Source organism: Asterias amurensis, chromosome 1 (assembly GCF_032118995.1).
Source record: "Asterias amurensis chromosome 1, ASM3211899v1".
NCBI classification, from domain to species: domain Eukaryota; kingdom Metazoa; phylum Echinodermata; class Asteroidea; order Forcipulatida; family Asteriidae; genus Asterias; species Asterias amurensis.
This window is the reverse complement of record NC_092648.1, coordinates 32,254,651-32,374,737: the sequence shown is the minus strand read 5'-3', so window position 1 is coordinate 32,374,737 and position 120,087 is coordinate 32,254,651. Positions and strand designations below refer to the sequence as shown.

The 120,087-nt window shown below is 38.6% G+C and overlaps 8 protein-coding genes across 10 annotated transcripts; 4 read left to right on the top strand and 4 right to left on the bottom strand.

Annotated features, from left to right (window-relative positions):
- The first annotated feature begins 1,575 nt into the window (after positions 1-1,575).
- On the top strand, positions 1,576-18,530 carry LOC139940970 (phospholipase B1, membrane-associated-like). Its single transcript, XM_071937380.1, has 14 exons — positions 1,576-1,731; positions 3,120-3,196; positions 7,545-7,602; positions 10,652-10,710; positions 11,058-11,125; positions 11,275-11,318; positions 11,759-11,867; positions 12,761-12,959; positions 13,092-13,180; positions 13,732-13,807; positions 14,505-14,609; positions 15,504-15,599; positions 16,046-16,114; positions 16,519-18,530. Exons 1-14 carry the CDS (start codon positions 1,665-1,667, stop codon positions 16,684-16,686), a joined length of 1,284 nt encoding a protein of 427 aa, XP_071793481.1. The 5' UTR covers positions 1,576-1,664; the 3' UTR covers positions 16,687-18,530.
- Positions 18,531-19,999: 1,469 nt separating this feature from the next.
- On the top strand, positions 20,000-31,011 carry LOC139940961 (phospholipase B1, membrane-associated-like). The gene is made up of 14 exons (XM_071937369.1): positions 20,000-20,228; positions 20,368-20,486; positions 22,293-22,356; positions 22,763-22,821; positions 23,599-23,666; positions 23,922-23,965; positions 24,265-24,373; positions 25,430-25,628; positions 26,352-26,440; positions 27,039-27,117; positions 27,594-27,698; positions 28,110-28,202; positions 29,232-29,297; positions 30,203-31,011. The coding sequence occupies exons 1-14, from the start codon at positions 20,150-20,152 to the stop codon at positions 30,431-30,433; spliced, it is 1,404 nt and encodes a 467-aa protein (XP_071793470.1). The 5' UTR covers positions 20,000-20,149; the 3' UTR covers positions 30,434-31,011.
- Positions 31,012-33,230: 2,219 nt separating this feature from the next.
- Positions 33,231-43,899, top strand: LOC139937087 (uncharacterized). The gene is made up of 9 exons (XM_071932085.1): positions 33,231-33,413; positions 34,249-34,294; positions 34,739-34,915; positions 35,548-35,705; positions 36,239-36,321; positions 37,083-37,252; positions 37,660-37,770; positions 38,295-38,411; positions 39,612-43,899. Exons 1-9 carry the CDS (start codon positions 33,322-33,324, stop codon positions 39,762-39,764), a joined length of 1,107 nt encoding a protein of 368 aa, XP_071788186.1. The 5' UTR covers positions 33,231-33,321; the 3' UTR covers positions 39,765-43,899.
- Positions 43,900-44,034: 135 nt separating this feature from the next.
- Positions 44,035-54,754, bottom strand: LOC139937105 (protein salvador homolog 1-like). Of its 2 annotated transcripts, XM_071932117.1 has the most exons (10): positions 54,643-54,754; positions 53,628-53,694; positions 52,533-52,692; positions 51,197-51,355; positions 50,301-50,408; positions 48,656-48,728; positions 47,777-47,881; positions 47,306-47,502; positions 45,944-46,206; positions 44,035-44,388 (listed from the first exon to the last, which is right to left on the bottom strand). In XM_071932117.1, exons 3-10 carry the CDS (start codon positions 52,627-52,629, stop codon positions 44,350-44,352), a joined length of 1,041 nt encoding a protein of 346 aa, XP_071788218.1. In that variant the 5' UTR covers positions 52,630-52,692; positions 53,628-53,694; positions 54,643-54,754; the 3' UTR covers positions 44,035-44,349. The 2 variants fall into 2 exon arrangements, with proteins under 2 accessions (XP_071788218.1, XP_071788210.1); XM_071932109.1 differs by lacking the exon at positions 53,628-53,694.
- Positions 54,755-54,839: 85 nt separating this feature from the next.
- On the top strand, positions 54,840-63,960 carry LOC139937074 (radial spoke head protein 4 homolog A-like). 2 transcript variants are annotated; one of them, XM_071932072.1, is made up of 13 exons: positions 54,840-54,902; positions 55,066-55,261; positions 56,898-56,959; positions 57,343-57,470; positions 58,058-58,159; positions 58,805-58,981; positions 59,418-59,472; positions 59,869-59,982; positions 60,207-60,304; positions 60,714-60,855; positions 61,609-61,860; positions 62,579-62,696; positions 63,172-63,960. In XM_071932072.1, the coding sequence occupies exons 2-13, from the start codon at positions 55,173-55,175 to the stop codon at positions 63,401-63,403; spliced, it is 1,569 nt and encodes a 522-aa protein (XP_071788173.1). In that variant the 5' UTR covers positions 54,840-54,902; positions 55,066-55,172; the 3' UTR covers positions 63,404-63,960. The 2 variants fall into 2 exon arrangements, with proteins under 2 accessions (XP_071788173.1, XP_071788165.1); XM_071932064.1 differs by lacking the exon at positions 54,840-54,902 and having other exon boundaries at positions 54,909-55,261.
- Positions 63,961-64,865: 905 nt separating this feature from the next.
- LOC139937097 (tRNA (adenine(58)-N(1))-methyltransferase catalytic subunit TRMT61A-like) lies at positions 64,866-73,669 on the bottom strand. Its single transcript, XM_071932096.1, has 6 exons — positions 73,612-73,669; positions 70,065-70,304; positions 68,940-69,081; positions 67,678-67,844; positions 67,306-67,405; positions 64,866-66,674 (listed from the first exon to the last, which is right to left on the bottom strand). The coding sequence occupies exons 2-6, from the start codon at positions 70,251-70,253 to the stop codon at positions 66,187-66,189; spliced, it is 1,086 nt and encodes a 361-aa protein (XP_071788197.1). The 5' UTR covers positions 70,254-70,304; positions 73,612-73,669; the 3' UTR covers positions 64,866-66,186.
- A 3,902-nt stretch (positions 73,670-77,571) lies between these two features.
- Positions 77,572-108,529, bottom strand: LOC139937047 (uncharacterized). Its single transcript, XM_071932021.1, has 9 exons — positions 108,407-108,529; positions 105,659-105,720; positions 99,803-99,892; positions 98,113-98,236; positions 94,145-94,221; positions 89,479-89,678; positions 86,991-87,097; positions 81,579-81,741; positions 77,572-79,688 (listed from the first exon to the last, which is right to left on the bottom strand). The coding sequence occupies exons 1-9, from the start codon at positions 108,456-108,458 to the stop codon at positions 78,335-78,337; spliced, it is 2,229 nt and encodes a 742-aa protein (XP_071788122.1). The 5' UTR covers positions 108,459-108,529; the 3' UTR covers positions 77,572-78,334.
- A 3,930-nt stretch (positions 108,530-112,459) lies between these two features.
- Positions 112,460-119,727, bottom strand: LOC139937014 (uncharacterized). The gene is made up of 4 exons (XM_071931953.1): positions 119,603-119,727; positions 118,121-118,286; positions 116,623-116,753; positions 112,460-115,343 (listed from the first exon to the last, which is right to left on the bottom strand). Exons 1-4 carry the CDS (start codon positions 119,679-119,681, stop codon positions 114,922-114,924), a joined length of 798 nt encoding a protein of 265 aa, XP_071788054.1. The 5' UTR covers positions 119,682-119,727; the 3' UTR covers positions 112,460-114,921.
- Between the last annotated feature and the right edge of the window lie 360 nt (positions 119,728-120,087).

The following is a 120,087-nucleotide window of genomic DNA, read 5'->3' as shown; positions in this document are numbered from 1 at the left end:
TTTCATACACAATATCAACCTCTACCCTCGCAGGTACCCATTTATACCCCTGGGTGAAGAGAAGCAATTATAGTAAAGTATCTTGCTCATGGACACAAGTGTCACGACCGGGATTCGAACCCACACGAATGTTTATCCTATATTAATATGCCGCTTTAACCTTTCTCAAACTACACACATTAATTTTTTGCAGGTTCAAATAGGCCTACTACATACTGGTTTGAATTCTTTGCATTGTATTGCCTTCAACTAAGGCCTAACTTGATTTTGTGTTTGAGTTCGCTTTTTCCTTGCACCCTCAAGATTCCCTTTTTATTTCATTAGCACCAATCATCTACTGTGGTTTTCTTGTGTCTTGTAAATTTCTTTCCAGAGAATATATAGTTCGCATTGCTTCATTTTGTGTATTCTAGACACGGCAGCAACTGCTGCACTTGACACGATTGATCGATGAGAAAGCTATTCATCTTTGATAACTGGGTGGGATACTTTGGAATGCTAAGTGGCAGCAGACTTAACCGGATAAATTCCATTATTTGCCTAGTTCTGAGCATCCGACCATTACCGAGGAGAATGGATTTACCGTAAGTCATTTGCTGCCATGACACCTATAGCATCCCAAAGAGAGACTAATCGGGCCTTTTTTAATATATTATGCTGGGTCAATACAATATTTTCAACAGAACAGAAGAACAGAGAAGGTGCTTATCGTTCCATCAAAATAATATTATTTTCCCTCTCTTAAAGACAGTGGACACTTAATTGTCAAAGACCAGTCTTCTCACTTGGTGTATCTCAACATATGCATAAAATAACAAACCTGTGAAAATTTGAGCTAAATCGGTTGTAGAAGTTGCGAGATAATAACGAAAGAAGAAAACACCCTTGTCACACGAAGTTGTATGCTTTCTTATGCTTGATTTCGAGACCTCAAGTTCTAAACTTGAGGTCTCGAAATCAAATTCGTGGAAAATTACTTCTTTCTCGAAAACTACGAGGGAGCTATTTCTCACAATGTTTTATACTATTAACCTCTCCCCATTACTGGTAATCAAGAAAGGTTTTATGATGATAATTATTTTGAGTAATTACCAATAGTGTCCACTGCCTTTAATCATGTAGTTCCATCGAAATACAACCTTTTTGAGGGAATGAAAAAAGTCATTGGACGTTTTCAGAAGAAACGTGTTCCCATAAATTATAGGTAGCAGTTTACATAAAAAAAATATTTTCTTCCAACTTAAGTGTTTTACTGCGGTCAGGTCCAAAAAAAGTATAAATAGTACGGTTTATATAATTTCTTTATATCTCGATAAGTGTTTGCTGTGTGTTTCCCAATCGTGCAGATCTTTTGAAGGCCTATCTAAAATAGATAGCAGCGAATCAGTTATATCGGACCATTGGTGTTATAAAAAAAATTATATAAAAAGCTCAAATACGGAGAATTTTAATTAATGATTTACAACAAGTTAAACCTTGGCCTTACCACATGTTGTAGTTCACGTTCAGAATTGATAGCACAAATCCCTGTGACCTGCTGAGGTGAGTGCCAGCGTGTGCCTTGTTTCCGGTGCTTGGTCTGTTGCCAGTTTACTTGAATTTCACCCAGTGAGACTTTTGAAAATTAAGGACCAACAAAACAAGACGTTTGTGTCACTGAGTGAATGATGAAACTTCTTGTATTTCTAGCGGCTGTGATCGCTGCTTCTGCGTCAATGCCGGAGGAACCTGGTAAGAGCTGAACATTGTAATATAAGTTTTTATTGTTTCCATTACATGTTACTCAACAAACACGGTACATTTAAAAAAAACAAAACAAGTTTGTCCACATTTTTTTTTTTACCATTTGGCGCAATTTTAGGCATATTTCTTGAAACCATTTCTGCTTAACATTAAAGGAACACGTTGCCTTGGATCGGTCGAGTTGGTCTTTGAAAAGCGTTCTGTAACCGTTTGTTGTAAAATGTATATGGTTAGAAAGATATTGTAAAAGTAGAATAGAATGATCTACACAAATATGCCTCGAAACTGCGTGGTTTTCTTTTTACCCTGTCGACTAACACGGTCGGCCATTTATGGGAGTCAAAACTTTGACTCCCATAAATGGCCGACCGTGATAGTTCGCGACGTAAATGGAAAACCGTGCAATTTCGAGTGATACTTGTGTGGATCATTATATTCTACTTTTAAAACATCTTTCTAACCATATGCATTTCATAACAAACGGTTATAAACGCTTTTAATAGACCAACTCGTCCGATCCAAGGCAACGTGTTCCTTTAACTTTGTATGGGAAATATACAGGATTGCCAGAACTGGTGTGTGAATTGGTATCACCATACATTATTTTAGTATACAGTTTTGATTTTTGTTTCATTTTGGTGATCGTGGTGTACCCCCCCCATCCCACCATTATTACGGTGGCTTTGTTGTATGCTTGGAATCACGTTGATTCTTCAAAGGATTTGAAGGCAGTGGACACGTAATTATTAAAAATAATTATGAGCATAAAACCTTACTTGGTAACGAGTAATGCCGGGGAACTGTTGATAATATAAAACATTCTGGGAAACGGCTGTCTCTGAAGCTCCCCTTTTCGAGAAAGAGAAGTAATTCCCCCCACCCCCCCCCCCCCAAAAAAAAAATTGATTTCGAGACCTCAGATTTAGGTTTTGAGGTCTCGAAATCAAGTAGAAAGCACACAACTTCGTGTGACTTGGGTGTTTTTTCTTTAATTATTATCTCGCAACTTCAACGACCAATTGAGCTCAAATTTTCACAGGCTTGTTATTTAATGCATATGTTGAAATACACCAAGTAATAAGACTGGTCTTTGACAATTACCAATAGTGTCCATGCCTTTAAGGGGGAATAGGCGTACTTCTATACTAGAGGAAAATAGTGCGTTGTATGAGAACATTGGGGATACCCTTTACACCCATTGGGCATATAGGCGGGCCTATATTCGCCCTCATATTTTATGGAGGGCTAGTTCTACCAATTGAAATTAAAATAATCATGACGCTTTATACAAAAACCACCCTCTGTAGCTTTAGGGCATGATGCTCAATGAACGTATCAGTAAAAATTACAATTTTATTTTTGGTTTTCTTTCACAGATAAATGGCAGAGGTACAAATCAGAGATGAGTCAACTGGATTATGTCAGTCCGAGAAAAGACTGCAATGAGCCTTATGTAAGTCTGGCAGTATAAGAATTATCGGATCTTAAATACTAAAATATTTTGAAGCTATTGGTTAGGATGTCCATTTTAGTCAAGCTTGTTGATTTAGTTACTAGTTATGTTGTGTCTTTGTGGTTTACTGGTAGTCGTTCCCAAAGGTCAATGTTAAACTGGCTGATTGTCGATCATCGTTTGCTACCACACAAAGCTGATACATCACCAGTCAATTAAAGGTGCTGGGTGTTCAATCTGTCTACCCGCTAGGTAGAGCGCTGATCGGAGCGCCCAATCCATCCAACGGCTTTACGTCCCATCCGAAGGACGAAGCAATGGTAAGGTGTCTTGCCACAAGTGTCAGGGTTGGTGATTCAAACCCCACACTATGCTGATCAGAAACACCAGAGTTTGAGTTCGGTGCTCTTAAAGCCATTGGACCCTTTCGGTAAACAGTGTTGTCCAAGGCCCACACTTTGTGTACCACAACTTCTATATCAAATAACAAACCTGTGAAAATTTAGGCTCAATCGGTCATCGGAGTCGGGAGAAAACAACGGAATAACCCGTCCTTGTTTCCGCGCGTTTCGCCGTGTCATGACATGTGTTTAAAATAAATCCGTAATTCTCGTTAACGAGAATTTATATTGTTTTGCTGTTTTCTCAAAAAGTAAAGCATTTCATGGAATAATATTTCAAGAGAAGTCTTTCACCATTGCCTTCTGTAAACCCTGTAAGTTATTTGTAAATCTGTGATTTTTTTTTTTTTTTTCTCAACCGAAAGGGTCCAATGGCTTTAAAGACAGTGGACACTATTGGTAATTGTCAAAGACTAGTGCTTTCTGATGCTTGATTTCGAGACCTCAAATTCTAAACTTGACGTCTCGAAATCAAATTCGTGGAAAATTAATTCTTTCTCGAAAACTACGTCACTTGCATGCAGAGGGAGGCTGTTTCTCACTTGTTTTATACCATCCATCTCTCCCCATTACTCGTAATCAAGAAAGGTTTTATGATGATAAAAATTTTGAGTAATTATTACCAATCGTGTCCACTGCCTTTAACCGCTCGGCCACACGACACGTAAATTTAGCAGAGGGTTAAAGGAACACGTTGCCCTGGATCGGTCGAGTTAGACTTTGAAAATGCATTAGGGTGGAGAGATGTTGTAAAAGTAGAATACAATGATCCACACAATTGAAATTGCACGGTTTTCCTTTTACCTCGTCGACTAACACGGTCGGCTATTTATGGGAGTCAAATAAATCATGGCCGACCGTGTTACATGTAGTTCACAAAATAAAAGGAAAACCACGCAATTTCGGGGCAAATTTGTGTGGATCATTGTATTCTACTTTTAAAACATCTTTCTAAACGATGTGAATTTTAATACAAACGGTTACAAACGCTTTTTATAGACCAACTCGTCCGAACCCAGGCAACGTGTTCCTTTAAAGTTCAAGAATCAATGAATAATTTCCCCATTACTGTAAAAAAGCTGTGAGAGTTTAATAATTGGTTTCCAAACTTAAGGAATAGCCCTAGCATACATTTTTACATATGCCTGATTATGTGACGTATACGAGGCCATTTCGCCCTTGAATATGCTGCAGGTGTAACTAATGTGTTTAAATCGAGGTATCTAATAATGACATTGTGTAAATGTTGGGCGCGATCGGTCAATTTGCGCGATCAACTGATCGCGCTGCGCTATTGAACGATCAAACTAGGATCAATTGAACGCGCAGCAATCGGTCGATCGCGCAACAATCGGTCGATCGCGCAATGACATCTTTGCGCGATTGACCGATTGCGCTAGGAGTATTTTTTCCCGTTATCAGCGGATCGCGCAGGAATGGTTTTGCGCGATCTACCGATCGTGCAGGAATGGGTTTGCGCGATCTACCGATCGTGCAGGAAAAGTTTTGCGCGATCTACCGATCGTGCAGGAAAAGTTTTGCGCGATCTACCGATCGTGCAGGAATGGGTTTGCGCGATCGACCGATCGTGCAGGAATGGTTTCGCGCGTTCGACCGATCGTGCAGGTAAACTATTCCTTAGGGCGATTTCTCAAAGCAATACAATTCATAGCAGGACATTTTCAGTATCACCATAGTGATTTATATAGTGACGTCACACTACGGTTACAATCAATGTTACATCTTTGTGAATTCGGCCCCTGACAATCAGCCGATCGCGCCAAACAATTCCTACACAATCGGCCGATCGCGCAAAACCATTCCTGCACAATCGGCCGATCACTCATAACCATTCTTGCACAATCGGCCCATCGCGCAAAATCATTCCTGCACAATCGGCCGATCGCGCCGAGCCATTCCCGCACGATCTGTTGATCGCGCATGTTCGTTTGCCGAATGTTGCGCGATCGACTGATTGTTGCGCGATCGACCGATTGTTGCGCGATCGACCGATTGCTGCGCGATCGACCGATTGCTGCGCGACCAATAGATATTTCAATAGCGCAGCGCGATCGTTCGATAGCGCAGCGCTATCGGTTGATCGCGCAGACAATGTCACCGAAAACTTCGGAATTTGTTCCCACTATGGCCATGCCAAAAATTACATTAATTACAAAAGTGGTTATGATATCATCTTCGTTCAAAATAAATATTTGAAAGGGTAAACAAAATTCTAAAGCCATAACGAATATTCCTTTACCTCCATTCCGATGAACGAGTCCTAACCCTGTTATGCTTTATATAACGAGTTAAATAACCACGTGTTGTAACATAACACGTGATCACCGTGGGATCGGATGATGTCACATGACTCTTTCTCGCGTGCGTGTTTTTTTTTTTGCGTATTTTTTTCCTTCAAATCATAGCAACATCACCAGATTCCCAGTGACCAGATAACACTATTTGTCAATCGTGTGTTCGATGGTGACCCAGGACCCCATTTTGAATTAAGGTCAGCGAACTTCATCATAATAAACATCGGGTATCTGGCGGTGGGATCAAAACTAGTGATCATTACACTGATTAGTGTATTTGCAGACTAGTGGAACTGCAGGATTAGAAGTCTTGTCATCGCTGACGATTGTTGGTGCTTGACTGTTGGGTCATGGAGGTAGAAATAAATTGGGGTGAAGAAAAGGTCGTCACGTTTTGCAGCTACCTACAAAAATGTCAACCAAAATTTTAGGGATATCAAATTTTAACCCTTTACCCTTTACCCAATTATTGTAAGTCGTCACAGACTCCTAAAAATTAAACAGGACACGAGATGAAGTCTAATGCATTGTGTGCGTATTGTTTTAGTTGAACCTAACAAACTAAGTAAAACAGTGAGCATTTAAAAACAAAGTGTGATGCATCGGCCATCTTTAAAGTCTATTTAAAGGGTCTACACTGTCCGATGATGCAAATAGAGTGCAATTCACAATTCTGATTTAAATGTAGGATATTTATTTCGTTGAAGTGGAAAGTAACAATGGGAGTAGATAAATGAATGCGTGTCTCGGATTAAAACAGACAATGTAATGGCTAATCATGGTCCAGCCTAACTGCCCGAGTCATCTATGGATTACTGTAATCAAACCATCAGAAGTGTTACATGGACTTTTACTGCGAGAGCACTTTGTGCGCTCAGGTTCCATGGTTCCCCCGGCGGCACCAAATGCCCTTCTTCAGTCCGATACGCCTGCAAACCCCCCCCCCCCCATTCCAAAAGGCACCAGTCCAGGATTGGGGTCCATTAGTAACATAATAAAATAGAGCGATCCGTCGCAATAAAATAGAGCGATTTATCACAATACTATAAAGACAGTTGGACTAGTCTTCACAGTTGGTGCATCTCAACATATGCATACAATAACAAACCTGTGAAAATTTGAGCTCAATCGGTTGTCGAAGTTGCGAGATATTAATTAAAGAAAAAACACCCTTGTCACAAGTTGTGTGCTTTCAGATGCTTGATTTCGAGACCTCAAATTCTTGGTAGTATAAAACATTGTGAGAAACGGCTCCCTCGGAAGTAACGTATAGTTTTCGAGAAAGAAGTAATTTTCAACGAATTTGATTTCGAGACCTCAGAATTAGATTTTGAGGTCTCGAAACCAAGCATCTACAAGCACACGACTTCGTGTGACAATGGTGTTTTTTTCTTCCATTATTATCTCGCAACTTCGACGACTAAAATTGAGTTCAAATTTCCAAAGGTTTATTATGTTGTACATTATGTTGAACTACACCAAGTGAGAAGACAGGTCTTTGACAATTGCCAATAGTGTCCAGTGTCTTTAAAGCTAAACATGTATACAAAAACATGCTAAACTAAGATATTATTATAACTATATATGTATTGTTATTTTTATATTAAATTTATCCATTCTTTTCCATTACAGGTTCATGGGATGAGCTTCGATTGTTCCATAACATCCTCAAATGATGTCCCGTCTTCGGGTGAGAAGTTTACTCTTCTTTCGAAACTTAGGCCTATGTACAGGCCTACTTACAAAGCTTTTAAAAAAGAGACATAAAGGGAAAACAAACCGGGAACAAATCTTTGTTCGAACGAAAACAATCATCGGTCGAACGAAAACCTTGTTCGAACGATCTTCTTGATTGAACCCATGCCAAACATTTTTGATAGCACGTGAAAACAGCACCGTAGTTAGTGAGAAACATGGCATCGGTGCTTTCGCAAATTGCCTTCAACCATTTCTATTTTACAACATCGATGCTCTATCCAGTTGGTTATTACAATTTTTTGCCTTTAAAGACACTGGACACTATTGGTATATTGTTAAAGATCAGTCTTCTCACTTAGTGCATCTCAACATGTGCCTAAAATAAACCTGTGAAAATTTGAGCTCAATTGGTCAGCAAAGTTGCGAGATAATAATGAAAGAAAAAACACCCTTGTCACACGAAGTTGTGTGCTTTCAGATGCTTGATTTCGAGACCTCAAAATCTAACTCTTAGGGCTCGAAATTACGCTAGTCCATTATAGTGCCATCTTTATTTATATTTTCAGAACATGTGTTTATATTTTCAATACATGTATTTATATTTTCAATACATGCATTTATACTTTCAATACATGTATTGATATTTTCATTACATGTAAAAATCGTTACTTCGGAGAGAGCCGTTTTTCACAATGTTTTATACTATTAACAGCTCCCCATTACACGTTACCAAGTAAGGTTTTATGATAATAACTGTTTTGAGTTATAAATTACCAATAGTGTCCACTTCCTTTATTACAAGTCTCTAACCGCATGCAGGATAAAACGGTGTACAAATGCAACAGTTTGATACATTTTAAGTGCAATTTTTTTGTCCAAATCCATCGAATAGGTCACATTTCAAATAAGGTCTGTACATTTTGACCAGATAATTTTCAGTTTATACCTGAATGTTCGTTCTTCATGTAAACAACTTGTATACTTGTGTTGTCTCGTTCCGTGTTCATACAAGTTGTGGTGAAAGACAGTAAATTTCAACAACTGTACTGTTCAGAAAGAAGTAGTTTCTCGTGAAGGCACACCTTCAAGTCTTTGTATGTGGTGCGTTATTGAGCTCACCAACATTGGGCGTGGAACCAGACGAACTCCGCTTGATTTTGATTGAGAGACAGTCTTGTCGGTCAATACATCATCGTTTGCAGACGGCTATTGCGTCCACTGTCTGTTTTAGGGTGTGGCCGAAGGGAAAACGAGTCACAAAGTGACCAGTGGTCTAATCTATGGTCATGCAGTACATATTCATAGACTGACCACGGCTGGCATCACGAGGACGCTCACATACGACAAATAATCTGGCGTTTTTCTTAGTATTACGCCAATAGCCAAGCCTCTTAGTATTACCCCAATGGCCACGCCTCTGGTGAACAGGGCGAACACGGGTAATCATGACGCCATAATTGCGACCGACTGACGGCCTTGGAACGTTTGGCGCCCACTTCCTATATTCAGTCGGATATTTACCATCCTCGTAGCAGTTCCATTCACCTTCAACGTCTGCGTCATTACAGTTGATCCAAGCACCCAGTGAATTTGCACGGTGCTGAAGCGAAGTGTTTAGAAATGCGTTCTCCCAATCCGAGCTTGGAACCATTATAGATGCGTTGTTACGATCACACTGCATCACAGCAGTGGTCCAATTGCCCTTCATGGATCCATCCAGACCCAAGTAGCAAGAATGAGCAAAAGGCACCCATCCATCAGGGCACCCTCTCGCTGCAAAGACACCCTTGGTTACGAAGACGAGAACAACCAGTGAAACCAACATGTTATCAATCTTGACAATAAGTTGAAGAGCCATCTTGTATACCGCTGTTCATGTGACGTATCTTTAGACTTGAGTGTGTGGCATTTTATAACACAGAAATTTATCTACTAAAACTGAGCGTCAGACCTATCCCCGAGGTGTATTTATTCAGAATGAAGTTTGTTCCATTATTTTTTTTATGAGGGAAAGTTATTACTATTATTACCTGTATCTTTAAACTGCATGCTGAGTCGCTAAAGGCACCCATCTGCCAATAGTGGCGTTTGGTGGTAGATCGCTTCAGTTCAGTAATAAATTTTGATTATTTTGTCATCGCTCGATTTTTATTCACTTCTGTCACGGTTAACTACCGTTAAGCTACGATGTATAGAGAGACATTACCCATCTCTCACCAAGGACACTATAATTATTGAATTGCTTTTTATTACACGTCGTGCGCATTAATAAAATTGTCTTCCTCCGTAATGGCACTAATACGAGATAATAGAGCTAAACATCTTAAGTGTTTGATGCAGAGTAGACTTCAAGAATCAAGGTTACTGTACTTTAATGGCAGGGTGTACTTTTGGTATTTGTCTAAGACCAGTATCTCCACTCATGCGAAGTAACAAATCTGTGATGAACATTTTTGCCCAATTTGGTCTTCATATTTACAAGAAAAGAGCATTGATTACCCTTGTTGCAAAGAATTGCGTGCTTTAAAGGGAAGGTACACGTTTGGTAACTACTCAAAACAAATATTAACTTAAAAACTGACTTGGTAACAAGCATTGAAGAGCTGTTGATAGTATAAAACATTGTGGGAAACGACTCCCTCTGAAGTAACAAGAGAAAGTTTTTGAGAAAGAGGTAATTTCTCACTAAAATAATAAAAGACTTCTAGAAGTCGTTTATTCTTATCTGAAAGCACACAATTTCGTCCAACAAGGGTGTTTTTTCTTTCATCATTTTCTTGCAACTTCGATGACCAATTGAGCCCAAATGTTCACAGGCTTGTTATTTTATGGTTATGATGGGATACACCAAGTGAGATGACTGGTCTTTGACAATTACCAAACGTGTACCTTCCCGTTAAGATGCATGGAAATGTTTTCAGGCCTGACAGTCAATCCGCACCACACTTTTTTTTGCGGGGGTTGTTTATTTTCAATTAACCTATTCTCAGATACATGTTTTCATTGATATATTTTATTTGGTTGCTTTGTTTTACAATCAGTCCATAAATTGAGACCCGGAGATGTGGCGGTTATAGGTGCATTCGGTGATTCCATAACTGTAAGTTTGGAGTAAAAGTTTTCACTCGTAAACAATAATCTACTGACTTTATTTTACTTTTTGCACTGATTAAACTTTTCTTCAAAAAATGTCTTCGAAACATAAAATCGGAAGGAAAATTGGAGCTAGAGATAGGCTTTTATTTATCTTAAAACATATTTAAATCTAAATAAGGTTAATCTTTTAGATTAAAATTTTAAATGCTTAGGATTCATTTTTAAATATAAAAATTGATTGTTTTTTTTTATTAACTTTAAAATCCCACCCATTTAAGAGTGTATATATAAACATTAAAAAAAAAATAATAATAATTTCCGGTTGTTGGTGTTTTTTGTTTGTTTTTGAAGGCAGGCAACGGGGCACTAGCGTGTACTCTCTTAGAAGTATTTAATGAGTACAGGGGAACATCTTGGAGGTAAGCCTTTATAAAAATTACTTTCTTGATGTTCGTTGTATAAGTTGTATAATAACTAATTATAGAAAATTACCACTAGAAAAACACACTTATGAATACACACGTTACAAATTAAGGTGATGTCATTTTGACTTGTTCTTTCTCTGCAGTATCGGTGGTGATGGGACTTTTGAGACAGCTCTCACATTACCAAGTAAGCTCAGGTTACAGTTAAATCAACCTACCGGGCCCGAGGGGGGCAAGTGCCCTTGGGTGTGAGATTTAAAGAAGAAAAGGGAGGGGAAGATTGTTGGGGGGGGGGGGGGAGAGGGGGAATATCGTAGGGGTGAGGGGAGTATTGTGGAGGAGGGGTTTGGTGAAGATTGCAGAAGGGGGGGCTGAGGGGAGCATTAAAGAATTATAATTGATGTACAACTGCGCCTTGGTTATAACAGAAGGCCTGAAGTCTTTAATTATCTGAGCGGGAAAAAAAATAACCGCTTTCTCAAAAACTACGTAACTTCAGAGGGAGCCAGCTCTCATTATGTTTTTTATACTATCACCAGCTCTCCCGTTGCTCTTGACCAAGTTAGTGCATGCTAATAATTATTTGATAGTTACCAATATTGTCCAAATATAATAATAACTTTGCAGATATTCTAAGATTATACAACCCTGATCTGATTGGTTACTCTCTCGGTGTGGGGAATGTCAGCAGTAATACGTCATATCTCAACTGTGCTGTACCCAAATCAAGATCCAAGTTAGTACGATTGTTTTTATCCCTTCTTTTTGGTTGAAGTTGTACAACTGCATTTACATACTAAACCTATATCAACACGATTGGTTTCCCCGGTCATTTTTCGGCAACAAGCAGACACATTGAAACGTAGCGTTGTTCTATTTCGCGCGAAACTGAAAGCTCAAAAATGGTTTAATTCTATTTCATTCGCATTTATAAGATAACAATCCATTTGAGCAGCATTCAACTTTCCAGCAGCTTTTCGCAAGAATTTAGAGTGGTGTCAAAATTAATACCAAATACTTAGAATGCAATATATATCTGCATGCCTGAACTGAAGAGGATGCATGCAAATGAAATATGTCACTTATTTGCCGAAACTGACAAGGAAAACTGTGTGAATACAGAAATAGTTAGTCTAAGTTTCAAGATGATACAAAAGAATTGCTACAGGTGGTTCCTAGAAGAGCGTGAAAAGGTGAAAATATCGGATTTTTTTTAAACATCGAACGAAATCGATCGAACCAAACCACGTAATACCTCATCTCAAAACACAATTTTGGTTAAATCTTTATTGATAAAAGCCAACCATCCTGATTTTAGATTATAGAAGAATATTGCTCAAGACATCAATTATGGAAAAAGAGTTTAAACAGATCGATTTTCGAAAAGAGCCAATTGAAATGGCATAGTGTGACTTGCGGGCTTACATGATGATACAAATTATTATGGCACAGTTCTTAAAATTCAGCCCATTTGCAAGATATTGATAACCACATCACAAAAAAACAATCATTTGTGTTCCTTTCTACTGTCTTTGCTTTTTCAGCTGGACTTATTGAATATTTCGAGTGATATTACTTGTTTTAAATTGTACAATAAACCACGAACAATGTGTTTATTGAAACCGTCAGTGCCATGCCTGGGCAGGCAGAGGATCTAGTCAACCGAATCTACGCGGATCCGACCATTGACGTAGCCAATGATTGGAAAGTCATCACACTGTTCATTGGGGGGAATGATGTGTGTGAGTTCTGCAAGGACCGACCGAATTATACCAAGGAGAAGTATATTGAGAGAATTACAAAGGCACTGGATCATCTTCACGACAAGGTAAAACAATATTACTGAGTCAACTCGACTAGACATTTATTTTAATATTTTTTGCAAAAGTAACCATGTATGCATAACATACACAAACTGATGATGTGTAACGGTCAGCTGTCACTTCTATTTTTCTTGAAGTTGCCACGTACCTTAGTCAACGTTGTGGGACTCATCAACGTCACCCAGCTAACGAAACAATCAGAGTTTATTTGTGGACTCGCGCACGCGTAAGTTATTTGAGGTTTTTCTTGTCTAATCAATCGAAGTTCGATACATCCAACCGGAGATCGCCGGTTTCACCATTCTGAGCGAAGCTCGTCTATGAAATCAAATCCTCTAATTAAATAATATTTATACAAATCGTTGAAACAAAAATACACATTAAATTTATTTTAATAGATGTTAAATTTGCATCGGGGAGAAATAATATTCATTTTAGTTTTACCTATACACCGATGTGTGTTATGCAATGCACTTTCCCGAGTTCTGTGAGGCAAAAACCCAAATTACAGGCATAATACTCTGGTTGGAATTTTACTTTTATTATAATTCATTTGGTAAAGTCAATTTTAAACTATAGTGCAAACTAGAGTATTTGAAGAAACAGTAGGTCCTATCGTGCACACAAATCTTGTTCATGACATCCTCTGACTATTTGTCACATTTCATACTGTAGGATTAAAATCACAATCCACTCGCCAAAGCCCCCCTGTGTTTCTAAATAATCACATCATGATTTCAGACATTTTTTTTGTCTTTGTTTTTTTCTTCTTTTTAGTATCATCTGCAGTTGCATCAAAAATTTGGATTATAACGAAACTTTGGAAGTTGAGCAACTAACCCGCGATTACCAGGTTAGTATAGATTGAAAGTTTGCTGAAGACGATTAGAACAAGCCGATCGAAACGTCGTGCTTGTTTTAACAGAACCACCACAACTGGTCAGAGATGTAGTTTTATGGTATCACCTCAAACACCCTCTTGTATATTCTATTCACACTACGTAAAGTTTTCAAATGTTTTTTGTGTGTGCCATTTTTCAAAGGTTACGATATCTGTTGGTTGTTATACAGCTATCTAAGTTGCCAATCATGCAGGTTTAGCTATAGCCTCTTACTACAATTCAACAACTGGCACAATGGGTGTTGTCACATTATAGATATAACAAAGAAAGGTATAGAATCGTGTTCAAAGAGCACTAATTTGCGCATACATAATTTCATTGATGTTAAGTTTGATTCTTGTTTTGTATCTTTTTTGTGTGTGACAACCCCCACGGTGCCAATTAGTTTACAAGCTGACAATGGTTTATAAAAACTTGGTCCCAATTTTGTGTTCGTCTTTTTTTTACTAAAAGATGTTAGGCGTAGTGTCCTTTCGCTTCCATTAACGATCCTTATGTTATTATACCGTGATAACATTATTGTACAGTTGTGCAGCATTGTTTGTAGGCCACCACAATTATTGATCAAACAGCATAACTTTCAAAGTTTAAAGACTTTAAACATTCCCTGATAAATGACTGTGTTATTGTTTTCGTAAAAACTTAAAGGAAGTACTTCGAGATCTAGCAAACAGTGGGAGATATGATACGAATGATGACTTTACAGTGGTGTACCAACCCTTCATGGAAAACACACAGTTTCCAGCTGATGAGGTAAAGTACATTTTGAATATTTTAGTATGTGCGCCTAAAACCACGCGATCTCAGCTACACAATGATTGAACATTACAGGGCCCAATTTCATAGAGCTGCTTAAGCACAAAATGTTGCTTAAGCAAAAAAATCATTGCTTAGTAAAATCAGATTACCGGCCAAGACTCCACTCAGTTGGTATGCAAAGTAGACAACAGCTAAATACCAGTCACAAGCAAAGTATGTTGCATGAAATTTTGGCCAGTAACATGTGTAAAATAAGCGAGCTATTTTCGTGCTTAAGCAATTTTTTTTGCTTAAACAGCTCTATGAAATTGGCCCCTGGTCTGTAGAGATTACATACAGTAAAGGCAATGCTCAGTTACAGATGAAGGAAACCCTTAAATAAGGAAACTCAATAATGGAATAAGAAATAGGGATCGACATCCCAATAGACCGTATGTAAATGACAGGGTGCCCTATAACAAAGCTATTTTGAGGGTGGTTAGAATGCAATGACACTATGGTTTGGGTAAATTTCTTTGTATAACCAAAGTAACATAACGCACTCCATAGTGTCCATCGTTTAAAAAAAAGAGCAAATTCTGTCGGTTTCCACTGTTTCATCGTATGGTTTAACCTTGGGCGTTTCATTTCGCGCGTATGTATAACCAGTAACTGTTCCAGGTTTCTGCATGGCTGAAATGATAAACCAAGGCAAATTCAACCGAAACAGTTTTTGTTTGGGAACGTGCAAGATAACACCGGGATTATAGGGTTATATAAATGAAGGGCAAGATGCCCACCATGCCAACTTGGTCCACGAATCAATACCACAGCTAGCTGTGAACAAAATGTGGGCCTTTTGAAGCATTTCTAAAGCTTTATATCATATTATAATGTTTTTCTTTTCAGAACGGTGATTTTGATAAATCATTCATGTCACCCGATTGCTTCCATCTGAGTGCCAAGGGACACGCATTTGCAGCCAAGGAACTCTGGAATAACATGGTAGTATTCTTTTAATTAGGGTTAACAAAATTAGAGTAAAATTTAGTAGATACAAATTTAGTGGATATGGATATATTGTGGGTATAGATTCGGGATTTATTGGGTTTTGGGATTAGGTCGATATGGATTTAATGGATATGATTTTATCGGATGGCGGTTAAGTGAATAGAAATTTAGTGGATAGACGGTATGGAAAAAATTCTTTGAAAGAATAAAAAAAAATAAAAAATGGTTGCATCAATATAATGATCAGGGTAATATTAAACAAAAAATGTCATGTTCTTATCTATATTTAAAGAGGAGGTTCGGTGTTCTCCAAACTGATCAATTTTTTCTTCAGATGGCAACCAAACGTGTGTTCGTAGTGAATATATTTAGTTCCTATATTCTCCTAAATGCTTCATCGATATCAAACTGTTACTTGTTTGTAATTCCCGTTTGTGCAGCTCCAGCCAGTTGGACATAAATCCATGGAATGGGATCCATATTCAAAATCCCTTTCCTGCCCAACAGAGGTAAGTCGCTTATCCAGCCTTTTCCAGCTGGTGTTGGAGTAATTTATGTAATTTATGAAAATTCTGCGCTTACGATCGCGATTCTTCGCTTACGTGCAAGCCCCGAACTTCTGTGATAGCCTAGTTATCTTCTATAGAATGTCTAGAAATGTGGAGTACGCACGCGCAGACGCCAAAATATTCGCCGACCCGTGAAATTCGCTTGCTGTAAGCACATAATGTCCTGCTTCCGTAAGCGCAGATTCTATGCATTGTTGTTTTATGCGTAATGTCAGGAAAGAACAAGTGAGATAACTGGTCTTTGACAATTACCAGAGGTGTCCAGTAACTTTAACACTTCCATAGGGACACTTGATTGGATATAAATTTGACATCTACCACCTTTTCCTCATTATCTTCTTCAGAATATGCCATATTTTGGCACCAACAAGAATAGCATGATTGACGAAACCAGCACGGAAAACCCCAACCGGAGAACTACACCAACAGGCAACGGAAAGGCAGCTCTCAGCCCGCACAATGCTATTATTTCACTGATGGCGTTTCTCATCATTTCAATGTTCTTACATTAGGGTCAATATTAGAAGAGATAAACCACAGTGTAGTTATTTCGCGGTAGTGAAGTTAATGTGAAGAGTGAAGAGAACGCTTCCCTCGATCCACTAAGTGAAAGTGAACCGCTAAGCAAAAGTGATCCACTACGCGAAAGTATAGTCTCGACCGATGTCATACCTTCCACCCAGGTTAATAAGACGGAAGATACGTATAATGCAGTACCGGAAAGATGGTATATAACATTATGGTTATCGTGTCTGTCCGATGTGACATTTATTTTTCTCAGGAATATAAATCTTAACTCTATCTTGTGTAATCTCGTTGCGTTTCTCTTGAATAATTCATTAATATTCAAATGTCTGACCGTTGACCTTCATTAGAGTCATCTGCATAGTTGAACTCTGGTAGATTTTGGACTTGTTTGTTGCGAGCCACGAACTAAAATGACTATAGAAGATGATGTACATTTGTGATGTGGCGATAAATCGCATTGGTCATGCGTCCAATGTCAATGTCAGTAGACTGAGAAAGTCTCATCTTCTTTGACCAAGTTTGAACTTCTTTCACAAAATTTAAGTTCGAAATTGTGTCTAATTGTAAGTGGTTAGTTTACCGTATTTTCTGTATATTTGGTAGCTACCTTTTATTGATATTACTGTGGTTAATGTTTTTAAGTTTTTGCTTTGCATTTTCAAGTATCTGTATGTTTAAAGGCAGTGGACACTATTGGTAATTACTCAAAATAATTATTAGCATACTCGGAAAAGAGTAATGGTGAGAGGTTGATAATATAAGACATTATGAGAAACGGCTCCCTATGAAGTGACGTAGTTTTCGAGAAAGAAGTAATTTTCCACGAATTTGATTTCGAGACCTCAAGTTTAGAATTTGAGGTCTCGAAATCAAGCATCTGAAAGCACACGACTTGGTGTGACAAGGGTGTTTTTTTATTTCATTCATATCTCGCAACTTCGACGACCAATTGAGCTAAAATTTTCACAGGTTTGTTATTTTATGCATATGTTGAGATACACCAAGTGGGAAGACTGGTCTTTGACAACTACCAATAGTGTCCACTGTCTTTAATGCGTACCTAATAAAAGAATTAAATTCAATGTATGTTCAATGTTCAATATAGTCGATATTCAATATAGCTGTTTTCAAAGTTGGTCATCCATTGTAATTGAGTTGTACGTGGGCTTGATTGTTAGAACTTGAGGTCTCGAAATCAACCATCTAAACGCAAGGGTGTTTTCTTCTTTCATAGTTATCTCGCAACTTCGACGACCAATCGAGGTCAAATTTTCACAGGTTAGTTATTTTATGCATAATGTTGAGATACACCAACTGTGAAGGCTAGTCTTTGACAATTACCAATAGTGTCCACTGCCTTTAAATATTTTTTTTTAATTTAGGGGGGGGGGGGGGTCATGCCACATCTCGAGCGCCAACGTTTTTGCTTGCAACAAAATGATAACTGTTATGATCGAATTTGTTGCTGTGCAACTTTTACTATGTTAAACATTATTTCTCATAAAGATGAACCCTGGTTACTTTGTGTAAAGTTCGGTACATGATGTTACCTCATTATATCAGGGACCTAACCCTAACATACCATAAAATAAGGACAAAATTGTGATTAAAATAATCCCCTTCAAGATTGCTATGTCATAAAATCATTAACCACCAGATTCATTATTTGATTTACAATTAAATGGAGCTTCGCAGCAGTATTTGAAGTTTACTTTAGTCTTCTTTATTGCATGTTGAGTATGTTATTTCTGACCTTAACGATGATGGCACAGGTTATCTTTATGACTCTTCATTATCTGATGTTTTGATAATTTGTCTGGAGTTACTATCGGTCGAGTAAATAAACTTACATGTTTATTTCGAGTGTTTTTGATTAGTTGTTTTGGAGTCCTTCGGCCTCGATCTTTTTCTATATTTATTTAGTGTTTTTCTTTCTTATTTTTCTTAAAGGGAAGGTACACGTTTGGTAATTACTCAAAACAAATATTAACTTAAAAACTGACTTGTAATGAGCATTGGGGAGCTGTTGGTAGTATGAAAAATTGTGGGAAGCAACTCCCTCTAAAGTAACGTAGTTTTTTATTAATTTTTTATTAATTTTTTTGTTAATTTATCACTAAAATAATAAAAGACTTCTAGCTATAGAAGTCTTTTATTCCAGTCTGAAAGCACACAAATTCGTCCAACAAGGGTGTTTTTTCTTTTATCATTTTCTCGCAACTCCGATGACCAATTGAGCTCAAATGTTCACAGGCGTATTGTTTTATGCTTATGATGGGATACACCAAGTGAGGACACTAGTCTTTAACAATACCATATAATACATGTACCTTCCATTTAAAGGCAGTGGGCACTATTGGTAATTACTAAAAATAATTATTGGCGTAAAACTTTATTTTGGTAACGAGTAATGGGAAGCTGTTGATGGTATAAAACACTGTGAGAAACGGCTTCCTCTGAAGTAACGTAGTTTTTCGAGAAAGAAGTAATTTTCCACGAATTAGATTTCGAGACCTCAAATTAACATTTTGAGGTCTCGAAATCAACCATCTGAAAGCACACTCGTGTGACAAGGGTGTTTTTTCTTTCATTATTATCTCGCAACTTCGACGACCAATAATTGAGCTCCAATTCACAGGTTTGTTATATTATGCATATGTTGAGATAAACCAAGTGAGAAGACTGGTCTTTGACAATTACCAATAGTGTCCATTGTCTTTAAAGCCAGTGTTTACATTTTTGACTGGCGGATGACAAAAGTCTTCAATTAGTAATAATTATATCTTTCTGGTAATGAAAACACAAGCACTGGAACTCGAAGAAACCTGATGAAAAAAGAGGTAACTATGTTCAGTTTTAGATGTGAGAGGAAGACCCCCTTTCCCACAGGGCAATATGATCTAAAGCACAAGTTCACAAGCTAACCAAACATTCGGGGAAGTCGGGGGAAAGGCATAACTTTGTGGGGAAAACTTAATGTATCTGACCCATATCGCGTGCATGTTTTGTTTTCATTTCGATTGGAGGAGACAAGACGGAGGGGTGGGGGAGGTTTCTGATTGGGTTGCCGGCCTGGTTTTCTATAATTTGCATTGGTTATCTCAAATATTAAACAGATTGAAAAAAAGTAAACAAATACAATACCATCCCATCACTCAATCCAGGACAACCGATAGTCTTTAGTTTTATCTTTAAAATCCAAAAGGCAAATCGTCAGATAGTTCCTATCGATGGCATGGCGAAGATCTCATATAAAACAGCATCTCCCTGTTTAAACCTTCAGAAATACACCAGAGATGGAGTGATGTTGCACTCGCAAGATCACTAACTTTACTAGAGTTTAACTCATATGCTAAACCGCTGACTTTTTGTTAATGGTTTATACTTCTATAAAATTTGCATTTGTTTGTTACCATAATCCAGTTTTGCCTTACACAAGCAACAAAAATGTTTTTGGAGAAGTTGAGTTCGTTTTTAGTGCCCATGTGCTTTGTTTTGGCGCTGTCACATACCGGACTTACGCAAGGTAAGATACATTTGCCTATTTATTTTAAATTAAATTGCATCGCTATATGTATTTCGTTGTATATAGTGGAGACAAATATTTGTAATATTCAATAGGCCTAAACTCAAATTATGAAATCATGTTTTAAACAACCTTCCAGATTTTGAGTATGAGCTTGACGATGTGATTTCCGAAGATTACACCGACTGGAATACAACCATTCGTGAAATCATCACCTTATTCCCCGGGTACAACTGCTCTGATGACCCCAAATGGCCGGTAAGATATAGTTACACTCACCAGTAATGGATGTAAACAAAAAATATCCTAAATCTAACACAATAAGACACTCAGACAAACTTCTTCTTCATAGCACACAAACTGAACAAGGTCCAGCAGACAAACGAACAGAACACAGGAGTGAAACATTGCGAACAGTCAGTCGCGGTTGCTTCCTAGCTCAGGGCAGCCAACGTTACGGCCCAGGTCAGAACTAACAAAATTATTGCAGAATGAAAAACTGTGCAAAATCAAACTGATGCCATTTTCCAAATCGGACCATCGCATCAGTTCATTTTATGAGCAAACTTCTCCTAGCATCTATATTGAGTAATGACAGTAATTACATGCCTGTTTTGAGAGCCCTTAAAGACACTGGATACTATTGATAATTCTCAAAGACCAGTCTTCTCACTTGGTGTATCTCAACATATTATGCGTAAAATAACAAGCCTGTGAAAATTTGAGCTCAAATGGTCGTCGAAGTTGCGAGATAATAATGAAAGAAAAAAACACCCTCGTCACACGAAGTTGAGTGCTTCCAGATGCTTGATCTCGAAACCTCAAATTCTAATTCTGAGGTCTCGAAATCAAATTCGTGGAACATTAATTTGTTTCCCTAAAACTACGTTACTTATAGAGGGAGCCGTTTCTCACAGTGTTTTAACTACCAACCTCTCTCCATTACTCGTTACCAAGTAACGTATTATGCTAATAACTATTTTGGGTAATTACCAATAGTGTCCGCTGCCTTTAAACTTGTTGAAAATATAAACGTTCAAAATCAACCCCCTCTCTGTCTTTCTTGGTATCTTCTTTTGTTCTGCCTGTTATCTGACACTTTGTGTTTGTAATCCTGAAGCACCTGCTAAATAAAACCTATATCCTTGTCACCTGGTGACCTTATGGACTCTCTGACCCGGATCCAACACCAAGGGTGTACCATTAGGAGTAAACTCACATTGGAGAGAGCGTTAAATCCGTTCTGTTTGCACGCGGCATATTACACTGACCAACTGCAGAGAATGGGAGACATAAAGGCACAGGGGTGGATTTCACAAAGGTAGTACTAACTTAGGACTAGTCCTAGGCAATGCTAAGAGATAGGACCAGCAGTACTGAGGACCAGTCCTAAGTTAGGATGAGTTACTGGTTAGGACCAGTCCTATCTCTTAGCATTGCCTAGGACTAGTCCTAAGTTAGGACTACCTTTGTGAAATCCACCCCTGGACACGCGTTTAGTAAATGTCAAAGACCAGTATATCACATCGAATGCATAAAAAGTACTAACGTGTGAAAATGTTGGACTCAACTGGTCATCGAAGTTGCAAGAAATAATGAGAGAAAAAACACCCTTGCTGCAAAATAGTGTGCAGTGTGCTTGTCAGAAATGCCTAAAAAGGGCTTCAGGCCCAAATCAAAGAATTACCTCTTTCCCAAAAACCACGCTATCCAGAGCGAACGTTACTCACAATGTACAGCTCTCCTTTGCTCGATACCAGTGCAATTTGAGATAGGGCCTAATTACCACAAGTGTCCAGTGCCTTTACATGTTTCGCAATATTAATTGTTGTGTATTATACAAAACAAATGCACGTATAAGAATGCTATGTTGCTCACGCGGTGAGTCTGGTCTATAGTTATGAAGTTATGGCCTAATGAAGTATGATGACCGAACGAGTGGTGGGTATTCTGCGACATGCACGAACAAAATTTATTTATTAGGCTTTTCCGTTCGTTTGATATAAATCACACCACATAGACCTAGTTCAGTTGTTCACAATGTATATCTGTCTTTGTTTCTAGTATGGAGAAGAACAGATCTTTACCTGTGACATCCTTCCTCCGTCATCGAAAGTTCCAGATTCAGGTAAAACTTTCCACTGATAAACAAGTTGCTATTTCAAATCATTCAGCCTACTGCCAAAATTCTTGTTACAGTTTCGCAGCTGACTTGTGCTCATTTGTCTACATCGCGAAATTGCTTGATGTCTTTTGCATTTAAAGAAGAGCAATTCAATTCAATTCAATATTTTATAGCCATGTTAAAAGGATACATGGATTTCCTTTTCCTGGTGTGTAGAAAGTTGACGGTTTGAATGATATTATATACTCTGTCAGTTTAATAACTTTGAAAGTGAAAGGGCCGTGCTTTTGTGGTATGTTGTTATATACCGTGTACACCACAATAAAAATTATATAAAAAAAAAAAAAAAATTGTTCTGATATTCCATCACTGGTACCCTTGATTTGCTTCTTTCTTATATTGATTTTAGTGCACAGATTGCGTCCAGGTGACATCAACGTTATTGGGGCTATAGGCGATTCACTGTCTGTAAGTTTAAGCAACACTATCGCCAATGTGAAGCAACGAAGACTGTGAAAACAAAATGTGTTTTTTAGTTTTAGTTTAATTGCGTTGACTCATGTATATACACCAGTTTAAACTGAGCAAACAAAAACCTACCCATTCTTGGATTGATGGAAACTGAAAATTGCGGTTATACTTTTTGAAGAAGTTTAGAAACAAAAGACCACGACAAACACGTGACTTCATCACCGTCTCATGTTGAGCACGTGACATGTTTTGATTCAAAAAAATGTGATGCATTATAACTATGGCTTCTAGCGCTCATATTCGGCACTTAGTGACGCATAAGGCGCTTCAAAATTCAAAATTACATACAGTGTATGTTGGGCAACGTTTGGAGTATGAGACATATTCCTCTTACATAGTACCATGTTATGGTTTAAAAGGTTCTGTGGCGCAATATGCTATCCAATAAAACAAGTAATACCGGGGCGCACCCCTTCCCATTTCGATAAAATGCACAAGGTTCCTTTACGGCTTCACGACGTCCCATCCGAAGACGAAACAATCATCATGCTCAGTCTTGCTTAATTATTTTGTTGGGTAAATGTCTTGCACTTCTCAATCCCAGTCAGAATCGACTCGAATTCTGAGCTGATCAGAAAAGTTGTTCAAAAAAAGATTTGAAATCGGATTCTTACGTCATTTTGACCCATTTCTGTTTCATTGTGACCCATTTCTGGGTTATTGTATCAAAGTTTCCGGTAATGCTGACCCATTGTTAACTTTTCTTCTCTTTAGGCTGCCAGTGGTGGTGGAGCATGTTCAATGCCTCAGATGCTGTATCAATACAGGGGGAAAGTATTCAGGTAGGATTACTAAGGGAGGTTTGCGGTAGTTGGTTCTGGAAAGAACCGATGGTTAACAATTTAACGTTTCGATCAGTATGCTCTGTTCGTCATTGTCAAAATTTGCGCTTTGGAAAGGTTTAAGTCTAAAACATAAAATTCATGACAAAAACGTTTGTGTATAACCAAAGCTTTTGAAACTCGTGGGATTTGAATCAAAAAGAAGGGATTGAACTATTATTAATGTTTTTGTTTTCTTTATCTTTTACCTTTCAGTCATGGTGGGGACGAAACTTACGCAACAGTGCCGACACTTGCCAGTAAATATCGCTATGTTATATAGGCCTACAGCTGTTTTACAGTCAATTTTCTGCTATCTATGTGGGCCTAGTTTTTATTTCATTTTTATTTTTATTTTTTAAAGTTTAGTCTGTTACCGTAAACACTTTTCTTTTTTGCACGAAAACATGAAATTAATTAATATCATAATGACAATAGATCTATATGTTTTTTAACTGTAGAAAATTGTAGTTATATTACAGGGTTTTTTTCAAGTCTGATTTCTGTCATAAATAAATACATTAGAATCAAGTTTTTTTCAAATCTTATTTCGCCCCAGATATATTACGGAAATACAACCCCGGACTGAAGGGATTTGGCAAGGATACCGGAGGGTGGATGACTGAAAATGCAGCTATGAATCTCGCGGTACCCGGAGCAGTAGCTCTGTAAGATCTACAAATCATTTCGGTTTTTTTAGTTGTTTTTATTAGTTTTCAATTTAGGTTTTGGCATTTAAAGCCATTGGACACTTTCTGAATAGAACAAAAATTAATTAAAGTTCACAGATTTACAAATAACCTACAGGGTTTACATAAGGTAATGGTGAAAGACTTCCCTTGAAATAATATTCCATGAAATGCTCGATATCGAGAACAACCGATTTATTTTAAACACATGTCATGACATGGCGAAACACGAGGAAATAATGGTGGGTTTTCCCGTTATTTTCTCCCGACTGTTACCACGAATACTGTTTACCGATGTTGTGCGATTGCTTTAAAGACACTAGACAAGTTTGGTTATTATTGAAGCTAATTATTAGCATAACAAAACTAAGGCATATGTAGCATATACGAGCAACGGAGAGCTGTTGATATTATCATATAACATTGTGAGTAACGGTTTCCTCTAAAGTAACGTAGTTTTGGAAAGAGATGTAACTTCTCACTTTTTTAGGCGTCTGAAAGCGCACAAATTTGTGCAAAAAAAGGGGTGTTTTTTCTTTCATTATTCTCTTCCAACTTCGATTAACATTTAATTCAAAATTTTCACAGATTTGTCATGTAATGCATATGTTGGGACACTTCAAGTAAGAATACTGGTCTTTTACAATTACCACAGGTGTCCAGAGCCTTTAATGAGGACATGTCGACGAAAAATCCGTTGCACAAAAACGCCGATCCAAAAACATTATGCATTATCTGTTAGTCCACAGAGTGTTTCAAAACACTGCCGTATGTGGACCTCTTTCGTCATCAGGCCCACACTTCATGTGTACTTCTCACTCATTACCGACCCCGTAAAAAGAGGACTTCACTTCGTTTTTCCGCGTTGTTTGGACTGAAGGTATTAATATTCTGCGGTGTCCCCATTGGTTGTGTACACACGAAACCAAAAGCACACTTTACTGTGTTTAAGTCATTAAAAATAAGTGCTCTTTTTGTGAACATTTTCAACTTTGATCTAGTTTTTAAGACGTTTCATATTGTTTGTTTGTACAGTGATATCCCTTTGCAAGCGGAACGACTGGTAGAAAAGATGCAAAATGACGTCACCATTGACTACGAAAAAGACTGGAAGCTAATTACCATATTCATAGGCGGGAATGACCTTTGTGCCGTATGCCGAAACAAGACGAAGTACTCACCGGAGGCTTACATCGATAACATACGAACAACCATACAAACTCTACACGAAAAGGTAACAAGTTGGCATTTTGACCTTCCCCTTGACAAGAGCTAATTGAACGTTTACTCACCCTCTCGTGGTGACGTCATGCACCTGGGGCCAGCCCCAAGTGACCCACTCCTCAAGCAGGCACTTAGAGCTGACCCGGGTGAGCCCCTAGAATGGCGTCAAAGCTATTTGAACGTATCGGGGCAGACCGGGGTCGACCCTGGGAAGCTAATCGAACGCAACCACTATTTCACATACATTCATTTTGAAAGTTTTAGTGAACCATCATTCGGTCCTTTTGGTTGGCAAGTTGTTCGCAACAGCTTATTTTATTTTCTCAACTATCTCACTAAGATCACAGGAACATTATGTTTGGCCCACAATCACAAAACAATGACAACTTGGGGTTGAACCCAAGAACAACTGACAGTTTCCCTTGTAGCTTATCATGATAATAATATATAAATTTGACAATTTACAAAACAAATATTGACAAACAAAGAATATTTTGGTCAAATCAAAATATGTGGTTGTAAAAGGTTAATACTTTATTGGAGAATATCATGTGACCCCCCCCCCCCCCCCAGAAAAGAAAACTACAAAAAACCACACACATACACACAAACCCGAAGAAGAAAAGTCAATCTTAGTTGCATACAAGTTTTTTTGTCTGAGGACACTCATACCGTAATTATAATTTAACCATTATTAAACCGTTGGTTGTGTCCTTTGTTTTACTACTGGTAGATGCCTCGTACCCTTGTCAACGTAGTTGGGATTCTTGATCTTCGAGAAATCAACAAGCTACAGGGAGCACCTTGCAGAGCGGCTCATTTGTAAGAATGAAAAGTTAACTTTTACATTCATGTTTCTGTTGTCTATGCCCTTACATAATTTGGTTAAAGGAACGTTCACAGTATATTGGTAAGAAACAAAAATCGTGAAGTTCACAGATTTACATAAAACTTACACGGTCTAATGATGATGATAGTAGAAACATCCCTTAAAAGATTTCTGTATAAAATGTCATATTTAATGAGAAATAAATAATCTCATTTCGCGTTTGGAGTTTATCGCTCAATGAGCGTTTTATTCATTTTTTTTTTTGCAACGCTGCGAGTGCAAAATTTGAAATCGGTTTTTCACCCTTCTCTTGTGACCCAGATGGCCGATCGATCTCAAACTTCTACAGGTTTGTCAGTTTATATATATGGTGGATTACATAAAGTGCTTACACTGCCAGCAACTTTTTTTGCTAGCAAAACCAATTCTGTAATGTTCCTTAAGCTTGCCTTGTTTTAATCTATCAATAGACTCCGATGCTTGGTATTGTGGAACGCTCAGTTATTCTCGAATGGGATGGAAAAACTCAGTTGCTGTCTTTTATGACATATGTAATAATTTCAATAATGATTTCCGTCACGTCATTTGCAGATTATTCTGCGATTGCGTTGCAAACTATACAGACGAAGTGTTGAAAACAGAGTGGGAACCGATCCTCATTCAGTATCAGGTAAGATTACGTGGACATACAACGTCCTTAACAAAAGTGTTTCAGAAAATGAAACAGCAAATCAATCGGTGTGTGCCCGGAAGAAGGGTGGACTCAGCTGCACTTTTTCCGGCACACAAAGTGCAAGTTCTTGCCAGTCAGCAGAAGCAATCAACCCGGGCCCTCGCCACCCCCCCCCCCCCCCCCCCCTCTCTACAAAAGGGTGGAACTAAACTGTTTGTTGCTAGAGTTGCTCTCCAGACATGGTTTTCTTCCACGCTCTTTTTGTCTTCAAACAAACTTTGAAAAGTAATAATTAGATACGACCTTATGGAAGCTCACACGTTACATCCGAACGCGTCTTAATACCCACTAGCGGGAAACCCCTGATTGATGCAGGCCAACCCTTACTCCTGAGCGATCTGTAAACATTTATTTTGGAATAAGAGCCTCTCTCATTTCTTCCGTTTGTTTTGTTTCGATGTATTACTTTTTAGGACATGTTGGAAGAGATGGTAATGAGCGGCGTCTTTGATGATCGAGATGACTTCACTGTGGTTCATCAGCCATTCTTTCACGAGACCAAAATACCAACAGTCCTGGTAACTATGTCTAAAGTTGTTATTTATAACCATGAAAAGAGGCACAATGTGAGAACATGCTGACATATTCGAATAGTTCCATTGTCTTAACAATGTCATACACACCGGTCAGCTCATATGACATGATATCCCAAAATGGACCATGCCACACGTCCTTAGAGGGAACAGTGATTATTGGAAGGGACAGGACACAACTCACTGTGAAAGAGCAATAAATGGTCATAGGGATGGTGAAAAACCCGAGGAAACAAATCATAACATGTGGGGCAACGAACCAAAAGAGGAAATAATTCAAAACGCGCAGCCCGTTCCCCAATCCAAAATAATGAAGCAAAAAATGTGTCACTTTTGTTTTTCATTATTAAGAATGCATATATAATAAAATGCAATGATTGATGTCATTTACTTCAGGGTGTTGCTGATCGTTCGTACATGGCACCAGACTGCTTTCATTTCAGCGCTAAGGGTCATGCTGAGACTGGCAATGCGTTATGGAACAACATGGTAAGAGGCATTACGAGAGGGTAGAGTAGTCTTGATTCAAGGACTCACATTATGCAAAGGAGAAGTTTTGGGAACGCTAGGTGGCACCAGACTACTTTCAATTCAGCGCTAAGGGTCTTGCTATGCGTTATGTTGATTACGAGAGGGTAGAGTAGTCTTGATTCAAGGACTCATATTATGCAAAGGGAGAAGTTTTGGGAAAGCTAGGTGGCACCAGACTATACTTTCAATTCAGCGCTAATGGTCTTGCTAAGACTGGCAATGCGTTATGTTGATTACGAGAGGGTAGAGTAGTCTTGATTCAAGGACTCATATTAAGCAGAGGTAGAAGTTTTGGGAAAGCTAGGTGGCACCAGACTATACTTTCAATTCAGCGCTAAGGGTCTTGCTAAGACTGGCAATGCGTTATGTTGATTACGAGAGGGTAGAGTAGTCTTGATTCAAGGACTCATATTATGCAAAGGGAGAAGTTTTGGGAAAGCTAGGTGGCACCAGACTGCTTTCACTTCAGCGCTAAGGGTCATGCTGAGACTGGCAATGCGTTATGGAACAACATGGTAAGAGGCATTACGAGAGGGTAGAGTAGTCTTGATTCAAGGACTCATATTATGCAAAGGGAGATATTTGGGAACGCTAGGTGGCACCAGACTGCTTTCATTTCAGCGCTAAGGGTCATGCTGAGACATGGCAATGGCTTATGAAACAACATGGTAAGAGGCATTACGAGATTGTAGAGTAGTCTTGATTCAAGGACTAATATGCAAAGGGAGAGGTTTTGGAGAAATCTGCCACAAACTGTCTTTCTAGCGTCTCGTCATAATGCTACTGGATTCTTCCTATGGGTGCACCCCTCGAAACAGGGAGATACAAAATGTCAAAGCGTCTTTTTCGGTTTCAACTGGGAAATACTGTTCATTACTTTCTATCCATCTCTCGCTTGTATCTAAAGTTTTGGACTTAAAAATTGCTTTCAAGTTCTAAATCACCGTCAAAATTATGATTATTTTATGATTATGATTTTTTTTTTAGGTACAACCAGTTGGCAGCAAAGAGAGAGCGTGGACTCCCAATGGCCCGTTGACTTGCCCAACACAAGTAAGTTCGAAGCAGGAGAAATTAGTAAATCGGCATATACAGCTACTGGATGCTGTCGATCAGGATAAACTTGTCAATAAAATATCTGTTTATTTTCCATACTTTCTTGGGGATTCTTTACACGTTGCGAGGCACCAATGGGATGAAAAATGTTTTTGGTGGTTATCTTATCCGTATTTTGTCATGAGTTAACTCAAATAATGAACACAAACCACTTCAAAATGGCGGGCGTTACCTGAGGACACAATTACCCCAAAACCGTTTAAAGGCATATGGATACTATTGGTAATTACTCAAAATAATTATTAGCATAAAACCTTACTTAATGACGAGTAATGGGGAGAGGTTGATAATATAAACCATTGTGAGAAACGGCTCCCTCTAACGTGATAAAGTTTTCGAGAAAGAAGTAATTTTCCACTAATTTGATTTTGAGACCTCAAATTTAGAATTTGAGATCTCGAAATCAAGCATCTGAACGCACACAACTTCATGTGACAAGGGTGTTTTTATTTTCATTATTATCTTGCAACTTCGACGACCGATTGAGCTCAAACTTTCACAATTACCAATAGTGTCCACTGTCTTTAACTCAAATAATGAACACAAACCACTTCAAAATGGCGGACGTTACCTGAGGACCCAATTATACCCAAAAACATTTAAGCCGAACAAACCTATGATTACAGGAAGAAGATCACCAGACAAAATACCACGCCACCATGTACCATCTGTGATTGGTATCCTACCCATTGGCTTAGCACTGACAGACTGCTGAGCACCATTTTCTGCTTCAGGCCCAAAGAAGCTCCTTGACCAGATTTTGGAAGACAATTATTATTCACTATGTGCAATGAGTTCGATGATCGTAGTATTGTCTTTTCACGATGTTTTATCCAATCCAGGAATCACCGTACCTGTACACCAATACAAACAGCCGACAAAATCCCTCAACAAAACTTCCCATGACATCAAAGGTTGTCATGACGACATCAAAGGTTGTCATGACGACGGTAAAACCCAGCCCAACGGATGATGGTGATGCAGATGGGGGCGTGGCAAACCTCGGGCCGTGTCACTTCACGGCTGCTCTGTTCGTTTCTTTGTCTGCCATTTTAACTTATCTTCAAGTGTGAAAGACACAATAACTGACTAAATTGGGATACTAGGTGGCAGGAGACACGAATAATCCAATGGTCTTAGATCTGAGCCCATATAATTCTGAGTACACTCAGAATTAGGTAGTAGGCCTACTCAAAATAATTGAAGTTCACTTAAAACTTGCTAACTGGTTTTGTGAAAAGTGGTGCACTTTTATGCACTACATCAAACAGGTGGCAGAGGACTTCCCCATGTTACAGTCCAAGTTTTTCCTAAAACATTTTAAGATGCATATTGCAAATTTAAACCAGTGGTATCCGATCTCAAAGACGGTCAAACAGTCGAAAGGGGTGGGCGTATTTCTTATTAATATAACGTTGGTTAGAAGAATGATGTCAGAACGTTAAGTCTTGGCTTCTAATTATGACGGTATTGCCTTCCGATCCATGCATCGATCGTGATGTACCATTTCATGGTCTTCTTTAATTTGTCTTTAGATTTTACTATATTATCTTGTGTACTTCAGTGTAAATATTTATAGAGTAATAGACAAAAATGTGAATGCATTGTATAAATATTGACTGAAAGTGTAAATCGTGTATTAAAGCTACAGTGTGGTGAATAAAACTGTATGATACGCAAATCGGTAATCACACTTATTGCCAGTGTATTCTTTTATGGCTGGTGGTATGTCTTTTGTTGACGCTTGTTTTTTGACAATAAATGAGTCTATTTGGAACGGGCGTGGCCAATTACATGAAGAAATAGCAATAACGTTCACAATGGTCTAGACCGGGAACCCCACTGGCGTTATTAATTGGAGGAGGTGAAGCGTTACACAGCCATCATCAGAGGAATATTACGATGTTCAGTGAATTCCGAAACACACCTTTAAATTGCTGGCCGAAATATGGCAAAATTTTCAACAAATTTGGTGCTCGATATGGTTTAACCCTCCCCAACCTCTTTGGACAAGATGCAAATTGGGATGGGGGGGGGGCTCTATGGTTTTACCCGCGTGCTTACATATCATCATACTCGACTACATGGGTCCCTTTATCTGAGTTCGATGAAAGATGAACGGATGTATCAACAAGTCTTAAAAGTTAAAGACTCTGGACACTATAGTCAATTGTCAAAGACCAGTCTTCTCACTTGGTGTATCTCAACACATGCATAAAATAACAAACCTGTGAAAATTTGAGCTTAATTGGTCGTCGGAGTTGCGAGATAACTGAAAGAGCCTTGTCACATGAAGTTGTGTGCTTTCAGATGCTTGATTTCGAGACCTCAAATTCTAAACTTGAGGTCTCGAAATCAAATTTGCAGAAATTACTTCTTTCTCGAAACTATGTCACTTCAGAGGGAGCCGTTTCTCACAACGTTTTATACTATCAACCTCTCCCCATTACTCATCATCAAGTAAGGTTTTATGCTGATAATTATTTTGAGTAATTACCAAAAGTGTCCACTGCCTTTAAAGGTTTTAAGGGTCAGTGGGAACCGTTCGTGAAGAAAGGGGCGATGTAATCACTTCCCCACCTCTATGTTATTATGCCAGCGGAGGAAGTTTATACGGTGCCATCCAACTTGTTGAGATCCTAAGATAATTTACTACAGGATGATGACATCCTAAAAATGACAGCATCTTGAGATGATTTATCCATCTAAGGGTTTGATGACATATTGAAAGTCAAATGTCGTCTTCCGGAATTATTGTAACTCGGGATTACGACATCTTAAGAGTGGTATGTTGTCTTCCCAAAATATTTCATCTTGGGCTCTTGACATTTCTCAGGATTTTATCAGATCCTTAGATAAATTAACGCGGGAAGTCTAAATTCACGTTCATGATGTCGACAACCCAAGATAAATCATCTCAGATGTCGCCATCTTTCGTTTTTATGATGTCATCATCCCGCAGTAAATTATCTAATGATCTAAATATGCCAGATGGCACTTCTATAGAGCTCCGTGTACCATTACCGACCATTACTATGTCCAAGAAGCAAAATATGTTTCAGAGTGATTATGAAGTTTTCAATTGCCAATCGACTAAAGAGTCATGCACAAATAAGCGGGAAACTATTCGACTTCTGCTTCTGCTTGAATACCAACGAGAAGTTTTGACTTACAGTGAGCAACTCATTGGTCAACATGGGTGCATCAATAATTGAACAATCGAGTTCGGTAGTAAAACAAAGTTGTATTGTTTTCGAAGCTTTTATAGTTTTATAGTGTTCATGCACCTTTTTGGCCTGTAAGGCTTTGATTTTGCTTATATCCTTTACTGCCATGGTGTAGTTTTCTTAAACTGTTTACTACATGTATGTGATTTTCTTAGGTCATTTTTACTGTTATGCGCCCTCGAACAGACTGGTCCTGGAGAGAGCGCAATAAAAATGAAAATAATATTATTATTATTATCGTTATGAAAAGATGCAAACAAATGTCAGAAAAAGGCCAAGATCATCGCCTTGGAGCTAACTCCCAATGTTATACCACTTCTGGTGTACAGTTTTTCATATTATCAGTCATAAATAGGTTTTCTTTGCCGAAGCTAGTATCTGTCCTCCATGCAGCAGCGCTCAAGACATGAAATTCAGCTATTTCTTTACAAAGCAAATTCTCAAAACATTTCTTTACAAAGCAAATTCTCAAAACAATTTCTAGCAGACGACACTAAAACAGGTGCATCAATCAATTAACACAAGTCTGAAGCCCAGGTCAAAGTCTATGTTAACAAAACAGAGATTGTAAAGAGCACCAGACTACGCAGGCAAGGCAGTGTGTATCACGTGACTTGTATTGACGTGTTACCGTTGGATACACACAGCGCTGTGATCAGAAAGAGACAACCTCGGATAACTTTTTAAAATATCACAATTCTTGATTTGGAAGTTTGAAATTGTCAACAATAAATATGGCAGGTGCAGCAGATACATCCCGCTCGTACAGGCTGGACTTGGATCCACAGAAAAAGAGTGTTTTTGTGACTCAACTTGGAGAACGAGGGTGAGTGGTTGCCCAAATTCTTACTGTGTTTTATCAATGGCGAATGGCCAACCTCCATGGTGTTGTTGTCTAAATCGTCCCAAATCGTTTATACTGTTAGTGTTAAAACTGTTATGGCATTAAAAGCAACCCAAAGAAAACGTTCACATCAAGTAAAGCATCCAACACATTTATATAATTTACAGAAAAATGATATTCGATCAGATAAAGTTCTAATAAAAAAGTAATTTAAATTGAAAAACCAAAAAAACAAAATTAAGGTGGTGGGGGGGGGGGGGCGAATTTGCTATGCAAGGGTGCAACTTTTGCAGTGGGAAGATTGTTACAACCAGTGCGAGCTTGTCAGGGGTGAGAATATATCGTTTATTAACAAAATGAAACACTCAAACCCTCAAGCGGCTAGTTGCGATAACGTCGGCAGGAGGGTTACGTTATCGCAACTACCAAACGACATGAATGCTGCGCAAGGTCTAGCTAGTAAACAATATGAATTTTGCCCTGCTGATGTTCATTTATAATCATGGAACGTTATCAGTGAACCTATATGTATTTTGTCGACCATGGTCACACACATTTGGGAGATAGTGTTATTTATAAAAAATAAGTATCCTTACATTTAACAAAAAAGTTTTAATGAAAATTTTTCTAACAATACATCACGAAGCCAGACAGCCACTTCAATGTGATGGCTACACTTCCTTATCAAGTACCATTTATCAGAGTAAGTCAGGTATTTTATATGCCACGGGGTCTGAAAAAACAACAAATTATAATATGTTCTCCAATATAAATGATCTTAAGTACAATACAATATTGTTTATTTTGTTATTGCCAGTGAGGAGGAGGAAGAAGATGTCAACAAATACCCCATCGTCAAAGAGGTAAGAATTCTTGAAAACTAAGATTAAAAACAAGAAGGAAATTCTTTTACTTCTTGGAGTTATTGTGTGTGATCATTGCTTGGTTAATATAAGGAGGTACTTGTAAGACAATTTCTTACTTATGAAATATCGTTAATAGTTCAAAAAAGGATGAGAACTTATACTATTTCATAGATTAGTTGATCAATTTGTTTTATAGGTGGGGTTATAGATTGTAATGTTAATTTTGTAGAAACTTATCAAAGAAAGGTAAAACAAAAGTCACAAGTGTCATGTTTCCACCAAAAACGTCAAAGTTTTTCAGCACAGAACTGTAGGGTACTGTTCGTGTGATCAGCAATAAAAACTGTTTGAAACATTTTTCTAATCAGATCAATAAAATGATTATTACCACTTCAAACTGTAAAATTTAAATGACGGTTTATTTTTTCTTTCACACCATAGTCAGCGGGGAAGCTAATAGAAACTGGCCTGAATACGATGCAAAAGACCCTTCTTCTCAAGCGAGAAGTTGAAGTAGACAAAGTCACCCTTGAGCTACAGACGAAGAGGGACAACTTCAAGCGTCGTATGGCAGAGTGTGAAAAGAAACGCATTGAGCTTCAAAAGAAACAACAGAGGGTGAGGAAATTCAGTGTAACTGTAAAAAATGCTGCCTTCTTGGGAGAATGTGTCTCAAACAGTTTCTCAATTCGTTTCCTTTATATACATGTACAAGTGTGCCAAACAAGCAAAGAGTGTGGTCAGGAAACTCAAACAAAATTCAAATCATTCGGTTTGTTTTTTTCTTTTTCAAACTAAGTTATTTTAAATGGTAGTTTAGGGAAGTATTTCTTAGGAAAAAAAATGCTTAAAGTACAGGATTGTTAATTGTCAAAATTAAAATTGATTAATTTCAGTTTGAAATCATCATCATCTTTGGACAAGACAGTTGCCTGTGGTCTCTGTAATGATATGTACAATATGTTATCACTTTATTGTATGCCGACCCTCATCAAATATTACAGTCTCCTTCTCAAATTGTTCATGGCTGGAATCACTGGCACAGCTTCTACCACAACTTGTCTCTTCAGTGCAGCTGATTTATGTCATTTAGAGTGATATCAATCCTCCCGGAAAACATTTCTTTCAAAACTACTGTCAAGTCAAGAAAAGTTAGTTTTTGAGTCCCCAAACTACCATGACTAATTTTGATTGCTGCAATCGATACTCACTGTCCTTTTAACGAAAAAAAACACTTGATTTTCCAACAGATGAAAGACAGAGTCAATAAATTTGACAAATTCATTCAAGAGACGGAGGCGAAGAGGAGAAGAGCAATCCACAAATATCAGACGGAGTTGAAACTGAAAGATCAGAAGCAGAGCGAATACGAGCAGTTAATCGAGCAACTTGAGGACGTCAAACTCTCGTAAGTATTACAACTTGGCCACGAAGAAAGAAAAAAAAACGAGCATGGTGGAGAATTAGCCATTTTGCGAGTTTAGATTTGATACATGTGCGTTATGACATGCTTTGTCACAAGTGGTCAGTTAAAATTTTTATAAGTTACTATGTCACACAGTTTGGGGCAAACTTTTGTGTAATATGCAAGAGTAGGCAAACACCTATAGACAATTCTAAATGAATTCTGTTACTGTCATTATCGCTTCTCAGACTGTGTATTCCTAATAAGGATTATTCTTTCTGCGTGGACATTCACTCCAGATTTTCAGCAATATTTCAAAAATGTGACCACCTTTTGGAATGAAATTTTCACACATTAGCTTTATTGTGTATTATCTACATTTTTTTTTAGGACACAGCAATCGAACGGTTTCACAAAACCAAAGGTCTACTATTTGTCTTTAAGGGTTTGCTGCAGGATGCCTCCGTGCTTGCTTTCCACTTTATCATAAAACCAATACTAAATCAATTAACATGTTCCTCCTCTCTTTCTATCAGGCATAAGCAACTTTGCTCAAGATTACAGAGGTACAAGAAATACGAAGACTACTTGATGAGGGTGCTTGATGACATTCCGGAGAGTAAGTCACAGTTTAAGCTTTCTATCTTCAGGAGTTTGTTTCTATTTTACAATATTTCGGTGGAGCCTGAGCAGACCATGTTCATAGAAAAAGGCATGAGGCAGCTATATTGGTAATTTAAGTTCAACAATTGAGAGAAGCCCATTGCATAATTAGCCATTAGGATATGTGAGTGTGACACCAGGCTTTTTGTTTTCACCCCAACACTCTTGCTTAACTAAGATGAAGAACACAGAGCGATTCCAACAGCTTTATTCCATACTGCATCTTTTTGGAAATCTAGACTGTTTGAAGAGGAACATCAGTTCCTTTCTTCTGCTCCCCCAAGTTATTTTCATCTTAAATGTTTTCTTCTTGTAGCCCCTTCCCGAGAGATTTGTGGTGATTTTGAATTTCAAATAAATATTTAAATTGATTGCTCTTTTACGGAATTTCGCTATTGGTTGAATCTCTTGTATTACCACCTTCTAGGGAAGGACTGCTTTTAGACGTTACTCGTCTAACCATCCCAAAGAGTAACAAACGGATAGGCGATGGATCAATTAGAGTGGATCAATTAGAGTGTTCAGGCCAACTTTCTGGAACCAATTACCACAGACCATAAGATCCTCACCAACAGTTGATGCTTTCAAACGCAATCTCAAAACCTACTTCCTCTAGTGTGTTGTAATTGCTAATGTTGTTTTTGTTTGTTTGTGAAGCGCAATGATCATTTGGGGAATTGCGCTATTATAAGAGCTGTTATTATTATTATTGTACAGACTACTTGGAGGTGAATGATTCTATGTTACGTAGTCTAATGGACAGACATCGGACTCTCAACGCTACCAACCAAGCTGTTATTAACCGAGTCCAGCTGATGTCCGATCAAGTGGATACCGATAACCAGATGCTGGATGAACTCAAATATAATCATGACCAGAAGAAATTGGTGAGTTTAGACACCATAACCTCAAAAATGAAAACTAAATTGTCTTCACTTTTTTCTTGCAATAAACCACAGTGGACAATATTGACAAAATAATAGGAGGGTTGGCTCAGTGTACTGCCGGTTTTAAACTGCCGTTGAAACACTCGTCACTACCCTTTTATTCCCTTATTCTACACCATACAGTTGATGATATTAAATGGTCAGATAGTTGGAGGGTTAATGCAGTTAATACAGAGTTGAATATGAAATTTCTTCTTGAAAATTTCAAATTCTGTTCTTTATGCACAGTGATATTTCTATTGAAATTAACCTTTCATTGACTAAAACCAAACCCAAAGGTTTTATCATGTTTGGATTGGGTTATGACTTAACAACTTTTTTTTTTTACAACTTTCCCCTCTCAATAGCTGATCAACCGTCAGTTGGCTGAGCTTCAAAGCTTACAGGAGGAAAAAATAGACTCCAACTCCCAGATGGAAGAAATGATCTTCATGGAACTTAACAGCTACAGAGATCAGGTAAGCTGGGCTACACTAAACAGAGAGATAACGAATAGATACTTGATAGAGGTAGCTGTAGATAGACATGCCATGATAAACAGAATTCAATCACCAGAAGACCATGTCATTGGTGAGGTCCTTAATATGAAATAAGTAAAACTATGTCTCTAGTAAGCAATAATTGACACAAGCAAAGGTGACATCCTTAACAAAATAAATAACAAAGGCAAAGGCGAGGTCCTTATTATGTCAAAGGAAAACAAGAGCAAAGGTTGGGGCCTTGTATGAAATAATGACAGAAAGGTGGGAGCCTAAGTATAAAACAAATAAAGATAAACTCTGATGACAAATGTGAGTGCCGTTGAAAGTAATTATAGATTGATGCAGCTATTGCCCACTGGCCAAAGGTTATGCAGTACAGGGTGCCCCATGTTAATTTTAACAGGCTAAACAGTTTAGCTTTTAAATTTCTTTTGCTTGATATGCCATTCTAAGAAAACTTGAAATAGAAAGATGTAATTTTTACTATTTGTATTTGACAGAGTGAAGTTTTAGGACGAATCCAGATGGCTATTAATGACATTGCAGAGAAATGCCACAAGGAGCACGACCCACCTCTTGAGACCATGAGTAGTATCGAGAAACTTCATCTGATCATGGTAAGTGCAGTTGCTAGTTATTATTGGTCCGATCGGCAGCAAATTGCGCCACAGCACCATGTAAAACATTACATGGTGCTATTAGAATTAGGTCTCATAATTCAAACGTAGTCCCACATCTTGCAGGAAATACTGTATGTTACAGCGCCAGGAGCGTCACTGAGTGACGGACATGTGCGCTATATAAGAAGCTACAATTATAATTATTATTATTGTTAGTGTTTTTTAGGTTTCTTTCCAGGTATAACCTGTGTTTTCTTGAAAGTTTAATCCGTCTTTCAGTTTGTATAGAGATGCCCACTAGACCCACATTGGTTATTTCTCTTTTTGATTTTTCCGCTGACTTTGCTTTTTTGTTTGTATCAATCTTGATACTATAACCAGTATGGTTTTTGATCATTTTTTCAAACAAGTTTCTCTTCTTGATCAATCTTCTTTTTTGAAAAGGTCTTTTTTTTACAGCTTGAATGTTTTAAAAGGACTTTGGGTACCAATCCGAAACCAAAGGGTCCACTGAGCAGTGAGTTGGCCACCACATTGAAAGAAGAAATAACTTTACACTAACAAGAAACTACATCATCTACATTAGTTGTTTTTTTTACTATTAGAAAGGCTGCATCTGAAACAATAGAAATTTGTTCTCACACTTAAACAGCTACCTGAGCGGAATGTTTTCAACAGAAATGGTATTTTTACTTGTTTATAATGCACTCGTTCACCATTTTAATGTAATTTTGATGTGTACACTTCTGAACTTTTCGTAATTATCGATTAAAAAATCAGGCCCCTACCTAAAGGTTTTTTGAAAAATTAAAAACACTTCTGCCGTTGAGAGCGGGCGTCAAAGGACAATGCCGCTGACGTCATTTGTGGGAGTTTGCTTTGTTATACATCCACGCTGCAACAAAGCGGCTTTATCTACTTATGACGTTTTGAGAGTGATTACGTAACGGGGCTTTTCGCAAATCTCGCAGAAAAGCTCTGGACAAGGGCGTGCAAAATGATTGTTTTTTTACACAATTGAAACCTATTTATAATCATATGACTCGATTTCCTTATTCATCAAAAACATTTTAAGTGGAATTCAGCAAAGTTCACGACTTGACATTTTCGTTCAAGCAGGTCTTTAAATTAAAAGAGTTTAAAACAAGAAATGCAATGCTGTAATAATTGTTTTCTTTTCTTGTATATCTCTTTCAGTTGTTCACAGTGGACTTGATTTCGGTGGAGAAGATGGCCAAAAATATGACAGTTAGGTCGAATTCCCGCCGGAAAAGTAAGAGCACAAGTGCTACCGGTTCCAGAGGGAGTAGGAACAATACGAGCCTCAGTTCAAATACCCAGAAGAAATGAGAGAGGAGCCATGAGGAAAAAAGAGACAATTTTTGCATGCATTTCATGAGGCCATGTCATGCCATCATAGCTCTACGCAATGGATGTGAAAACCATGGAGGAATTCCAAATTGTGGACATGCAGTGAACTGATCAACAAGAGATAAGATGTGTTGGAATTGATGAGCTGCAGACCTATAAACTCATATGTTGTCCAGATGTCCAGCCTGATTTTTGTCCAGAGGACACAACTTACTCATAAAAAAAGTCAGCGTTACATGGAGGTTTTCTCCGCCAACAAAAATTTATTCATTTTAAGACCCAGCTCTGTCAATTTCGTTTGGAAATGAATGCTGCGTTGAATCAGCATTCAACAGTCAGAAGGAGTAATTTAATTTCACCAGTTTAGCATTCACTGCTCAAATAAGATCATTCAATTTCATAAGGCCATGAGACTCGTTCAGTTTTTGTAAAAGCCAGCAGCAAGAGCTGGTCGACCCATTTCATCTTTTGCAAATAGGAAGTAGAAGTTCAACTGAAGATAAGTCAGTGTAGTTTTTAATGGCTATAAATGAAATAGAATGACTGAAATGAAAATCAAATGGACTAATAGCCAAAAAGAAACCCTAGTTTGAGTATATGAGGGGAAAATGCATGAAATTGAATGAACTTTTGCTGAAGTTGGCTGGGAAAAACCTTAAAAATATCAGTGCCCACTTTTTATAATGCTGGTTCCATTCCTTCACTGTATAATATTGGTCCACACCCGGTGTCAATATTTTTCTGACCAAACCATAACCAAGTTTTGGCTGGATTAAGCATGGTTTACAATAAACATGTAGCAACAAATGTGGTCATAAAATTTGTTTGTAAATGAATTTTTTTGAGTGGACCAATCCAATCGTGTTTATAAAATTAACCAAAATAACTCCATTGCTTGAAAATTAAATAAAGCCTGTGTATCTTGAAAATATTAAAGTAAGAGACGTACCTACAACACAACTGTTTTTTTTTCACCGATCCGTATTCGTGCTTAGAAAACGTATTTTACAAAAAAAACAGACGATTATCGTTTCATTTATCCTTGCTTCCACTTGTGAAACCAATGACGACCACCAAACAAACCCCCTTAAAGAATGAAACAAATGCCTGATATTTTTGTAATGTACATTTTTAATATAAAATAATTTATTAAACTATGTGTGATAATCACAAAATCTACATTGTACATTGTGTGCTCTTTTTTTCTCAGCCCTTGCAAGACATGGATCGTACCTTCACCAAATGCCTGTCTACCATTCCACCATTTTGGGGGTCAGGTTTTGTTTGTGCACCCTAAATGGGGGAAGAGATAGGCGGTTGAAAGTGTGCTACGTGTCGTGCAAGAGCTTAATATAAGTAAAATAACATACAAATGCTGCAGACTGAATTAATTGATCATACTCTCTTATACTGGTTAAATTAAAATCTTAATAGGGCGAGTTAGGAGGACAACAAATCACAACAAATGATGTTCTAGTCTTGCCCCAAGACGTCGGTGATCCAAGGGTTGTCTGTTGTTTAAGCATACTTCACTGGCTCTCACTCAAGCCTTAGGAGGGTACGCTTGAACGATTTAAAAACAGAGTACATTTTACTATCCACTATCGGTCACTGACGTCTTGAGCCAACTCAGTGATGTTCTTGCTTGCAATCTGCTGGGTGTATTGGGCCATTGCAGTCATACAATAACATAATAAGAATACATTCAGGAAGTTGTATATTAGTCAAAACAGAGATTTAAAAAAACCATTTGATTTCCCATAATTTTAGTCCCAATCCAGCATCTAGTACTGCCCAAATGTTCAAGTGAATAAAAACATTATTTCAAAAAAGAAACAAATTCATTTAAATTACTGTACAAAAAAGTTAAAACAATATGTCCCTGAGTTAAAAAATATAGTTGTTAAACATACAAATCAAAAGGTAAATCAGGAATAACCTTGTAAGACATTTACCCCCAAAATCCCTCTTAAAAATTTGTGCAAATTTATATAAACTGCTTTTAATAACTAATGATGGATTGTTTAAATTACAAAATTAGTTTTGAACTATTTTCTAAAATTTTCACAAAATAATTGGGCTTAAAAGGTATTTCATGGTTACTTAGGAGTTTTGAGATAAAATTCTTAAAAAGTGTTTTACTTTTCACTGGCTCAAACAAACAAGATAATGTCCAAAATAGACAAATGATGGTTTAGAACATTCGGGATCCGATTTTGTTTTCTCGAACACCTAAAATATCCATATGAATGATGGTTGACATGACTTCTGTTGCAGAATTTCTAATGACCATAAAAACTAACTTGGTAAGGTAAAGAGAACCGGGGAGCTGATGATATAAAAGAACGATAGAATTGACCCTTTAAAGTAATCTAGTTTTAGAGAAAGAGCGAATTTGAGCTGAAGCCCTGCACAGGTATCTGAAAGCACACAAGTCTAGATGCAACAAGGGTGTTTTCTTTCATTCATTATTGCCTTACAACTTCGATGACCAATTGAGCCCAAATTTTCACATGTTTATTATTTAATGCATATGTTGGAAATACCAAGTGAGGATACCGATATTTGACAATTACCAAAAGTAAACTCGGTCTTTAAACCAGAAGCTATATTCACCAAGATATATTTTCTAATTACAACAATATCTGATCCCTAATTTTTGGCAAGGCATAAGGCACTAGTTTAATACAACAAAACTTACAATATTCATATTTATAAACACATTATCCCTAATTGAATACAAAATGACAACATTTAACTATTTCACATTATTATTTCCTTTCAAATAGCTACTTCCTTGGCACTGTTCACTATTATTGGTGCTCTTTATAATCTTGTCAAGAAAAACCAAAGTTCAATTCTATTTGAGTTATTGTGTCCAAAACACCACCTCAGGTTGATATGTCAGATTGTCTACATATCCAAAGTTGTTTTTGTAACAGCTCTTGATAAACTGCCAAGTCTCTCTGATGCACCATGTTATTTGATTACAGCGCAAATTCTGAACAAATTCAGAAACATGGAATATTCCGCACAAATCACTGTGTTCATTTTATTTTCAAATCACAACACATTTGACCATATTCTTGAAAAATTTTAACAAATATTGCAAGACAATTTCTCATATTCAGCGCCGAATATTTGAAAATGACAACAACTTTTTCAGTCATTTGCATTTATAGAGAATGAAAAACCCTTCAGCTAGTTTCGCCAAGAATGAATCATCTGTTGATTAGTTCAATAAATATAATGTACCTTTTGGTTTTTAATCTAGCTAAGAATAATACAAATTCATGTAGACTTTATCAATTAGCAGTAATCAGAATAAATTATGTATTATCTTTGATTGCTTCTATGGCTAGAAAATTAACTACCACTTACAAGTATCCTTATGAGAATGTTTAAAAACTCCTCAACAAATTACACATTTCTTAAAATTAAATACATTTCCAGGGAAACAAACTCAGCCTCATTTATCGCCAGTTGGTTGATGTCCAATGTTAAGATAAGAACGAAAATGAGAATATGGCAAAAAAGAAAAGAAGAAAGTGTTGTAATTAAAATTACGACCCTATTGAAACCCACCAATAGGTGCATACTCCAAGATTCCTCAAAATCACCCTTTATACTGGACACACGTCAGTGAATTAACCCATGCTACACTTTCCTATCATTGTATTTGTATCGGTAGACAATCAGTGCCACGGATTGCCACGGATTGCCATAGTGAGGTATGGGCAATGGCTTTATTTTCAACATCAGCCTGTGTGTGCCTCAAAGTGCCACTGTTTTGGCGTAGTGAGGTATGGAAAAGGGCTTTATTCTCTACCTTAACATGTGTGTGCCTCATCAAAGTGCCATCATTGTGGCATAGTGTGGAGTGGTTTGGTCATCGCAAGAAATATGCTCTTAACATGAGGGTTCATTTTCTTAAAGGAACACGTTGCCTTGGATCGGACGAGTTGGTCTATAAAAAGCATTTGAAACCGTTTGTTATGAAATGCATATGGTTAGAAAGATGTTTTAAAAAAGTAGAATACAATGATCCACACAAGTATCACTCAAAATTGCATGGTTTTCATTTAATGTCACGAACTAACACGGTCGGCCATTTATGGGAGTCAAATTTTTGTCTCCCATAAATGGCCGACCATGTTAGTCGACGAGGTAAAACGAAAACTACGCATTTTCGAGGCATATTTGTGAGGATCATTGTATTCTACTTTTACAACATCTTTCTAACCATATCGAATTTATAACAAACGGTTGCAGAACGCTTTTCAAGGACCAACTCGACCGATCCAAGGCAACGTGTTCCTTTAAGGCCAAAAACAATGACAAAAGCTTTGAAAAACGATTACAGATGATTAATCATGCATAAATATTAGAAAAATGTAGTCATTTATTAGATTTACAACAGGAAGACGAGTTTGAAGAAAACAATGAGCACTCAAACATACTCATAATAGAAAAACTAGAAATCCCTGGTAGTGTTTTTTCCTCCTCAAAGTTGGGTCTCCAAGGAGAGCTTTTTCAGTAATTCTGGTGAGCAACCAAGGAATCCTCAAGATTGCTCAGCGTTGGATCGGGACACGAGAAAAACCTTTGAAGAGAGGATACAATTTTCAAGTTTTAGGAAAACCCAAACATTTGAAATTTATTCCACAGAAATGGAACACAGATAAACAGCATTACACCAGACCCACTCACAGATGTCTCGATTCTGTTCTTTCAAATGTCACCAGGCAGCAGAACACTCGATACAACCCACACCACCCACAGTAATTGCCGTGTTGCCCTGTGCTTTTGCTGTGGTGCCTTTTGCAAAGCTGGGATACAAATTTACATTTTCCTCATAGAAGGGCCCCTTACCAGAGAGAAATTGCTGTGCCCCTTCAAGAGCGATGTTCAAAGGCTTGTGACAGACTTATAGAAGACTTTGATTATAATGCAGTATGCTTGACTTCTATGCTATCTGTGTACATGTATTATACAGTTCCCAATGATGTGATGCACAAGGCAGGGAATCACAGTTTTAACAGCTACGTACCCTGTCTAAAAGCCGTCCCTTTACTCTTACTCACAGACACACAAGAATACTCTTATCCAATATTTATCTTCAGAATCAGTAGGCCTACTAGTTTGGATTGACCTAGACTGCTGACCTTCGAGCCGCTAGCTATGTAAATAAATGCAATATTATGGCTAAAGATGGGTCCAATCAGACTATAACAGTCCGTGTTTATTGCTTCTACTTTGTATACAATCTAGGGCGAACCTGTGTGCATAGCGGCATAACTGTGCACAGAGCTGTATGTGTACTGTTAAGATACGTTTACCACATAACACATTGAAGGCTTATAGTGCATCCATCATTCCACGTCATGTCAATGACAGCAAGAAGGTAGACTGCGTACTGTGTAAATTCAATTACCAAAATGATATCCCATTGCAGGCTACATAATTCATATAATCATTCAAAACCACAGTGGATGATATTGAATGGTCAGCACAGTACATAGGAGGGTTGATTGTGTACTTTGTAAATGCAATATTACTCAATGACACTGCAGGTTGCATATTATCTATATTTCAAAGTCATATAGAAGATATTGAATGGTCAGAGGGTCTTCAGTTTGACTGTGTACTGTGTAGATGCATTTACCAAATGATATCCCATTGTAAACTGCAAACTTCATCTTTCATTCAATCCCACACTTGGTGAAATTGAACAGTCAGATAGTGGGAGGGTTAAAAGATTTGTCAGGTCTCATTTCCAATAAAAGACAAGATTTCAATTATCCATACAGGGTGTTGGTTTTAGACCAAATCCACGGCTACAAAAGCAAGTTCATAATAGACCGTATTGAATAACCCCTTTTTGCCATGAAAAGTCGCCATCTTGTAGGGCAAACCCTATGCGCGTCCAAACGCGTACATCATCAAAGCACGCAGCACGCAACATTCCCGGTTTGATTTCTACGGCACATACACGCACGCATGACAGACGCCATCTTGTAGGTCAGATATTTGAGCCGCGTGACGTCATATTTAATACGGTATAACCAGACCAGTCTCAAAGGCCCTTGAGTTACAATCTCCACACCTCCCCCCCCCTTCCCCACTCCCCAAAATGTAGCATCCAATTTTCATCAAACCTTTGTTTCTTGATTCTGCTGTTGCTGCTGCAGAGCCTGCTGTTGCATCTGATTGGAGTACATTAACCGTCTCTCCATCTCTCTGAGTAATGCTTGCCGGTACGCCTCGTAGTCCATCACCACATCTTCAAGATCCTTCTTGTAGAGTCTGGACAGCATCGCTTGGAATGCGTCCAGCTCCTGCAGCCGGAATAAATCCCATTTCAGTTTGTGATCGTGCTCCGGGGAGGCCTTGTAGTACACGTCGAGCCACTTAGGGATTTCTGTAAATAATAACAACAATAAAAACAATGAAAAAAATAGAATTTTTTGAGCTGCTTAACAACATTGAAAATTACTTTAAGATTAAAAAGAAAAAAAAAAAAAAAAAAACCTACCAAAACGTGTACAGCGTAACCCTCTATAAACAGAGACAAACAGCCATATACATGTATGGTACATACATTTATTGAGATATAACAGTCACAGATTTTTATAGACTCTGGACACTATCGATAATTGTCAAAGACTAGGCTTCACAGTTGGTGTACCTCAACATATGCATAAAATAACAAACCTGTGAAAATTTGAGCTCAATCGGTTTTTGAATTTGCGAGATATTAATGTAAGAAAAATACACTCCTGTCGCACCATGGTCACACGAAGCTGAGATATAACAGTCACAGATTTTTATAGACTCTGGACACTATCGATAATTGTCAAAGACTAGGCTTCACAGTTGGTGTACCTCAACATATGCATAAAATAACAAACCTGTGAAAATTTGAGCTCAATCGGTCTTTGAATTTGCGAGATATTAATGTAAGAAAAACACACTCCTGTCGCACCATGGTCACACGAAGTTGTGTGCTTTCAGATGCTTGATTTCGAGACCTCAAATTCTAAATCTGAGGTCTCAAAATCAAATTCATGGAAAATAACTTCTTTCTCGAAAACTACGTCACTTCAGAGGGAGCTGTTTTTCACAATGTTTTATACTATCAACCTCTCCCCATTACTCGTAATCGAGAAAGGTTTTATGATAACAATTATTTTGAGTAATTAATTACCAATAGTGTCCACTGCCTTTAAAAGATCCCAACTACAATACCAGTAGTGGTTGCTAAAAAAAATAACCTTATAACCTTTGTTAAGAGAAGCAAGTGCAAGATGACCATCATTGATAAATAAGTGTGACAAACCCAAAGTTTTTACTTCTTTTTTTAAAATTGCATATCAGTAATAGGCCCTTCATTTTTGTTACTTAAGTTATCACTAAAGACATGTTGTTGGCAGCTCTGAAATTGTAATGGGTTGATGCAGGGTTAAACAGAAGCGCCCTTTTGACGAACGAGATGGGTAACTATTAAACTTAGTTCCTACCTGTGTATAAGTAGGGGTTCGGAGGAACCCATACATGCGTACCCCCTTGGTGTTCATTGCTGGGCGTGTGAGGGGGGCCGTCTGCACCCCTATGGGGGTAAGAGATTGGTAGCTGCTTGGTTAGGGGTGGTGGCTGCTCAAAGCGCGCTCCGTTTCTTGCATTTGGATGTTCGTACTGTGCCATCTTTGAAATATGACTGAGGGAGAAATGTTGAAGTAATACAAATGTTTATTACTATTTGTCACAATTTTTCACATTTTAACATAGTATCTACAATTCTTTAACAAAACCATGTATTTTTGTTTCTTATTGATTTTTATTTTATTTTATCTGAAAACAAAATGCAAAGAAACTTTAAGATTTGCAATGTCTGGGTGTATGGTGATGGTTATACAAAATGAACGGTCTCTAGTTAAAATGGTTACAATAACCTCTTTAAAAAACCTCTTAACAAATTAAAATGATCTTACTTGATGTAGTAAACACCCTGTTCGGGTGATTCCACTTTCTCCCAGCCCGGGGGTAAACCTTCTTTCTCCATAGGATGACTCCAATGAGTTGTCTGGGTGTTATGACTTCAAAGATAAAACAAGAACCAATAAAGTTCCAATATCATAAAAATGGGAAACAGTCCAACATTAGGTGGCAGCAGACATACTGAGTGAGCGTATCAGAAACTTTTCATCACCAGGTGGCAGCAGACATACTGAGTGAGCGTATCAGAAACTTTTCATCACAAGGTGGCAGCAGACATACTGAGTGAGGGTATCAGAAAATTTTCATCACAAGGTGGCAGCAGACATACTGAGTGAGCGTATCGGAAACTTGTCAACACTAGGTGGCAGCAGACATACTGAGTGAGGGTATCAGAAACTTTTCATCACAAGGTGGCAGCAGACATACTGAGTGAGTGTCTCAACAGTCCGATCGGTAAAAATGTTCTCATTTGGAGTATTTTGGCGAGTGCAATTGGACTGATCCATAAGACTGCTGGAACATTACATTGGAAAATTCAAAATACTAATGCGCAAATATTCACTCATGTAAGATTGCATCCCGTGCTTTGATACAATGATGGGGTCTGGCGGAATATTTTGGTATGACAATGGATTGCGGAAGTGTGAAACATCGTGTTTTTTTTGCCAAGAATGTAACTGACTTTTAAGACACTCCATTAGTAATTACCTTTTAAGTCAAAAGGCATTTCAAAATCAAACTTTTATGTGTTCTGATTATGCATCCATATTAGGTACTCATATTTTGTAAAGGTTCATTTTGTTAATAACAATTCATTTTATTTAAACAATAGCATGGCGTTACAGGGGGAGGTTAACCCTTGAATAACTTACTCTATGAAGTATATTCTTCCCTTCATTGTCTGGTCTATGGTCCAGCCAGGTGGAAGTGGGTGGGTCAAGTTACCTGATAAAAATAATAACAATAGTTTATGATTTATATTGTACCAAATCCATAAAATGTACACAAGCGCATAACAAAATAATCAACATGAATATCTACTTTCTATTTGTACATTGAAGTAATATTTGTTAATGTGTATATATAATTGACTGTTCTTGATACTGTGGACAAATAAATAAACTTGAACTTGATCAATAATTAAAGAATCAACGAAAGCAAAAAAAAAACGATGATTAAGAAACTACATTAAAAACATTACAAATTAATTAAATTCATTGACTGACTATACACAATATTTTGAACTCAAAATAGAGATCAGTGGCTTTTTCAATTTTTTGGTGTAATCTTTTTTATATTTTACAACTTTTTGTTTTGGGAATTGGCTAAAACTTCCTTCAAAAAACAAAGAGGAGTGTGTGGGCCAAGTGAGCTGTTGATAGGTGTGCGTTTTGGTGGTCATAACCAATCACTGTTTTGATTTAATTAACCATTGGTTAAAATAAACAATGGTCAGTGACCGAAACAGTCATTGGTTACAACAGCCAAAATGCACCGCAGGTCACTGGCTTAGAAAATATCTTGACAAATATAGGATGAGTACAATTGGTTATCAATGTCAATAACTTGCAAACATATTCAATACTCAATAGACCTTCACACAACGCAAATGTTATACACCAATCGCAAACCTGTAGGCAATGATTAAACAAATCACAAAATGTTAACATATTCAATAATTTCAAATTATAAGTAGGGTAGTTTGCCTTAGCTTTCGATCCAAATCGGACCTTCTTCAGAGGCATAAACAAGTACAAACAAATACATTCATTTATAGAAAAAAAATGAGGAAAGGGATTAAGGGAAGGATCCAGAAAAAAAGCAGGTAATTTAAAGCCAATTAGAGTTTCTATTTTAAAATATATGTCAAACACATGGAAAGAACTTACATTTAATGTAATGACAATAACTTTAAAAAAAACACTAAAACTACAAATTCTGTGCAACCTCAACTTAAAGGAACACGTTGCCTTGGATTGGACGAATTGGTCTATAAAAAAGCGTTTGAAACCGTTTTTTATGAAATGAATATGGTTGGAAAGACGTTTTAAAAGTAGAATATAATGATCCACACAAGTATCACTCAAAATTGCACGGTTTTTATTTTACGTCACGATTTAACACGGTCGGCCATTTATGGGAGTCAACTTTTTGACTCCCATAAATGGCCGACCGTGTTAGTCGACGAGGTAAAACGAAAACCACGCAATTTTAAGGCATATTTGTGTAGATCATTGTATTCTACTTTTACAACATCTTTCTAACCATATCAGTTTTATAACAAACGGATACAAACGCTTTTCACAGACCAACTCGACCGATCCAAGGCAACGTGTTCCTTTAACATACTCAACAAAGTATACTCTTGCCAAAAAATACAAAAAGCTGCGGTACTTCATACAAGAAAATGTTTGAAGTTGCCATTCATTTTAGGAGTGGTTACCAAAACGTATACCTTCACTTTAAATAAATTGACAACATCCAGTCAATGCAGGACCACAATGATTTGGAACTTACCCATTGGGCCGACGGGAGGGACATCTTGCACATATGCTCCACGTGAAACTGGAGCTGCCGCCGACGAGGTTGGATTGTACCTACTATTGTATGCTGGGATAGCCGCTTCTAAAGACAAAATCAAACCGGGAGATTATTTTTCATCAAGACTACTTCAAGACTACTTCAAGAAAAGGTAATTCTTGAATCTCACAAAAAGTTGTAAATGACCTGACATTCCGAGTTTTTCTTGGTGGCTTACCTCATATAATGAAAACATCATGGATATGTGCATATAACGACATATAAGTGTGTGATGGGCTTCACGAAATACTACTTGTGATTGTGAAGTCCACAAGTAGTATATCCTAGCTACATGTATATGTTTATGTTTGTCGCGTCAAACAACACTCCAGATGATTTCTGGAATGGTCAAGAAAACATGTCATAAATCTGCAATGATTTCAAACAGATTTTAAGGGAATGTTTTAACAGTAACTGCTCTATATTCAGACACCTCTATGGTCCAATAACACTATAAATGCCGAAACCCCCTTAGTTTACGTTATATGGTAAGGTTTAGGAATAGGACAAAAAATTAGGTGTGTCGGAACTTAGGTGTGTCAGAACATCAAACAGTTTCTTCTGAACCTGAGTGATCTTCTCTTGAAACAGGGCATTTCACAACGTTGTAAAACACACATGGTTTGATCTAACTTTTGAAAAGTGCCCAACTACCTGGACATGGGAATCGCAAATATTTTGCTGACAACTTTAATATCATCTTGCCAAAGGTTTCCTTTCTGTATTTTCCTACATAACTCCTACATTGACTGACCTACTCCAGCCTGTCTGCTTAGTTAACCTTTCAAAACAATTTTGGCAGCTACGTGTATTAAGTTGAACGTTCATCTTACCCTCTGCTTTTGGGGCTAGACTCTGTGCAGAAGCATGGGGAGAACGACTGTACCTTCCTGCATTGGTATTTGATGTTTCCTGTGAGTGTTGGTTAGAACTTGGCGGGGCATGCCGGCGAGCGTTTGATGGGCCATGACGGACCACTGGAGACATAAAACCTAACACAAACAAAAAAACATATGAAACTTTCTCTTCTACAAATTAATTGAAAGAAGACAATATAATCTAAGTTAGGCTTTGTGTATTGTACTGATTTATTAAAGCCAGTGGACACTATTGGTAATTGTCAAAGACTAGCCTTCACAGTTGATGTATCTCAACATATGCAAATATATATAAATAACAAACCTGTGAAAATTTGTGCTCAATCGGTCATCGAAACCTGCGAGATAATAATGAAAGAATAAACACCCTTGTCACACGCAGTTCTTTTCGTTTAGATGGTTGATTTCGAGACCTCAAGTTCTAAACTTGAGGTCTTGAAATCAAATTCATGGAAAATTACTTCTTTCTCGAAAACTATGGCACTTCAGAGGGTGCCGTTTCTCACAATGTTTTATACCACCAACCTCCCCCCATTACTTGTCACAAAGAAAGGTTTTATGCTAATAATTATTTTGAGTAATTACCAATAGTGTCCACTGCCTTTAATCGAACAAACATGAACATAGAGGTTAACCACCAAATCCATACTTTTGGTTTTCTTTACCAAAATATGGAAGTTTTGTTGTCTTTACAAAAATACTAGCAATATCACGATAGTTTAAACCTTTGCATATTCGATCACAGATTTCAACCAAAACATGGAAAATAATTATGCTTTAAACTTAATATTGCATCACAAAATTTAATACAATGACAAGCACAAGGAAAAATGTCATTCTAAAGGTTGAAAACAAAAAGATTGAAAGGAAAGAGAAGATATACAGCCTACAGGGCTTGAATTTTGTGGCTGAACATTTTTATCGGACCAGATGCTAAAGTTAATGAGAAAGATTTTTTTTTATTTGACCCAGCACTAAGGGAAGATTTATTGAAGTCTCATATGTGAGTGTACTTTGATACTCGACAGAATTAAAAGATACACATATTAAACCACACTCAAAGTCAACACTTGAACATCAGAGAGACAATATTATTCAATTAAAAAAGACAGTCCGGCTTGTCCGGTCCTGATCTTACTGGCCAAAATGTAAACTCAATGGCCTTGGGCCTGTTAGTCCAGTGTTAAATATGAGCCCTGTTATAAAATGTAATTGCAAAGACATAGTAAAATTATTTAAAGAAGTTATGAAACGAAAGCTGAGGCAGGAAGAGTCTTCTCTCTTTACTTACTTTGAAGAATTGGTGACGATTCTCTCTTGGTGTATTTGCCGGCGATCCCCTCTGAAGTTAGTGGTTTGGACGAGTCCTTCTTTCGAGACAGTAACATTTTGCACTGCTGACTTTATAAGTATCGATCAACAGTAAACTTTTATAGAACGATTGATAATACCTGCATGACAAAACACAAATACAAATTGATTAGCAATTTTTTTTTAAACGCCTATTGATTTTTTTGTGAAGTGGATAACTGGCAAAGTTGAATTCGAAAAATCATACTAACGCTATTCTGCGATACTAAAACTGTTGACTCAATATTTTCCTGAAAAAATACTTCTTCTTCTTCTTCCTATACGAGTACAGGCCTCACGTGTGAGTAATATCGTACTATGAAGTGCAAAAGTAACCAGGCCACAGGAACATGTCGGTAAAAAAGCTCACAGAAATACGTGAGAACAACAAATATGAAAAATATTATGTTAATCCATAATAATTTAATAGGACTCTCTTTGAGTCATCTTTAAACGGTTGCCAGCCAAATCGCCCCCGAAAGTTTTATTTATTATTATTATTTTTAACCAAACATTAATTTCTCATGTTTTAATTCTCAGAAATCGTACTTTTTGATATTATTTATTGTATGTGTATTTGAGAACATTTGTTGATGAAATAAACATCTGCTACACTGAAAGAAATCAAAGAGGATTCAATTGTTAAATGTTAATTAATGTTAATTGTTGAGAGCCATCTAAAAATCAATACTCTGGTTGAAAGCAAAAAAAAAACATTTGAACTCATTTTTTTTACAGTTAAAATTCACCCAACACAATTATGGTATTAATTCAGTGAAACCATGGAGGTGTTGAATATAGAAACAACTGGGATGGGACGCTATTGAAGGCATCGAATATACCCTGGAGATCAGTGCACACTCATCTCGTTTACTGTACAAAGTCAAAGGACATTAGTTTTTTTTTTTCCAACATTGAAGAACTTTCCGTCAACCATACGGACCGAGTTGCCTTGAGACCGAGTTGACCCAATAATAAGCGTGCACGTACACCATGATTAAAAATAATTATTACTTCATTACTTGAACTTACTCACTTTTATTTATTTCTCAGAAACTACAGCACCTCACTCCCCGACAGCAACGTAGGGATGCTTTCTAATTCTATATATAATATAAATATTATCATTATCTTCAAACCATGACCATGTACTGTAAGTTTATTGTAAATCTATGGACGTTTGTGGAAAGTGTCACTTGTGTGGTACAAAATACAGTATAACAAGTAAAAAGTACCAAACTAAAAACCCTTAAAGGAGCACGCTGCCTTGGATTGGACGAGTTGGTCTATAAAAAAGCGTTTGTAACCGTTTGTTATTAAATGTGTTTGGTTGGAAAGATGTGTTAAAAGTAGAATACAATGATCCACACAAGTTTGCCTCCAAATTGCGTGGTTTTCCTTTTACTGTGCGAACTAACACGATCGGCCATTTATGGGAGTCAAAATTTTACTCCCATAAATGGCCAACTGTGTTAGTCGACGAGGTAAAAGGAAAACCGTGCAATTTCGAGGCATGTTTGTGTGGATCAATGTATTCTACTTTTACAGCATCTTTCTACACATGCATTTTATAACAAACGCTTTTCAAAGACCAACTCGACCGATCCAAGGCAACGTGTTCCTTTAGGCTTTAACTTATTAAAAAAACAATTAAAAACAGAATAAATTTTAAACTTAAATTTAAAAATTAAAAAGTAAATACACCCAACCAATTTAAAAGTTGCCTTATTTTTAGGTGGCCAATAAATAAGGTAGCACATAAAGTATTGGCGACTCAGTCAGTGGTAGGCGACTCTGTGATGAGCGGGCCCTTAATAATGATAGGGCGCGACTTATTATTATGGTAAATTGTAGTGGGCGACTTTACCCTGGCTGGGTGGGGCGAGGTTGTGTTGATTGGTTTCCACTTGAATGATCCGGGTGAACTGTGAAACGATAACCAGATAACCGATCGATAAGGCCTACTGACTGGGACTCTGTACCAAATGATTTCTCATTTTGAACACATTGGTACAAAGGGTGTTACATAAAGTTCTTTTTAAGGTACTTACCAACCAACAAGCTTAGTCCATGACTCTAGATAATTCCGAATAAATAAACTCAAAAAGTTAGTTTTCGCACCAAACTCTGATCCGCCATCTTTAAAATTGTTAGTGAAGGAAATGTTTACTCCACTGATTGAAACCGTAAAACTTGTGACGTTAATTGCGTCATCGATTTGTGTGTATTTACATGTCGCGCAGCAGTACCATGCCCTAGCAACGAACTGCACAAGTGATCCAAGCGAAACGCGGTAGAGACCGTCAGATTGGTGAGACAGCTCGTCTAAAATTCATGTAGAAATCATTTCATCCGTTCATTTTGCATGAGTAATCGTTCTTCATCATCACATTGAATTCCATTTTCATTATCTGTCATTTTTTATTTTAAATATTGTGGATTTTGTGACAAATTTGGCATGTCAACTAATGCAGAACAAGCTCCCGTGGAGGAGCAGAAAAACAACGAAGTCGCCGGGGGGACTCCAAAGCCAGCAACTCCGGCAGGATCTCTCGTGTCAGGCAACTCACCGCCTCCAGATATGGCTCTCAATTTAAACCCAAAGGAACAAGAGTTCGTCAACGCCAAGGCATACCTCCTCAAAGCAAGCTCAAAGTCAAATTTAAATTTGTAAGTCACATTTTTACCTAATTTAGTAGGCTAGTTATTTTTATTAATCCATTTATGATTTAGTTTTGTGTTCAAAAACATGCAAAATATTTACATTTTTGTAAAGTTGCTGTTTTCATCTCTGTTTTTATTTGATTACTGCCCTGGATAACAACACTTGGGAATTATCCGATTATCTGTTCTTAAGTAGAGTCTTACCTCTGAAGGTTTATCGCGATTCAGAACCGCAATGCGTTGTGGGAAGGCAGATGGGGCGGACAGTTTGCTATGCGATGTATGTATGTTGTCATGCACGACTCGCCCATGCATCGCCTATATCTTTGTGTAGGTTCAACAGCGCCCTCTCTTGATATTTTGCTATCGGTGATAAACATTAACTACATAGTTTTCGGTTTGTTGGACTTCAATCTCCCTTGTCCCCTTGTCGCACAGTCCAAGACTTTTCTCAAAACATTTTTAAATCGAACGGGAACATGTCAGGGTTTTTTTGGTTTTTTTTGGGGGGGGGTGCAGGGTTGGATACTTTTCTGTGAAAGTGCTATAGAAGTATTGTAATTTATTTATATTTATTATTTCTAAATAATCAACTACCAGTTTGTTATTAAATTGGGCTCTTTTCTTTGGATTGCCATTTCCGACTTCCGCTTTTAAAGGAGATCTTTCCCTTGTTGCTTCTTTGAATTGGAGTACGTTTGATTCACATCTTTTTAAACGAACGTTGGATTTTTCTGCTGTATTTTGTTTTTGCTTGTCAGTTGTATTTTTACCTATGTTTATTTTATACTAGTTAACAGCAAAACAATAATCCACTTATTATTTTTTTTATTTTGTTACATATTATTGTTTTTAGTTGAGAATAGATTTTACAATAGGCCCCTAGTATTTTTTTTCCCCAGTAATTTTTAGAAAGTAAAAAGCTTTTAGTTTTCATCAAGTAACCTTTTAAAAGTTCCGCTTTCGTCAGTTTCTTTTACAAGCTCTGTATTGATGTCGATCTGATCTAGCAGACATTATTAGATTAAATTCAGACCCCAAAAAAGGGTAAAGTTAAAAAGTGTTTTAATAAACTTTTATTTTATTTATTTGTTTATTTTGTGATAGGTCAACCCATATTTAGTTGCAAGAGCTTGAAAGTTTCTGTTAGGGAATATTATTTACTTTTTATTTTATAACTTAGTACAGGATCTGCCAGCCAGACATATTCTTCAAGATGTTATAGAAGGAACCGTGAGTTTGTTAATGTCCGGTATTTTTGGGGTCTCTAATGTAGGTTTGTTGAACAGTTGCACCATGTCAGGATAGAAAGCAGGATATTTGAAGTTTACCAAGAAGCCAGAGTTACATGTAATCTCTCTTTGATGGCAGTTCCTTATAATTCTATTGTAAGGAAATAATCAGTAACAGTGATCACTGGATTTGTTCCAGTTAGTTTATAATCTTCAGTGTTACTGTTCTTGTTTTTTGCTTATGAACACTCATCTGAGAGAGAGTCTGTTCTTTCTCCCAAAACAGATCTGAAATTTGGAAGATAGCTCTACTTGATAAACTTTTAATGTGTTTCTGAGGTTTATCAATGACCATAAAATCAAGTAAATATTAATGTGATTTTTGTTTTCTTTATTTTCTTACATTGAAGGTATGACCACCTTAGTCGAGTGCTTACTAAAGTTCTTGACGAGAGACCAGAAAATGTCGCAGGTAAGATTTGCCTTAGACTTGGTAATTATACTTTTTTATACAAATCATGGTTACTTCCAAATAAGTACCAAAAGAATCAATTGGTACCATCAAATGCTGTCTTTTTTCAGTCATTCGTTCCTGTGTCTCTTTGTGCACCCAAATTGAGTTATAATTAGCCAATCATTTTCCCTTGCCATTATTACTTGTTATTTAAAGAAACAAGCTGTATCCCCTCCTTCTAGATGATCTCCCCCTACTGTCTCCTCCCAGGTTGTTTCGATCAACCTGGGCGCGATCCCTGGTTATGAAACAGTTTAAGGTTGACAAGCTTCTGACTGGCATCCCCGAACAAAGATATCGACAATTATCAAATAATTTCATTATGAATTTTTTTTTCTCAGATGTATTTGAAGACATCAGCAAGGATGTGAAGAAGGCAAAGTTCACCTCAACAGTCGACACAATCTTGGATAAAGTAGACCATTCCTCAGAGGTACAACTGGCCGAGTCACAGAGGGCTCTGTTTGAGGTGAGACTTAATTAGAAGCAGGGTTACCTTTCTTAATTTGTATAAATAATATTGGTGAAAATTCTGGATAAAAATTTGATGTGAAAGAATATGATGACAAAATGAAACCATGATGAAACAACATTCATAAATACCCCAGACAGTTTCGCTACTCCTATTGGTGGAGAGTGCGTCAATTCATAGCTATGAGTAACAGCGCGTAATATATTTCTAATACACACAAACCACGCGCGTCAAACAGATTCTTGCAGGATCGTTGCCATGCCATAAAGGCCCGAGCCGAAGGCCTTTATCACACAGCAACGAACCTGCCGGTTTTAAATGGCCGTTAAAGAACTCGTCGCTACCCTTTAATTCCCTTATTTAAACCCCTAACATGGTGGTCTTTAGCACTTTATGTACAGTTTCCCCATTGAGAAGACCATCTTTGTTCAGTGTGATTATGTTCAGTGTGTTCGGTCGACACTAAAGCTTTAAGCCATCACCTTTTGCATTCTGGAATCTCTCTTCAAATATAATATGAGCTTGCTTTATTGTATTGTTTTCACACATTTTTCACAAGTGTTTCTCTTCCTTTTCTTTCAAAGAAAAATCAAGATGAGGCAGAGCATGAAGCTGGAGGAGATGAAGAGGTTGACACTCCCCTTCCCAACCTCCCAGAACTCATGTACTACTTTGAACAGGCAGCTGTAAGTAGTTTATCTATCAAGTATCAGGCTTAGCCTTAGCATTAGCTGTGTTACTTAAGAACAAATTTTATGAAAAAAAGAAGAAGTTTGTATTCAAAGGTGTACATCAATACAAGAACCCTTGAACAAACATATTTTTGAGATTGAATTTCGTAATTAACTGCAAGCTTTTTGGGTTGACGAAAGTAAAAAAAAACCACTAGATTTCAACCTGCGGCCTCTGGATTAATCTGCTGGTGTTTTACCAGCTGAGCTATCCAGCCCTAATGTTATGTTGGCGATCTCCCTATGGTGTCAGTCGGAAGCCATTCAACATTGGACTGCCTTATATAACCAGGGATTAAACCCAAGTTTATGACACAACCTGTGAACCGGCATTAGGAAAATTTAAACTGTCAGCATTGTGCTTTCTAAATGTTTGACAAAGAAATTCTGAGCTTAAATTAAAAAAATATATACCATTTTGCGGGACATGACACTTGCTGAAAACTGTCTTACAATGTGCATCGATGTAACCAACGTGTGATGTCATAATACAAATCTCCGTAGCAATACAAACAACTCATCTTAAGATGAATCTGTGAGAGTGCTGTTAGAATCGAAAATTTTTGTTGACTTTTAAAATTTGGATGTTAATGTTCACAGATTGGCATCACCCGTGAAGAAATGATGCGTATTTTCCTGGCACTGAAGCAGCTGGTTGACAACTACCCGCTGCAGACTTGCCGCTTCTGGGGTAAACTCTTCGGTACTGAGAAGAATTACATCGTTGCCGAAGTGGAATACAGGGAAGGTGAAGAAGAGGAGGAGGAGGAAGAAGAGGTTTGTAGCCATCTTTGTTGGGTGCCCTGTATCTTGTATAGAAGATTGCATTTGATATGCTGAAAGGAACAGACTATTTTGGTTATTGGCCTCTGTTTGGTTTTATTGACATGGATGAAGAAAACAAATTAGAACTGAGCAAAAATGTCTCCTCCATAAACTTCTACCTTTTATATTATCCTACCTACCAGCTGTGTATCCTTTGTATTGGTGTACCACAGAAATACTTTTTTCACGAGCCACATGCAAGACATTGAATAACTTGTATTCCTGACCTTTACTTTGACATTTTGGGTTTGAAAGGAAGTAGGTTAAATCTAGTGGCCTTTTGCAGCTGCTATTAAGGGGGTTGAAGGAAAAAGCTGCCTGTGGGAGAAAAGATCCAACCAAGATTGAATTTATTCTATTGAGAAATCATAACACCTTTTCTGTTTAGGAGCACGAAGCTGAAGAGCAGGAAACGGAGAAAGATGAAGATGAAGGAGAAGGAGGTATGTCAACAACAACAAATAATATTAACTGTAACTTCAATGGTGTCCTCGATTGTTGCCTCGGTTGCTGCATTTCGACACTCTGTGTGATTGGAGAAACGCATGTGCCTGTGCCATAGTTTTTTCCCCAGTACCAAGCATGCAATTACGCCGAGGCCAATATTTTCCAATAGAATTGCCCTTTTTTGCAAACTGAAAATGGCCTTGCCCTCTCAAAGATAAAACTCAATGCCTACAAAATAAGAAATTTGCCACAATGATAGAAACGGTTTTTTTTTTCAAAACTTGTTTGATGTCCAGAGTTTAACCAAAGTCAACATTTAAATTTTTAATTTTCTAATGAAGTAAATTAATTTTATAACTGATATTGTGAATTTGTTATGTTTTTTGTTACAGAAGAGGCAGAGGAAGATGACACACCAAAACCAGACTTCAAACCTCCACCCGTCATCCCTCGCGAAGAGAACCGCACCGGAACAAACAAGAAAACATACTTTGTCTGCAACGAACGTAAGTTATATTCTTTGCACCGATTTATAACTATGGTCCTTTTCGAAAGATAATAGTTGCACCCAAAAACTTTTTTAAAACTTCATCAGAGTTTTAACAGACGCACTACACTTTGCAAAAAAAATGTCCAAGTTTTAAAAATTTTGCAACATGATATTTTGCTTCCTAAGAATAAATGATGAGTTTGTTCTCATATCTGGTGTTTTGCGTTTGTTTTCTTTTAGCCGGTCAGCCGTGGGTGAAACTTCCCCCAGTCACACCAGCACAGCTCTCAGGAGCCAGACAGATAAAGAAGTTCCTCACTGGACGACTTGATGCTGCGGTAAGTACAAGAGGAAGAGCTGTCTAGTTTCTCAGTTCTACTGAACCCAATTCTGGCCAGAGGAATCCAAATTTCCAACCGGCCACTTGTGACTAAGCAAACCGTAGTACCAGCTATTCAAATCTTACTCATCAATGGTTTCTACTTTTATGATTCTGTACATTTGAGGTAATACTCAGTTAGTCAGTCAAAGCAGTTCCAATAATAGTACCCCAGGTCATTGGGCCAGTTAGTTCATTACTTAACCATGTCAGCTCTGGAGAGTATACAGCCTGTGCTGCCAAATATGTAGCGCACTAAGCTAAACCATCTCTTCCAGGTAGGGCCGTGCAGTGAGTAACCCTAGGTGTTTATGTTTGATAATATAGACTCAGTGTTTTGAACATTTTTCTATTTATCCCCGACGCAGATTGTGAGCTACCCTCCATTCCAGGGTAATGAATCCAACTACCTGAGAGCACAGATTTCCAGAGTCTCTGCAGGGACCCAGATTAGCCCCCTAGGCTACTACCAATTTGACGAGGAAGAGGAAGAGGAAGAAGAAGAATCAAGTGAGTTTTTGTTAAGTTCCAGGTTCGATCAAATCACTATCACACTGACCACATCAACAATTCATAGTTTAAAAAAACAGTTTTACAGATGGTTCAGGCCAGGTGGGAATGTTTTTCAGCCAGTAGAAGATTTCTATGTCCCTTTTTTTTAATACTTAAATTGAATGATAATATTGTCAAAAGTCGTGACAGACTCGTATATAAGTAAAGAATAAGAGTCAAGGCCAAGGTCATAGGCCATTTTTAGACCCACAGCCGTCGATTTCACAAAACTCTTCCTAACTTAAGACTAATCTTAGAACTTGGGACGAGTCCCAACCCTGCACTGTAGCATGCAGACCTTAAAATTAACCCTAAGTTAGGACGAGTTACTCATCCTAACTCGAGATAAGACGAGTCCTAACTCTTTGTGAAATCGACAACAGCTCAGGTTTCGATACCAATGTATTTTCAAAGATCATTGTTTTGGAAACAAGTTCACTTCTGAACTTTCAGTTAATGTCGGATAAAATGTTATTTTGTGCGAACCGTCAGTCTGACAGACTTTTGCAGGGTTCAGTAAGCACACTCTTGAAAGAGATTTCCTTTTCCATAATTAGTGTAATAGACCCTTCTCACTGATGAACATGGGCTATTGCTTATCTCAAGTCAGCACGTATTTTTCAATAATATTTATTTTAAACATTTTGAACACTTCCATTTTTGTTTGCTAATCATTATCATTGAATCTCATTTTGTGATTCCTTTCATCAGCCCGCGAGTCCTTCGTGGAGAATCCAGACTTTGACGGCATCCCAGTGAAAGACCTCGTCGATCCCACCGTGTCAAACTGGGTCCATCACGTTCAGCACATCCTACCCCAGGGGCGGTGTACATGGTTCAATCCCGTCCAGCAACCAGAGGATGATTTTGAAGATGAGGAGGATGAAGAGGAGAGAGAGGATCCAGATGAGCCAGAGCCCGAGGTCGGACCTCCACTCCTTACCCCCATCTCGGAAGATCTTGGTGAGTTAAGAAACCTGGACCACTTCAAAGCTTCGCTCAAGACTCACATCTTCCATCAGACATTGAAATGCTTACTTATTTGGAGAAGCTCGTGGCTATAATGGCGCCATACAAAGGCTGTGTTTTTGACTGACATAACAAAATCATGCTCTGATATAATAAATAACAATAATAATAATAATGGAAATTTATATAGCGCCTATCCATGTAAACATGCTCCTGGGCGCTGAACAATTAAAAGAAAACATATTAAAATCCATACAATTAAAACACCCAATAGAAAATACAGTTAACATGTAATAAACTCCTCTAGAGCCGAGGACAAGGTTCCTTAAAGCTCTTTGAAATCTTTAACTCCAGTAGTGACTAAAAGATGGAACTTGTCATAATTTCAACATACTTCCTCAAGGTTGCTTCCTAGTTTAAGATTTCTTTTTGTCAGCATCGACTCTCATCCCGGTATATACACTCCTATCATACTAATTTTAGGTCTTGGCTTAAAGATCTTGGTAACAAGAATGCAAACATCAAAGGTTGTGTAATTATTTAGTATGAAACTTATTCCTTGGGAGAAAGTTTTCCTGTACGTGGTGTTACCGCAACCTTTACTATGTAAAAGAAGTAACCCATCAAAAACACTAATTGAATGATGAACTCTAAGGAATACCTTTATTGAACACGTTATAACTTTTATTTCTTTTACACTTCTTATATTTAGAAATTGATAACATTCCACCATGGAGTGCTCGCCTGTCCTCAAGCCTTGTACCTCAGTACGCAATTGCCGTCATCCAGTCAAATCTCTGGCCCGGTGCATATGCATTTGGAACTGACAAGTAAGTTAATTATAAAGCTTAATTTCAATGTAGTGGTTCCATTTTGTGTAATTAGTACATCCTAAAGAAGGGCATTATTATACTTTGCCAATGACCCTGAACAAAAATTGTGTATCTTTTAATCCGAAAGTCAGCTTTGAACTTGTGTATGCCACGACTGCAGTCATTATTTATTTAGGTTTTTGATGCAATTTCTATAATTAGAAACTAGTAAATAAAAGCTCAAAACGCAAATAAGGGCTCTGCTAGGTTAAAAATAACCACTTTTGAAATTAGTTTTTTTTTTCAGGCATGCTCGCAAGAGCATTAAGGGCACAGTTTCTACAAAGTGCTTTCTGATGAGCAAGTGATATTGAAAACCAAAAGATTAGAAAAATCTTATGGAAGATTCAGAAGAATGTAAAACCTTCCATTTTTGTTTGTGACATTTGGCAAGATTAATTAATCAATGGGCTCCTCTTTCTTACCCCAACAGGAAATTCGAAAACGTTTACATCGGATGGGGACACAAGTACTCCCCCGAGAATTACAGCCCCCCACCACCTCCACCAGTACAGGAAGAGTTCCCAAGCGGCCCAGAGATCACCGAGGGGGAGGACCCAAGCCCAGAGGAAGAAGCTGCACTCAGGGCGGCTCAACAAGAAGCCATGGAGCAAGCCGAGGAGATGGAGGATGTGGATGAAGACGAGGATGAAGACGATGAATAGGAGGATGAGTTGTTAGTCGATTGGGATAAACTGGGTTCCTTCTATGATACAATGGGTATCCCTTCAAGGCGACTCTGGGATACTTTAAATACCTCTAGGATACTTGTGAGATTTCGTTGGGATACTGTGGGTACTTTGAGGATACATTTTACATCGGTTCCTTTTCGATGCCTTCATGATACATTGTGTACATTGAATGTGTTATGCTGAAATACAGCGTGCTCCTTTGGGAAACAAAGGGTACATTTTGGACACTTAATGGGGAACTACATGTACTGTATACAATGGATGCATGACGAGGGTTACACATTGGGATGTTTGTGAAAGGCTTTTCCTGATTTACGCCAAAGCCACGATACAGTCGGGTAACTGGAGGCTCCTTGCAGTAAATAAGAGGGACTGTATACATGGGGTAACAATGGGGTCCTCGCCAATGAAGACAGAGATTTAAAACTGGGTACAGTGCTGTAGATAACGAGTACTCGCAAAATAAGAGAGTAATGACTGTCGTCATAGTCAAGTTTTCTTGCTTCCTGTTTTTTAGGGTTCAGGCTAAAGCATATCACAGAACTGCTAAGCAGAGTAGACCTTTTGAATATAATGCCACAAGCTAAAAACGGCACCCTCAGTGAGGTCAAATAACCACCTATCATTTGCATACGCACTTCTGCATGCTAGCATTGTTTGACCTTTTCTATTGCATCCTCTGCAAGATGTGTGTTGCTCAACCACATGATTTGCACAGAAAAAATAAAAGCAATATTGTCAGAAGCAAAAAAAACACATTCCACAATATTGTTGGTGTGTCCTACATGTATATGATATTGAAGGTAAATTTGTCCATGCTTGGCTAAATGTTTGTGTTAAGCCGCTCTATGAAATGGTCAGATCTTAAATGTACATTCCAGCTGTCATGATGTAAAAACAATCAATAACAGATATTCATAATGCAATATAGCGTCCTTGTGCCTATAATTATAATGCATTCATAAGAATTCTACTTCCAAACAAAGAGTACATTTTTGTCAACTCTTGGTTGCCATAATTAATTTTTAAAAAATCCGTCCGGTAAATTAAAACTTTCTCCACCTGTTTTTCTATTTAATAACAGTTATTTTCATTTAGCTGTGTACATTTGTCAATATTTTGAGCCTTTGCTATACAATATGATTGACGTATTTGCCTTAGAATAATAAAGACAATGGTGGCCTTGTACATTGTAAAGTTATAATTTTATTGTTTATCTATCAGTTTTGATATTGTGTTATGCTAATAAATATCTGGTGTTATAAGTCAAAAATAAAGTTCCACCGTTTTTTATCGAATTTAATGTTTTCTTTTGTTGGTTATTTTGTACTGGTGTATGCCTTGATTTCATCAATGTACGGAAAAACTGTCTGCGTCTGTGTGTTTCCTATGATTGCTGGCTTGGAATTTCATGGCCATGGCCATGGCCTGTTGCCCCTAATCTTTGTGCATTGGTGCCCTTTAAAAAGTTTCCAATAGACTATTGCAGATTTTCTAAGGGAAGTGCACTTGGCAAATGAAAATGGTCTAACCCTAAAGTTGAAATTCCAGGCCTGTGATTGAAAAGTGACCTTTAAATTATCTTCTCGGACATACTGCTATTGTTTCACATAGCGTTTCAAATTCATGGCAGGCCTCTAAATTATGAATGAGACTTGGTGCATTGATTCAGTCACCAGTAATACTGGGGTGCATCCTTCATAAATCTGTTATAAACCACAGCTTAGGTTTGGGCTGCAGCTTAGACACTGGCCACCTGTTTTGAAGCCCCCTACAGTAAGTGTATATTTTTAAAATAAATGATGGAACCCAAGCCTCTCAGAATCACACATCAAGTAGCCTGGTTCACTTTCTTTATTTGCAGTGTAATGACACATATCAATGCTAGAATTCATCAGTTTCATTGGGCAACACATCTCCTGTGCACCTTACACACGCTCTCATGGTCATCTTAGGCCATTTCTGAATAGATGGTTACAGAGCTACATTTACGGCTGGATCACAGTGTCATCATGACCCAATTTTATAAACCTGTTTTAATAGCAAAAAATACTGCATAACATTTCTTTGCTAAGCAAAAAAAGAGTGGAACACCAGTCACAACGATGTAGTTTTAGCTGGTAACCAGTTTCTGTTAAGCAATACTTTTCTGTGCTTAGCAAGTTTTTGTGCTTACAGCCTTTTTTTAAATTGGGCCCATGTGTGTTTAGGTATAGAACGTCTCAAACAGCCACGGTAAAAGCCGTGGCCACCAATTCAGAAATGGCCTTATCTTTGAGCACGCTACCCACTGTGTATGAATTGCGTATGCACACACACGTGCTAGAAAATGTATCAGTGTGGAGACAGCTGGTATTCATGTTTTGAACCATCAAAGGCACAATGAAGATACCAAGCAAAAGGTCAAAGTCCATTGATCCCAGGTAGTTCCAGGATGGTTTGGAGGGTTGGTATCTGACATCATTCACAAGCAGCAATATGATATCATCAGGGCCTAAATTCATAATACTGCCTACCACAGATGTTTTGAGATATGGTTGATACTATAGAATGCACTGTTGGGTTTGGGTGTTTACAGACAAATTTAACCCAAACCGGCCTACAGAGTTATAGTATAGTGTCCACATACCTCGAAATGGCTTATTAATGCTTACGCAGCCCAGTCAAAACACATGAATCTATTAGCCATATGTGCAGGAGTCCACAGAAAGCAGAGCAATGAAGTTGTTCATTTTCGAGCTGACGTCTAAAACCTTTCAAACACCCGACTCGTTGGGTAAAAGGTAAAGAGTGCCAAAGGTCAAGTACCCCGTATGTCCAGGCATCTCTTTCCAAGGTACTGCACACTTGATTGGATAGTGTAACTTGTTCTCTTTCTTCTCACTCTCACAAAGTCTTGGTTTCTTGGCTTCAGATGCCTCAAAGCTTACATCCGCTCCATCAGGATCCGTCTCGCTCTTATCCTGCGTTTCACCACAATCCGTCGAAGCACCTTGTCGGTCTCCCGATTTTGTATCGTTTAAAGAACCCGCATCTTTTGCTGCAGCATCCTCGGCTAGTTGGCTCGTACTTTCGGCACCAGGCTGCTTCCCTAGAGTAGGGATGGGGAGAACGACTGTACGATTTTCATAGTTCCTCTGCAGACATTCAAACGTTGACACGTCTGTGAACCCTAATGACCTCAGATCTTCACTGGTCCTCTGTACTTGCTCAATGCAGGGTGAGAAGGAGCAGATCTTACCTCCTGTCAGACACGGATATAATAATAATAATAACTTTTGATAGTAGCGCATAATAGTTAAAAATTTAGTTCTCTATGCCCTTTACAAAAGAGTAGTTATGCTTATTAAACCTAAAACAATTATATAAAGATGACATATGCCACCACTACAATAAGATGACGTTTTATAAGATGTTACAAATTTTAAATACATGTTAAATTTGCATCGGGATAAAGACAACTAATTATGGTTTTACCCTTACACCCATTTGTGTCCCGAGTTCTAGGAAAAAAACACAGGGACCATTACTCAGGTGGTATTCAAACCCACGCCTCACAGGTACCCATTTAATCCTGGGAAGCAAGTATGGTCACATGTCTTGCTCATGGTCACAAGTTTCATGATTGGGATTCGAACCCACACCCTGATGGCTGAACCACCAGAACATAACTCAAATGCACTAGGCCACAACAAGAGACACAGATATTAGCTAATGGTGGAAAATATTCTCAAATGTTGTTCCTGCTCAAAATGTGAGAAGGAAAACTTTGAAAAACATGAAAAATTCATACAAACATGTTCAAATAAAAAATTGAAAGGTTTCTTTCTAAAGAAGGAAAATCAGGGCAGCGCTACCCTATGAATGTAACTCACCGCTGGTCTTGAGTATTTTCCGTGCATGTGGTAAAGCACGCCACGGACACGGCAGATCCAGAAAGACAGCATCAACAGAAAGGTCAATACCAAACCCATTCTATAAAGGATATCAGTACACAATGTCATTTTTCAAGATAGACAAATTATGCTAGCCTACATCTTTAGACATCTTTAGTCTTGTATAACAAATGGTGCACTACACAGTGAACAGTTCCGTGCATAGTTACACCAAACCCTACACAACTTACATGTGAGTAAAAAAAAATTCAAATGGTAGGTCAACTAGCTGGAAATTAAAGATGGATTTTCAAGATGACATTTACCCCAACCGCCTAAAGTTTCAACTCCTAACAACGGAACCACTCTTACCTCTAAAACATCTCGATGAGTGACAGTGACTAGATGTGAGATACCATGATCCTTGAAGTCCTCCCGAGCCTTCTCAGCTCTCTGTTCATGAAACTCAAACGTATGCAAGTGACCGTCCGGTGCAATGGTCCTAGCAAAGGCATGCGACACTGAACCACTCCCTGTACCTGTTGAGAAAGTACGCGGAGGAATACCAGAGTCATATAATAATAATAATAATACACGGTTTTTATATAGCGCTTTTTCACGGGGTGTCTCAAAGCGCTTCCAACATTATTACCCCTGGTCACTGGGCCTTAAATCATTCCTTAAACCATCTCAGCTCCCTGGGGAGTATACAGCCTGTGCGACAATTATATGCGCTACATGGCTAAACCAATCAAAAGAACCATCTCTGCCCTCAAAGGTACCCATTTACCCCTGGGTGGAGAGAAGCAATTATAGTTAAGTGTCTTGCTCAGGGACACAAGTGTCACGACTTGGATTCGAACCCACACTCTGCTGAACAGAAGCATCAGAGCTTGAGTTTGGTGCTCTTATCCACTCGGCCACGACACCCCACATATGCCTGGACATTGGACAGCAATGTGTCTTTTTAGCTGCACAACTTTGTATATCACTTTGTTTCCTTCACATGTTAGAGCAAATGTGTGAGGTGTCTTGGACGGATTTAAGCTTTGTTGTTAATGATCAGCCGAGTGTGGGTTCGAGTCCCGGGCCCTTGTGCCCTTGAGCAAGAAACTATCATTATTGCTACATCCTTTCACTCCTGTGTGATGTGTAACCCAGTTACACTCATCGCGAAGAGAAGTAATTCCGACGGTGGCTGCTGAAGCACCATAGCACCTTGTAAACATTGGAGGGTGCTACCAAAAATTATTATTATTTCAAGGGAACTTGTGGTTCCTAAAATATTCGCAAGACTAAAGATGTCTATTACAACACATGGTGAAATGCAATACTCAAGACCAGCGGTTAGACACAAACTGTCTATTCACTTTTGAGCAATTTCTCAGTTTTAACAGTAAGTGTAAATTAAGTAAGCGTGGTATTGCTCTTATCAACTTTCAAATCTCATGTGTGACTATAGTGTAACCTTGTGTGTTACATGAGGCACTGTTAAAAACACACCAAGATCACTTCTCTTTAAAGTCAATGGCCATGCCGTGGTGTTTCTGACATGGTTTGTTTTGAAGCATTCAGCATTGTAACTCTCTTGTTTGTAGAGATTTCCTTTTATTTTCATGAGTTAGACAGCCTACCTGATTCCACTACGACCGAGCCGGGTTTCAGCTCCAGCTGTAATGTGATGAAACTGATATCAGCAAAGTATAATATCTGAGTACGATGACGAAGATTCAGGGTCCAGAGCTCGGGGGTCGGCTGAAGTAGATACACGTACCCCTGCAAAGGTGAGACAAAAACATGGGCAGCTACATGGAAATTTTTGTCATTTCAAATACCATGGACACAAATGTACTTTGAACATTGAACACAGCGAGAACATTCGCAGAATAATGCCTTCAAACTGAAACAGCGATACTTAAGAATGTTAATACAAAAATAGAATATATACACAGTAGTGATCTAAGGTTACACTATATTTTAACCTTCTACTGTCGGATCATTCAATATCATCCGCTTTGATTTTTGAATGATAAATAAACTTTGCCAGCCTGCAATATGATATCATGTGGTGAATACATCTTCACAGTACACAGTCAACCCTCCTACTGGATGACCATTTAATATCATCCACTGTGATTTGAATGATACCTTCCCCCTGCAATATATTATGTGGTGAATGCATACAAAGTACAAAGTCAACCCTCCCATGTATGACTGTTCAATATCATTTACTGTTGCCTTGAATGATAATATTAAAAATAATAATACGAAGCATTTATATAGCGCTCTACGGATAAACTTACTAAGTGGGCAGACAGTAGGAGGGTTGACTATGCACTTCGGAGATGCATTGACGATTTGATTTCATATTACTACAGGCTGGCATAGTTTATCTATCATTATAAACTACAGTGAAGGATATTGAATGGTTGCACTGTAGGAGGGTTGACTGTGTACTGTGAAGATGCATTCACCACATGATATCATATTGCAGGCTTGAATATCTTCAACTGAGGTTTGAATCATAACTAAACTATGCCGCCAGCCTGCAATAAAGCATCGTGTAATGAATGCAGATACACACATACAAATAGTCTCCGAAAACAAAAAGACTTTCCTATTTAAAAATGTTATTGCCAAAACAGCATGCCATTTGGCATTTGTGCACAAATGCAAACAATGACTAGTTCTGTTTACAGTTGTTCTTCCACAACAACCAATATGCAGTGGAGCGATTTCAAACACACAGCCACCCTTACCTTATCACTGAGAGTGCTGATACGGCATCCATATTTCTTGCCAATAATGTCAGAGTGCCTCAGACCTCCGCGCTTGGTTTGCGTGAGGGCACCGTGGCTGAGCTTCAAGTGCATCATGGCATTGTAACCGAGGTATACGATGGCTGTGTCGCCCTCGGCTATTACATCAGTGTAACCCACAAAACCCATGATGGCTACACTTACTGAAGTCACAGCTTTTGGATGGGGAGCTTCTTGTATCTGAAATAAAATAAAATAAGAAATTATCGGTATGGGCCTTTATGCACCAAAAAGTAACTTTTTTTTCTAAGGGATCACTGCAGGTAAATGCAGGGTTGTTTGTCATTATCGTTTATAAACGAAGGGATGTGATATGCTCTTGAAAAAAAAAGGCTGTTGAATTTGGCACACATTCAAAAAAATATGTCATAAGAAAGATTTTTGGCTACAGGGCCATCGCAGATTTGTCAAAATACAGGGAGAATAACAAGCAATAGCAGCCACTTTGACAATTATGAAGGTTGCTTGGTAAATTCTACCTTAATTTTGATTGAAGTGACAACTCTGCTATGACCCTGTAGCTGTAGCCAAATACCTTTCTTGTTTCGCTCTTACCACACAGAGAATGATCTGACTGTATGCTTAATTCCATGCTTAACAGTACGGGTGCATAGACATTTTAAAAGATTTTGCTGTGATGGGATTTCTTGCAATAGTCAGACATTCAATCGTTTTAGCATTCAATCCTGTAGTAATGCAGCTGGCGTGCCGTGTGCAAAACATGTGCAAGCGATCTCCAAAAATACCCAAGTTACTGGTAATTACTATAATTTATATAAATCATTAAAGGAACACGTTGCCTTGGATCGGACGAGTTGGTCAAAACAAAAGCGTTTGTAACTGTTTTTTATAAAATGCATATGGTTGGAAAGATGTTTTAAAAGTAGAATACAATGATCCACACAAGTTTGCCTCGAAATTGCATGGTTTTCCTTCTACTGTGCGAACTAACATGGTCGGCCATTTATGGGAGTCAAAATTTTGACCCCCATAAATGGCCGACGTGTTAGTCGACGAGGTAAAAGGAAAACCACGCAATTTCGATGCATGTTTGTGTGGATCATTGTAATCTACTTTTACAACATCTTTCTACCCATATGCATTTTATAAAAAACGGTTACAAACGCTTTTCAAAGACCAACTCGACCGATCCAAGGCAACGTGTTCCTTTAAGTAAAATGTACCTACAAATTTGGAAGATAAGAAACTAATTTAACCTTTTGAAAACGCAAATAAAATGTTTGTATTTTCTATGGGTTTTTCAATTGAAAACAAGTAATAATTTTTTTAATATTTTTATTATTCCAACCGGAAAAAAGTACCTGCCATACTTGGCCTAGGGGGGCCTTTTTCACACTGAACACAATGACGTTATTCACACCGCGCAAAACTGGATCGCTTTTTCCGAAGAACTTGCCAGATAATTATTGTCTCAGATTTTACCACTTTGAGAGGACAATAACTTCCGATCATAGTAAGAAATCGGACTACTGAAGGACTGGTAAGAATGTCCGGTAAAACTAATAAGTCTTTGCACCCGTACATCATCAAAGGTACAAAACTCAAACCTGACTAAACTAGACTGGTTTTGTTAATAAGAAAGAAGACATACATTAATCGTGACTTTGTGACTTAATAATAATAATGACAACCGCATTTCTATAGCGCCTAACACCTCCAAAAGAAAGTCTCTAAGCGCTCACAGACTTCCAGGCTATATTTTGAATAACTTTCCTTTGGCTCCATTCCATGTCTTTTCAGTGTATTTCCTTAAAAAGTGTGACTTCGTGACTTAATAATAATAATGACAACCGCATTTCTATAGCGCCTTACACCTCCAAAAGAAAGTCTCTAAGCGCTCACAGACTTCCAGGCTATGTTTTGAATAACTTTCCTTTGGCTCCATTCCATGTCGTTTCAGTGTATTTCCTAAAAAAGTTACTCACTTTGGCATGGGACCACAGTGGGGGTGGTCGGCAATGTGCATACTACTCTCTGTTGTGAATCAACCCACCCCCCCCCCACCCACCCACCACCACACATCACACATGCCCCAACCCTATCCTGATTGCAGCCATGATCAAAAGTATGTTTACCATCATCCCATGTGTAAATCCAGTCTTACTCTTATCTGCGAGTGAAATACTTTGTTTCCTTCCTCCACCATGGATCATTCACAGTTTAGTGAAGGAAGGAAATAAAATGTTAAGATAAGGATAAGATGTCATTTAAAGCCATTGGACACTTTCGGTAAACAGTATTATCCAAGGCCGACACTTCGTGTACCACAACTTATATATAAAATAACAAACCTGTGAAAATTTAGGCTCAATCGGTCATCGGAGTTGGGAGAAAATAACGGGAAAACCCTCCCTTGTTTCTGCACGTTTCGCCATTTCATGACATGTGTTTTAAATAAATTCGTAATTCTCGATAACAAGAAATGATAGCATTGTTTTAATGTTTTCTCAAAAAGTAAAGCATTTCATGGAATAATATTTCAAGAGAAGTCTTTCACCATACCTTCTGTAAACCCTGTAAGTGATTTGTAAATTTGTGAACCTTTATTTTTTTTTTCTGTTCCGAAAGTGTATAATGGCTTTAAATCATGAACTACACGCACCGTCACTTGTTTTTAAATACTGATACTGTAGGTAGTGTAGGAAATGACATTAATTTTTTAATCGTAAGTACCTCAGAAAGTTTCGCTATTCCTAATGGTGGAGAGCGCGTCACGTGGGGGTGTTTAAACCTTTGTTTATAACTGGTTGTGAGTGGAGACTCCGCGCTAGTCTAGATGCAAGACGTTTCTTGTTATGGACGATGCAGGCGCTGTCGGTGAGTTGGCCGCGCTGTGTGTAAAAGGAAAACCAGCGAATATGCACCAACGGGCATGCGCACGAACGAAACTGGAAAACACACGCGTACACACATCATACATGTGCATGCATGAAGGTAGAATTACCTCCATGGTGCATGTAACACACACTGAACATACCATGGAGGTGGAAACATACAGAGCTCAAGCACTTGGAAACGGATAAGTTTTACCATGGTTTTACAGAGTTTCTTACTTTATTACGCCTTTTATTTTAACCAAAATAGCATTTATGAATGGGAATCAAAGTGTGTTGAATCGGTTTTCTACTAGTGGTTTAATTTACACCCGCCGAGGCCTGGTTCTAATTTACCTCGACTTCGTCTCGGTAAAATTATCAAGAACCAGGCCTCGTTGGGATTAAACCACTAGTTGAAAACCTCTTCACCACACATTGATTCCCTTTAACCCTTATTATTTAAAAGTTAACAGGGCTTTTTATATAGGCCTACACAATTGAAAATGTTTTACTACCAAACACAGTCAAAACGTGATAGTATGATTTGGTAAGTGTTCGGCATGCTCTACACACTCTCCACAATTGTTGTCATTTACCAGCATCTTTCAAGCTATAATAATATTATCCTACCAAAACAGCAAATATCTCACCAGATTTGCACTCTCTGTTTGTCACCTCCACCATCTACTATGGCATAGGTCACACGTGTGTTTTGTTTGACACTGTTCTACTTGAAACGGTAGAGGGCGCATTAAAAAAAACGTCCACAGAGGACACGGGACGTAACTTCCAATGTCAGTCCAATGACAATAGGGGGGTCGTGTCTCGTAGCCCCTCCCCAGCTTAAAACCCCCACCCCTTTGCCTTTGTTTACCGAAAATATTAAAATGTGAAATGAATGTTTCGATGTTTGGAAGAAAACAAGGCGTTGTTCAAGCTCGGTGAGTCAGTCGACGTTCTCAAATCCCAGTCGCAGTCCTCTCTCCTACAAATAAATCTAGCGGCACCCTCAGGCTCCCCCCACCCGTTGCTTATGCCAGTTGGGCTCTGCGACGTAGGCCTGCACATGATAAATAGCTACCCCTTCCCCTTGAGACATTGTCAAGTAACACTTTAGCCTAGAGGAATCATCGGCCAACTTTTACGGTGTTTTTTCTTTAGGTCCACGGATTGTTTTGTTCTTAAATCATAAGCCGTCCACGTTCACGCAATAATACGCATGAATCATCGCGGGCATAGCCGGGTGGGAGCACCGGACTCCGGTTGTTTCAGCACTGAATGTCAGGGGGTTCGAGTCCCGCATCACACTTGTATTTGAGCAAGTCCATGTCTCTCTGCCTCCGTGCAGCAAAGAATGGAAATTGACGTGGGCCCGTCATAAAGTTATAATTTTATGAAAACTGACTGTGGGTATACATTTTTTTCATTTGAATGATTTGGAAAATGGAACAAAAATGAGCGGGATCCGACCCACCCACGCGGTTTCGGCTCAAGCTTTCCAACAACTTGAGCTGTATCTAGCAGTGTTTATTGTCTTGATAGGTTTGACTGCTGGCAGCCCGAACACTTGATGTTTACAAATAAGTCCATAAACATTCAAAGACAGTGGACACTATCGGTAAATGTCAAAAAAAACTCAAAGACCAGTCTTCTCACTTGGTGTATCTCAACATATGCATAAAATAACAAACCTGTGAACATTTGAGCTCAATCGGTTGTAGAAGTTGCGAGATAATAATGAAAGAAAAAAACACCCTTGTCACACGAAGTTGTGTGCTTTCTGATGCTTGATTTCGAGACCTCAAGTTCTAAACTTGAGGTCTCGAAATCAAATTCGTGGAAAATTACTTCTTTCTCGAAAACTATGGCACTTCAGAGGGAGCTGTTTCTCACAACGTTTTATACCATCAACCTCTCCCCATTACTGGTAATAAAGAAAGGTTTTGTGATGATAATTATTTTGAGTAATTACCAATAGTGTCCACTGCCTTTAAAAGGGTCCACTAGATCAGTTGGTAGAGCACGACCGGGAGGTCGGCTGTTCGAATCCCGCTCTAGTCAACTTGGTTAGACAACAACCAATCACAAGTTAAAACTTGGAGGACGGCTATAAGAATAAAAACATGGAGAGAGAAAGTCACTATATGGCCCATAACAAAAAAAAAGAACCCATAGTATACGAACTCTCCGTGTAAAAGTAGACACTGTTGATGGGTTAATAATTAAGAAAGCAAATTATATCTGCTGTTGGGAGGTTTAGTTTTATGTACTCAGTGTTAAATGGTCACTGTTGTTTTTTCAAGGCTGGTGGCCTGTCTGGTGGTTAACTAAATGAGTTTGTATTGTATTATGCCCTACTTGGTCCCACTTTACAAACAACGTAACTTACACCACTTATCGTCTAAATCAGCCCAGCCCCCACTCGGCTACCCATCCCACATAAGAGTTCTATATTACGGTTATTTTTCTTGTCATAATTCCTGTCTCCGGAACGTCTCGGCTGTTTCCAAGCAGAGTCGGAATTACTCGCGACCTGGCTTTGAGAGATTAATAACCGTGTGCAGCACTCGAGGGTTTTTCTGCCCACTTGCCCTTTAAGGAATCTACTCCTGCCACAGTGGGTTTTTCTCTCTCTCTCTCTCTCCGGAGTACACACTGATTTGTGATGATCGCCAATAATTAGCCTTCTTAACCAAGAAGTATAATTTGTCAAACAAAATTGTCAGATTGGTTAAAAAAAACTCCGAGTGTATGAGTTTAAAACCGGTCCAGGTTTTTTTTTCTTCTTCCTTTTTCAGTTCATCCCTGGACGTCTTGGAGTTGTGGACTTTGTATATTGCTAGTGTGTCAGATCCTAATTGTAGCTTTGCAATCTGTCGTTTTAAGACCGGTGAGTATTTTAGTTTAGATGTAAAATGTCAAAGAAAATTAATGGGTCAGGGGGTTGGACACTCGATCGTTCACAACGGGTACAACTTCAATTCAGTGGATGTTTCATTTTATTTATAAAAATCTAAGATTTTTAATAAGCTGCCACTGGAATCAGAAGAAAAACAATAAAACGAATTTTCAATTACAAATTAAACTGTGTTGTTATCACAATAAAATGTTATAATAGCCTATTTTAGAAAGAATGAGTTGCTTGTGAAAACTATTTATGATAAACAAACAGAGAAAAAAAACAGGTTTTATTGATGCAATGTCACATGACTGTCTGTGACTGGTAGCCTGCCAATATGCTTAGCAGCTCATGTAAGCTACTCTTGTGAAGTTGTGTCTATGCAATTGTTTAAGCACTGGGACAACCTTTCCCATTGAAGTATGTAAATTGCCCATCGCGGGTGCGCACCTGGGCCCAATTTCACAGAGCTGCGTAAGCAGAAAATATAACTGATTCTCTTCTGCTAAGCACAACTAAGCATGATACCAGTTACATGTTACCAGTTACATGTAAACTGTATTTTAGCTGGTGACTTTATTCTAGTAAGCTCACTTTGTGCAAAGCAACTTGTTATGCTTGCTCTGCAAAATTAGGCCCTGGTAACTGGTTGGCAAATTGAAGGAACATCGCACTTAATACAAAATAATGGTGCTGATGATGGCATGACGCATGCGCGTTTGTACGTCTGCATCTGCCCTGTGCACACCTTTTTGGCGTTTGCCAACCAAAAGTGTCTGCACACATGCGTGAATATATTAAGCATTATTGGAAAGGCTAATTGGAACAGAAGACATACTAAAAGGTCTCCTTGAAAGACAAGTTATAACTCAAGGTGTGGATATCGAATAACTCAAGGTGTGGATATCGAATCTCAGTTAATCTACTTTATCGGCTCTAGCTGCAATGATGTATCGATTACCTAAATAAAGTTTGGTCCAATTGTGACAAAATTGACCCAAACAAATCATAAAATAACAACATTGTGAAATCAACAAAATTTATACACAATGCAAATTCGAAGATGGTTCATTCCAAACTATTTTTCGACACACAGGTTTGCGTTTTAAAATATTATTATTCCAAATGTGCTCGAAATGTTTGCAGTTTCCTTTCAAATAATTTAACTCGTTTACCTTTATTTCCAACTTATTTACATAAACCCACAATAATATAGTTCACAACTAAACAAAGATAATTTTTAAAACGACTCGTGGAAGATTTGTCTCTTTTAGTTTAGTGGTATCGTTGTTTCTTGTAGAAAAACTTGATCAATGAGAGACGGGAAAAAAAAATCCATTTTGCTGATGCAAAGGGGTTATCTTTACTTCGAAGTAATTGTTTAGTATGATGGGGGAAAATGATGTAGACAAACCTAGATTGAATGCCATGGTTCTTTGATGACTTCTGTTTGTCTTGTGTTTGGGTCCACAGATTTACACTAAACTTACACAGTTTAAAGATAATGATAGTAGAAAGCTTCCCTGAAAATATTACTTGCTGAGGTGCTGTAGATTTTGAGAAATGAGTAAAACAATGTCATGAAAACAATTTTCGTCTCACTCATCATGAGACGAAAATTATTTTAAGCATGTAAAAACGTATTTTCATGACATTGTTTTACTAATTTTTCAAAAACTACAGCACCTCAGCATCTTATATTTTAAGGAACGCTTTCTACTATCATGATCTTCAAACGGTGTAAGTTTAATGTAAATCTGTGGACGTTGTGTTTTGTGTTACAAAAAGTACCCACATCCTTCAATGTGTGTTTTATTAATCTATGCAGCATTGGTGCAACGATAAACTATATCACATAATTTCACAGTGGAACAAATTGTGCACAAACTTGCCTTGTATGTCATGTTTCTGTGATACTGATATGGGATGGTTATCTTAAAGGGAAGGTACATGATTGGTAATTGTCAAAGACCAGTGTTCTCACTTGGTGGATTCCATCATACGCATAAAAACAACAAGCCTGTGAAAATTTGGGCTCAATTGGTCATCGAAGTTGCGAGAAAATGATGAAAGAAAAAGACACCCTTGTTGGACGAATTTGTGTGCGCTTTCAGATAAAAATAAAAGACTTCTAGCTAGTCTAGCTAGAAGTCTTTTATTATTTTAGTGAGAAATAACCTCTTTCTCAAAAACTACGTTACTTCAGAGGGAGTCGTTTCCCACAATATTATTTTATACCATCAACAGCTCTCCAATGCTCGTTACCAAGTCAGTTTTTAAGCGACTATTTGTTTTGAGTAATTACCAAACGTGTACCTTCCCTTTAAGTTTTGTTATTTTGTGTCTGGTGTTTATATGCAGCACTGTTCAAATCGGAGAACAAAAACATATCATTGTATAGTGATACAAAAACCTCTTTCAATTTTAACAAAGTTGTACCTGCATTGTAAAAAGTTTCAAATCTAAATAGATTACTATTTATTATCTGAATTAGCAACAGTCCTATTAGGAAAGCTTGGTTGTCGTGAAGGTCCATTCTGATAGAGCAAGGAGAGTGTAGCCTGGTCTAGGAGTCGCAACTCATCCGAGGACAGAGCGCATAGTGCCTTCCCAACAGCATCCTCTAGGGTACCGACAATCGGCTCAGGTTCCTCGTCTGAAGCATGTCTGTCGTCCTGCTGCTGCCGAGCCGGCTTGCTACTCTCCGGGGAGCACGCGCTGCTCGATGTACCGAATGCAGGGCGCATTTTCCCCGGTGGATCCTCGTGGGAAGGGGACGACTCTGGGGTGAGGATACCGTCCGGGACACGGACCTCACCCCCGGACGTCGGCCACCAGTGAGGTTCGACCTGTGGTATTCCAACCGATGAGGTGTACCCTTTAATGTTGAAGGAATGTTCTTCAGGGTTCTGCAGTGGGCTGGTGAGGTTGTTCACGGTGTGTGGTTGGTTATTGACTTGAATTGTGCCGTCAATGAAGCGTTTTGCAGGCGGCTCCATACGGGTGAGGGTTGCAACACAAGGTACATAGTCAATTTCAGATTTGTATAACGGAACAGGGGAGGCAGGCACACTAGTTTCACGATGTGATCTCTTTCTGCTTTTCTCTTTGTACTCCAACGATGGAAAGCATTGTTCTTGTTTCTTGTAAGACGTCATGATCTGTCTTTTAACTTTAAGACGCCTAGCCCACTCGAGGACTGCTCTTTTCAGAGCTGGACAAGGATCACTCCCAACAGAAGGTTCTCGTGTTGTGGTGTGGCTCAACGTAAAGTCACAACCGTCCACAATGCCGTCTTTACGGGGACGTACTGATTGTCGCGCCCTCGCTGGCCCTAAAAGTACCGAGGAGTAAGGGCCATAGTTCCCTGGAAAAATTGCCCTCCCTGCTGCCTCGTGGTGCGGGAGGCTGTGAATCGGTGCCTCCCAACCCGCATTTTCCACCTTCAGCTGATGGCAAGACATGGTGTTGAATTGGTTTTCCTGATAGTAGCAACTCTCACTGTCATATCGCCAATCGTTCGTATCACCGTGGCTCACCAAATATTGGTACTGGGTGCTGTCACCGACATACCGATGCTGGGTCTGGCCACCGGAGTTGGTGTACCCATATAACGGGGCCGTGTCTACGGAACAGGGTGTGTTTTCTTCGGCGTGGGGTCCTTGTTCGGGCCAAGGGGATGAACCATCATCACCTGATGGGCCACAGCTGAATCTTTCGCTGGAGCCTGAGGCAGATGGCGGACGGGGTGATACGAGGCAAGGAGCTGAACGACGGGCTAGAGTCTCGTGTAGAGCCTGAGATTCGTACATAGCGATTTCGTCCTCCCTGTGTAACAAAAAGACCAGGTCAAAAGTCAAAAAAAAATGTTGAGGCATTATAATTCTTAAACAAACTACTGAAAATATGAATTTCAAAAACATAATTTCACGAATATTTCTTGGAAATTAACAAACAAAACCCACATCCCATTGGACATTTCACAATAGCAAACCCAGTTTTCGTTAAACGTTACATTGGCCAAGAGGGGCATTTCGTTTTTGGCATTGTACAATCAGGCAATCTGATTATGGAACGGCTGAGAGACTTTGATACCATTTTACCGTTTTAAACCAATTTTGAAAATCATATGCAAAAAAGTCTTGTCCCAACAAATGGTCATTATTTCCAAGCTCAGTTTTTCTAAACACTGGTTAAAACTAGTGAGACAAGAGAAGAGGATCTGGAACGAGGACCCCAGAGGATTCGCACTGTCTCCAGCTACTGGCCAATCTCGGTGGTCTAGGTGGTAAGACACTGCTCTATAGACCTGCAAGGTTACACACCTATATTCCGACACCCCTATGTTCCGACACCCCTATGTTCCGACAACTCAGCCTATATTCCGACACCCCTATGTTCCGACACCCCTATATTCCGACACCCCTATATTCCGACACCCCTATGTTCCGACAACTGAACCTATATTCCGACACCCCTATGTTCCAACACCCCTATATTCCGACATCCCTATGTTCCGACACCCCTATGTTCCGACACCCCTATGTTCCGACAAGTTGTTCCCGCACATTATTACTCGGTTGATCAATAACAAAAACACAACTTGTATTACGCAAGGTTTCCCAGTAATTTTCGACCGGGATTAGGTTTGAACATTCATAAAATGAATTTGTACTATTTTAAAAAGTGATGGAATCACGCATGCATTTCATTTTTTGGGTGGTTATACACATGAGTATGGCTCCCGAGGTAGCTGGCAATAAAATACTCGGTACTTTGCTATTGTTAGGTGCGTGTCCGTGTTGATAACATTTCATGAGCCTTCAATTAATAAAAATTCCAACCCTCTCCTGCGTTTATTGCGCCGATGTGTAATTTCTTTCCTTTGCCCCCCCCCCCACCACAATTTTTTTTAAATAACAATAATAATCATAATAATTTGTTAACAATTAATAACAATAAATAATTCAGTCCTACCACCCCCTCCATTACTCAGTCCTCTTCTAAAGAAACCGAATATTTGTAATAGCAGAATCTTGTTATACAAATTAAACTCCTTTGTTGGACTACATAAAGATAGGTTACCGGTACGTTCATGAACTAAATTGCGAACAAGTGTAGTTTCTTCAAGTCACACCGTTTTTCTTAAAAAAAATGGCTAACACAAAATATTGGTACAGGTTGTCGGAACATAGGGGTGTCGGAACATAGGGGTGTTTGGGTCGTTGGAATATAAGGGTGTCGGAACATAGGGGTGTCGGAATATAGAGGTGCCGGAACATAGGGGTGTCGGAATATAGGTTGAGTTGTCGGAACATAGGGGTGTCGGAACATAGGGGTGTCGGAACATAGGGGTGTCGGAACATAGGGGTGTCGGAATATAGAGCAGTCCACCTGCAAAGGTTCGAATCCCACCCGAGTATTATGCCTGCCATTCGTTTCACAGGACTCGGTTGGTAGGATTTGAAATTTTGCATGGTGGAAATAAAATATAGAAGAGTTTGCGGTAACACCATGTAATAACTATCGCTAAATGAGTTGGGGTGGTTCTGAAAAGAACCGTTGGTTTAACTCGACGTTTCGATCAGTATGCTCTGTTCGTCTTCTGGACTCGGTTGAGTATACAGTTTCTATACACACATCGGTGTAAGGGTAAAACAAAAATTACAACTCTTTATCTCCAATGCAAATTTAACATTATGTTATAGAAAATCTTACCTGATGACCAGGTTCTGGCACATAATCACAGCCGCGTGGTTGACCGTGGAGTCCCGGTCCAGCCAGGCGGTCACGCTGACCGTCACAACAGCGTTGTCTTTCCGGAGAAGTCGTAACACAAAGGCGCATCTACTCGCTGCAGTTCCGATACTCGGTTGTAGCACTGTAAAAACAAAACAAGTGAACGAAACCATTGATTAATCACAAAAGAAAATACTTCAGGTTTGTTTTATACCACTAGGAATGTTTCCTTCAATAATTGAAATAAAGAAAAAAAAACTTCCGCCTATAGCTCAAAATAACAATGAAATCATGACTTAAGGTGATGACATAATAATCGATTAATAATTAACAGGACTGTTTTGGCTACCGGTTCAGGATCTGAATGATGCTTCAGTTTTGTTGTTTGTTTTGTTTTGTTTCTTTGGAACTCACGTACCATGCAGTAAAAAGCACAACTCAGTCAACAGTTCAACTTAAGTTTTGTTTCCGGCCACAAACTGCTTCTGCATTTTTGTTTCACTAAAACCTAATATAGTAACTTTGACAGCAAACCGCAAACCAACCGTCCCCGACCAAGCTTTGTCAAACCAAGCTTCTGCTCGGGGTTTATATAATCTGAAGCAGATTGAAACAGGAAATTGGTGTTGTTGTCGCTTCCCAATCAGGTAAAGTCCCTAACGTGGAAGTGTTCGCTTTCCTTGTTATTATTATTTAATATGTAACATTATTTTTTTTAAGACCCTTTTTTTTTTTTTTTAACTTGACATTGATAATAAACATAGTTCATGTTTCCCTGGGAATAGGAGACCCATTCAACCATGGTAACAGTGACGTGCCTAGGCATGTTCTATCCTAGACATTTTCTTTTGGACGATTGGGGGTATAGGTAGGGGAAAAGCAAGGTCTATCATGTTTCATTTTTATGTTAATAATAATAATAACTTTACTTATATAGCGCTTTTTACAAAAGCAATACAAAGCGCTTACGAAGTACAATGGCAACAACACAAAAGATAAACTACATGTTATAAAATGTTTGTTATGGGAGGGAGAGGGACCGTAATAACATGCACTGTGTCGTTCGACATCGTGTGTCAATACGTCATGCTGCACTGAACCTACTTATGATCCAAACAATTTTAGTCTGACAGATAAAACACAAAGGTTGTTTTATTCTCGAAAAACAACAAATCTTAATTATATATTTTTCTTCCATCTTATTTGGGTGATTGGGGGAGGCAAAGGTTGTGGGCCCTTGACATCCCCCACCTACATGCCTGCATGTACGTTTAAGGATCACTTCAGACGGATGGTTTGAGATGATGCTTTCTGCAAAAAGAAATTAAACAAATCGCTTCGGGTCATTAATATGACCCTCCCTTGAACTGGTGGTAGATGAACCCGAAAACGGAAAACAATGTTTTGTCGTATTGATGTATAATTTGTTGTTTCAATGATGCATCAATTAAAAAAATGTGTTGCATTGGGGAGTCTTCAAATGCTTATACCTCTTTATACTTAACTTTCACAGCATTTTTGACGGAAATGCCTACCCTTCTCTGGAGGAATAGCGCAGATGCAAATTTATGATCAGTGAACTTTTAGTTTCAAACTAATGACTGCGGTTAAGTTTTTATGATTAGTTAATGCTGAACTTTGTCTTTGAGATTTACTTTTTTGAAGTGCTATGGTTGAAGAAGACGAGTCGCTTCGTTTCGTCATCATTGACACCAGGCGACTGCAAGACTGCATCAAAAGCACTGATGGTCACTATTGGTAATTACTTTTTTTTAAACATTGCGATTTATTTAGTAACAGCAACAATGTTTCTTAATGGAAGAAATTTATAATTGGTTGATCGCCATGCCATACTTAAATTATTTAAGTAGTATTAAAGAAACTGGTTAAATCAATGGGTAACATTTCCAGCAAAGCTAATGTGTTTTTTATTGTGTGTTTTTGTTTCGAGAGGTTCTTCCTTGTAAATTTTATCCCAATCGCCCATCCTCTCCCACCCCCTCCACCACCCCACATATACGACAACAACCCAAAAGGGCAATGTTGTGTCAGCCAAGGACACTGTGTCCCTTAGTTGCGTGTGTTTAACATCCTTGTAATGACTGATATCCAGATCAGGATATACAATACGCACAAATGTTTTCAAAACAGTTTATAAAAATAACAGAAAAAAAAATAATGTTAAATGATTACAAGGAAATGTAAAAGGGCATTTGAACGTTATCTTATTTACCTTTTTATGTTGCGAGGGACTATCATGTTGTTTTTTGGAATGTTACCAAAGAAAATGAAGTTCCATCCATTTTCTTGAGGATGTGCTGGTTCATGCACACACTAGAATACTTAATATGAACTGCATACAAATCGAGCGAGGTCCTATTAAAGGAACACGTTGCCTTGGATCGGTCGAGTTGGTCTTTGAAAAGCGTTTTTTAACCGTTTGTTATAAAATCGATATGATTAGAAAGATGTTGTAAAAGTAGAATACAATGATCTACACAAATATGCCTCGAAATTGCGTGGTTTTCGTTTTACCTCGTCGACAAACACGGTCGGCCATTTATGGGAGTCAAAAATTTGACTCCCATAAATGGCCGACCGTGTTAGTTCGCGACGTAAAATGAAAACCGTGCAATTTTGAGTGATACTTGTGTGGATCATTATATTCTACTTTTAAATCATCTTTCTAACCATATGCATTTCATAAAAAACGGTTTCAAACGCTTTTCATAGACCAACTCGTCCGATCCAAGGCAACATGTTCCTTTAAACTTTTATGGGTATTTCCTTCTCTATGGTAAAATATTACAACCATTGCAGGTATAGGCCTATGTATTATTTATTTTTATTGTGCAAAACTTGTTTACATTGCACCTACGGTAAGTCATAGAATAATGAAGGTTTGTTCATTATTTAGATCGTATCAAAAAACAAAAAACAAAAATTATTATCGTGCACATTCCAGCAACTAGCCTGAGGGCAGACGTGAAAATGATCCATGAGTCCTTGTGGGATAGGCCAGTTCAATGAACGTGGGCTGTGCCTGTGAAGGGGCGCCGTGAAATGAAGGCACCACACGGCGGCTCAGTTCGATTGAACTGCGGTAAACTGTTCGTGCAACTCTGCTTCTTTTGGAACTCGTCTCAGACACAATGGCCTTCAAGGCAGCCCAGTGTTTGCGGGAGGGGTGCGATTGTAGCCCCGTGGGTGAGATCATTGAGAAAGAACAGGGACGAGGATTTATTTAGCCCCTTTGACAATGTTCATCTTTTTAGAATGGAAATTGCTATCAAATCGTTAGATTTTTTTTATTAATTAATTGCATGCATTGTGCCCGGTCGCAACAATGAAGTTACCGTGTTAATTGGCAATCATGTGTGTTTGACAATATGTTTTAGGGATAATTGTATCATTATCCCTTTGATGAACATAAGCTGGCAGTGGCTACGCCCTGTTCTGTACCCTGCCTCCGGGTGAGACAGGGGTATGGAGGAGAGATATTCCACCCTTGATTGGCCCCTCAACGCCCCCGGCCTGTCATCAGTCTTACGCGGTGAAATTGGTTTTCCCGTATGCAGCTTCAGGCCTTGCAAGAGAAGCACTTCTATGCATAAGGCATGACGTATATTTTTGTTTGTATATCCCGATAAAAGCTCAAGGAAATAATGATTTTAAAATTGATTTTATAGTTTGAAGTGTTTGGTAGCTAGTAGGCTACACTAGTATTGTCAGTTGTTTGCTGTTTTGTTAGTAGGTTTGTCTTTCTCTTATTTAGATAAAAATATAAATCCTGTCGGTAAAGAACGAAGTTTAAAGGTATATGCTTGTTAATAATCGTGGGGAATCTTAACGATAGCTTTGATGTTATTTTCATCGAGTTGTAGAATCAAAATAAACGCCTATAGTTTAAAGGCAGTGGACACTATTGGTAGTTACTCAAAATAATTTTTAGCATAAAACCTTTCTTGGTGACGAGTAATGGGGAGAGATTGATAGTATAAAACATTGTGAGAAAACGGCTCCCTCTGAAGTGACGTAGGTTTTGAGAAAGAAGTCATTTTCCACGAATTTGATTTCGAGACCTCAGATTTAGAACTCGAAATCAATCATCTAAACGCACACATTTTCGTGTGACAAGGATGTTTTTTCTTTCATTGTTATCTCGCAACTTCGATTGAGCGATTGAGCTCAAATTTTCACAGGTTAGTTATTTTATGCATATGTCGAGATACACCAACTGTGAAGACTAGTCTTTGACAACTACCAACAGTGTCCACTGTCTTTAAGGCACAAAATCACAAAATACACCGGTTTTGGAAAATTTAACAATATTACTTGAAATTGATGGATTTTTAACATATGTTGGCTGCATATAATGATTATTGTTCACAACTGATGAAACACTTGCTACATCGTGGCAGCAGTATTGTCGCCATCACCGAGCATTATTTAAGCAGAAGTTTTTTTTTACATCACCGACACTGCTACAAAAGAGTGAGCGCAGCAGTTGTATTGTCGACATCACCAAAGGCTGCTCCAAAAAGCATTGTTAGCAGGAAAGTTGTCGATATTAGTTATTATCTTGATTCAGAGAGAGAGAGTGTGTGTTCATACCATTTTGTCATGTCGGCATTACCAATGCTGATCCAAAAAGAGCATCAGTAGGCAATATTAGTGACCAGCAGTGTTGTCGACATTGTCGTCGCTCTACCTTTTCTTGACTCAGAGGGGATAAACATGATATTTCAGCAGCACTTTCGACAATGTTTCTTGATCAAAGAGAGTGCACATCATAGTCGTAGTGTTGATGTATATACCTACCACACTTATTACCTTGATCCAGAGAGCCGAGAGAGTCAGCAGCAGCTCCGCGCGGGCATTATCAACAATGCGTGCCTCATGCTTCGGTTCAGAGGTAGTGTAAGCTAAGCAGCAGCTCTGCGCGAGCATTTTCAACACTGCTCGCCTCGTCATTATTAAAGGAACACGTTGCCTTGGATCGGTCGAGTTGGTCTTCGAAAAGCGTTCTGTAACCGTTTGTTGTGAAATGTGTATGGTTAGAAAGATATTGTAAAAGTAGAATACAATGATCTACACAAACATGCCTCGAAAATGCGTGGTTTTCTTTTTACCCTGTCGATAAACACGGTCGGCCATTTATGGGAGTTAAAATTTTGACTCCCATAAATGGCCGACCGTGATAGTTCGCGACGTAAAAGGAAAACCGTGCAATTTCGAGTGATACTTGTGTGGATCATTATATTCTACTTTTAAAACATCTTTAAAAAACGGTTTCAAACGCTTTTAATAGACCAACTCGTCCGATACAAGGCAACGTGTTCCTTTAACCGTACATAAAACGAAACTTGTTTTAAAATGACAGTTTCTTACTTTGCTGATGATATTTCCTCGCTGTTTCTACATAGTCCGGATGAATGAGTGTATACCATGACATAGCACTAAGCTCACTCGACTCATAACCAAGGTGGAAAAACACACTGTAATGTCAAAATAAATGAAAAGCAACTTATAGAGTGTAAACCTTAACACAGGGTTAGGCCATCACACAAAGGGACCATGTACACAGGTTTTTTTTTTTTTTTTTTTGGGGGGGGGGGGGGTTTGCTGTATATAACTAAATCTGCCTTGCTATGGGTTTTTCCTTTTAACACCCGGCTTCCCTGGTTGTCCTCTGTCGACAACATTTGAAAAACAACCACTTTGGTCCAATGCCCATTGCGTGGAGAAAACAAATTTGCTCACTTTAAAGACAGTGGACACTATTGGTAATTGTCATAGACCAGTCTTCTCACTTTGTGTATCTAAACATATGCCTAAAATAACAAACCTGCGAAAATTTGAGCTCAATTGGTCGTCGAAGTTGCGAGATATGAATGGGAAAAAAAACTTTGGTCACACGAAGTTGTGTGCTTTCAGATGCTTGATTTCGGGACCTCAAATTCTAAACTTGAGGTCTCGAAATCAAATTCGTGGAAAATTACTTCTTTCTCGTAAGCTACGTCACTTCAGAGGGAGCCGTTTCTCACAATGTTTTATAATATCAACCTCTCCCCAATACTCGTTACCAAGTGAGGTTTTATTATAATAATTATTTTGAGTAACTACCAATAGTGTCCACTGCCTTTAACTAGACGACAATATTTATTCTAGTCATTGTGAAATCAGCGAAACCGTTTGGCACTATGCCTGCACACTGCAGCAAAATCTATGTTATCAATAAAATCAACAGTTCTGAATCTGAATTTAAGTCGTCAAAGCATACTTTTGTTAAAAAGGCAAGATAGAAATTTCACTTTTAGAAAAGGGAGTAAAATCAGTCAGGAGTGACTGAAAACCAATTCTACGTTCAATGCTTTGGTCTGATGTGGGATTCGAACTTGATTCCACGGAGGTGTAACGCAGGGACAGAAACCACTGAACAAACCTGACTCCTCCGAACCTCATTCATTGGTCAAGTCGTCCTTGCTTTTGCTATTGCAGGGCTATATTGAGTAATTACCACGCGTGTTATACCTTCCCGTTAAAATGCAACAAATGAATAAAAATCCTTGAATAGAGAGTGGGACAGCGAACAAGAAACCAGTGAAGAACCCAACATGGTGAGATGTTAGATGGTGTTTTTATTTACACGCTCAACCAACTCGCCTAAAATCGGCAGACTCATCCGATCCGAGGAGCTACAAATTGCAAGCCATGTCCAAAACGCAACAAAAGAGACAGAAACTGAGAAGCAACAGTCCTCTGTGTTTCAAAAACAACTTTTGTGAAGAAAAAACCCCCAAATCTAATCCAAAGATTGGACCCTGCAGCTAGATGGATCTTTTCTGATCTTCATTTTCTCCAAGTTGTCTTTTTCTCTCTCAAGGGTAGCGCAATGTGAGATTCTTAATCTGTTTCAGAGGAGCGGGTTCTCTTTTTGGCCGTAGCCTGCGGGAATGTGGACTGTTACTATTTCTTCTCCATTTCTTCCCTTCAGTTATGGGTTTTTCGATAAAAATGAATCTTCAGTTTCAAAATTTAGTCTCATGATGATGATTCGATTAAAGGTTGTTTCCTGTACAGGGTTGTGATTGATAATCTGTACGGTAGATTGCAGAGCTATTATGTGAAACAAAGTTGTTGTCGAATGGGAGACTTTTTTACGAGACTCATGGCGTGTGACTATGACACTACTTTGGAATGTCGGTATTAAAGACAACGAGAAAAGGGTTATAGTTACAGTCTGAAAGTTCATGCCTGTACCAATCCTCCAGAGAAAAGTACTGTCAAAGTATATTACATAGAACAGCATTTAGGGAACACTAAAAACAGCGTTGCTCTTGTTGACTGTCTACTGACAAATATAACAGTCTCATTGTTTTCGTTCAGAAAACAACTGACAATTGAACTGACAACTGAATTTGACGAAGTTGTCAAGGGTTAGTGGTGCAATACTTCTTTGTAAAATGACATTGAACATGGGAATTAAGGCCATGAGATTTCTGGACCCGTTTAGAACATGCAGACGTGCACGGTAATGTATAGTCAGCACTTATTTGTTGCGTATGTATCATATGTCAGGGTAACACATTGTAATGTGTCTTCCATGGTGAGAATTATAAAAGAAAGATAAGCTAACATAATGAAGTATTGTTTGAAGCTTAGCATGATGTTGAGAAATAGGAAGAACCTATAAATTACTAGTAAACTTGCGGGTACAACCATGTGTCAATCTCTTTTGTGTGAGTGTTGGCTCTGAGAAGAGCCGGTTTTTCTCTCCACGTTTCGAACAGTATATTTACTCTGCTCGTCTTCTAACATAATGATTTTTTTTTTAATCGACAATTTCGCAATTGTTAGTTAACTTGTAGGAACTCACTTTGATGAGACATCATATATGACCATGTCCATGCCATGTTCCGTGGTAAACATGCTCGTCTTCAGCGGGACCATCTCATCGGAGATTGGCGTGAGGGTCTCCACGGGGCTACACACGGCAGTGAAAACTGGCTCGACTTGGTTCCAGTTGTAGCAGCAGCCGGACCACAAGATTCGAAAACGACCTTTGATACGAACCATCTGTTAGAAAAGGTAAGAAATGTTCAGATATTAAACCAAGTTCATGTATTGGTAGACTAAGCAACATGACAAAGTACAGTTTGGTTTTCCGTAAACCATTTTTCCCTTCCTTTTTTTTTTTTTTTTTTTTTTCTTCTTTCTCAGAGTAGTACACAAACTAATTATACCTTTTAAAATTGAGTTCAAAACTTCAAGGTGATTAACAGATTTGTCAATGTCCGGTCTGTAAACACTATTTATGTTAGAAACAATACAAATATGCGTTGACAGTTATTAACAATCCACTTTTTCCATGTTTGTTTCACTTTCGAATGAATGTATCCGTACAATCCAGTTAAATGCCTAGTGGCAAAGCAGACTATGCCAAATCATTTCTTGTTTTCCGCATGTCATTTTTCCTTGTTCCGCATTCTTCTAACATTCTCTGCCGGCTTGGAACGCCATTAGCACCCGACGGAATAAGGAACGAGGAACAAGGAACAGACAAATGTCGTTTAGCCTCGAAATAAAATTCAAACATGAAAAACTGACCTCTTCTTGACTGTGGAAACTATCATTAAAATCGTTTTCAAACGGGAAATGTACTTAAATATACAGGGAAGGTACACCATAATGTTGTTTATGAGGGTTGTTTCCTTATTATTAAATCGAACCTGTACAATGTCTTTGCCAAAATTGACCAAGTTTATATCTCGTCAATGTCCAAAACAGGGAACAATTATTGTTTTATAATTTTGAAGGTTGAACACTGTTCCTTCCGGCTACCAGGCCTAACCCAATGCCGTCTTCGGGATAAAGATTTATATTTAGTTACACGTGGCCTACTCGCCGACAATTCTATATTGAGAACAACAAAATGCATTGGCGTCAAAATCCAACCAAAGGGGGTAATTGAAAAAGTGTAAAGAAAATCAGGATATATTTAGTTTAAAAAAATGGACGGCAAGTCTTAATTAATGTAATACAAACACCAGTAGCAATATAAAAAAAAAATCAAAGGAATATGTATCAGTTTTAAAATTGAAAAAGATTACCCTGTAGCATCATAACATTTACAGAAACATTGTGGCCGTTTTGACCTAAGCTTTTTCTCAAAAACGCGATGATTTTTATTGAGTATTTCTATTGAAAAAACCAAAACTTGAAAAACTATATTGACAGCGTCAATGACTTAAACTATAATTGAAAGGCATTGTGCATCGCAGAAAATAAAGAGTATTTTTATTTGACCTGCACTGATGATGATGCAATACCGGGAAAAGGGGATAATGTTGGGGTTGGATTTGGACCTTCTCGACCCTCCGCAGTCTTTATGTTGAGGAGAATGGACGAGAAAGTGTGGATTCGTGACCCGCTGTACGAGCCGAGAACGAGTACATTGTAGTCAAGAACCTACACTTTAGAGTCTATTCTCTGACTTAAACTATTCCCCACATTTGGTTGCGTAACAGTTTCAATGAATTGAGTTTCTCAATAGAAACAACACCTAAGTGTGGATTCGTAAAAATAATCAACACTTTCAACAATAGAGTGACGTCACAGAAATAGTTTAAAGGGCAGATATCTTTACCATAGATCAACGAGGTCGTCGACTTTGGTTATTGTCAAAGACCAGCCGTCGATTTCACCAAACTACTCCTAACTTAGGATTAATCTTAGGACGAGTTCAGTTCCGTATCCATAAAGACAATAGAAAGAACTGAAACCATCCTAAGTTAGGGCGAGTTACTCGTCCTAACTCGAGATAGGATTAATCCAAGCGTTTCGTGAAATCGGCTGCTGTATTCTCACTTGGTGTATCCTAAACATAATGCATACAATTAAACAAATCTGTGAAAATTTTGACTCAATGGTAATCCAAGTTGCAAGAGAATAAATATTGCACGAATTCGGTTCATTCAGACTTCAGATCTCAATGCTTTTAATTATTTTATTTAAAGCCATTGGACACTTTTCGGTAAACAGTATTGTCCAAGGCCCACACTTCGTGTATCACAACTTGTATAGAAAATTACAAACCTGTGAAAATTTAGGTTCAATCGGTCATCGGAGTTGGGAGAAAATAACGGGAAAACCCACCCTTGTTTCCGCACGTTTCGCCGTGTCATGACATGTGTTTAAAATAAATCCGTAATTCTCGATATCGAAAATTGATATTGTTTTAATGTTTTCTCAAAAAGTAAAGCATTTCATGGAATAATATATCAAGAGAAGTCTTTCACCATTACCTTCTGTAAACCCTGTAAATTATTTGTAAATCTGTGAACTTTTAATTTTGTTTCTGTACCGAAAGTGTCCAATGGCTTTAATCAATAGCTCCCCGTTGTTCGTTACCAAGTGAGTTGTTATGCTAATATTGTTTAGCAACAGTGCCCAGTGTCTTTAAAGGCAGTGGCCACTATTGGTAATTGTCAAAGACCAGCCTTCACAGTTGGTGTATCTCAACATATGCATAAAATAACAAACCTGTAAAAATTTGAGCTCAATCGGTCATCAAAGTTGCGAGATAATAATGAAAGAAGAAAATACCCTTGTCACACGAAGTTGTGTGCGTTTAGATGGTTGATTTCGAGACCTCAAGTTCTAAACTTGAGGTCTCGAAATCAAATTCGTGGAAAATCACTTCTTTCTCCAAAACTATGGCACTTCAGAGGGAGCTGTTTCTCACAATGTTTTATACCACCAACCTCTCCCCATTACTTGTCACCAAGAAAGGTTGTATGCTAATAATTATTTTGAGTAATTACCAATAGCGTCCACTGCCTTTAACGTTGCGTTAATCTTCTCTTGTTTGAATAAGGAACTACGTTCAATACGCACGAAATGGAGCTCTATACTTGAAATGAGAAAGCAGAGTTACTACACTTTTGTGTAAACCTTCCTCGGATTTCCGGATTATCACAGCATCTCGGAACGAAAATATGTGGTTAATTTTTAATGAAAACATAAATTCTAAACATGGTAAATGCTGTTTCTTTCGTTCTGTATAAATAAATGTGATGTTTCACAGTTGTAGGCCTACTTGAATATGGCAGGCCAAACGTGGGTTCGTGTGTATTACACATAGTGTGCCAGAAGGATAACGATGTAACCAGGGGAAAGGGTCGTAAGCTAAACTGTCAAAAATTGTGTTTCAACTTCAAGAAAACTTAGTATTAAAGCTTTGTCATATTTCTTCTTTTCATAAATCTTAACAGATAAGTTAAATTTCGCATGGGAACGGAGAACCATGCCTTGGGAGAAATTCTAGCCATTGTATTGCTTACAACGTGCTCCGGCAAAAAGTTGTACCTTTATATGTGTGCCAGAAAATAATATCGGTATTTTTTTGACCTCCTTCCAATCCGGGTACACACAATTGGAACATGTAAAACTTACACCAGAGAGTGCGATGACGTATTGTCACCCTTTAAAGTTAAAACTTTGTGGAGGGGGTACGCTGGGATTTCTACGGGAAAACTGAAGCGAAAGTTAGGAATGTTATTGCGCAGTACCGGTGTGGTGGCGGTGTTCAGATTATCCGTGGGGAATAATGTTGTTCGATATATTTTTATTTTTTTTTCGGTCTACGGAAATTCCCCACTGGAAATTAAATTATCCAAAGGAAATAGCCACGTGTCGGGTGAGACTGCGATAACAGTGATGTGTTGACTACAGTACAACGTTCCGTCACAACTTTGGAATAATCCCAATTACCAACTACAGTTGGGACCAGTCTAAACTTGGGTGCTACAGTTCGGACCGCCCAACTATAGCTGGGATTAACCGTGATTGGGGCGACAGTGACTGTGATATCGGATAATCGCAATCAGTGGGCGTCTTGCTATTATGGTCTGAAATACCGTTTTTCTGGGTCGATTTCACAAAGAGTTAGGCCTAAGTCTAATATCAAGTTAGGACGAGTGACTCGTCCTAACTTAGGACTAGTCCTACCTCTTTGTTAAATCGACCTGGGCCCTTAACATTTCCCTAACGTGATTCACAATGGCAAAATTTTGCAACAATGTTACTCCACTCTGTGTAATTTACTCACGTCATTCTGCAAGCAGCCGCCCCAATAATTGTAATACACAGGCCCTAATTGTAGTTGGGACGATTCTCAAGTTGGTACGGCACACGGTTTTGCTTTGGTTGAATTTTATAGGAGTTGATTTGTGGCTTTAGCATTTTCAGTTGACAATACAACTATTATTTAGTGCAGAAATAATAAAGAAATCTAATATAATCTAGCTCAGTCTAGAACACGCTCCTGTACAGCAATAAGACCGCCACTGGCGACGCCCGAATGCCGTATTCGAAGCTTCGCCTATACGGCTACGACTGTTGCTATAGGGTGTTGTTAAGGACGGCCTATACTTCAACGCATGATGGTGCTGAAGTCCAGCCGTAGCTAGCCGTAGCTGCAGCCGCTAGTTCGGACACGGCGTTACAACCATTACAAAACGCCCATTCACGAATCGGCTTACCTTGTTATCCGTACAGTGATCCTTACGGCGCATGTTACGTGATGTATTCATCCTGCAGAAGAAAGTTCGGTCTTCATCTAAGGAGAGGGAAAAATGAAAGGTCAACTGTAGGTCAAAGGTTTCAGGTCATATAAATCATCAAAAAACCTTTTCGGTTAGATGTAAGAAAATTGGGCATGGGATGGGGACATAAAAATCAAAAACAAGGCATTTTCCAAGCGCCTGTAAAAAAAAAAGGAGCGCTCTGCAGGAGATCGAGCAGGGATCGAGGTGTTGTGTGTAAGTCCACGCAGTGGAAGAAGTTCATCATTCTCGTGAGACCCCCGTCAAAATCCACCTCTTCCCATGTTATACCAATCAGCCCCCAATTCCAGCAAATATGACCATTTCCCTAACAATAGAATTTGATGATTTACCAATGTAGCATATCAACATAATTGCAAATGATGTTCATATTACAGAGCCTCATAACAGTTTTCACTGGCGTTTTTTTCACACAAAAGCAAAAAGGAACGACTTGGGGCAATTTTTTTAGTTTCTTTCGTGTCTTACCCCCTCAAACCTATTACATACAAATCAATAAAGATCAGCACGATAAATTACATAAGCGCCTTAGCCCATAGAGAAGACCCGCGGCCCAGATATGTCGACAGTGTGATTAAAAAAAACTCTGTGTCTTTATGTTTTTTCTCTCTGGCCTGCTCCTTGGTATACGAGAGCAGACGAAACCGATCCGGGCGGAGTCTAATCCGATACAATCCTCTTAACAGTATCAATAACGGGATAATATTTGTAATTACGACTTTGACCGTTTTCCTAAACTATTCTATCTTTGCTGCCCATACCAAAACACACCGCGGACAACTCTAACGTCCGGGCAATTTTTTTGGCGGGAAAACAAGAATCTGCGTCAGATATTTCCATGTTTTGAACTCGTATATTTTTTAATGGGTTCTAGTTTAGACTATGCCTGCAGCTGTTGCGTTTGCATTGGTTTGATTTGTACAAACTTCGTTTTTAAAAGGACAAGGGCACCAAGGCATTTTCTTCTTGGTGAAGGGCACCGTGTGATGAAATTGTCAATTTCGACTTGAGCATTTTAAGGGCACCAAGGAGGCATGGATGCAATCACCTTCGTTGCCTCCGTGAAGTGTCAGGACTGATTGAGATACATTTACGGAAAGTTCCCTTTTGGAGCAAAACAAATTAATTATAAATGTGTGTGCCTTTTGTGTTTAGAATTGCTATGATCAAAGCGGGCTTAATTTTGATTATTTGTCTCCAAATCAAATCGTGTTCGACGTTGACCTTGATGAAATCCATTTTGTTTAAACTGATTTGAGCCTGGAATGGAAGTCTGGTTCTCTTCAGTGTCACGACGCTTTGTTAACAGAATCGCATAAGGAATCAGACAAGGATGATCTCATAAAGGTCGCTCTGTCAATCTGCATTCAGCCCCCCCCCCCTGCACCGCCCCACCCATCATTCCTCTTCCCCTTTACCAACCAGCCTCTCCCAGTTGTTCTTACTCCATTGACTGTGTACAACTAACTTGCATGTAGTAGATACTTTTCTAAATTGTTAAGTTATCAGTGGCCGAAAAAATAAAAAGAACAACAATGTTGCATTCTTTGTGTACAATATTAGTAATTAACACAAATATCCATCTCATTAAGAGCACCAGACTTATTTCTTATCAGCCTCGATCAGGTTACACTGATTTTATTGAAGAAAAATGGGGTGCGATGTTACGGAACTTCCTCATGACCATGTTATAAATGTTTAAGAGATAGGGGGAATCTTTAAGTGGACATACGTCAAAATATCGTTTGAAAAAAAAAAAACCAAAAAACGTGCCAGAACGCCGGCATTTCTTGTAAAAAGAAACCCCCATCCCCCCTATGGGACCAGTCAATGAGCCCTATCTCATTGTGCAAGAGACTGGTCATATCCGGGTGGGCCTTTGTGGACTCCACTACCGCTATTTGTTTTCCATTCTGCTTGTCTAAATCGGCACTTAATTGGCCCAGGCACCGGCGATTAGAAAGCTAAGCCCCCCTCTCTCGCCATTGCTGATGACAAGTGGCGCAAAGTTGCCACTTTTTCACGTCCGTGTTGAACCTGCCATCTGGTGGACTAAAGAGAAATCCTCCTAACAGCGGCCCGCTCTTCTTCTCCTAAATGGTCTTGACCATGCCGGGAAGAGAGAGAGACAAAAAAGCAAACAACTTTCCTCTCGGTTGAAGCAATAAAACAAGAATCACAAAACGTACAATTGCGGCATCACACGTCCATCGTTTTTTATCCTCCCGCGGGATGGCGTGGACTTATGGATAAAAACGCGCGAAAACGCTTTGTAACTAAGACAAAATAAATTCGCGCGCGATCAGTCAACGAGCAAATATTTGGATCAGAGTACGGGAGAAATAAAGGGGATCTCCCCTGCGTGAGGCGGGGTCTTAGTTGTCGTGACACAGTGGGCTATACTGGATATTACAGCAAGTCAGAAACCATTATCCTTTCTGTAAGCTCGACTGGGAGACAGAACATAAAACTGTAATCATTGAATTGGTCTCAGCAATAATTAAAAAGTTTGTGATCGTATGAGTTAACTGCGAGCGATGTGTATTAATTAACTCAGAGATTTTTTTTCGTGAAATCGTGGTTTTTTGTGGAGTGAATGGAAAGAGAGAGTGAAGCGGTATAGGTCGAAAGTCATCAAGATATACTGCCTGGGGTCATTAATGATGACAGCGTTATTACATTTTCAATTATTGAACTATAGAAAATTCACTTAATTAAATGGGTGGTTTTGGTCAATTAAATTTGAGACTGGGGATTGGTTTTAAAAGAACTCTTCTAAACAACTACATTGGCGACCCAAACTTGGTTCCATGCTCTGCAGTCTGCTTTGTAACAAAGCTTCAACTTTAACTTCAGACAGATACCGAACTATGGAAGGACAGCACTACGACGACAATAGACCGAGTATTTCTCTCCAGTGATGATAAGGTCACCATTGAGCTTAAGGGCACCTCTGAGACATCAGCTTCATGATGGGAGATTAACTTGGGTGCAATTTCGGGTATTTTTTATTTTATTTTATTCGCATAACTTGTTTTCACCCCAAAACATATTGGTGTAAAAAAACATTAATGTCAGGAATTAATAATATTTCAATACAATCTGGAGACTGATAAGAAAAAGAAGAAATATTGTCTGACCTAGGCTACATCCGGCTCGGAATTTCAAATTTCCTAAGCGCAAACAACGGAGCTTGTCGCACAATGACTTCAAGTGACGTTCCATGACGTCACCGGGACAACAATATTTATGTTGTTGTTGCTTATTATGTGACATTTATTATTCACACCTTTACATATAAATAGAATTGTAAATAACATGTACTTGTCTCTGTCATCATTAAAAGGCAGTGGACACTATTGGTAATTGTCAAAGACTAGCCTTCACAGTTGGTGTATCTCAACATATGCATAAAATAACAAACCTGTGAAAATTTGAGCTCAATCGGTCATCGAAGTTGCGAGATAATAATGAAAGAAAAAAAACCCTTGCAACACGAAGTTGTGTGCGTTTAGTTCTAAACTTGAGGTCTCGAAATCAAATTCGTGGAAAATTACTTCTTTCTCGAAAACTATGGCACTTCAGAGGGAGCCGTTTCTCACAATGTTTTATACCATCAACCTCTCCCCATTACTCGTCACCAAGAAAGATTTTATGCCAATAATTATTTTGAGTAATTACCAATAGTGTCCACTGCCTTTAAATAACTGTTCATTGAATCTTGAACGCCATCGAAACATTCGCTGCGAAAACAGCCATGTGACTTCGAACATCGTATCGCGTTTGCAATGCAGGAAGCATTAACCTGGCTTTAGGCTCTGAGGTCGAGCTCTGCACAACAACCGACTTTCACTCGAAAATACCGATACTTGACAAACTCTTACCAGCTAGACATTCTGTTTCAGTACCGCAGTTTGATCCAGCGACGGCCATTTGTGCTCGGACCACAGCATGATCTCTAGGGTCGATTACTTCGTACAAATCGCCACCTGTAGATAGAAGTTCCACCTGCAACCAAGACAAACAAATTATAATTTTGTTCTTAAACACAGCATACTTTAATTAAAATTTACTCAGTCAATCAGTCATCCTTATTCAAATTCGGGCAATAACTGCATTTTTATAAACTATTATATCCCATAAATGAATTCATCGATTCAAAAGTGTTTCGTGTTTTACCGAATAGAAACTTGCCATAAAAACCCCTTTAAGACATACTTGAACGAAATCGGCTTTCAAAAAGAAATTGAGCTCACATGAAATTAAACAGATTTCAAAGATGTTGAAAACTTTTTTTCTTTTTTTTCTAGTTGTATATAACTCTTTTTAAACTGATCGTGGATCCGTTTTTAAACCTTTGTGTCTCTTGCCATTTTTTTTAAATGTTTCTTTATTGCTGGTTAAGTTTATTTTTTGCCTGATGGGAGGGGCTGGGGCTATTTTGCATTTTTACTCTTTCTGCGTCCTTGCTTTTAATTATCTTTCTGTTTTTGTCTTAATGTTCTTAATGTCTTTATAGTTTTTTTGTAAATAATTATAGATTTTCAATATATGACCAGGGATATTGGAATTGAAGGCCTTCGGGCTACAGTTTTTAGGTAAACTTTTTTTAATTCCAGGCATATGTCTCTGGCTTTTGTTTTGTACTGTTTATGTTTGTACTTTGTATGTGTTTTTATGCCGAATAAATAGTAATAATAAAACAATCGTTTTAAAAAACCCTCTCCGGTGCCTTGATAGAGAGATTCACGGAAAGCCACGTTATGCCATCTCTAATGCTATGTCGTGTGCGGGGAGCTCCGTTTTGAATGGCCGCTTTGTTGCAACATGGAGGATAACAAAGCAACATCCCAAACATGACGTCAAAGGTTACCCATTTTGAAGCACGCCGTCAACGGCAGAAGTGTTTCTAAAAAATCATCTTTGTTTTTTACTCCACAGTTAGTTTAATTTGTGGTCTATATTTTGTTTGTATTCAGACAGTTTTACATTTTCTCTCTACCAATACGTTAAGGAGAATGGACGATAAAGTGTAGATTCGTGAATAGAATGTACGAGCCGAAGGAGAGTACATTGTATTCACGAATCTACACTTTAGAGTCTATTCTCTGACTTAAACTATTTCCCCCATTGGTTATGTAACAGTTTCAATGAATTGGGTTTCTCAATAGTAACAACACTAGTTAGTCTATCTAATTTCGTATGCGTTAACAAACGACGGTTAGTCACATTATAAATATTTTACAACATATAGAGGCATTCTTTAGTGCTTGCAACATTACCGAGTACAACGTCAGTTTGCTCAGCTAACAATAAATTGTGCTAATAAAGTGATTTTTCTAAACTGGAAAAAGTTGTTGAAAATGAAAGATAACAAATATTCAGCTAGCCAATGTTTTGTTGCACTTCATCCTATCTTTCAGTTTGGGAAGACAGTAATTTTCAAGGTGAACTATTGTAATGAAAATACACTCAACTGTAGATTATGTTATGAATCTGTAGATTCGTAACGACTTAAACAATAGAGTGACGTCACAGAAATAGTTTAATGCAAGTTAATTAATGCAAGTTTACCATAGAGTGGCCGAGATAGTCGGTAACGTTTTCCGATATGTAGAGTAACTTTCCCTGTCTCGTCATCATTAACAAAAAACCGTGCAGTGCCTGAAAAAGATAAAATAATAACATTCCACTTATATACATTTTTATGAATTCCATTACCTCATGGACGAACTACAAAACATACACCTTTAAATATACTGGACACTGTTGGCAATTGGCAAAGACCAGTCTTCTCACTTGGTGTACCTCAACATATGCGTACACTCTAAGAAAAAAATACCCAATGTTGCGTAAAATTTTACTCTTTGTGGTGTTCAAGAGGGGACATGGTCGTTTGGAGGGTAAAACGCTACGCAACAGGGGTTGCGTCGTAATTTACTCAATTTCTGTGTAAAACGGCTACCCAACTATGCGTCAAATTTCTTACCCAACTTTGTTGTGTCAAAATGTACCCAACAATTGACTACCCATTTACTCAGTAGTTGAGCACCATAACCCCTAGTGTTAAGTAAAAAAGAAGTAATGCATTTTTGCAGCAAACACGGACACTTAAAAAAAACATCAAAAAAAAGCCATATACATTGAATTGGACTGGACAGTATAATTTCCGATTAATCTATGGTGATCACAACCTAATAATAGCCTTGCATAAAACGACCGGAGAGTTTGTGTACATTCAGGGGGTGAAACACGAACACAAAAGTCTTGCGAGCAGACTACATGTAACAATCTCTTTTTAGAAGCGGTTTTGGCTCTGAAAAGAGCCGGTTGGTTTTGCCAGACCTGTTATTGACGAAATTGTTGAAGCTACTATCCGCGTCATTCCTGGTGATGCATTTCTCCCTTCAACAGACTGTTGTTCCTCAAACAAACTTTCTAACATAAAGCCAAAATTATCTCTTTACAACCGTGGTTAAATGAACATCAGACATCAACGACCTGTAACATCAGAATTACGTCCACCCCATCCATCTTTGATTATGACTTGTGCCATGCGACTTGTACGACACGTCCGTGTGTGTGTAATGTGCACTTTGCATTATGGGTAAAATGGTTTCCACGAGGAGCAGTTTACCCAATTACGTGCAACATTTTACCACAAAAAGAGCATTTTTTAGTACGTCGCAAGGTAAACTTGATCCTGTGGCGAGGAAAATGTGTTTTTGTACACATAAGTTGATTTCACTGGCTAATTTTTTTATGCAACTTAAAAAGGTACAAGTTACCTTCTCGAGGGCACAAGCCAAATCGCCTCGTTGCCCAACATTGCGTAAGAAGGTACTCAACTTTCGTACCCAGCACATTTACTCAGCAAGTTTTTACACTTCTTTTTTAGAGTGTAACATAACAAGCTTGTGAAAATTTGGGCTCAATTGGTCGTCGAAGTTGCAAGATAATAATGAAAGAACAAACACCCCTTGTCACACCAAGTTGTGTGTTTTCAGATGATGCTTGATGTCGAGACTTCAAAATCTAAAAGTGAGGTCTCGTAATAAAATTCGTTGAAAATTACCTTTTTTCTCGAAAACTACGTTACTTCAGAGGGAGCTGTTTCTCACAATGTTTTATACTATCAACCTCTCCCCATTACTCGTTACCAAGTGAGGTTTTATGCTAATAATTATTTTGAGTAAACCAATAGTGTCCACTGCCTTTAAAGCACATGATGAAACACGCTTTTCAAGTCTCGCGCGTGCCGAAACCGAGAAAACAATTCGAAACAATTCATTGGGCCGGGAGGGGGGGGGGGGGGGCAGTGGCAAGGACAGAACTTGGGCGGCGGTGGACGTTTTAATGTGCCGAACCGCTCAAGCTTTTAGTTGATCAAACTTTGAAGTTGGGGGCGCAAGAGTGGGGTTCTGAGCGAGGGTGGGCTCCCGCATGATAAACTGCAGGGTAAATTAAACGAATGAAACTCAGTATTTCATTCACAAATATCATAAAGGATTGTTTTGACATTCTTGCACATCTGAACATAAGAAAAGTTCCTTAGACCATGAGTCCCCTTTACCGAGCTTTTAATTCCGCAAAGCCATATAGAAAGAGATAACTTAGCTCGTCGCTCATTTCTTGCTTTGCCCGTAACACAGGAGCCCGTAAACTCCGTAAAACAAGACTCATCTCACCAGCAGCGAAGCCTGCCAGTCGGCACCGACCGGGGATAGAGCAGTATCAACCGGGGCGAAGGGGAGCCGATGATGATTGATAGTCGCGTCGGTTACTAATACCCTACTGCACTTTGTTCTGCACGTAAAATTAGATCTGCCTTCCCCAGTCCGATGGACCGGGTCCGCCTCGTCCCGATCAGGATTTTTTTTTCCACTAATCATTAGACATATTTGTAAGGCCCCTGCCATGCCCTGAGCTTGCGTATACGGGAACGGGACGCTGCTATATACTCCCACAAATTAAATTGAATTAATCGAGTGTAAGACCTCCAGGGAAATTGTGTTCATGCGTATCATTTATGATTTCCTATCCGGGGACTATATGGGGTTGTTGTTTCTTTCTTTGATGTGAGTTTTTTCCCTTCTTCTTCTTTCTGCTGGGCAAGCTCCGTCAGCTTGGCATTATCTTGACGAGGCCTAAAGGTAGGGGGGCCTTAGCCGTGTCATGGGGGGGGGAGCAATAGGGCCGCTAGGGTAATTATAGACAACCAAGTTTTCACCGGGATGGAGAGATTATTAGGATGTTTTCTGTCATCCGAAACTTCCTGGGGACTTGAGGGAAAAGAAATAAAGAGTTTTTAATTTCCAGATTTGGAGAACGAAAGACGTGTGACACAAATATACCTTTTTTAGCTGAGCGGGTTGAGTTACTGCGAAGCGGCATGTGCCTGCATGTGTGCGTAGTTTGCGTTATAATAATGGGCAAGTCTTTAGATGGACAAGATAGAGAGCAGTTGTGGATGATATTGCAAGGGGGGAGGGGCGTAAGACGGTTTCCCTCGCACCCCCCTCTCTCCCAACTGTCACCATGATAGGGTTTTGTTGTTTAATTTTTTTCCATTTTAAAGTAGCATTTTGTAATAATCGGAAAGCAAAATGAAAGATTTTCTTGAAAGCTTACATATTTTTTCCCCACTTTTCGAGAAGTGTATTTCTCTCTGAAATTCACCATTCTGTATAGAGAATCTTTGCCTGTTCTTCTTTTTCACCATGCTTCAGATTAATCACAAGTCATCAGTCATCTTCCGCATTTTCTTCTTAAAATGGAAGACTGTATTTTTAGTGTAATTTACGCTGGATGGTTGACTGAGTTTATGTAGTATATCAACAAGCAGCATCAAAAAATTGTTTAGATTGTGTTGTTTCTTTGATAATAGATTCTTGTATTCTTGTATTTGTGTTATGTCTAAAGGTTCAAAGCACATAATGGATATTGTTTTAGACATGTTTGGTGATAAAATCTTTGATTTTTAAATATTGGGTTAGTTCGAAAGGCCGAGGATACAACTGGGTGCTTTTAAATTCGTCTGGCATGGCATTCATACAACGACCGATCAAAGGAAACGATCACAGGGAAAAAAAATTGGTTAATGGGAAAGCATTTGGTAAACAATCTTAAAATTAATGCCAATACAAACTTATTGATTACAAAAGCCTACATCAGCTTTCGAAACAAACCATTTTTGAGAAACTTTTCAATAAGAAGTATTGTTTTAATTGTAAAAAGATAATATGATTTGTTCATGGCCCAACAATTTAAGCTGTGAAGCGTAACTGTCTAGGAACATTTCTCAGACTGTGTATTCCTATGGATTAGTATTGCCAGCATGGTAATGTCTTTGTTGTTAACACATTAACACCCTTTATGGTGTTAACTTTTATTCTTTCTTGGGTATTTATATTCGACAACACCAATTGTGTCAGCTTTATTACCCCAAATGTTGCTGTCATAACCACGAGGAACGCTTGTAGTTCAAAGCATGTCTTCAAAACCGTTCACATAACTTTCCTTGGATAGTAAAACACTGTTCCCAAAAAAGTGTTTCGTTTGCATTTCGTGTAGTTATATTGCCTTTAAACTGCCTCATTGCGTGCGTGTAAAAGGTACCTTGTCTAAGTCGTCAACGAGCATCTCGTTTATCAGCGCGCAGGCCTAGCCTAACCTGTTCTCTTCGATGGCCAATGGAGTCAACAATTTCCAAACTTTGTTATTGTATGCATATGTTGGGATACACCAAGTGAGAATACTGGTCTTTGACAATTACCAAAGGTGTCCACTGCCTTTAAAATGCATAATGAAAATGAATACTTGTTAACCAATCGATCGCTGGCTGGGGTGATGGAGTAGTCCCTCAATCTGCCAACCCCGGGTCGTCGGGAGAGAGAGAGAGAGAGAGAGAGAGAGAGAGAGAGAGAGAGAAGGGGAAAACATCAACATAACATGGATATCCACTGGTCCGTGGAGATTAAATTCCGAACCCGGCCAAACGCAAGAAAAGAAAGGCACGCGGTGCGAGTCAAACTCTAATGAAAATGGTTTGGAAAGCAGGTCGCTGGTTATGCTAAAAAAAAAGTATATCAGCAGCGGTGCATGACGGACGTTGGAGGGGGAAGAACGTCCCTGTGTTCGGGGCGCAGTCTTGCTTAATGATGCCATCAATTATTACATGACGCCGAATGATAAGTTTACCGACCCCCCCCCCCCCCAACCTCTTGCATGGATTGGATTGATCTCATACAGGTCTATAAAAAAAAGTCAGTTAGACGAGCATGATTTGGACTGCAACTCCACGATCCAATCAGTTGCAATAAAAACAGCTACTTGTTTCCCTTTTTATATAATGGACGATAAAAATGGTTTATTTAGATTGATTGGTTTGAAGTTAATTTACGTTGATTTAGCTTGATTGTTTGATTTGGTTTTATAGGCAGTGTGGGGAGTTGAGATTTTTGAGTAACAGATGTGCCCAGCCACCAACAAAACCACCAAACAACGCTTTGGAAAAAAAGGGGTTTTCCCTCTCAGACCTTCTGATTTTCAGTTTTAAATTGTTTTCAATTAAACTTAGTAAAGCTGTCATGATCTTGCTGATGTGAGGAGCAACATATGTACATCATAGACCCATCAAAAATGAAATCTGACTCCGCTTTTGTTATTTTATTTTATTGGTGTGGATGCTGATTCAGTTCCCGGGGGTTGGGGATACATCTCCACTAAACTTTGGGCCGTTGGATATCCCCCCCCCCCCCCCCCGCAATTCCAAGACAATTGAAAACGATATGAGCATGAGGATACGTTTTCCCCCTGGATAAAAACAATTCCCACCCGCAAACCAAATGTTACCAAAACGTTTGCGCTTTTACCCTTCAAGACTATATCAAGTAGAGAGATTCGACGAAATGTCAGATTGACACAACATCAGGTATGACATCAACATCAATAACAAAAACAACGACAAAAGTCTGCATCAACAACGACAACGGCAACGACAACGACAACGACAGCGACAACGACAACGACAACGACAACGGCAACGACAACGGCAACGACAACGGCAACGACAACGACAACGGCAACGACAACGACGACAACAACAACGACAACAACAACGACAACGACAACGACAACGACAACAACAATTAATAACAACAGCAGCAGCAACGAAGCCTTGACAATGGCACTATAAAGGGTATCGGGTTAAAATCTTACAATGCATAGCTTCCAAATTATGATTTTGTGACAAAGTCCTCACTTGGATTCGAACCAAGGAGGAGGACAAGTTTCAGCAGTCTTTATTTTCCTCATTTGGGAAATAACTTTGAAGGAAATGTCGTTATAAGGTGTTTTAACTATAACTAAACTTAGCTAGCTACATGATTCTCCCAAAACTGATCTCTACTCTTAAAGTTGTCATCTTACCTGTGTAAAGTCAAAAGGGGAAACATCGTCCCAACTTGGCCGTGACGTCACCACATCTTGCTCTGCAACAAAGGAAACGTTCCTTGGTTATGAATTATTGCAAAATGATTCTCAAATGGCCCGGTAGTTTCCAGCAGTGCTAGCATTAAGCTAACCAAAAAATAATATTGCTCAAACTCTGTATGCAATGAAGTTCAAATGCGCATAAATGCGCATCATTTTACTGAAATGCTCATTATTATATTAAGGTATTACCACATCTTGAACAAGGAACAGATATTGAACAGTACAATAATAATTTGGGGGCTGAATAAAAAATAGCCGCACTCGATTCTTCTTCGGAAAAACGAAAGCACTGGCGGAAAGTATTTCGTAAAAGAAATGTCGCCTGATTCCATTATTCACCACAGGCATAACACACAATAGGATACATTAACTGTGTTCTCTATAAGATTAAACCTCGTGGAATAATTGTTATTAATGTGGATTATATTGGGGAGTTTAATGACAATTTATCAAAGCTGTTCACTGACTTTTATTTCACTCTATTATTCTCTTCACGCCCACATGGCTCGCCATACCAGTTAGTGAATAGATTGCGGCATATGGCTAACAGGAACTACTGCTCCTAAAATCAGGCCCCCACAGATGGGGCCATTTAAAAGGGACACTGGGGGTAAAGGAGGAAGGGTCATTATCCGCAATGCACCCGTATGCTTTCTTGTTGTGAAATGTCCTGGGTGTTTAGTGTTTTGGTTGGTTGGTTTATTGGTTTGTTGGTTGGTTGTTTGGTTGGTTGGTTGGTTGTTTGGTAGGTTGGATGTTTGGTTGTTTGGTTGGGTGGTTGGTTGGCTGGTTGGTTGGTTGGTTGGTTTGTTGGTTTGTTGGTTTGTTGGTTGGTTGGTTGGTTGGTTGGTTGGTTGGTTGGTTGGTTGGTTGGTTTGTTGGTTGGCTGGTTAGTTGGTTGGTTGGTTGGTTGGTTGCTTGGTTGCTTGGTTGCTTGGTTGGTTGGTTGGTTGGTTGGTTGGTTGGTTGGTTGGTTGGTTGATTGGTTGGTTGGTGTGTTGGTTGGTTGGTTTGTTGGTGTGTTTGTATGTGATGGTTGGTTGGTGTGTTGGTTGGTTGGTTTGTTGGTGTGTTTGTTGGTGTGTTGGTTGGTTGGTTTGTTGGTTTGCTGGTTTGTTGGTGTGTTTGTTGGTGTGTTGGTTGGTTGGTTGGTTGGTTGGTTGGTTGGTTGGTTGGTTGGTTGGTTGGTTGGTTGGCTGGTTTGTTGGTGTGTTTGTTGGTGTGTTGGTTGGTTGGTTGGTTGGTTGGTTGGTTGGTTGGTTGGTTTGTTGGTTGGTTGGTTTGTTGGTTGATTGGTTGGTTGGTTGGTTGGTTGGTTGGTTGGTTGGTTGGTTGGTTCACTGCAAAAACTGGAGTGCTAAAATTTACACCATGGATGTTGTCACATATGTTTATAAATACCGAAGAGAGATTCAAAATTAACATCAAGGGTGTGTCAATAAATTATAGCACAAAGTTTACTTAATTTTTGCAGAAATGGGTGTTATTTGAAAACCCTGTATGGTGTAAATTTTGATTCTTTTGTTGTTATTTATTCGGTATATTATATTAATCAATTTTTATTTTTAAAGAAACAAAACACAGAATGGTTCAACAACTATTAATAGATTATATCAATCTTAGAAGGGTATATGTTTACAACAATATTTAGGGAGCAACACCACGACCGTCGCACAGAACTCATCATTGTTCCTTAATTTGAAAAAAAGTTGTTTCAAAGTTAAAAAGTCTTGTCGAATCCTACTCATTTTTTGGTTACATCACTAGGTTACGATTACGCTAAATAAAGTACCGGTTTCTCACTATATGTTCTGGCGTAAGTTCCAACAGTATCAGAGTTTTCCACACCGGTATTTACACAGAATTCCTTGTTTTTTTCCCTCTACTATTTCACACACTTTTTCCCGCAGAACTTTATTTTCAGGAGAGTGATGTGCATGTCATTATTTGTACTGAAGCACATTACTGTCGAGTTGCATGTAAGTATGTTGTCAAAGTCTTCCCCTTTAATTACGGGAGAGGTTTACATTCCTAAATTTGACGACCAAAAGAAAAAAAACTTAGAGCATTGCAAAGACACAGAGTTATTTCTGTTGAAGGATACAACAATACCATTTCCCTGGGTAACGTTTGAGGGCATTTGTTTGAGGAGTGAATTTCAATTCTGGAATGTCTCTCAATGCGCTTTACATAATAACGAACAAAAAATACTACAATCTACAAACACACGTTGCCTTGGATCGGTCGAGTTGGTCTTTGAAAAGCGTTTGTAACCGTTTGTTATACAATGCATATGGTTAGAAAGATGTTTTAAAAGTAGAATACCATGATCCACACACGATTGCCGCGAATTTGCGTGGTTTTCCTTTTAATTTGCGAACTAACACGGTCGGCCATTTATGGGAGTCAAAAATTTGACTCCCGTAAATGGCCGACCGTGTTTGTCGACGAGTTAAAAGGAAAACCACGCAATTTCGAGTGATACTTGTGTGGATTATTACTTTTAAAATATCTTTCTAATCATATGCATTTTATAACAATGGTTACAAACGATTTTCAAAGACCAACTCGACCGATCCAGGGAAACGTGTTTCTTTAACAATTTAAAACTACAAATAAGATTGTAAAAACAGGTATGATTTTAGAAGTGTTTTCGTCACTGCAGCTTATAAGAAAACTTACCTTGTTGGTTGAAGTAATGTCCCTTCCGAACAAAAACACATCCCAGTGACATGACATGGAGGAAAGAAAGTCGTGCTTTGACGGCATTTGGCAGTGGAAGCAATTCACGAAGACGGTCAATTTCCGTCTTGATGAGCTCCCGTCTCTGTTTCGAAGCTCGGCTCGTTGAGCGATGCATCGTACCCGCCTCCAAAGGGGTCCAGGCGGTACGAAGGGGGACGCAGTAAGACGATTTATCGATCGTACTTTTGAAATAAATCCTAAAGTTTCTCTTCGATTCATTGACTAGTTACGTCCACGGTCTATCGTCGTCGCATCTCATAGAACTTTTGTTTTCATCGAAGTTATCAACAATCGTCGCAAAAGCAGTTCAAACACCGTCTTCGAACCTTTTCAAAATTGTGTTTGAGTCAGGTTTATACTTGATTTCCAATGTGAGATTTTCTGTTTACATCTACCCGAGTCTCACAGAGATTTGCCGAAGTAGATGGGAAATTGACAAACAGTTATTAACTTATTTTGTAGGCTGCCGGTTTGAAAATTGGGAAAAAGTTACGTACTTTTCAATTAAAACGTTGCGTAGTTAGTGTAAGTCAATATCTTGTTGCTTTATTCGTTTGGTTTCGTTTGTGTATCTTGACCCAGTTTTCAAAATTCAGTTTTCAAAAATTCTTGTCAGTTCTCCATGGATTCCTCATGACCACATATGAGTTGTCGCTTTAGGACTCAGTGGTAATGCTCCGGCCGGTCGGTTGGGAGCAATTTTTATCAACAATTGCGTATCAGTTTTCACAAAACGAAATTCCAACGGAAAATTACACCAGAAACAGCTTCAAACCCTAAAGTGACACGGGCGTTTAAATCGGTGCATCCTCGCGTAACGAACGGTGTGCCGTTCTGCCACCAGATTTCCACCCACCGACTGTCGCCTGCTCGTCCGGCGAACTGCATTCTATTTACGGCGTGCTGGTGGTTTATGATAGGCGATCGTCGGTGTGACGACCGTAGCGGCATCTACTTCGCTCCAATGAATAGTTTATGCTGATTAATAGTAAAGTGGTTATACGACATCGTCAAAATTGTTAAAAGTTGATTGACGTGACGGCATAGGGCACATGGATGTATACCGGGTATTCTATTTAATTAACTAAGTCATGGAGGTAGAATAGTGAACCGATGGTAGAAAGTCATTTGTTATAATGATTACCCGTTTTGACTATAAACATGTTGCTATCCGTTTATGGCGGGAATGTGAACGATCGCAATTTGGTAACAACAACTACGTTAAATATTGATTCCGGTTTTGATGACACGGCTTTGAATCAGTGAATGGTGAGGAGTCTTGCAACATTCAACAATGACCATTATCTAAATCTTTTATGAGGTAAGATAACCACTCCCCGGTGGAATGTACTTTAAATATCTTTCTCTCTGGCCCCTCTTTTATCGGTGAACTATCATGTGCACACATATCATGGTAAGGAGAAAAAGTACTTTTCTCAAACTGACTTTTTAGCGGATAAGGGTTGAGGGGTCACTTTGGTAAACCAGGGGAAATCACCACCAATCCCCTCCTACCCAATCACCTCAACCCAGACACCAACGACAACTCAATTCCACCCTTGGCAATCGCCTGAGATGACTATTAGAGAGATCAACTTTTCGGTTTAGATAAGTACAACTTACAGTTTTAAAATATACTAAATCTCAGAACGGTGGTTTGGTTGGCGGAGTGGCCTCTTTCCTCTCCTGACACCTCCTGGATCCCGGTTCGAATCCCGCCGTGGATTTGGTTTCCAGTGCTTATCCTGACTGCTCAGGTCAAACAAAAATCTACTTATAGATACTTGGCTATACAGGGTTGGTTCGGTCCAGAATGAACAATAGGGACGGGTTGGAGGCTGTCGGTCGTTGAAACCATCACAGGCGTGTTTGTGTTTGTAAAAGGCTGACGACTGGTTCAAACCCCGTTCGTGACACTCGTCGTGTATCCATGAACAAGGCACTCACAATAACCTTAAGTTGCTTCTCTCAATATGGATGGTAACAATGTGAGTTCATCCGTCGGTAAAACCATCACAGATGTGTTTGGGTTTTTTTTACAGAGGAAAATAAACCCAAACATCCCAAGCTCACAATAGGTTCGAATCCCGGTCATAGTCTAGTCAATCTATGGCTTGACCTATTAGAAAAAATTGCAACAGAAATGATTTATTTTGCAAGTGTCTCCTGAAACCCTCTTAAACAACATTTTCAAAAAGTAGGAAAAAGTAAGCAGGGAGAATATGCATAATTTGCATAAATTAAAAATTACCGGTTTCCCTCTAAAATAAGTATGCACACCCTATACCAAGTACAATTTTTTTTTTCTTCACATAATTTGTTTTTCATGGGAATGGTCACTGCATTGTTTCTTAACCTAATAATGAGTACGAAGAAATTCAAGATGGCGGACTTTTCCCCCGCCAAAATCGATTTAACGCCTTTTTAATTATGGTAATAATCTGAATTAAATAACCGCTACGCGGATGTAAATGCTTTAGATTCTGTGGTAGGTTAAAATGTGATTGTGTAATGTTTATAAGTGACATTATTTTTAAGTCCCATGACAGTTCTTTCAGTATTTATCACTGTAGTAATCCCATTTTACAAACTATACGTGTGACAATGGTTTATTCAAATAAACAAATATCAACTTTATTACACTTAAAGGAGACGTTCAAAAGCAACTCTAACTTGCATGAAGTGTTTAACTGGAAAAGTTGCATGACCCCCAAATTGTTAAATACCATTGTATTTATCCCAGATTCAGAAAAGACACATAGCGATGTTTGCATACATTTGAATTGGTATGCAACGGATTCTGATGTAACACTACCTTTAAAATATGGTTTAAGAGTTTTGAGAGAAAAAACGGGGCAAAGAACATTAGAGCTCCTCGCTCAAGCTGTCAGTGGCTACTTGATGCGAATTCATACAGTTTATTCCCTTGCATTCGCCACACACTACTGAGCATGCAAAGCCCAGCTTCTTGCAGGTACATCTCCGGGTATTACAGTCTGTTTTGCATTTGCATCGGATAACCTTCAAATAAATTGTATAGTTATACGACGGTTTTGGCGGGAAAATGGCGGCCATCTTGACAAATGGCCGTCATCTTAGCTTTGTTCTTGCTCATAATGTGTTTGGAAAATATTTAGTGACCATTCCCATTAAAAAAAAATCATGCGCAAAAAAATATATATATATTTTGTATAGGGTGTGCATAATATTTTAGGGGAAAACAGTTATTTTTATTTAATGAAAATTATGCATATTTCCCCTGCTTACTTTTTCTACTTTTTGGTTATGTTGTTTGACAGGGTTTCAGGAGACACTTGCAAAAAAATGTATTTCTGTTGCAATTTTGTCCAGGTCAAGCCATATTTTGGCTTAAATTGACTAGACTATCATGACACTTGAATCCATGAGCAAGGCTTTGTTAACTATAATTGCTTCTCGTTACCCATGTGTATAGATGGCGGGGGTGGGAGAGGGAGGGGTGAGACGGAGCTGTGTAAAATTAACCCTATAGGGCTAATTTAAGCAGATTGATGCTGTATGCTCACTGCGAGAGTTGGACTCAAGTGCATTGATCGAGTTGTTGGGATGTGCACTTTAAAGACAGTGGACACTATTGGTAATTGTCAAAGACCAGTCTTCTCACTTGATGTATCTCAACATAATATGCATAAAATAACAACCCATTGAAAGTTTGAGCTCAATTGGGCATCGAAGTTGCGAGAAAATGATGAAAGAAAAAACACCCTTGTCACACGCAGTTGTGTGCTTTGTGTGCTTGATTTCAAGACCTCAAATTCTTAACCGGAGGTCTCGAAATCAAATTCATTGACAATTACTTCAATCTCGAAAACTACATAACTCCAGAGGGAGCCGTTTCCCATACTGTTTTATACTATCAGCCTCTCGCCATTACTCGTTACCAAGTAAGATTTTATTAATTATTTTTAGTATTTACCAATAGTGTCCACTGCCTGTAAGAAACAACTGCAAATGACCCAACCCTTTTGAAGGATCTTGGACCTATTTGAAATTCATGAATTGAATTGTAAAACAAAATCTCAACTTAGGGACACGAACCCACAACTTATTAATTTAGTAGTGCCAGTTTCACTTTTTTTCGTATTTAAAAAAAAAAATCACCTCTGAGGCAAACAATCGACCGGTTACACTAACTCAGTTAAAATACCAAGTTCGCCCATTATAAAGTTATGAAATATTCTGACAGATTCAATAATAGAAGTGTTCAATGATGGTTAAAAAGTAAACAAAACGGTGGAAAGATTAATTTTTAAAACGCCGTTTAAGTTTAATTTTAATGTTAGAAATTGGAATAAGAATAGTTGAATTTTACACAAAGCAATTACAATCTTGCGATTACAAATGTTAAAATATAATATTCTAACCTCTTTTCCTCATCATCTTTTGTATATTTTACTATTCTAAATTCAATGCCTGTGACGCTTTCGAAATTACCATAATATTGTGCGTCAGTTGTGGTTGCCACTGAACCATGACTGTTTGGGTAACAGAAACGTTGCTTCATCAATCTAGAAAAACAGCCATTGAAAATCAGCTCTCGTCGTTGCCCAACTCGACTTATAAAACAATGTTTTCATAAAATATACGGCAAATTAAATCCTGATAAAATAATTTTGTTTGTCAAAATACCAGTAGATAAGTAAACGCAAGGGCTACATGAACCTACATCGGTATGGCATGAATTCCCAGCATAACTATTCAGATTGACTCCAACACCTTATAAAATATCATGAACATTTTAGGATAAAAAAAATTACATGCTTTGTTCAAAATCATCTATTGCGTATACAGTACTGTCAGAACATAAATAAATAAACACGAACTAAACAAAACGAAATAATGTAATGAAAACATAAGAACAAATGGACTAGACTTCGTGAAAAAAAAAATTCTTATTGAAGACGATGCCTCAATTGTATTAATCAAAGTTAGTCACTTTTGCAATTTCAATTTCATGAATAATTCACTCCAACTTGTGCACTAACCTCCTTCATGGTTCATTTGTGATTTAAATCGTCATGCATTAAAGTCAGTCCGATAAAGAAGTTATTTCAGATGAAAACAAGGTGAAGTGTAAAGTCGCATTGAATATAGGACAACCGTCCAGAGGCCTTTTCGAATCAACGGCTTCGGCTTTGGATTCGGCTTCAGGCTCTGTTCTCTCGTCTGAAGCCATGAGCACGTAGACACAAAGCACGCGCAATTATTGTCAAAACAACTGGGGCCCAGCTAGCCTAAGCCGAATCTGGGGCACTGATCTCTAGCCAATGATCTGGAGCCGAAGCCATAGAATCGAAAAGTGCCATGATATGCACCGAGACAGTGTTTCGTTGCCAAAACCTGTCACTTGGTGGCGTCCGTAGGGTGGCGATTCGCACCTTTCAGTGTCATTTCCACGCATGCATCTAGTACTCTGAACTTATTGTATAAGTCACGCTTCGAAAAAATGTGACCATGGTGATTTGAAAGATAGAGCAAGACATGGGGTGAGTTTAACTCTCTTTTAGAAATGGTTCCTACAAATTTCTTGATATACTTATAATTATTTTGTTGCAACTTGACCTCAATGACAGATTGTCACACTGTATGCAATCTGCTGTGCCCCACTGGTCTCGTCCAAGACTGCTATAGTGGGTGCGTTCGATTAGCTTCCCTGGGTCGACCCCGCGGTGCTCACTCGGGTGAGCCCCTGACAAGAGCTAATCGAACGATCACACTCGCCCTCTCGTGGTGACGGCATGCACCTCAGGTCACCCCAAGTGACCCACTCCACAAACAGAGCACTGGGGGCTGACCCGGGCGAGCCCCTGGAATGACGTCAAAGCTATTCGAACGTACCGGGGCACACCGGGTCGACCCAGGGAAGCTAAACGAACGCACCCAGGGATGGGTTGGTGGGCTCTTCTTGTGGATGTATTGATGCAGATGGGAACGAAATCATCACATCCTGTATTTTCTTCTCGATATAGAGGGCGACATTCAAAACGTGGGAAAGGATGCTGAAACCATGGAGGCAGGAAATAGACCGACAGACACTTTTAGTCGAGGAGAATTCAAAAGAGGGCGCTATCATAATAATTGTATACACAGTTCGCCACTAGAGAAAGAATCTCCGAGGGCAGAATCTTCCCCCACATCGGAACTCCTCCAAAAATGGTACGAAGTCAGCAAAAGCTCCTTCTCATGTCATTGATATTTATTACCAAGACAATACCAAGAAAACATTTTCCTACCTGATTTAAAAGACCAGTTCTGACTGGTGGAATTTGTTACATCGTGGTGAAGAGTGAGTTTTGTATCTGTCTATACCATTCATAGAGTCAAACATTGTTTCTATTTGTAGATATAAAATTGAAGTACTTGGTCAGCCTTATCATCTTTAAGCTAAATCTATAATGAGAGTTTGTCCAAATTTAGTTGAAGCTTGGCGGAGGTGGTGGTGCTACCTCGGGAGCGCCGTAGGCGCCAGCAGCAGGGGGCAATTGATGAGAAAAGTACGAAGGAGGGGGTGACATGGGTTTCTGGTGCTGATGGTAAACCGGTGGCGTTGCTCTAACCACGGCGGCCGGTTGATGGGCCTGCACTTGGGGTGCACGGCCGGTGTCTGATTGCGGGTAGTGCAGGGGGTTCGCACTGGTATAGAGACTACTACCCTGTCGTAGGTAGTCTTGATTCGGGTCGGTGTGCTGCTGCTGACCTAGATCTGGATAACCCTGAACGTGTTCGTATAAAAGTTGTTTCCGACGCGCGATCATTCGCTGCTGTTGGGCGTCCACTTGTTGGTGCTGAGTGGTCTGTTGGGTTGTTGCAGTGACTTGGGTCATTTGTTGCGGGCCTGATATGAGGAGAAGGCACAAAATGAAACAATTAATCGTAAAAAAATCAAACATCATAAACAACTGTAAAGGCAAAATGACCACCGATGTGTACAAAATGTAGATGTAGGCCTTGCTATACACATAGCGGGTTCCTTCATGGACACTTTAACATGTTCACTACGGTTGTTATGATCACTGAAGTCTGTTTAACGTAAAGGTACTGGGGTGGATTTCACAAGGAGTTAAGACGAGGCTTATCTCGAGTTAGGACGAGTTACTCGTCCTAACTAAGGATCAGCCCTAAGTTTTTAATTACTCTCAAAGAGTCCTAGGACTAGTCCTAAAATAGAACTATCTTTGTGAAATCGACCCCTGGATGACTTGGTATACAGGTACACATCACCATGAGTCGATTTACATCCATATATATTTGATTTATTGCGGTTTCATTAAATGAGAAACTTTAAGGACGAAGCGGGGTGTCCCGCTCACTGGTTCATATCACCGAGAACAATAGAAACAGGATGGTCAGTGCAACGCCCACTTTCGTCTCAAAAATTCTCAAATTGTTTGGTTTGTAGGCCTTTTCTTTGTGGGAAACATTATTATAAATGTGAGTATAGCCAAAAGTCATGAAGATTGCCCCAACCATGCCACGTCGTGAGGCAGCATCTGGGAACGATTCTCAACACAATGAATGTATTTATTAATTCAGGCTCTTCACCAGAAAGAGACAGTTAAAAAAAAGACAATAAAAAACGGATGCCTGAATGTGTCCTTACAAGGCATCATCGGCGGAACGATCCTGAACACACACAATTTTTTTTTACCAGTTTAACAAGAACTATACAATTTACAAAAGTCAATCAAAAACTAAAGGAGGCCTTAAGGCTCAAATGAGCAATCCCCTTATACATTATTGTATAAAAGCGATGTAAAAAAAGGTAAACAAATTATCAAATAAATATTCTACAAAATAAACAAATTTGATGACACAATAACAAACAAAACAATATAAGAGAACGCCTCCATATAATAATAATAAAACCAAAAACTAAATAGCTCATTAGTCAAGTGGACATTCCCAGGGTGCTGAACAAGAGGCAGTCAACAACTAAGCAGGTACGATGTCTAGACAACCTGGATTATAACAAACGAATTAACATTCTTAAAAATATTCAACCAACCCACATTCAATTGGTGGTACATGGGGAAATAATAAAAATATAGAATGAATGGTTGTAAAACTTTGAAAGAACTTTTAATTATCTAACAAATAAATAACAAGACACTTGCCATTTGCTGCCTGTTGATTGCGTGTTTTCTTTAAGTCTCGGACGTAACAGCAACAGATGATCGCAACCACGATGATGAAAAGGACTGCACCACAGATTGCACCAAGCACAACACCGATGATTTTACCAGCACTGAAGCAACGACATCATGCAAAATGACAATTGTTTTAATTTTTATTCCATGGACGATAAGGGAAAGGAAAAAGTATCACTTGATACGTCGACAAAGCACTTTCAGTGAAAGACACTGGACACTATATGTAATTGTCAAAGACCAGTCTTCTCACTGGGTGTATCTCAACATATGCATAAATTAACAAACCTATGAAAATTTGAGCTCAATTTGTCATCGAAGTTGCGAGATAAGAATGAAAGAAAAACACCCTTGTCAAACGAAGTTATGTGCTTTCCGATGCTTGATTTCGAGTCGAAATCAAATTCAGAGAGAGCCGTTCTCACAATGTTGTATACTATCAACAGCTCCCCATTACTCGTTACCAAGTAAGGTTTTGAAGCTAATATTTATTTTGAGTAATTTTGCTCAAAGGCAGTGGACACTATTGGTAATTACTCAAAATAGTTATCATCATAAAACCTTACTTGATTACGAGTAATGGGGAGAGGTTGATGATATAAAACATTGTGAGAAACAGCTCCCTCTGAAGTGAAGTAGTTTTCGAGAAAGAAGTAATTTTCCACGAATTTGATTTCGATACCTCAAGTTTAGAATTTGAGGTATCGAAATCAAGCATCAGAAAGCACACAACTTCGTGACACAAGTTTTTTTTTCTTTCATTATTATCTCACAAATTCGACGACCGATTGAGCTCAAACTTTCACAGGTTTGTTATTTTATGCATATGTTGAGATACACCAACTGTGAAGACTAGTCTTTGACAATTACCAATAGTGTCCACTGTCTTTATGTAAGTTGTTTTACACTGCTATGACCATTTTGACCTATTGAAATAAAGTGTTTTAAATTTCTTATACCATAGTATTGCTTCTATGTTCGTTTCGTTTAGAGTGTGAATTTTAAGTTGCTGAGATTGTATTCAGCTTCATTATGTCATGGAGGTAGTAAGGTGTACGACTAACTGAAAACATTGTGCAGTGGACTGACAGTTGGAGAAACATGAGCTAAACTTATTCAAACAAATTTCATACACGGTAGCCTCCTCACGCAACCCAATTGGTATCTCCTAAAACAAGTCCTAAATAGAGGGGGGGGGGGTGGTCACGAAGAGTTAAGAATAGTCTTTTCTCGAGTTAGGAATATTTAGTTCGTCCTAGATAAGGACAGCCTCAAGTTTAATACAAGTCCTAAAACAAGTCCTAAGTTAGGAGGGTGGCTTTCACAAAGTGTTAAGACTAGTCCCATCTCCCATCTCGAGTTGGAACGAGTTATAATTTAGGACTAGCATGAAGTTTTTAATAACTCCAAGGACTACACCTCTAACTCTTTGTGAAATCGATCCCATGCATCTTCGTTGCTTTACCTCCACCAATCTCTCCGATAATAGTTATACTCTTCAAAGTTACAGCAAAAGTAGTCGACTGACGATCCACAGCATTTATAATCCTCAAAATCGTCTGTTTCCCCGGGACACTCGAACCCGGGGGTGGAGTCGCCTTGTTGATCCGTGAAGCAGAACTCGGCCAATGCTGAGGAGTAAAAATTCCATGATATTGGATTACAACAAAAAATGAAATTTTACACCCTTGCTTGTTGTTACTGGATAGAGAGTTGGAAAATGCAGTGTGAAAGGGCTTAGGCCACCTACGTTGTTAAACATAGTTGGTGAGCAATATTTTATATTTCAACACCGGAGAAGGAAAAAACCGATGTGTGAAGTTCAATAACATTTTTTTATTCATCATTATTTTGTGTGTTCATTTGAATCTAGAAAAACGTTGGTGCAAAAAAAATGGAGACCGCCTATCTTTCTTTCACCTCTCTTTGAAAGATTACAGTTGTCCGTTTATTCATTAACAACGCAAAATACCTGTTCTAAGAAATCTCAGAGACTATTTTCTGTACTAAGTTAGTGAAACATGGGTATTTTGAAACAACCAAGTTCAATCTCATTAATTCCTGCCGACAATTGTTTTTTAATGCACATGTTAGGCCTATAACACTTTAAGATATGCCTACATCTTTGTAAGTATAATACACAGAGTATTTGCTATAATAATAATGATACTAGGTATTTATAACGCGCTCTAACTAACAGGGGAAAGTACCACAGCGCTGTACACACACAATATAAACAAAAAGCATCAGTTGAACAAGTGGGTTTTGAGAGATTTCATGAAGACTGCTAGTGAGCTAGAGTGGCGGATGCTGCAAGGTAAATCAAAGATACATTTGAAGTCGTTCCTATTATTCTTGTATTCTACCAAATAAAACACACTCATATCCTAAGAGTAGATTGTTATTATAAACAAAATTTAGTATAATATTTCAACTAGTTGCGATGTCGTTACCCGTCAGTCCTGCCTGGTGGTTATCGCAACTCATCAAAGGGCCAGCAGTCCTTACTCTATGGTCAGAGGAAGGAGTCAGGGCGGGAAGGATCCTCACAAACCATCGTGATCGTCCATTCAATATTCCTTCCTCCACGGTGGGATAGAAATGTACTTACAATGTATTCCTCTATATATTTCGACGATCATAACTCGCCATCCTCCCGACAGTCATAACTAAGTCCTATCCTAGATAACTATAATACTACAGGTGTACTCATTTTCACTTTCATGTAGCAAATATTAGAGAGTGCCGTTTTCAACTACAAAAACGACGAGTATTAACCGGTGTCATCAAAGAGAAGACGCTGTCATTACTGCAATGACTTTCGCTTTTTGTCTTCCGGTTTGCGAAAACGGCGAAAATATTCCGATCATGTCAACCAAAACACCTATAAATTCTCCAGGTACATTTTGATCACGGAGTCAAGAATACAAGATGGGTTCGAACTTACCACTACGGATGGAGATCGCGAGAAAGATAAGAGAAATTCTTGCGCTTGTGTACAACGAGTAAACACTGTGGGATGCCATTTTGAAAACTGTATGTGAGGAGCTGGTACGCGGCACGATGGGGGTTATGAATGCGATCGGACGTACACCAGTTTGATACGCATCAGTGAGCTTCTTGATGCAGCAGAGAGCAATGCGTATAGAAACAATTGACACCGATAAATCACCAATGATTCATAGTCGACAGGTGTGGCTAAGTAAAAGTTCGCTTTATGGGTGTGTGAGGGGGCGTGAGGGGGGTGGGCTTCGAGACGCTCCTGTTTTTTGGTCGTTTTTGGGGGGTCTAGAAGGCGCTAAACAACAGGTATTTATTTCCCTCGCCGATTGTGGCGATGCATGGATCGTAGAATAACAGGAGGATCTTGAAAAACAAGGCTATACTTGAATTGAAGCACGGAGGAAGGGTTTGCAAAGAATGGTAACGGAT

What these genes read in the sequence shown, in the direction of transcription:
- LOC139937097 (XM_071932096.1), bottom strand. Translation starts at nt 70,253, where the DNA reads ATGGGTTTTGTGGGTTACACTGATGTAATAGCCGAGGGCGACACAGCC. An exon ending in CTCGGTCGTAGTGGAATCAG is followed by an intron (nt 67,845 to 68,939) that starts GTAGGCTGTCTA and finishes CTTTCTCAACAG; the next exon opens with GTACAGGGAGTGGTTCAGTG. An exon ending in CTCATCGAGATGTTTTAGAG is followed by an intron (nt 67,406 to 67,677) that starts GTAAGAGTGGTT and finishes TATCCTTTATAG; the next exon opens with AATGGGTTTGGTATTGACCT.
- LOC139937105 (XM_071932117.1), bottom strand. Translation starts at nt 52,629, where the DNA reads ATGTTACTGTCTCGAAAGAAGGACTCGTCCAAACCACTAACTTCAGAG. An exon ending in GGAAGAATATACTTCATAGA is followed by an intron (nt 47,882 to 48,655) that starts GTAAGTTATTCA and finishes TTATCTTTGAAG; the next exon opens with TCATAACACCCAGACAACTC. An exon ending in CAGGGTGTTTACTACATCAA is followed by an intron (nt 47,503 to 47,776) that starts GTAAGATCATTT and finishes TTTCTCCCTCAG; the next exon opens with TCATATTTCAAAGATGGCAC.
- LOC139940961 (XM_071937369.1), top strand. Translation starts at nt 20,150, where the DNA reads ATGTTTTTGGAGAAGTTGAGTTCGTTTTTAGTGCCCATGTGCTTTGTT. An exon ending in TACAGGGGGAAAGTATTCAG is followed by an intron (nt 23,667 to 23,921) that starts GTAGGATTACTA and finishes TTTACCTTTCAG; the next exon opens with TCATGGTGGGGACGAAACTT. An exon ending in CCAAAATACCAACAGTCCTG is followed by an intron (nt 27,699 to 28,109) that starts GTAACTATGTCT and finishes CATTTACTTCAG; the next exon opens with GGTGTTGCTGATCGTTCGTA.
- LOC139937014 (XM_071931953.1), bottom strand. Translation starts at nt 119,681, where the DNA reads ATGGCATCCCACAGTGTTTACTCGTTGTACACAAGCGCAAGAATTTCT. An exon ending in CGCGATCTCCATCCGTAGTG is followed by an intron (nt 118,287 to 119,602) that starts GTAAGTTCGAAC and finishes TTTACTCCTCAG; the next exon opens with CATTGGCCGAGTTCTGCTTC. An exon ending in TATCGGAGAGATTGGTGGAG is followed by an intron (nt 116,754 to 118,120) that starts GTAAAGCAACGA and finishes TCGTTGCTTCAG; the next exon opens with TGCTGGTAAAATCATCGGTG.
- LOC139940970 (XM_071937380.1), top strand. Translation starts at nt 1,665, where the DNA reads ATGATGAAACTTCTTGTATTTCTAGCGGCTGTGATCGCTGCTTCTGCG. An exon ending in TACAGGGGAACATCTTGGAG is followed by an intron (nt 11,126 to 11,274) that starts GTAAGCCTTTAT and finishes CTTTCTCTGCAG; the next exon opens with TATCGGTGGTGATGGGACTT. An exon ending in ATTTGTGGACTCGCGCACGC is followed by an intron (nt 13,181 to 13,731) that starts GTAAGTTATTTG and finishes TCTTCTTTTTAG; the next exon opens with TATCATCTGCAGTTGCATCA.
- LOC139937074 (XM_071932064.1), top strand. Translation starts at nt 55,050, where the DNA reads ATGTCAACTAATGCAGAACAAGCTCCCGTGGAGGAGCAGAAAAACAAC. An exon ending in ACTACTTTGAACAGGCAGCT is followed by an intron (nt 58,160 to 58,804) that starts GTAAGTAGTTTA and finishes TAATGTTCACAG; the next exon opens with ATTGGCATCACCCGTGAAGA. An exon ending in AGAGGAAGAAGAAGAATCAA is followed by an intron (nt 60,856 to 61,608) that starts GTGAGTTTTTGT and finishes TCCTTTCATCAG; the next exon opens with CCCGCGAGTCCTTCGTGGAG.
- LOC139937087 (XM_071932085.1), top strand. Translation starts at nt 33,322, where the DNA reads ATGGCAGGTGCAGCAGATACATCCCGCTCGTACAGGCTGGACTTGGAT. An exon ending in CTTGAGGACGTCAAACTCTC is followed by an intron (nt 35,706 to 36,238) that starts GTAAGTATTACA and finishes TCTTTCTATCAG; the next exon opens with GCATAAGCAACTTTGCTCAA. An exon ending in AGAAACTTCATCTGATCATG is followed by an intron (nt 38,412 to 39,611) that starts GTAAGTGCAGTT and finishes TATCTCTTTCAG; the next exon opens with TTGTTCACAGTGGACTTGAT.
- LOC139937047 (XM_071932021.1), bottom strand. Translation starts at nt 108,458, where the DNA reads ATGTCACTGGGATGTGTTTTTGTTCGGAAGGGACATTACTTCAACCAA. An exon ending in ATATATGATGTCTCATCAAA is followed by an intron (nt 87,098 to 89,478) that starts GTGAGTTCCTAC and finishes TTGACATTACAG; the next exon opens with TGTGTTTTTCCACCTTGGTT. An exon ending in GAGGAAATATCATCAGCAAA is followed by an intron (nt 81,742 to 86,990) that starts GTAAGAAACTGT and finishes TTGTTTTTACAG; the next exon opens with TGCTACAACCGAGTATCGGA.